Raw genomic sequence first — 144,179 nt, forward strand, 5'->3', positions numbered from 1 at the left:
ATTAAATAAAGCAAATTCTTGGCATTTGGATCAGAATAAAAAAGATTGCAGGATTCTTTTGTACATGTCCAATATTTCTTTACAATTTCACAATATTTTGCACTATAATTTCTTTTTAATCATACAAATAACACTTGCTCACTGCTTAAAAGTCACAAAACTCAGAAAATTATAGAAAAAATATTGGTCTGGAGTGATATGGCTCAGTGGTAGAGCACCTTTCTGGCAAGCCAGAGGCCCTGAGTTCAAACCCAAGTACCACCAAAAAAGAAAGAGAGAAGATAAGAAAGAAATGAAGAAAAAAAGAGGAAAGGAAAAATATGCCCAGAGAGACCACCACTTCTATCATAGGTCAACTTCCCAGCTGTTTTAAACTCACTATATGACTAGGTATGTCTAGCTCTAAGTTCTGATTTCATCCTGTTTTGGAAAACATTTGCCCAGCCCATCAAACTTTTTCCATATGAATATTTGCACTGTCTGTACCAGACTTAATTCTTCAAACGGTTCTGGTTTTTTTTCTTAGACCCTTGCTCCCTCCCTCTCTCCCTTCCCTTCTTCCTCCCTTCCCCCCTCCCTCCCTTCCTTCCTCCTTCCCTCCCTTCCTTCCTTCCTTCCTTCCTTCCTTCCTTCCTTCCTTCCTTCCTTCCTTCCTTCCTTCCTTCCTTCCTCCCTCCCTCCCTCCCTCCTTCCCTCCCTCCCTCCCTCGCTTCCTTCCTTCCTTCCTTTCTCCTCCCTCCCTCCCTCCCTCCCTCCCTCCCTCCCTCCCTCCCTCCCTCTCCCTCCCTCCCTCCCTCCCTCCCTCCTTTCCTTTCCTCCTTCCTTCCTTCCCTCCCTCCTTCCTTCCCTCCCTCCTTCCTTCCCTCCCTCCTTCCTTCCCTTCTTCCTTCTACAGTGGAGCTTGAACTCAGGGCTTAAAGCTAGCACTCTACCATTTGAGCCACAGCTTCACTTCCAACATTTAGTGGTTAGTTGAGATAAGCCTCTTATGGACTTTCTTGCTTAGGCTGGCTTCAAAGCATGATCCTCAGCTCAGCCTTCTGAGTAGCTAGGATTACAGGTGTGAGTTACCATCACATGGCAATATTCTCTTTTATTTTTTCTCCTCTAAAACATATATAAATGTACAACATTCACAAGCCAGGGATAACTGATATACACTTTAAGAAAAGCTCTGGTCTATGGAAATTTTCTCCTTGCACATTTGACATGGTGATTCTACTTTCCCAGCATAAAGTACCTTGTAATGTGATAGTGATAGGGATAGTAAAGAAACCTGGACTTTACGTTAATTAATTAGTTGTGCCAGTATTGAGGCCTTTCACTCTTGCTTAGCTTTCTCACTCAAGCCTGGTGCTCTACCTGTGGAGTCATAGCTCTACTTCTTGCTTTTGGGTGGTTAAGTGCAAATAAGAGTCTCTGGAACTTTCCTGCCTAGGGTGGCCCCGTATTTCAGCCTCCACAGTAGTTCGGATTAGAGGCATGAGCCACTAGTGCCTAGATCCACTGTAATTTATTAAATAATGTACCAAGTTTGTTACTTTTACTATTAGCTAATATACCTTTCCACTTAGGTTATTATGTGTGTGACATCTCAGGTAACTAATCATGTGTATAATGCAGCACTGACTGTCCCTGCCCTCAGACATGCCCTAATTAGTTTCTTAAAGAGAATTAGCTAAAAGCAAATTTGTTCCATTGAATGGTAGTAGTTAAGGATACAGACTTCCAAACTTGTTTTCCAGAAAAGGTGTCCCAGTTTCTCACATTCAACAATACTAGGAATTGATAAGTGACAAATATAGTTTTCAAAACAAAAGAATTTCAGCACTCAAGCTTAGTTTTACTATGGGTTGTGTGTGTGTGTGTGTGTGTGTGTGTGTGTGTGTGTATGTGTTAACCTGTCTCCCCTTTTTCCTTCCCTTCCTTACTTCAGCCTTCCTCCCTCCTTCCTTTCCCTTCTTTCTTGGTCTTTTCTTCCTTTTTTCTTCAATGTATAAGTCTTGCTAAGTTTTGGATGTAGGTTTTAAGACTTACTTAAAGTGTTTCACATATTAATTGAATACTACTTTTTGTCATCAATCTATGTAGTTTTTATTTTAATTTAAAAGTTATATTTATAGCTGGATGCTAGTGACTCACACCAGTTCTCTTAGCTACTCAGGAGTCTATGATCTGAGAATTCTAGTTCAAAGCCTGCCTGGGAAGAAACATCCTTGTGAGTTTTACCAGTAAATGAACAAAAAGCTGGAAGTAGAAGTGTTTTTCAAGAGGTAGAGCACCAGCTTCAAGCAAATAAGCTAGGGCAAGAGAACTTGCAATTGATCAGTCGATCAACCAAAGAATCAGTAAATTTTTTTTTTTCAGGAACATGTAGATTTTATTACAGTTCTTGATATTCCTTCTGGTTATAGAGAAAGCTCAAATTTTATTCTCCATGATCAAATGTATTCTACTTGGGGGAGGGGTCTTTCTTTTAAAGCTTTATAATTGGAAAGAATTTTCACATCCTGAGATAAACTTTTTCAGGTTCATGTGTGTGTGTGTGTGTATGTGGTTTTTGTTTTTAAGTTTAAAATATTTAACCATTCTACAGTTTATTTTGTTTTATAGTGTAAACAAACTTGTTTCTATTTGATAATAGTCTTGTATTAACCATCTCATAATAGTCTTGTAATAACCATCTCATGCTTTGATACATTTGTGATTTCATTGTCTAAGCATTTTTATTTTTATTATTTTATTTTAGAATATATTAAATGTTCAATATATTCTATGCTCTTTATATATCTATTTTCTTTATATATCTATTTATCTTTATAGCTATATATCTATTTTCATATCCCATGAAGGCAAGCATTCTTATTAAAATCAAATATTTCTTTGGCTTATTATTCAGACACACCTTAGATGGTTTTGAAAATATTATCTTTTTATTACACCTATCCTACAAAAATGTATTTTCTTTTTTTTATTATTTATTGACAAAGTGATGTACAGAGAAGCTACAGTTTCATATGTTAGGCCTTGGGTACATTTCTTGTACTGTTGGTTACCTCTTCCCTCATTCCCCCCTTTCCCCTCCCCCATTTCCTTCTCCCCCCATGAGTTGTTCAGTTGGTTTACACCAAATGGTTTTGCAAGTACTGCTTTGTAGTTGTCTTTTTATCCTTTGTCTCTCACTTTTGGTATTCCCTTTCACTTCCCTAGTTCTAATACCAGTATATACAGTTTCCAATGTACTCAGATAAGATACAGTGACAGTGCGGGTAAAAAATTTATTTTGAAATTTTCTCCCTCCTTAGCAGCTGCTGTATACTTTTCAGGAAAGCTTTCATTTCTCTCACAGATTTTTTTGTATCTTCCACTATATTCACCTTCTATAAGTCTTTGCATGATTAATCACATATGTATAGTGATATTTTGTTTTGTGAATGAAAGCTTTTAATATATTTATTGTTTTAAGCAATATAATAAATTCTGTATATTTAATTTGTACTTCATCATTTTTCTGAACCATGCTATTTGATCCAGTGCAGTTTTAAATATTAATTCTCTGTTACTTCAGTGAACAAATGCATTATTGAAAGTAATTTGACTATTTGAATAATTTTAGAAATAAGCAAATGTATCTTACATTTCTGTGTGTATGTTTTAGAACCACTTTTTGAACTATTTGAAATAATGTTTTTTATTTTATTGATATTCTTGACTTTATGATGCTTCTATTATAAAACATGTTAGTTGAATAAATAGTCTGTATTATGTCAATGAAATAGTTAAATAGTTTATTCTGAGCTTACTAAGGAAGTTTTGAAGTTCAAGAATGTTTATTAAATTTGATCATTATTTTCTTGCTGAAATACTAATCAGCTTTGCAGCCTACTGGTATAATATTCATTAGAATTTATTCTTAAGTATTCAGGGAGGATTCTGCCTTTAATATACTTGAATTATATATCTTAAATGTCCACATTTATAGTAATCATTTTTAGGCTTTGATATGACATTTGTCATAACCTCAAGAACCATGTCAGAATATCTTTCCTCAGACTTTCTATGGACAAGAAGAATCTTCATGCTAGGAATGATTCTTTTCTGAACACTGAAAATGATTTTGTTTCTTTTTCTTGAAAAGGCAACTTGGAAATGTCCTCAGTTTCATTCAGCTCTCCAGTAGATAATAAACTTTTTTATTTGATTGTCAACTTTTTTCTTTATTATCTCTGAATCCTTATTATAAAAAATCTCAACTTAATGTAGCTGATATTATTTTTAAATATTGTATTTAAGTCACAATCAAATCTGCCATTAAAACCTCTTAAAATTATATGTTCTTTCTTATTTCTAACTTTATCTATTTATTTGGTTATGATCATATGCTGTGTATTTTTTCTGTGGGAGTTCAGTATTGTATTTGTCACCTTAATTATTTTTTTCTTATATTAATTTGTATATTTATCTTTCATATTTTCTTCCTCTTGTTTATATTTCACTATTGTTCTGGTGTCTTGAAGTTGAATTTAGTTTTAAAATGTTTTCAGTTAAAACAAAATAAGGTTCAGGCTATATATTTACCTTGGACACATAATCGTGGTCTTACTTTCATCATTTTGAGGCCTTTATGCAATTTTTCTTTTTATTTTCCTCTCCTAAATTGCTATTTAGAAAAGCACTGGTAATTTGAAAAGTGTTTGTGAATTTTTATTTCAACTGAAAAAAATATAGATTGCACTGGGGTTGTCAAATGCAGTTCTGATTTGAGAATTTTGGAACATTTTTTGTGCCAGTGTTTGCTAGGATTTTATAAAGAATTATTAATTCTAAAAATAAAATACATATATGTGTTCTTTTTCTCCTTAGAACAGACAAGTCAGATACCTGTACATTGAAACTCACTAATTATATATGTTAATTATATATTTATCAGGGGCCAATAGATGTTTACTAAAGGTCCCCATGACAATATTTCTTTCTATTTCTATATCTAATATCCTTGCTTTGTATAAGAATAAGAGATAATGTCTTACTCAACATGAAAAGTTGACTGTCATCATGTTTTCCTTTTGAAATACACACACACACACACACACACACACACACACATAATCATGTAATGATTCTAGTGGTCATTCAATATTATCTTGCCTCTTCTGAAATAATATTTTCTTTTCTTCTGTGAATACCTAATATATATTTTGTCATTCATTTATTTTAAATTATTGGTCTCGTTTCATTTTAGATTCTCTCTTATAAGTATTATGTAGTTAACTTTTAAACTGGATCTAAATTTTTGTTGCCTTCAGTTTGCTCACAATAATTATTATCATTAATATGTATCAATTTATAATCCTTAGTACTAGTGTGTGGTTTATAATCTTTCTCAGAGCTTGGTATTTTAGAAAACCATCTTTTGGTTTTTATCATATTAAAGATCAGAATTATGTTTTAATTTGTACTTTCTAATGATCAGGATTAGAAAAGAAAACTATATTTTGATCTGTGCATACACAATAAGAAAATTATTTTGGTTTCTTTCTCAGCTTCATCTTTTCTTCATGCCCATGTTTCCCTTACTATAATTTAGGGGTTCAGACTCAGATACTTTTTATTACATTAATTTTTTCATTGTATGTTTATCTTTCCATCCTGTAGTCCTATTGCCAATAATTGTTGAGATTTATCTTTTTGTTTAACTGATTCCGATGGATTTCTCTGCTTGAGGACTGTATAAGGATCCATCTTTTGGTCACTGACCTTTGAAAAAACTGCACATTGGTATTTACCTGTTGAACTCTTGCAAAGCTAAGAAAGTCTTTAGAATTTCTTAATCTTTCTCCCTTCCTTCCTTCCTTCCTTCCTTCCTTCCTTCCTTCCTTCCTTCCTTCCTTCCTTCCTTCCTTCCTCCCTCCCTTCCTTCCTTTAAATTTTTTTTTTTGTACTAAGGTTTGAACTCAGGGCCTTGGGCTAAAGGCAGGTCCTCTGCTACTTGAGCCACACCACCTGCTCTCTTGAGTTTCTTACATTCTCTGGGAACACACTTCTTGAAACCTCTTTTATCAGATTTTCCTCTCAGTAAGATTGTATATTGATTTTTATAATTTGGTTTGTGGAAAATTAGGTCTGATAAATAGCAAGAGCTTCAATTTTTATCAGAAACCTTTAATATTTTCCATTCTAAATGCTCCTTTCTAGAATAAAACTCACTGTGATTTTTTTCATTCGCTACTTCTCCAAGGAGTTGGGCTTTGAATACAGTAAGTACTTTTGATCCCTTTAAAAGTCAATAATGAGGTTCTCCTGCCTCCAGCCCCGCGCACGCGCACCCCACCCAGCCTGCCTTCCCCAGCCTGCCTCCTCCTTTGCCTTCTGGTATCTTCTGCCCCTCAGAATCTTGCTGCCGTCGCGTGCGGATCTCACTGCTCTGGCCTACCGGGCACGTTCCATCCTTTCAGCCCAGGACCCGCACAGAAAACAAACTTAACATATTTTCTTGCCCCGCACATAACTTGAGAACAAACAGAAAATTGAAATTAATTTTTAACCATGAGGGAAATCGTGCACATCCAGACTGGTCAGTGTGGCAACCAGATCGGTGCCAAGTTCTGGGAGGTTATCAGTGATGAGCATGGCATCAACCCCACCGGTACCTACCACGGGAACAGCGACCTGCAGTTGGACAGCATCTCTGTCTACTACAATAAAGCCACAGGTGGCAAATATGTTTCTTGTGCTATCTTGGTGGATCTCCAACCTGGAACCGTGGACTCTGTTCATTTAGGTCCCTTTGGCCAGATCTTCAGACCAGACAACTTTGTTTTTGGTCAGTCGGGGGCAGGCAACAACTAGGCCAAGGGCCATTGTACAGAGGGGGCTGAGCTGGTTGACTCAGTCCTTGATGTGGTGAGGAAGGAAGCCGAGAGCTGTTGACTGCCTGCAAGGATTCCAGCTGACCCACTCCCTGGGTGGGGGCACAGGCTCTGGAATGGGCACCCTGCTCATCAGCAAGATCCGTGAAGAGTATCCTGACCACATCATGAACACCTTCAGTGTGGTACCCTCACCCAAAGTGTCTGACACTGTGGTTGAGCCCTACAATGCCACCCTCTCTGTCCATCAGTTGGTAGAGAATACTGATGAGACCTACTGCATTGACAGACAACGAGGCCCTTTAGGACATCTGGTTCTGTACCCTCAAACTGACCACACCAACCTACGGGGACCTCAACCAGCTCGTCTCTGCCACCATGAGTGGTGTCACCACCTGCCTCCACTTCCCTGGCCAGCTCAATGCTGACCTCTGCAAGCTGGCAAGTCAACATGGTGCCCTTCCCACGTCTTCACTTCTTCATGCCTGGCTTCGCCCCTCTCACCAGCCGTGGAAGTCAGCAATATCTGGCCCTCACTGTGCCTGAACTCACCCTGCAAGTCTTCGATGCCAAGAATATAATGGCTGCCTGTGACTCACGCCATGGCTGGTACCTCACTGTGGCTGCTGTCTTCCATGGCCGCATGTCTATGAAGGAGGTGGACAAGCAGATGCTCAACGTGCAGAACAAGAAAAGCAGCTACTTCGTGGAGTGGATCCCCAACAACGTGAAGAGGCCGTGTGTGACATCCCCCCGCATGGCCTCAAGATGGCAGTCACTTTCATCGGCAACAGCACAGCCATCCAGGAGCTCTTCAAGCGCATCTCTGAGCAGTTCACCGCCATGTTCCGCAGAAAGGCCTTCCTCCACTGGTACACAGGTGAGGGCATGGATGAGATGGAGTTCCCCTAGGCCGAGAGCAACATGAATTACCTCGTCTGTAAGTATCAGCAGTACTAGGATGCCACCGCAGAAGAGGAAGAGGTTTTCGGTGAGGAGGCTGAAGAGGAGGCCTTGGGAAGAGATACCCCCTCACCTCAGGCTTCTCAATTTCCTCACCCTCCTTTAGCTGCCCCTTTTCCTCTTCTTTCAGAATTTGTTTCTGCTGCCTCTGTCTTGTTTTTTGGGGGTAGGGTGTAGAACAGTGCCTGGCACATAGTAGGCGCTCAATAAATATTTGTTGAATGTCTCCTCTCTTTCCACTTGGAAAACCTAGATTTCTGCCATTCTGTGTTGCCTTTTAATTTCCTTCTGACACCCCCATATCAACGTCTGTCCAGTTGATATTTCTGTTTCTCAAAATAATTCTCAAGAAGCTGGGTCTCATCCAAGTCTCTAGAACTAACCAGGTGCTGAAATCATGGGTAGTAGCCTAGCATCCTAACCCCAAGTAAACAGGCAAAAGGGATAGAAGGTTGCCTGCTTCATTGCGAGGAGGGTGGGGTGGGATTTTCCATTCTAGGACAGACAGTTCAGGAGGGAAATCAAAGGAGGTATTGTTAGCTTTAGAAGTGTAACTGTATTACCTCTATTTGCAGTCTCAGCTGTCTTGAGCTTCCATCTGCTTTGGGGATGTGCCTTCTCTGTTAAGTGGGATTCCCCTCGAACTTTGCCTTATGGAGCACATTCCTTTCCTCTGACCAGAGAAAGGGACCAGCCAGCCCTGTTCTCTAGAAACATCCCACCCTATTTTTTTTTTAAAGAAAATAATTCCTGACACTGCCATCTTTGGTCACTGCACTGGAGAGGGAACTCGACCACATCTATTTTGCAGCATCTCTTTGCCTATTTCCTTTTTCCTCCTACCCTTGGTTTTGTTCTATCCTACACTTCAGGTTTCCATTTTGTGTTGAACTTGCTGCTTTCTTTTCATATTGAAAAATGACATTGCCCCAAGAGCCAAAACAAAAGAAATAAATGGGAATTGGAAAAAAACACCCCATCAATAATGAGTTTCATGATGAAATTTCCATATATTTATTCTATTATTATGTTTTTTATCCTCTTATCCACCATATTTTCTCTTTCCGAATCCCTGTTTCTTCCTCTTTTACATTCCTGCCCTGTTTAGTTTTTTGCCCTAAATTTCCTATATGAGAGACAATGTGATGGCTTATTTAATACAGTTAATATCCAGTTCTGTCTATTTTTTCTGCAAACAACATAATTTCATTTTTGTTATGTCTAAATAACACTGTATTTTAAGAGCTTTTTTTTAAATGAAAATACTTAATTCTTTAATGGTAATACTCATGTAAAGGTTTGATATTTTTCCCATCCCAAATATATTTTATTATCACATTTACTAAAACTGTTTTTCTTTCTTGTTATTAATGATTACCTGTAAATCTTGGGGTTACATTTGGTCCTCTATTTTCAATGACTAGATACCATCTTCTTAGGACTTTCATCTTTTCCTTATTATTCCTCTGCTTCCTGGGAAAACTATTCAGAGGTGTCCTTGGAGAGACAAATGGTAAAAGGCAAACCAATGCAACAGCAATACTTACAAGACAATATGCTGTAAACCAACTGCACAACTGGGGCGGGTAAGGGGGGAACAAAATGAGGGAGTGGGTAACAAGTTTGATAAGCAATGTACACACTGCCTTATGTATGAAACTGTAACCCCACTGTACATCACTTTGACAATAAACAAACAAATAAATAAATAAAAGTTTTAAAAATCTCTGAGATGACAAGGACACTGATGGCTCAAGCCTGTAATGAAGGCTAAGATAAGAGAGCAGAGATTTAAGGCAGAAAAGTCTGTTTCACATTTCACTCCATCTCCAATTAATTAATAATGTGTCAACCTTAGTTTAATAAATAAAATAGCTTCTAATCAACAAATTTGTTGCTCATGTTGGAATTTTCTAAGAAAATATCAGTCTTTGATTTGCTGAATATCGAGAATGTTGTAGTACATGAGCAATGAAATTTCCAAGCAGGCTTTCCCGATTATGTGACATGTCTTGAAATCTCTCTCAGATTCTGTCTTAGGTATTATTGATAGGCTTAGTTTCTTTTATTTTCATCTTTTTTGGTGGGGGGAATGAAATAGTGTTGGCCCAAGGTCTCCTTGCAAAGTCCTGGGTGGCCTCAAACTAAAAACCCTCCTGTCCTGGCTTCCCAGGGCTGCAGATACAAGTGTGTCACTGTACCTGACTTTGTATTTCATGTTTTTCTTTAAATGTAAGCAAATTTGGGTGAGAAGTTGGGAGCCTTGGCAATGAGTGGCTGTGAGTCATGTTTCTCTTTAAAACAGACCCTTGTGGATATCTCAGATGGATTCTTCCAGACCAAACAGACTTACCATTGCCCTCGTAACTCCAATTCTAGAGTGCACTTTGGAAGTTTGTATCCACATTACTTAAATAGGCAATCAATGATGAGAATAAATAATTCAAAAAATTGATCCATACACATGCCTGTGTTCTTATTTCAGCCTAGCAATTCCTGCTGACCCACTTCTTTGTAAAATTATACAAGAAAGTTTTGTTCTCACAGATCTTACTGAAACTAATAGAATGGCACCCTTCACATTGTAGATCTTGATCCTAAGTTATTTTGAGGCACTCCAAACAACTCACAATTTTCTATTATTAAGAAAAAATATGTTTCTGTGCTAGGGTCTCTGTTAAGAAAATTTCTAATAATTCCCATCTTATAGATGAGGTGACAAAGCAAAAGCATTAGTTATAATTCAGCAGAAAATTATTCCCCAAATCAACTGTTGTAAGTGAAGTCACATGAAACGTAGTGTAAACTAGGTTTCTACTGTGTTAGCATCTGAGCATCCTTCCCTTTGGGGGCATTTCTCATGGTTTGGCAATCCATCCCTCTGAGATGGCTCTGACAGCTTCCTTTGTTGGTCCACCTGAAGTCACAGCCCAGGGATGGTGGTTACAAACCAAACAAGTGGTATACCCTTGCATTTAAGTTTGAGGAATAATCATTATTACTGATTCAGTATTTTCATTCAGAGAAGTTACAAACATCCCAATGACCTTACAATGATCATTTAAGGATTGGAGAAGTATTAGTCAGAGCATGCTAACTTGTCCAGAAAATAAGAAATGGGTTCAATGAAGATCACTAGCATAGGGAAAAAATACATTCAGACTTCTCTCACTTTGTATGACATTTCTTTTGTTGTTTTACTTATTATTTATTTTGTGTCTGTGTGTTCATACGGGGGCTTGAACTCAGAACCTAAGCAACTAGACCTCATTTTTTTTTTGTCTTAATGGTGGTACTTTACCATTTGAGCCATGGCTCCATTTCTGGATTTTTGGTAGTTAATTGGAGATAAGAGTCTCAGACACTCCTTTCTACCTGGACTGACTTTGAACCATGATCCTTAGATCTCAGCCTCCTTAACAGCTACGATTCCAGATCTGAGCTACCAATGACTGGATTATTTTTAAAAATTATCTTTAGGTAGTTGTGCAATTCAGGATCTCAGTTTTATGTTACACTGTTAAATGTTTTAGTTCTTTTTAGTGGCTTATGCTTGGGAGCGATAAGCATGTCTACAGCAGTATGTAGCTTATAGTTTTATTCTATTGAAGAAATAGAAGTTCAGAAAATAAAAATAATAGCTATACAAAAATAAATAACTAAAATAGTGATAAAGTACAAGTTCAAAAAACAAAAATGATGCCTTAGATTTTTGTCAAAAAAGATGGACTTATTTGTATAAACTCACTCAAATTGGACACAGAATCTGAGTTAAGGTGTGGCTAAACAAAAGTGAAAGACATGGTTTCAAATAAAAGAGCATTGACTTCTAAAAAAGGAACAGGAAGAGATCTAAAGCACAGCATATCAATACTAGAGAATGCTAGTAGAATCAACTCACTTTTTTTCTTGTTTACTCTAACCCATTTAACCCTTGATTCTTAATGAATGAAGGAGTTAACATTTTCTCTTTGGGACAAGGTTTCATTATGTTGCTCAAGATGGCCTTCAACTCATAATCTTCCTACCTTGTCTCTGAGGTATCTGAGTTTCTAGGAGTCCAACACTGTGCCAAGTTATAGTTGATACCTTCATTTTATGTATGAGAAAAATATGGCAAGACACTCTCCTAAGACTTCCCAGCACGAATAGGGCAGAGCTAGCTGTCCCATGCAGACAGTCTCTCACTGTCACAATTCCCTTTCCACTGAGCCACCCTGCCTGGAAATAGCCAGCCAAAAGATATTTTTCAATTCTGTTTTGTAAACTAAGCTGTTAGATTTAGACAACCAATCCTTGATGGATGAAACACCACTTGGTTCATATGGGAGAAATTAAGAGACTCTTTCCCCCAAAGAACAAATAGAAGAAAAAGTAACAGTGCTAAAGGGGACTCATTCAAAAGATGTGTCTTTCTGAGATAATTTTCTGCATTCTTCCATTTGTTCCTCTCCTCTGGGATTTGACCCAGCCCCCAGCTTAACCTTTGCTTCTTTGGCTTACTGAGTAGCCTCAAAGTGGGAAACATTATGAAAAGAATCACAAGTGGTGGAGTCGCCAGCTGGCAGAGGGACATTCCAGGCATAGTGTGCCTCCCCTGGTGAGCATTTTATGTCAGCTGTTTTTTGGCACATACAAGCTGGAAACTCAGCTGCTTATCTGCGTTTTCCAGGCAGAGGTGGGAGGGGGAATTTAAAAAAAAAAACACAAAACCTCATTATAACCCAAATATTCAAACACACTAATAAAATCTCGGCTTTGTATTTTTTGCACAAGCAGTTGTAAGCGAACAGAAAGTTATGACAGTGCTAAGATCATAGGTTGTTGAGAAATAAAGTTACAAGAGGAAGCAAAAACAATTTCTTTATTCTATGGCTTTGAGCCATTAGTAGGCAAAATGCTGAGCAATAGGCCCCATATGTAGTTCTCTTGTGCCATAACCATGCCCAGGACTCTTTTGAGTCTTTGTAGAGTCTGGAGAATGAAGTCAAGGCATGGCATTTGTCCTTTGAAGTGTTCCATGGACCAGCCAAACCTTCTATCTAGTTCTACCTGGGGTGGTCATTCAGAAGTCTCATAAGGCTACTACCCAGTCATGTGTTCTGATTGGTCCATTCCAGAGTTTTCAGAAGAGTTAAAATCTTTTTAATCTCACTCCTTCACCTATGCTTTATGCCATATTTCTAAGTGAAACCTTTCTCATTTCTTCTGCTAGACTTTATGCTTCTATTTCATTTTATACTTACCATATGAAGAATCATACATTCTGGAATCAAACATATGAAATCTCTGCTTCTTACCTTTCCCTAGGAAGAGAAATCACTATAGGTAGGCCTTGAGGAGGGCACAAAGGAATGTAGAAATACTATCCTGTAGAATGTAGAAATATAATTTTGGCACTGGGGCTTGAACTCAGGGCCTGGGCAGCATCCTTCAGCTTTTTTTTTTTTTTTGCTCAAGACTCTACCATTTGAGCCATAGCTTCATATCTTACTTTTATAAAAAGTCAGAGTCTCATGGATTTTCCTGCCTGGGCTTGCTTTGCACTGAGATAACTGGATATCAGCCTCCTGAGTAGCTAGGATGACAGATATGAGCTACCAGTGCCTGAAGGAAGGTAGTCTTGAGAAGGAAGCATGGGTATGTCACTCAGTTCTACCACACAGAAATTTCCAGTGGTGCAGTGGGAAATGGAAATGATTCTGTTTTGTAGTGGGCAGAAAGAAAGAGAGAACCTCTTTATAATCTAAGATGGTTTCTGGGGAAAGAGGAAAATTGGCCAGCATATAGGATCCAAAGAAAGAAAAAGATGAAAGTTCCATGATTAAAAAGCATCCAGATCCAGGCCCCAGTGGCTTGTGCCTGTAATCCTAGCCACTCCAGAATCTAAGGCTTGAGGATCATGGCTTGAAGCCAGCCCAGGCAGGAAAAGCAGCCATGAGACTCTTTATCTCTGATAAACTATTCAGAAAAATCTGGAAGTGGCGCTGTGGCTCAAGTGATAGAATGCTAGCCTTGGGCAAAAGAAGCTCAGGGACAGCACCTTGGCCCTTAGTTCAAGCACTAGGCCAGGCAAAAAAGAAAAAAAAAGGAACTTTCTAGCAGTTTTATATGAAACATCTTGAACACCATTGTTTTAACCAACTGGCAGGATAGGGAAATGACTGAAACCATTATTTATTAAGTATTTACTAATGTTAATAGAAAATATTCTTTAAATCTCAGTCATAGACTTAGACTTAAGCACCAGGTTGCTTAGATTCTAATTTTGGTTCTATACTATTTACTATCTGTACTATGTATCTCACAGGATAGTCCAAATGAATCAGTCCTTTAAAGTACAAGAGTACAGGTTGGAATATAGCAAATAACATACAAACATGTACTAAATTATAAATGTGAACACATTATTTTCTAGGAAACCTTGTTTATATGGTGTTTTTTTGTAGTTCATTATAATTTTAAGGTAACTTCAAAAGTGCTGGTAACCAAAACTTAGCATTTATATAACCCATGATTAAGCAATTCTTCTCCTAGGCACTAAGTATAGTCAGCAAATGTTTGCACTGGGATGTTCCTGGTGGTAGTATCATGTTCATGCCAGTGTATCACCCCAAACCAGAGTTGAAGTAGAAGGCAAAGACACAGTGTTGTAGATCTATACAACAGCATGCCCAAGAGCCATGAATGAAAATGTGGGTGAGCCTCACAGACATGTTGAGTGAAAAAGGCTAGGCAGACAAATTAAGATGGAGTGTATAAAATAGTCTAAATAAATCTATGTGATGAGAAATCAGGACTGTTACTCTTCTGTATAAGGGAAACCTTGGGGGTACTGATAATGTTCTGGCTGTTAGTTACACAGAGGTGTTCATTTGGTGAAAGTTCATCAAATGAAGGTATGTAATTTCAGTACTTTTGTGCAAATGTTATGTTCGATTAATATTTTAGCCAGGTGCTTGTGGCTCATGCTTGTACTCCTAGCTAGTCAGGAGGCTGAGATCTGAGGACCACAGTTTAAAGCCAGCTTGGGCAAGAATGTCTGTGACACATTTATCTCCAATTAACCATGAAAAACCTGAATGTGAACTTGTGGCTCATGTGGCAGAGTGCCAACTCTGAGTGAAAAAGTTTAGGGACAGCATCTAGCCCTAAGTTTAAGCCCCAGGACTGGCATACACACATACATACATACACACACTCTCACACACACACTCTCTCTCTCTCTCTCTCTCTCTCTCTCTCTTGAAAAAGTGATAGTGAAATAAGAATCTAGGATAAGATAATAACAGATCATCTAATAATATGATAAGCTAATAAAAGATCATTGAAGGGGCTGGGGATATAGCCTAGTGGCAAGAGTGCCTGTCTCGGATACACGAGGCCCTAGGTTCGATTCCCCAGCACCACATATACAGAAAATGGCCAGAAGCGGCGCTGTGGCTCAAGTGGCAGAATGCTAGCCTTGAGCGGGAAGAAGCCAGGGACAGTGCTCAGGCCCTGAGTCCAAGGCCCAGGACTGGCCAAAAAAAAAAAAAAAAAAAAGATCATTGAAGATCAATGAAAATGATTAGAAAGATAATACATAAGTTTTTGTTTGTTTGTTTCTTTGGTGCCGATACTGGGGCTTAAACTCAGGGCCTGGTTGCGGTCCTTTAGCATATCCTCTCAAGGCTGGCATTCTTCCACTTGGGCCACAGATCCACCTTTGAATCATGCCTTTGAATGCCTTTGAATCATGTCTGTAATCCTAGTTACTCAGAAAGCTGAGATCTGAGGATCATGCTTTGAAGGCGGTTGAGGTTGACAAGTCCCCAAGACTCTTCTCTCCAATTAACAAGGAAAAACGACAAGAAAAGAAACAGAAGTGGAGGTGTAGCTCATGTGGTAGATCACCAACTCTTAGTGGCAGCATGAGGCCCCACGTTCAAACCCTGGTACTTGCACACACACTGACACCCACCCACAACAATAACAAAATGGATCAGAGAAAGAAAAAGAAGAAAGGTACTAGAGAAAGCATATTGTGAAATGTATAGAACATGTTTTATTTTTATAATCACCTAAGTATAGTCATTCCATTGTGATTCAGATGGCAATTAGGCACAGCAGAAGTTTAGGACATTTTAGGGGGCTCATTTCACTTACCTCTCCCTTAGTAACTGTCAGGAATTGCTCCACTCTGAAGGATTCCCTGATCTCCATGCCCCATTTCTTCTAACACCATGTTACTCCTTCTGTGTCAGTGTGTGTGTGTGGGGGGGGGGGGGGAAACTCATTGAGATTCTCTTTGAACTTTTATTGTCTGTGGAACTTAATAGAACAACTTCTTCTTGGGCTTCTTTAAACATTAACTCTTCACTTCAAATTGCTTCCAAGGATGTCACTACAAAATCGAAATTTCTAGGGAACCAAATAAACCATATGCCACTTTCCCCTTCAGCTTATTTTAACCATATGGCACTAGAAATGAGAATGTGACAATGCTATTAATTTAGACTCCCTGGGTTTCCAACACTATTATTCCCCAGTTAATTTAAAGAAATCTTTGCTACTGGCCTGGAAAAACAAAACAAACAAAACCCAACAACTAACTGTCTTTGCTGGATAATTAAAGACTAGAGTTAGGAGAACAAATGAAACTGAGGCCCTGATAATGTAGGCTGTGGCCAGTGACTGGCTGACCAGAATTCATAGAGCACATGCTACTTGTCCTTTTATTAAGCACTAAAGCTCCCTCCATGTTTAGTTCAGATTTGATACAGAGTTCACAGGTTGTCACTGATACACAACTTCTTTTTAATTTGTGGGGCTTCTTTTTAATCATGGGACATTTTATTTCATTTGATTGAAATTTACTAAATACTTCAGAAGTGCCAGGAATTATTCATAAAATTATTTGTAAAAACGTTTTCTGGGAAAATGACAACCCGTCTTTGACATAAATAAATAGGATTTTAAGCTTTTAAAGAAGTATGCAGGAGCTGGGTGCTAGTGGCTCATGCCTATAATCCTAGATATTCAGGAGTCTGAGATCTGAGGATCACAGTTCAAAGCCAGCCCAGGCAGGAAGGTCCATGAGATTCTTATCTCCAATCAGCCACCAGAAAACTGGAAGTGGTGCTATGGTTCAAAGTGGTAGAGTGCTAGCCTTGAGCAAAAGAGCTCAGGGACAGTGCCCAGGCCTGGAGTTCAAGCCCCACTAGTGACAAAAAAATGCATGAAATTAAAGTGTTCTTAAGTTTAGAGACTAGCAAAATTAGGAAATTTACCATGTAGTGATTCTGTATTTACTTTTTAAATATACTGATTTGATAAAGATCGACGATGATTAATTTCCTATAAATTAAATAGCAAAACTCACAGCTTTTGAAAATTTCACATTCTATTCTATACTTTGCTTTCACTTGTTCCTGAGCACTTTGCATATAAACAATATTAATTTTTATTTTTCAGGGTTTTGGTATTATTGGGGCTTCAACTGGTGCTTGAAAACTGTTCCTTAGCTTTTTTGTTCAAGTTTGGCAATCTACTACCTAAGCCATACCTTTACTTCTGGGTTTTGGGTGGTTAATTGGAGATAAGAGTCTCACAGGCTTTTTGCCTAGGTATGAACTGTGATACTAAGACCCCAGCCTTCTGAGAAGCTAGGTTTATAGGAGTGAGCCATGGGTGCCCGTCCATACATCTTCGTTTAGAAGTCATTAGCTTGTTTGCTGAGTCTTGTTTTGTAAATTATTCCCTACATCTAACACATAAAGCTTTTCACAGGTTGTAAGTTTTAGTTTTTAGTTTCAGATACTTAAATAATCTTGACACATATTTCTGTATTATAGTAAATGTGGATGGTGATCTTTTTTCTCCTTTTACTTATTATTCTGGTGTATAAGTAATTAAATTTTATGATAGTCTTTTTTACTACTGGATAAACATTTATAGTTCATTATATACTTACTTTTAATGGACAGCTTAATTAAAGTTATAATTTATTTAACACTCTTCCATGTATATTTGTGCATAAGATTGTCAATACTTCCTGTATTCAATGTCTGGTATTCATTCTTGATTTGTTGTTATTGCTCTTGTGGGATTTTTTTTTTTTTTTTTTTTTTTTTTTGGCCAGTCCTGGGCCTTGGACTCAGGGCCTGAGCACTGTCCCTGGCTTCTTCCTGCTCAAGGCTAGCACTCTGCCACTTGAGCCACAGCGCTGCTTCTGGCCGTTTTCTGTATATGTGGTGCTGGGGAAGCGAACCTAGGGCCTCGTGTATCCGAGGCAGGCACTTTTGCCACTAGGCTATATCCCCAGCCCCGGATTTTTTTTTTTTTGACACTTCATATAAAGCAGTCTTTAGAGAACATACTACTGCAAAGGCAATCTGGGCCTATGCTCTTTATAGACTCTAATAAATATCTGTGCATTAACAATGTGATTTGTTAGGTTTGCTTGCATAATCTTGGTTCTCAATTTCATCCTAGGTACTTTAGTAAGTTCCATTTTTCTAAATACTGTTCATTTCTTCAAAGTTGCATAATTTATTTGCTGAATTTTTTTTTTTACAAGTATGTAGTACGACTTTTAGAGTCTAGTATCTATAGTTAATGCTCTTGTTTTTGGTACCCGGGCAAGAAATTAGAGCCTTGAGTTGGCCTTTAACTTGCTTGATCGTGATTGGGTTCTGTAGTACTTAAGCCACACCTCTAGTCTGGCCTTTTCCTGGAGATAGAGTTTCTTGGGCTTTTCTTCCCAGTTTGGCTTTGAGGTGGAGTTCTCTAGGTCTGAGCTTCTTTAGTAGCTAGGATTACTAGCATTAGCACCAGCAACTGGATTTTCCTTTTTGTTTAAATACCAATCCTAGGACTTGAACTCAGAGATTGGGCACTGTTCCTGAGTTTTTTCTTTTGTTTTGTTGCTCAAAGATAGCACTTCACTACTTAAGCTACAGTTCCACTTCCGGCTTTTACATGGCTAATTATACTAAGAATCTTTCCTGTCCAGAATGACTTTGAACTGCAAACTTCAGATCTCAACCTCCAAAATGGCTAGAATTGTGGGCCTGAGCCATCTGTGCCTGGCTAATGTATGTATTTTATTTTATTATTATTTTGTGTGTGTTGGTCCTGGGGCTTGATCTCAGGGCCTGGGTAGGATCTTTGAGCTTTTTTGTTGAAGGGTAATAATTTATCACTTGAGTTTCATATCCACTCCCAGCTTGTTTGGCAGTTGATTGGAGACAAAGAGTGTCACAGATGTTCTTACCCTGTCAGGAGTCAAACTGCAGTCCTCAGTTGTCAGCCTCCTGAGTAGCTAGGATTACAGTCTTGAACCAGCAGCTTCCTGCTCTGATTTTTTATATTACTTGTTATATCACCTCTTTGTTTCTGAAGTACTAGTTTGTGAAGTTCTTGCTGATATTCTTTTTTTCTTCTTCTTTATTGTCAAAGTGAAGTACAGAGGGATTACAGTTTCATATGTAAGGCAATGGGTACATTTCTTTCTTTTTTTTTTTTTTTGGCCAGTCCTGGGCCTTGGACTCAGGGCCTGAGCCCCGTCCCTGGCTTCTTCCCACTCAAGGCTAGCACTCTGCCACCTGAGCCACAGCGCCCCTTCTGGCCGTTTTCTATATATGTGGTGCTGGGGAATCAAACCGAGAGCTTCATGTGTTTCATGTGTAGAAGTCAAGCACTCTTGCCACTAGGCCGTATTCCCAGCCCATGGGTACATTTCTAATCCAACTTGTTACTTCCTCCCTCATTTTTTTCCCTGCCTCTCCCCTCCCCTTTTTCCTCTCACCCCCATGAGTTGTACAGCTGGTTTATATCAAATGGTTTTGTAAGTATTGCTTTTGGAATGTTTGTTTTTTTTTTATCCTATGTTTCTCGATTTTGGTATTCCCTTTCCCTTCCCTAGTTCCAATACACATATATACAGTATCCAGGGTACTAAGATCAGATACAGTGATAGCAGGGGTGAAACCACAGGAAGGGAATATGAGAGAAAAAAGAGAGAAAAAGGGTACTGTTTCACATGGCATGTTGAAAATAATTACAATGACATGCCAATTGTTTCCATAACATAGAGTTCATTTTGCTTAGCATCATCATCTTATGTGTTCACATGGGCATAGCTATTGGGCTCTTGTGACCTTCTGCTATGAATAACCTAAACATGTACTAATTATTCTCTATGAGAAAAATAATAGAGTCCATGTTTCTTTGGGTCTGGCTCACTTCACTTGTATGATTTTTTCCCCCAAATCCTTCCATTTCCTTGCAAATGGGGCAGTGTCATTCTTTCTGATCGAGGCATAGAATTCCATTGTGTATATGTCCCACATTTTCCTGATCCACTCGTCTATTGAGCAGCATCTGGATTGGTTCCATAGTTTAACAATGACAAATTCTGCTGCGATGAACATAGTTGTGCTGGTGGCTTTAGTCAGGTCTTGCTTGTAATCTTTTGGGTAGATGCCCAAAAGTGGGGCTGCTGGATCATAGGGGAGCTCTATGTTTAGCCTTCTGAGGAACCTCCGTACTGCTTTCAGAGTGGTTGAATAAGTTTACATTCCCACCAACAATGTAGTAGGGTTCCCTTTTGGCCACATCCCCTCCAGCATTTATTATTGTTAGTTTCCCAGATAATGGACTTTCTTACTGGGGTGGGGTGGAATCTCAGTGTTATTTTGATTTGCATTTCTTTGATGGTCAGTGATGTAGAGCACTTCTTCATGTGTCTCTTGGCCATTCTCATTTCTTCTTCAGAGAAGTCTCTTTTTAGGTCTTTAGCTCAATTGTTGAGGGGGCAGTTGGTTCTTTAAGGATTTAGTTTGAGGAATTTAATTTTTTGAGTTCTATATAAATTTTAGATATGAGACCTTTGTCCATTGTATGGTCAGTAAACATCTTCTCCCAATCTGTGGGCTTTCTGTTTATCTTTCTAACTGATATTCCTTATGTGTTCTAATTTTTCTTTGCTTCTTAGGAGTTTTCCTCTTTGTTTATTATTTCCTTTCTTTTTCTTTCTTTGTGTTAACATTGCTGGTCTTCTTAGTACTTGCTTTTTAGTTGAATACTCTGAATATTTAAATATTTTCTCACTTTGTGTTTTAGTTGAATACCCTGAATATTGAAATCTTTTTTGTATTTTGTCTTATTTCTGTATTGTCTTATTACTGGGGCCTGTCCTTAGGTTGTAAGTGCAGTCCATTAGCATTCTTACTCAAAGCTAGAGCTCTATCACTTGAGCCACAACCTTACTACTGGCTTTTTGATCATTCCTTGGAGATAAGAGTCATGGCCTTTTCTGCTGAGGCTGGCTTTGAACTACAATCCTCAGATCTCAGCCTCCTGAGTACCTAGGATTACTGATGTGAGCCATCAGTACCTGGCTTTCTTTGGTAATTTTTCTCTATCACAGTATGATCAGACAACCAGAACCACCAGGAGTTGGATAATAGGCAACATGGATCCAGGGAAACTGCCTGTGTTGCTTCTTGTGTGGTGTTAGGCTGAGGCTTCAGGCCCACAGAATAGATAGGAAATGGAGAGGTTAAGAGTAAACATGAACAATGAGGGCAAGATGGACACCTTAGTTCCCCACAGGAGTTTGTATGTGTCTCACTGCTTTCAGGTCACCTCCCTCAGTGATGACCAGCAAGAGAAGTTGGTGTCTTTTGCCACAGAGCTGCACAGCCTGGTGCAGAATTCAAAGATGCCACAGCTGGAGGAACTTCAGCAAGAGCTAGAGGAGCTCCGGGCCCAGCTGCTGCCCCAGGCACTGCCACAGCTGAGCTACTGAGCACAAAGTGGCTCTTACTTGACTCTGCCTTCCAAATTTCATGCAAATCCTTACTGAGGCCAGCCATAGTGTGGGAACCCATAGGCAAGGGAATTCTGAAAAACCCAGTTCCAGCTTAGCTAAATCAACACAGGGTAAATGGAGTACTACTACTACCATTATTATTCAGTTTAATTTTTTTTCTTCCTTGAAGTACTTGGCTTTATTTAATAGCAATAGTCTTATAGTAATTTCTTTTGTTTAGGTTTTACTTGACACAAATTTCCTATCCCTTTGTTTATAACTCTGTCTTGACAATGCCTGTGACAACGCATGACTAGATTCTCCTGCTCAGAGAATATTGTTGTGAAGATGCTGGGCTGCTGTCCTCTGGAGCCAGCTCATGCTCATGGGCCATGCCAGGCAATGGGCACCCTGGGAAGACTGGTGCAGCCCCATTGCTGGCAGCTGTGACATGGAAGACTCCCCAGCCAGATGGCTTTGACTTAAGAACTCAGGCTCAAGTGCCAAGACCTGTGTTGGAACTGCACCTAGGCTCAGACTCCTCTTCCCCAGTTTGTGCTTCCTGTTTTCAGAGGTCAGACCTGCATGGGTCTTGGTTTCAGGGCCTGCATACCACTGTTGGTTTTTATTGCACAGGAATGGTGCTGTGCAACTTGAGCCACACCTCCATTTCCATGCAAGATGCAGGCTCCCTCTCCTGTTTTTGCCTTCCTTGTTTTTCTTAAGAAACATTTCTTCCCCAAAACATTTTTACAAGTCTGCATTTTGGAGGACCTGGACTAATGGATCATGTATGTGTCGCTTTATTTATTTATTTTGGGAGGGCTGGAGATCAAATCCCAGACTCTGTTCATTTGAAGCAAGCACTCTACCACCAAACTACTTCTACTGGCCTATGTCAATTTTAAAGTGTGACATATGGTTAAATCAATTGACTAATTTCTTAATTAATTTTGAGTCCAGTCTAGGTATACAGCTCAAGCTGGCCTTGAATTCAAGACCCTCTTTTCCTCTGCCTCCTTAGCGCTGAGACTAAAGATGTACATCATCATGCATGACTAAAATCATATGATTAATTCTAAATCAGTGCTGACAAATGTGCTACTGGATGAGTTTACTTATCTTTCTTGTGGTTTCTCATATATTTATTTTGACCATTGTGTTGTTTTCTGCTTTCCAGGCTTTTCTGATACCTTTAGCTTTTCTCTTTCCATGTTTTCAATTTGCCTAAAATTTAACAATTGGGAAAAACTTTGTATATTGGATTGACATAACTTAAACTTCCAATGGCTTCAAGTCATTTATTTCTCCTCACTCCACATGATCATTGAAGATTGGCTCACTTAACTCAGAATCCTAGATTGTCAGGGGCTCCATCTTAATGTAAGAGGCTCCCACAAGAAAGGAACAGATAATCTGCCAAATACAAAATGGTTCTTAGTGCTTTATCTAGAAGGACAAAGGCATTTTCTCCCTCTACTGACCAAAAGAAATCCTTTGGTTACACCAGAATCCAAATGGGCAGCATGCAACACGATCTCACACCTGGAGAGGAAGGACATTCTGGTCCTTCTGGTGACTCTAGATTTTTTTTCCTTCTGCCTGGTTTACATCCTTAAATGTTAAATAGACTTATTTCACTGTAATTACTTTCCTGACAAAATGTAAATGTAACTATATGCAATTTTTAAAAATCTTTTACCCAAATTCATAGGCTTGGTTCTCTTTCTCTTTCTTTCTCTCTGTCTCCCTCTCTCTCTTGCTCTTGCCTCTAGAGCTCTCCTCTTCCTACCTCTTGCTCTTGCTGTCATTCTTCTTCCTTCCTTCCCTCCTATTCCCCTTTCTTGTCTCTCTTTCATCACCCTCTTTCCTACACTCTCTCCTCTCCCCCTCCTCTCCCATTCGTTTTTCCACCCCCTTTCTCCTATCTGCTTTGTAAAAACAGTGAGTCAGTGAGGTTGATCCAGATAGATTGTGCAATATGTAGAATTGTCATAATCACCCCTCCTCCACAAGATGTGCTAATAAAAAAAAGAAAAAGAAAACAAAATGGATCAATTCTCTTTTTGACCGTGTTTGCATATAAATGCCCATATATTTTATTTCAAGATTTCAGGAATAGATATTTTTCTGTCCCCAGTTTCTATTACATTTCTGTCTGACTTTGTTTCATAATTTCTCTTTCTTTACATCACGAGTCTGCAAACTGTAGCTCCTCATCCATATCTGGCTCACAGCTTGTTTCTATAAATAAAATTTTCTTGGCACACAGCCATGTCCATTCAATTACTATTGTCTATGGTTGCTTTATTGCTGCCACAGTACAGGCCTGTAGTTGCCAAATGGTCAGTTAAACTAAAAGAAGAGTTATTTCTAGGCACTGCACAGAAAAAGGTAACATTCCCCTACTTTAAACAGATTACAGGCCTTTGTTTTTATTTTTTATTTTGTGTGAGTGGTAGGGGGAGGTGCTGGTGCTTGAACTCAGGTTCTGAGCACTGTCCCTGAGGTTATTTTGTTCAAGGGTAGTGCTCTACCACTTGGGCAATACTTCCACTTCTGGCTTTTTTTTTTTTTTTTTTTTTTTGGTGGGTAATTGGAGATTAGAGTCTTAGGGACTTTCCTGCCTGAACTGGGTTTGAAGTACAATCCTTTCAGATCTCAGCTTCCTGAGTAGCTAGGATTACTGGTGTGAGCCACTGGCACTTGACTATTTTAAAATTTTTTTCATTTTAAAATGTACTTCCCCCGCCCTCCCCATCCTTTGGCCTCAACTCTGGGCCTGGGCACTGTCCCTGAGCTTCTTTGGCTCAAGGCTAGCACTTTACTACTTGAGCCATAGCGACACCTCTGGCTTTCTCTGAGTAGTTTACTGGAAAGGAGAGCACACCAGGGGCATGTACTGTTGTGTCCATTGGTGGTATATTCTAAGACTCTTTTCATCAGAGAGGAAGGCAGATAGCCACTGGCTTCAAGGAATCATACTGCAAATTCTTGATACCATTCAGGAGTATATTCCTATTCAGTGTTGCCTGCTCCCAACCTAGAATCACGCCTGTAGCTTATTTCTTGCCCATCTCTCGTACTCCTATTTTGGAACTACAGTGTATTATGCTTTGAAATCTAGGTGTGTGGGGTTTTTTGTTTGTTTGGGTTTTTTGTTTCTTTGTTTTTACAGTTCTGGGCCTTGGTGTTATCTCTGAGCCTCCTTTTGCACGAGGCTAGAGATCTACCAGTTGAGCCAGAGCACCATTTCCAGTTTTTTCTGAGTAGTTTATTGGAGTTAAGAATTTCACAGGGACTTTCCTGCCCTAGCTGGCTTCAAACTAAGATCCTCAGATCTCAGCCTCTGAGTAGCTAGGATTATAGGCATGAGCCAAGACATTCAACAAAATCATGTTTTCTTTCTTGGGGGGAGGCAGTATTCAGATTTGAAATCAGTCTCACGTTTGCTAGGCTGTCCCTAGTACTTGAGTTACATTCCCCACATTCAGTTCTCCAATCTAGCACTCTTATTTTTCTTTTAAGAGGTAAATAGAATATCATAGATGCTTGAAGCAGAAGAGCAAATCTGATCACAAATTTATTGTGCTATCCTCACTGGAAAACTGTTGATTTTATATATTTTGTGATGATATAATATGATATCTATTCACTTTGTAATTGAAATAATAAGCATTAAGACTAAACTATGTTACTCAAGTGACTGTAATGGGGCCATTTTAAGACAAGGTGAATTCGAAATTGCTTTTCTCATAGGATTTAACTCATTTTGAAAATTATAGGATTTTCATTAGGATCATTAAAGTAAGTCAAATCTTTATGTCAACAGAGAATGATTTTCATAGACGATGAAATATAATTGATTCCAACAGAGAACCTTCATTCTGCATTTGAAAATGATAATAAATAAATAAAATTAGTAAGCTAGCAGAATTGTACCAGGTACTTGTTATTGTTGCTAAAAAAATTACATAGAGAAAGTATAAATTAACCCCAATCTCTACTTTCCATATTCATTAATAGTTTTGATCTAACCTTCCATCAAGCAATTCACTTTAGTGCTCTAGTAGTAATGTCTAGTTGATAATTTATTGCTTAGTGGATAAGGAGACAAAAATAATTTATTGCTTTGAAGTTCAATTTGTTATTAAAAAATCTTTGCTCAAATTTGATTTCTGCATGAGCTCTGAGAGTCCAATGCTGCAGAGCCTCAGAGAGGAGACAGAGCCTCAGTCACACACTGCCTCGCTGGACACACCCATCGTGGACTGTGCAAGGAGGAAAGGTGCCCACCACCGAGATCCAGTGTCTTACTGCTGGGTCACTGGCCTTACTGTCGCCAGTGCAGTGCTGCATGGAACATTGCCATCTGTCACCCATCTCCCAGCAAGTAAGAAACAGAAAACAACGTTTCAGCTTAAGGACATATGCGTTTCTGTAGCTCTAATTTGTGTATACCAGAAGAATGCAAGTAATTTATGCTATATTTCTGAAATTTGTTTCCACACAATCAATTTAGAAATTATTAAATCTGGAAATAAAACTATGTTTAGATAATAGAATTATAATTTTATTTGCTACTGAAGCAAAATAAAAACATTTTATTTGTTAAGTGGTTGGCTTCTTTGTGCTCTGTTTCTATTCAATGGTTGCTTATTTTGTTACTTGTAGTGTCAAAACCTGAATTGAATGTTAAGTGAAATATATGAGATTTTGAGAGGTATCATAGTGATGTATGTGCTGTGTAGTTTGATAAATTCTAAGCAATCAAGAAAAGGTTTGACTGGGAACTTTAGGACTATTCTAGAATAAATAAAATAAAGGAATCTCAGCATTGATATGAACAATTTTCACTGCACTCTCTTGAAATTGCTTATGTATTTCTTCTAACATGTTCATTGAACAATTGTGATGTATAAATTTCCATCATGAGCCTTTTAGGATAAGAAAAGGATTGTGACTGTTTCTTAGGCTCTGCTCTGCAGGGACTTCAATTTTGGAGACAAGACATACACAAATACATAAGAAAGAGTGCATGAAAAATGTTAAGAATGGTAGAAAAAAATGATGTAGAGAATCTTGGAAAAGAATACAAAACTGGTATTGGGACAATTAACAAGGATTTGCATGAGAACAGATATCTGAGCTACTTCTTGGGGGGAAAAGAAGATTAGGTGAATTTGTGATAGGTTGATCAGTTGTGAAGGATTGCTAGTAGCAAGAATGTCTTTAGATTCTTTCACAATTGAGATTGAGGCATTCTTCCTAAATTTTGGAGAGACATAAATGATTCTGGGATTGGATGGGAAATCCATTACCCATAAAATAATAGAAATTTGAGGTTCTTATTATATATTGAACTTGTATAAAAATAATTTGTTCATTGTAATCAAGATAACAACAACAAATCTAGATTTGATATTGGAAAATGTGATATCAGATTCTGTCTTCAGAGATAAGCTAGAATAGTCATTTAATGTTTCTGAACCTCAGTTTCTTATGTAAACTGGGAACAACTACTTCTACTGTTTCAACATGAATGATAGTTATGAAAATCAAAAGAGATGTTTGTAATGGAGTGTTTTCTAAATCTTCAAATGTTATGAAAGTGGAATAAGTAAAAGATGCGTGGTGGATTAAAGATGAACACAGATTTCTTTCACAATTCTTTCATTAAAAGATGGAGCCCTGCTGACTACCATTCTAGTTACTCAGGAGGAAGAGATCTGAGGATCATTTAGCCTCCTGGGCTCTTCTGTCCTGCAGGAGAGACGGGAAAACACACCCCACTCGGACGGGGGCCAAGAAGAGGAGAAGAGGGCTGACAGACTGCCACCCAGCCCCCCTCTCCACGAAGGACACACAGACAGCCTGGGAGCCAGACAGCGCTAAGACTCCTTTTTTCGGAAAATGAGCTGTTCTTTTACGTGGGTCGGAGGGCGACAGAAGGGGAGGGGTACGTGCACCTACATAAGGGCTGGGATTTGATGCCTGAGCTGTCCATCAGGGTGGAGCTCCGAGGGACCTCCCTAAGGGGTGGCCTATATCTATGTCATGGCCCCCAGACTGCCTCTGGGTTCACCACCAGTGGCCATTTTGGCCCACACGCAGTCCGAGGCGCGAGGCGGGGCTGGTTAGAGCTGCCTTTCTGGTTCCCGACCTGGAGAAGGCAAGCCGGGATAACAGCCATGCAGCCCCAGGGCTGGGGAAGAGGTGGGCCTGCTAGGACTGCCTCTTAAAGCTGCAGGCCAGTGCCCCAAAGATCATAGAACAAAGCTAGCCCAGGCAGACAAGTCCATGAGACTCTTATCTCCATTTAAGCAGCAACAAGCTGGAAGTGGAGCTGTGGACCAAGTAGTAGAGCACTAGCCTTGATTGAAAATAAGGCCATGATCTCAAGCCTCCATACTAGTACACACAGATAGCATGCATACAGACATACATACACACATGCATACACTCGTGCCCACGCACTCCAGTCCTTGCACTGTCCCTCAAATCTGGGTAGGCTTGATGACTATTTTGAATGATAGAACCCAGCAGAGGTGATGTAGGTATCTGGACCCTATTTTAAGAGATTGGTAGCTTCCATGTTCTCTATTATATGAAGTTTTGCTCTTAAAACACATTCCATGTTGTGAATAAGCCAAGCAAACCAGTGGAGTCATTTGTGTGACCACCAGTACTCCAACCACCTTCCTCAGCCAACGGCTATCACCAGCTTGTCCAGGTATACCACTGAACTACTCTGGAAGTACATTTTTAGCTCTATCTAGTTCAACGACTGCACTTGACACTGTATAGAATGAAGATGTACTGCTTCTTTTACAATTTGTATAAATTGCAGATTTATAGATAAAATAAATGATTGCTAATTTAAATTACTAAATTTTGAAGTTGTTGGCATTCAACAATGAATTACCAGCAAATGATGATTGTACATAATGAGTAAATAGATTATTTTAGAATGTGCTATATTCATCATATGCATTTTAATGGCTTCAACCTCAGTTTTCATGCTATATTTTGAGATGTACTTACAAAAAATATACTCCAGAGCTAGTCCAGGCTTCAGTTAAGCGGATCACAATTTGTCTCTCAACTAATATCATGCCACTTGAATTGTCCATAGCAAATCAGGTGAGATATGAGCTTGTAGTAAGATCTAGAAAAAAGAAATCAAAACACAGAGCCTAGAAAAAGGCATCAGTATGCTATTCTTTTGAAAACAGGTCTAAGTTTGCTATGTATTCTTTGCAGAAAGTTAGCATCTGAACTCAGAACCCATGTGGTCTGAATTGTGACATTTCACTGATTCACTTAGAGATTTTTTTTCCAATCAATTTCCCTCTCCCTCTCCCTTTTTCCCTCTCCCTCTCCCTCTCCCTCCCTCCAGCCCTCTCTCTCTCTCTGTCTCTCTCTCTCTCTCTCTCTCTCTCTCTCTCTCTTTCTCTCTCTCGTGCCAGTCCTGGGCCTTGAATGCAAGGCGTGGGCACTGTCTCTGAGGTTTTTATGTTGAAGGCTAGCTAGCACTCTACCACTTGAACCACAGCACCATGTCTGACGTGAGTGTGTGTGTGTATGTGTGTATGTGTGTGTGTGTGTGATTAATTAGAGATAAGGATATCACAGGCTTTCCTGCCTGGGCTGGCTTCAAACTGTGACCTTCAGATCTCAGCCTTCTGAATAACTATAATTAAGGTCATGAACCACTGGTACTCATTTCAAACTTCTTAAAAGATGCTCATGTCAAAGTCTGTCAAATTTAATCTGCCTTAACATATCTTTATTTTGGGTTAAATTTGAAAAGGAAATTTCCATGGGTCAAAGAATTATGAATGATAGTTTTCTTTTGTTGTTTAGTATTTTAAAATGCCGCGTCATTGTCGTTCCCCACATTCCTCTGTGACTGTGTATCTCTTAGTTTTCAGAAGCTTGCCTTTGTATTTCTTTTTCTTTTTCTTTCTTTCTTTTTTTTTTTTTGCCTTGGACTCAGGGCCTGAGCACTGTCCCTGGCTTCTTTTTGCTCAAGGCTAGCACTCTGCCACTTGAGTCACAGTGCCACTTCTGGCCATTTTCTGTATATGTGATGCTGGGGAATCGAAGCCAGGGCTTCATGTATAAGAGGCAAGCGCTCTTGCCACTAGGCCATATCCCCAGCCCCTGTATTTATTTTTCTTAGCCTCACAATGTTCTTCATTTTGGGTATGTAGGTTGATATACTTAATCAATTTTGGATACTTTTGGCCAATGATTCTTTGGCTGTATTTTCCTTCTGTTCATGAAGTCAGTATCTATACCTCTGAACATTAATATTGACAATAGATTTTGGATATTTTTCTCAGTTCTTATTTTGCATTTCAATTTGAATAATTTCAATTAACTTGTCTGAATTCATTAACCCTTTCTTTCACTTTTTCTACACTGCTGTAGAATAAATGGAATGGATTCTTCATTTTATGTCAGTATATTTTGAATCCTAGAATTTCCTGTGACTCTTTGCTGTCAATATTCTGTGAAAATGAAATTTTTGATTTGTTCTCATATACTGATTGCTTTTTCTACATTTTTGAAAACATACTTAATATTCACATTTTTTATTTGCTAGTTCTGACATTTTGGCCACATTTGTGTCTCTTTCTATTGACTATTATATTGATTATGGGTTACATTATCCTCAGTATCTTCCTATTACACAGTGACAAAGTTTATGCCAGAAACTATAATAAAAATGTAAATATAGAGCAACACAAGGGGTGACATTGTCCAAAAAGAAATTTATTCTTTACCTGACTTATGTAACTGTAACTCCTCTGAACATCACCTTTATAGTAACAATAAAAGTAGAACTATAGCTTGCTGAAGAAAACACAATGTCCTGGCCTGTGGCTGCCTATAAGGGATGAAGTTGAATCTATTTGTTTACTGTATAGTTCAAGGTTTTTTGTTTTTGTTTTTCACTACACTGGTGTTTGGACTAAGATCCCCTTGTTTGTTGAGCTCTATCACTGAATCACACAAGCAGCCCTCTTTTGCATCTGTAATTTTGAGCTAAGATTTTGCTTTTAAATCCACATGTACCTGAATTACAATCCTTCTAATTTATACTACTTGACATTGCTGGGTGACAGGCATTCATCATCATGTACAACTTCTTTCTATTAAGATGGAGGCAAGTGAAGTCTTTTTGGCTGGTCTGGTCTAGAACTGCAATTCTTTGAATTCTCAGCCTTCCATGTAATTGGTGTGTGCTGCCAGGGGGTTGAAAAGGGCCTTCTGAACATTTACATACTGGTCTTGAACAATAATCCTTCTGATTTCAGCCTGCCTAATAACTAGGATTGTAGGTAAGAATCACTGCTACCTTGCTCCCAGATTCATATATTTTATTAGAGAGATAGAAACTTGCCAATCTGAACACCAGTGTAGCTCTGGAAATGTCTTTATGTTTTACATCTCAGTGACAGTCCTCATCACATTTTCAAGTTTCTTTGACTTTCTAAGCCTCAGAACATCTAAAGAAAACTGCTTTTTCCCTAGCTTTCACTAGTGTCTTGTAGAGCCGGGTAAAGGTTGGGTAAACTGAGGGTGGCTTCTCACCTCTATTGTTGTGACTCCAGCTTTGGTTGGTATGTATTGGATCCCCCTTCCAGCACCTCTCTTGACCTTCCTTCCCTGTCTCCAGATTTCAGAGCACTACTGCTGTGCCCTCAATTAATGTAGGAGTTACTGCTCTGCTTTCCGGCTGTAACCAGGTGTGGTGGCCACCTAGCTATTCAGGAAGCTGAGATAAGAGAATCAATTGAGACCAGAGGTTAAAGTGGAGCCTGGTCACCAAAATGAGATCCATGATATTCCCCCAAATGTGTCCTTTTAAGTTCCCAATTCTTGTATTCTTTAGTTGTATTTAAAAATCGTTATCACAAAAAGCTTTTCTTTCCATACAACTTTCTTCTCACATAGGAGCAGTCTTCTCATTAGTTGAGAGTGTTGGATACTCAGCATATATAGGGCCCAGTTAATAAAGGATGTGCATCATAGAGTAAACAAACAAGACGTGAAACATGTTCATGCTGTCTTTCCTTGGACACTCCCATGGCCATCTGGTGGGAAGATTTTGCTTTCCTGATATCAAATTTTACCTTGTGACTAGCTTCATTCACAATAAAATGAATGAATGGAAGGAAACATGTGCCGGCTTTGAGAAGAAGTGTTAAGAGCCATTGTCTAGCTCTGCCTGGGTCTTTCCCCTATGAAAAAGTAGCAAAGTCCTGGATAACAGATGGGCCGTCAGCCTGTGTCTTTGAACAAGGAAAATACATGGAGTAATTTATATAGAAGAGAAAAAAAATTAAACCTTTAAATTTTTTTAAGCCACTGATTTCGAATTTTTTTTCTTATTGTGACATAATCAAGTTAAAATTTGCTTTCATCCAGAGGGGATTTGGAGGTTTTTAAAAGTATATGATGTGTTTATTGATTGGCTCCTAAAGTCAGAATAGAAGTATGCTATCTTTCTTTTAATTTTTTTTTTCCAGTGGGGGCTTGAACTCAGTACTGTGAATTGAGGGACTGAGTGTTGTTCCTTAGATTTTTTTAAAAACCAAGAATTGTACTCTACAAGATGAGCCACAGCTATAATTTTCTGTCCAAGTTGGCTTTGACCCATGATCCTCAGATCCTGTAGCTAGGAGTACAGGCATGAGCCAAAAGTGCCCAGCTAAAAGTGATATATTTATATTCATTCAGGGCTAACATTTCTGATAATATTAGACATGGCAACCTACTAGGAACTTTTCCTAGCTCCTGGAGATCATTTAAGTTTCTTCCTCTTCTTCCTTCCTCCTCTCCTTTTCTTCAGCAAACATGTAAATATTGGTTTCTTAAAACTGTCTTATCAGTTAGACTCCATGTTCCTTGTATTTATGCTTAGAAAGAACATTTAACACAAACCATGTCAGTATGAACAAATCTATACTCTAAGAAAACCAAAGTTGATACTCTGAAGAAAAAATTTGATCTGACCTAAACACATTTGGCAACAAAATTTTTATCTCAACCAACCCATAAATATTTGCAGTCATACATTTATCCACGCAGAATGAACATATGTAATTTTTTGGTACTAGTCCTGGGACTTGAACTCAAGGCCTGGACACTGTCCCTGAGCTTCTTTTGCTCAAGGCTAGTGCTCTACCACTTGAACAAAAGCTTAACTTCTAGCTTTTTTTTAATATAGAGAGTTGGAGGTAAACATCTAACTGACTTTACTGTTTGAGCTGGCTTTGAACTGTGATCCTCAGATCTCATCTTCCTGAGTAGTTAGAATTATAGGAGTGAGCCACTGATGTTTTGTCACATTTATAATTCTTACAGAGAAAAATCAAACTTTTCATTGTAAGGTGCTTTTCTAGTGTTATATTATACATGATTTATTATTATTGTTATTACCTCCCTAAAAGCATCCAAATTCTGATTTCTTTTTCTTTTATTGTTTCGAAATGGTTTTGCATACTGATTTATGAGCCTATTCGTAGGACAACCAAGGACAAATCAGATTTCTGATGTAAAATGCCCAGCTTTCTAAACAGTGTCAATATCTTCAGCTTAATGCATTGGCCATGATAGATATGTGTACCATCTCATGCAATTCCTTGCAGGTCCAGTTGGTTTCTCCTCCAGTGTGTTCTCTTTGGGTTGTATATGATTTTGTTCCAGTTTTCATTCAATTCCTTTGGGGAATGAGATGATTTTGCTTTTGTTTCTTGACCAGGAATCTCTTGATTCCGAATGTCATGTGAGGAGTTCTGCTGAGAGATTAGGCCACATGCACTCACAGTAATGGGGGACCAAAGTGAAAGAGCTAAGAATGTGATTTCTGAAAGCATATAAAATAATGAACATGATCTGTGTTGTGAGCAGTCCTTTGACAACTATGCTTACATCATATGTTTTTTCATACTTTATCATATATATGCCTTCTTGGATTTTTTTCATAGCCATCTAGGAAATGAACTTTTTACATTGAAACAACTTAGCTCTTGATTTCATGAAAAGAATTGCATGCTTGTATGTATAGCAGCCTCTGTGTGATCATAATATATCATTACTATAACATAGATTATGTGTTGATAACCATTTCCTATTTTAGAATTAAAGGAAGATATGTAGATGTCACTAAATATGCTTCATCTATATAGAAACAGTGTTGATTACATGTGGCTAATTTGGAGACGCAACAGAAAAAAAACTATAGACACAAAGGCATAGACAGAAATCTTATGCTGTACAGTATAGTTCACATAAGCTTGGGCATTTTATTTTTGGTTATAATTACATAATTCTGATTTTTAAGGTATATTTGGCTAATGCTGGTCATGCCTAGACCTACAGAAAATTATATTTTCTCCATGAATAAAACTTCATTTAATCATAAATAAAAGGGTGATACAAAACCCCACTAGATAGATTCCTAATGAAATCCTTGCCATTCATCACTATTAGATATGAGCTGTTTTATATTCTGATTATGTTGCTGCTATCAAATGAACAAAGAGTAACATGGAATTTGATAAAGACAAGAAAACTTTTATTAAACTTTTACCACAGTGAAATAAATTATTCATGCAATTGCATGAATAATGGTATCCATGCTGATTAAATCAGCTAAGAGGAGGCAAAGTATCCACGTGCATGGCATGAGTTCCATTTTCAAACAGTTCTGAAATGAAAATGTAATATAAAACAACCCAGTAGTTGGTCCCCCAAAATGGAAAGAAAAAAGAGTGGAGTAAAGTATTAATTCAAAAGAGGAGGGAAAAGTTTAAGGCACTTGTACTTCTGAAATATGTAAGTAGAAGGAATTTTCAAAGACAGAAAAAAAATAATCCAAGACTTCAAAGGAATTTAATGAAAGAAAGAAATTGCATAGATGACTAGGGCTTAGTATAGGGAGAGAATGGGTATTTATCCAGTGAACCATTCATGGTGTATCCTGTCTGCAGCTTGAATAAAAATAAAATTCTCTCCAAATTGATGCTGTTGGGCACATGCCAGCATTTTGGGGATGAGCTGAGAAAGGAGCCATTGCCACCTGTTTTCTGTTTTAAGATTTATGACTATCACTTGTCCTTTCATCAAGATGTTTGCAGAAAGGAGTGTCAGAGTTCAGACTTCTCTTTCCACATCACTGAGCACATGAGGTGGAGGAGAAATCCCCCGCCACCCATAGAATTCCCAAAGAGCCAAGCTGAAAAGCTGCAGAATGCACTGACCAAGTGGGAGAAGCAAAGATACCATAAATGAGCAGAGCAAGGAAGTGGGGAGGGAACAAGGAAACATGCAGCAGGAGATTGAGCAAAACAGTAAGCTTCTTTCCCAAGGATGCACAGAGCTACTTTGAGCAAGGTTCCTCACTATGAGGATTAGTCATTGCATATGGGCTAAGCACCAAGGATGGCTCAGCTCACTCCTGTCCTGGTTGGTCAGCTTCTGTTATCCTGATTGGCCAACCTGTGACATGTTACCTGCTCCTTGAAGTAAAAACTATCTTAATTCTGAATTCAAAGTGCTTCGAGAGCACTAAAGAGTACTCAGTCCACCCAGGCTAACTCAGTGTTTCTCCCGTGTTCCTCCTTTGTATTTCTGCATTCTCTTTCCTTATTTTTCTTTTCTGACTCAAACATTTGTCCTCCCCAGGCATCCGTGAGCCTTTGAAGAGGTCTCTTACGTCAAAGGAGTGAACCCACAGAACACTCATGAACCCCCTTACTCTTTAAGAGACATATATTATAATATTTGTTTTTACCATAAACTCTTGAAATAAGATTTTTTACTTGTCATCATAATGCCTTTCCCGTCTAGCTCCCAAGGAGACCCCTTTCTTTTGGTAGTCAAATAACAACTAGTTGAGTCCCTAGTTTACCTGGCAATGGGAAGTCCAGCATCCCTTGTGAGTGTCTACATACAGTATAAAACTTTTCTGTCTTCTGTTTGTCAGGCATTACTAGGAACTACAGCTCAATGATCACATCCACCAACCACTTCAATCTCAGGAGAAACACCATTAGTTTTATAAATCCTCTAACACAAAGCTATCATATTTAATGAAGCAAATGTAAGCTAAGAGAAAGGACTTACAATACAGAATTGGAAATATTTTGAACTTCATTGGCAACTATGCTATTGCAACCATTCAATAGGTCCAAGTCAGAAAAAGACATCCTTAATCCCTAACTTCCTAGTCAATATACCAGCTGTTGTGCATCATCAGAAAGTTTAGAGCAACTAAATAATCCAGGTCTTTGTGTGTGGCAAAAGAAGAATTTAGGCAAGATGTGAACATAAGTAAAGATGATAGAAAAGTTTATTAGAAGAGAAATATGACAGAGAAGAAGAGCACATGGCATAGACAACTAGAGAGAATATGGCAGTTCAATGTATCTCTGCCCTCTTAGCCCTCTTTTGTTACCAAGAAATGGATGGCTTTCTGATTGGTGGGTTTCCTTTCTGTTTCCTGTAAAGTCATGATGCCAAAGATTAGCTGTCCTTACCTTGTTTCCTCAGTTTATTGTCCTTTTTACTCTATGCTTATTCTGTAGCCCTTGCTCCCATTTCATTGTCAGGAAGGTTTTGGTTTATCAGTTTAAAACTGTATGGGCCTCATTCGTAAGGAAATGGAAGGACTTGGACAAAATTATGCTAAGTGAAGTGAGCATGCTGTATGGTCTCCCTCATAGGGAATAATTAGCACAGGTTTAGGCTAGTCACAACAGACAATCATAAGAGCCCAATAGCTATGCCCTTATAAACACATAAGATGATGCTAAGTGAAATGAACTCCACGTTATGGAAATGAGTTTTATATCACTGTTGTAATTACTTTCAACATGCCATGTGAAACCGTAGCTTTTGTTGTTGTTGTTGATGATCCTCTTGTATCCCCTTCCTGTGGTTATCCCTGCACTATCACTGTATCTCATCTGAGTACCCTGAATACTGAATATACTGGTATTAGAACTGGGGAATGGAAAGAGAATATCAAAATTGAGAGATAAAGGATAAAAAGACAAGTAACTCCAAAAGCAATACTTACAAAATCATTTGGTGTAAACCAACTGAACAACTCAAGGGGGTATAGGGAAAGGGAGAGAAGGGCGGGGTGGGAGGAATGAGGGAGGAGGTAAAAAATTGTACAAGAAATGTACCCACTGCCTTACATATGAAACTGTAACCCCTCTGTACATCACTTTGACAATAAATAATTATTATTAAAAAATGTATGGGCCTAAGTTCCCTAATGGACATTCTTCCTTCCCTTTCCCTTCCCTTCCCTTTCTCTTCCCTACCCTTCCCTTTCCTCCCCTCCCCTCCCTCTCTTCCTCCCTCCCTCCCTCTCTTCCTCCCTCCCTCCCTCCCTCCCTCTCTCCCTCTCTCCCTTCCCTTTCTTTCTTTCTTTCTTTCTTTCTTTCTTTCTTTCTTTCTTTCTTTCTTTCTTTCTTTCTTTCTTTCTTTCTTTCTTTCTTTCTCATTCTCTTCCTCCTTCCTACTCTCTTTCTTTCTCTCCCCTCCCCCCAGGACTAGGACTTGAACTTAAAGCCTGAATGCTGTTCCTCTACCACTTGAGCTACAGTTCCACTTCTGGCTTTTTGCTGCTTAACTGAATATAAGTCTCACAAATGTCTACCTAAGCTTCAAGCTGTGGTCCTCACATCCCAGCTTCCTAAGTAGCTAGGATTACAGATGTGAGCCTTAGATACTCAGCTTGGCTGATTTTAATTAACCTATTTCACTATTTTTCAAAGATTCCTTCTGTTTTCTTCTCTTCCTTCCTATCACTGGCACAATATAATGGTTGTAAATATTTGTTTATAGTTCCTTTCTTAGATGGTCTTCTCCTGTAACAGAGACCCAAACTTCTATATCTGAATCTATAAGAGGAATAAAAAAATCATTGGGATAAAAGATGACCAAACCTAGTCATTGCTCTTGAGGTACTTAGTCAGTAATTTTTTAAAAAAATGCATCTGGGCTCTGTGTGGTAGTGTATGCTTATAATTCCAGCTACACAGGAGGCACAGAAAAGATTATCATGGTCCAAGAGGCTTTTTAATTTTTGCTCTGGGAAAAAAGTACAAGGCTATAATCCTAAAAGTAAGTTAATGCAAATAGGGCTGGAGGCATGGATCAAATGGTACAGCACCTGCCTAAAAATCCTGGTGGCATAAAACTGTGTATACCCTTGCTCCAGTTGCTCATGCCTGTAATCCTAGTTACTCAGGAAGCTGAGATCTGAGGATCATGGTTCAAACCCAGCTGGTGCAGGAAAATATGAGACTTTAATCTCTAGCAAAAAGAAAAAAAAATCTAGAAGTGGAAGAGCACTAGCCTTGTGACAATAGAAGTTTATGCATAGTGTCCAGGCCCTGACTTAAAGCCCCAGGACTAGCACACAAGCACATGCAAGTGTGCATGTGCATGAGTGCATGTGCGTGCATGTGCGCGCGCACACACACACACACACACAAAGCAAATAAATAAATAAATAACAAATATATATAGCACAATGGGCAAGGAATACATTGAATTCTGGGAGAACCAAAGGAAAGAGAAGTAGGAAAAAGTTCTTTCTTGTGTAAGTCATGTTTGAGTTGAGTTCTGATAATGATGACCAGGCAGAAAAATTTGGGCTGTTGGGGATGAGTTTGGAGAAGATACTCCAAGTAGAACCAGCACACACACACACACACACACATACACACACACACACACAATCAGCATCATGGGCTATCTTGACATCAATAATAAAATTTGAAGGACTCTTTGTGGTCTAGTTATCATCCTATTGCTATCATCCTATTGCTACTACAAAGCCACCTTCCACTCTCCTGGCTATTTTCTCTGTTCACGAGTGTCAGTCCTGGGTTGACTTGTGTGGCATAATGTCCTTCTCCTCTGGGTTGTGAGTGCATGTGACCAGTACACTGTTATCTTGTTCTTCTGCCCAGAGACAATTATCATGTGTCTAGCCAGCCTTATAATACTACATTGAAGTCCCTTCACCAATAAAATGAATAGAAAGCCATGAAGGAAGGAGTAGCTCTTCTTTGAAGCAAGATATCTCTCTATGAATCTATAGCATAACTGAAAATCCTGTGAGAGTAAGGAAAAACATCTGACAAGGTAGAAATATTTGTATACATAAATCGTTTCTTCAACAAAGCCTTTTACGAAAACATGCACAAAACTTCCAAGTGGGAATAAAGTTGTTGAGTTAAATGTCCAGTTTAATATACTCTGTTGGTTACCTGAGCCTTCTATGGTCTTTGAGCTGTTTTGCAACACTGAAAGTTTCAGAAGACATAATAATGCACATGATTTTGTTCATAGAAATAAAGACTGGGTGTGCTAAAATGCAATTGATAATTTCCCACTTCTCAATTATTAACAATTTAACTCTGGAATTCTTTATTGCATCTGTGTGTGTATGTTTTGTGGTGCTCACTTTTAAAACCATTGTAATATTTTACTTTTTTCCATATCAATTGATGAGTCTAGGATAAAATCTAGGATATAGGTTCATTTAATATTTATTATGAGAATCATCACTTTATCCTTAAAATTATACTTTAACAATGTAATTTCTATCAAAATGTGAAAAGGTGTTGGGGACTGTTTTGGCCTTGGTGGAGGAAGGGCACCAAGAGCGAGATGCTGCCCTTCCCCCAGCACTGGGACAATGGGAGGGAGCCCCTCCCACCTTTCGGCCTCAACCGGAAAAGAAGCCCCCGGCCCCTCAGGAGGCGAACACGTGCATGCCACCATGATAGAATTGCCCAGCCCACAAAGGAAGTTCCAGGATCACTTGAGTGGCAGCACAGTCAGCCAATCAGTCAGTCACCCCAAGTCCTTCCCCTTCCGCCTGTGTCATTGTAATAAATTTCTCTGGCCCGCCCTCAGGGGCTGAGACGCATCCCACCATCGCAGCATGTCCCTGATGCCTTCTTTCCGCCCCCCGCTCCTGGTAACATGTGAGGGGACTGGGGGGAGGGGAGGCTTCAGCAACCTTCCCTCAACTTAGCGCAAGTCCACGAGAGTATGCCTTGGCCTTCTGCTGGCGGAAGGCAAGTCCGAGTGCTCTTTCATAGATTTTAGGGTTCAGGCATTTTTCCCCAGGAGATCGGGGAGAAAGGGATCGATCAGATCCCGACAAAAAGGAGTCTGTATAACCCTTTTCATATTCTCTGAAGTCAGAGAACATTGATAATTTTGAGGTATGCAGTAAATTATCATGAAATCACACATGTAATATCATGACTCTTGTCTACCTGAAAGCAAACATCTGGATGATACATGGAAATTTCAGGAAGCTAAAACTCAGATGGCTAGCGCTCAGTAGATGAAATATCTGGATTTTTCAGAATTGATTAATTTCCATCTGGCTGTGCTATTTTGGCTTCATTTATATACAGCTGTTTTTCCTGACCCTAAAATTTTCCTGGCATTATAGAAGTAGTATTATTTTCTATGTTGTAACATATATAATTATACACCTTACCTTTCTCTGTGACTCCACATAATATACACAAGAATAGATTATAATTTTTACTTAATTATTATTTAGATGATGTTTCAAGTATTCTCATGCTTGAAGTTATTATTAAAGGCAGAGGAAAAGAAAGGCTACTTTGTATTTAACATACCTAAGAAGTAATTTTATTCTTGTCTTGGACCAGGCAATTGTAGAAAGGCCATTCTATTTATTTCCATACAGTTTTGTGTGTTGTCTTTACACAAAAGCAGTTTTTGCCAAATAGTCCACAAAATAATACGTGTGCAGACAAACAAACAAACAAAAAACCCTGTAGCTGTGCACTTTGAACTCAATGTCACACTCATGCAAGTAGAAAAATAAGGGGGCGGGGAAAGTCCCAAAAGCCCAGGAAATGCCTAAACGCATCTCATAAACTGAAGATCATGACTAGGGAGACAAGTGACATAGCCAAAATATACTTGGGCTAGAAAGTACAATAGAACATTCCCTTCAGTTTCCTAAACAGTGGTTCGAAGTAGTGAGCCAAATTGTGAAATCAGTGATTTGCACTTTTTATTTTCTTGCAACAACAACAAGAGGGGGGGGGGGGGGGACAGCCCAAAGGGTGTAGAATGTACTGTGGTGGGTTGGCCCAGTTATATTCAGTTCCAGTTTATATTCAGTTTTGTCAATTTGACCTTCCCAGGTCTGTAATTACTGTAATCACAGCATGCTGAGCATGCTAACAATCAAAGCATCCCAATTTGAACAGTTCAACAATAGCCTTTTTAATAGGGGGAAAGCCATGCCAGAAAGATGGGCTGCTTTACTTCCAGACTTAAGACTCTGGATAATGAAGAATGAGTAATAAATAATTCACCTGTGAAAAACCTATGCTGTATAGAAACTAACTCCAGAACCACTACATAGCTAGAAGGGGGGGCCTCCTGCCCTGGATGGCTCTCATTCTCCCTGAGGTTGTCTGGTGGCAGTGGTGTGCATGCAGTGTATTCACATTTTGTGCGTATGCTGGTACTGGGGCTTGAATTCAGGGTCTCATGCTCTCCCTTAGCTTTTTTATTTAAGGCTGGCACTCTACTGGTTGAGCTACAACTCCAACTCCAGCTTTTTGCTGGTTGCAAAAAGAGTCTCAGGAGCTTTTCTGCCTGAGCTGGCTTTGAAATGTATTCCTCAGATCTCAGCCTCCTTAATAGTTAAAATTACAAGTGTGGTCAAGAGCAGCCAGCTGCATTATTCAACATTACAGCCTCTGATTTGAACACCACACAAGTGCCTATAATGTTTCAGATGCCCAAAAATAGGTAAATGTGAGAGAGCCCAAAGTTTATTGCTAGTAGTACAGATTTTCCCCCTCTAAATTAGAATGAGAACCTTACTAATTTGCAAGCCTATAAGCTTGGTATTCTGCTGTGGTTGTTGTGGTAGTAGTGGTTATTTCCTTTTACACTTCACAATGGATTTACCCTGAATTTTCTATGGTATCTGTGTCAATAACCCAATAACCTCTGAATAAAAATAGGGACATAAAAAAAAATTCTGGCAAACATTAAGAAAATTGTCTTTGGTCACAGTTCGTGGTTAACATTTTTGTTTTCTGTTTTTAACTACTTCATGTATGCATTTCAGTCTATTCATCCATACAGATACATTCCAGAATCACATGGATCAAAGGAAGTGAGCAAATACCTAGCCTATATTTTTAACTTTCCCTTCTTCTACTCCCTCTTCTGCCAAAGGACACTTTTAACTAAATCGGTATAGAAAAGTAGGTGAAATCAAAGTTCCTATCTGATCCCGCATACCCAGAATCCTCCCCTGCTAGGGATCTCTTTCATTTCCTACCTCACAGGAAACAGAATTCTAAAGCTCTATGAAGCATGGCTTGAAAATCTGTGATGGAATCTAAGGTTCCAAATGCCTGGGGAGCTAAAGTGACTTAGCCAAGGTCATGTTTAACTCTTTGAGTCAAATTGCTCTGACCAGCTGAGTTGACTAGAAATAGACTAAAAATACTTCAACAAGCAAATCCTGGCCACTCTGGAGCAGTTTCATTGCCTTACTCAGTTATTCTGCTTCAAAAGACAATCAAGTACTTGCTCAGTGATTAGTTCTAGTGACAACAACATGAACCAATTCATCAGTGCAGCTGTCCCCCACCCTCACCGTGGGGGACACATGAAAAAAATCACCTTTCACAGCCCAACCTCTGTCCCTGCCTCCTGTGCTGAGCCAGAGAGGACACTGCAGGCTTGAATCTTCACTCTGTGCCTGAGACTGTGGGAAAGAACTCCAGGTGCTTCTTTGGAGAGACAGATTGTCTTGTTGCTGTTGTTGTTTTTGTCCTGATGGTGAGGCTTGAATTCAGGGCTTAGGTGTTGTCCTTTAGCCTTTTTGCTCAAGACCAGCACTCTATCACTTCAGTCACACCTCCATTTTTGGCTTGTTGTTTGTTAGTTGGTAATAAAAGAGTGGCCTCAAACTCTGATCACATCTCAGCTTCCTAACTAGCTAAGATTATACACAACAAACAAACTTTAACTATGAAACATTTATATCATGTCTACAAATAAATAGTTACACAATCTGTTTAAGATATTTCACTTTTCACAGGTATATATGTATGCACACACACTCAGACTATAGATCTATATATCTAGATCTATATTTATGCTAGTACAGGGGCTTGAATTCTGGGTCTGGGTGAGGCTGGCTGGCACTCTACCATTTGAACCACACCTCCACTTCTGACTTTTTGCAGGTTAATTGGAGAAGAATCTCATTGACTCATCTACAATAGCTGACTGCCTTGGGTTGGCTTCAAACTGTGAACCTTAGATCTCAGACACCTAAGTATTTGGCCCAGCCTACCATGGGTATTCTAAAGTCTCTCTATTAAGCACTGCTTAAAGATTGCTTTGTATCTCTCCATTTTCTCAGAGCAGGGGATAAGTGGCCTCATATAAATGAGGAAAGCAGATATACAAAGGGAAGAAGGCAATCTGAAAAAACAAAGCATTTTCACTAATAAAATGCTCAAGCATTGTAGAGTAATTTGGGCACTTGGTGAATCATTGCTTAGCAATTCATGAAAGCTGTGGGTGCTTAGAATTCAATTCCATTGTCCTCTATCTGAATTGCTTTGAAAGAAAAAAAGGTCACATGAGAAGGAAAGGAAGTTTTGACTTTCACATGCCTGTTATTGCTAAGGAAACAACTTCTGCTGCATTCACATATTCAGCATATGTCCTTAGCTTTGGCTTCCATAGAAATTACATCTTGATATTGCTTTAAGAAACAAACAAGGGCGAAGGAAGTGTTCTACAAACTTTGCTCAATTATGACATGTCCACAGAATAAAAAGAGAAGGCTTATGTATGCTATATGATGTAATACTTAATATCAAACTATGATTCCTAACTTCTAGATGCATATGTGTTGGAGAAATTAGTTCATTCTTTGCTGGAAAGGTTAGATTATTTTGAAAGAAGAAAAACAGTAAAGAAATGTTGGTGGAAATGACTAAACACAGATTATGCAGCAGATTTTCTAGTGCAGCATAATAAAGACCAACCGTGTTTTATTTATTTATTTTTTAAAGGCAAGAAAGAAAATCCAAAGCCTAGTGATTTCACAGCATTGTTGGGGGGAAGAGAAGATGGCTACTCACCCTTGATCCACAATCCAGCACTGAAATAAGCATTTTAAGGGTAACTGAGGTCATGCCTCTGTCAAAAGTAGCCTACTATGAGTTTTGTGTAGCCAAGGTTTGGTTGGATATTAAGATGTTTAGGAAATGCATGTGGGAAAGAGGCACAAGGATGACTGTTATCCTGGAACATTTTCAAACAGGCCTAGCCAAGGATCACATAATTTGTTATAGTTCACTGTGGTCTTTTCTTTGAGACCTATTTCTGTAGTTAGATGTTAATTTGTAGATATGAAAGTTGGAAATGATTTCTGTGTAATAGAGAATATATTCCCCAAAAGCTATAGTTTTATTGCCCTGTAGGATACTAACTGGTTTTATAACTAAATTAGCAATCTAATTTCCCTCTTTTGTCCTACATTGATTGTATACTTGTCATTGCTGTGCTTCACAGAACCAAATGAACCATCTTTCTGTATTCTCCATTAAAGAGCCAAATAAAATTTTAACACCTATTCAATATCAAAAAGGAGAAGGCTTTTGGGGTGCCCTCCCCCTTTTTTTCCTTCTGAAGTTCTCTAGTTATGTCTAGATAGAGCCTCTGACCTAAGAGGATGTCTGAGATTGGGGGGGGGGAGGAGGAGGGGTGGTCTGTGATCAGCCAGTAATCAAAGCAGCAGTTAATGTGGTATTTCTGATTGACAGTGGCTCTGAACTACCTCCTACTTTTTGTTGTGGGGACAGAAGCAGGAGATGAATTACCATGTTCTAGGATTTACTGCTCCTTTCCAATTCAAACTACAAACTGCGGTCAGTGTGGAGATTATATAATTCATCTCCTCTAATTTGGGGGTGTTAGCATTTCCCTAGCCTCAGGTCCTCAGCTCCTCCCATTAGCCCCATATCCACCCATACCTAACGAGCCACTCCTACTCACTATGAAGACCTACCTACTTTCCCTTTTATCCTCAGAGAGAGAAGCAGCCACCTGGATAAGGTGCAGACACCATGTAGTTCCCTGTCCTGTGGGAACTATGGCCCCACTAATAAACCTCCTTATGAACCTTCTTCCCCTGTCTGTGATTATCTCCACATGATCTCCTGGGATGGCCGGGACATATTCTTTCATTGGTGCTGAAACCCAGGATAGGTTCCCTGGTGGATTTGTTCCCCCAGTTTTGGTGGGTCCAAGCTGCCCCTGGGACCTATTCTGCTGTCCTAAGCCCACGCAGAGGACCACCAAGGTAACTTCTCCTGACCAAGCACTCTACTTCCATCTACCACACAACAACAACAGATTTAAACCTCCAACCAGGGTGAGTGACCATTAACCGGGGCTCAGATCCGATTTTCCGTAGGGTCACAGGGCTGAGGCTTCAGAGCCATGTTTTCCATAGGGTCACAGGGCTGAGGCTTTAGAGCCATACAGATTAAAAAAGAAAAAATCTTGGCACCAAGTTCCAAGCCCCACTCCCAGGGACCTAGTAGTCACAGGACAGTAAGTCCAGGGAATCAGCAATTGGTGTGACCACCCCAATTAGCTGTTTATTCCCTCAGTTGACTCCAAAATGGACAGAGCCCCACTGGAACGCTGGTGGGTTATCTCTAGTTCAGCTCTGCTGGTAACTCATCAAATGGAGGACAGTCTAAAATGCTTCAGGAAAGCTGCTCAAGTTTGAGCCCAATCTCATAAATTTGAAACTCCATGTGTGTCGGGGTTTTTTAGCCTCCTGGGCTCTCCTGTCCTACAGGAGAGACCGGAAATCATGTTCCGCCTGGATGGGTCAGGAAGAGGATAAGAAGGCTGACAGACCGCCACCCAGCCCCCCTCTCCACAGAGGACAGACAGGCAGCCTGGGAGCCAGTTCGAGCCAACTCGTTTATTCAGGAAATGATCTGTTCTTTTACACAGGTTGGAGAGCGGTGGAAGGAGAGTGATACGTGCACCTACATAGGGGCTGGGATTTGATGTCTGACCTGTCCATCAGGAGTGATGTCATGGGAATTCCCCTAAGGACAGTTGTCACGGCCCCCAGGACTGCCTCTGGGTTCATCACCCACAGCCATTTTGGTGCAAACGTGGTCTGAGGCTGGGAGGCAGGGCTGGTTAGAGCCGCCTTTCTGGTTCCAGACTCGGAAGGCAGGCAGGACTATCCACGCGGCCCCAGGGCTGGGAAAAGAGGCAGTGCCAGCTAGAACTGCCTCGTAATGATTCAAGGCATCTAGGCTGGTGTGCCCCGCACATGTGGCTCCTTCATTGGACCTCTGATATTTTACAGGACTTACATAATTTCTATGAGTGCTCGGGAAGATGGAACTCTCTCTCTCTCTCTCTCTCTCTCTCTCTCTAAACTCTGCCTGCCTGCCTGCCTGTGATATAGGATGGGCTGGTACTAGCTTCCAAAGGTACCAATGTTTGTTTAACATCTGCTTTGAAAGACACAAAGAAAGGTTTTCTGTTCTTGTTATTGATGTTTGTTAAGCTTGGAGCTTCAGTTAAATTCTGCTTGTTGTTGACTAAATCCTGACTTTTTTCTAGCATTGACCATATGGTGGACAACAGAATTGGTTTTGACAAGCGCCATCTTGATTCCATCAAGGTTCCAAAAACTCTTGGAGGTGGAGTCCCACCCATCCCTCAGGTAATGGGCATGCCAAATTCCTTGAAGCAGAGCTGGGATGTGGAGACTCAAGCTCCCAGTAACCTTGCCCCCCACCCTGAACTCTGTAACTGCCGCCTTGCAATTCAATTGCACCTGACCATTCAAATGCTCCAAGGTGAAGGTGTCTTGCTGTGAGCCTGCTAAGGCTCTGACCAGCTCCGCTGCCATTATGCCATGCCACTTGTCTATGTTCTGTTTGTGTCCTGTCTCCCATCTTCTGGACCTTCTCTGATCATAGCATCCCACTTCAGCTCCCCATTGGAGCTGAACTGGTTTCTAAAAATGTGGCTTCTCCGTTTCCTTGCCATATAATCTGTGAAATTTTTGTTTGCTGGGAAAGTTTTTGTTTTCTAACTGACCATGTGGTTCTAAAATATGGGCAAAATAATATCATTTTGCCACTGGAATTCCAGAAAACTTACATGGCCAATTTAAAATAAAATTCTAAGCACGCACCAAAGCTTGTGTACAACTATGTGTCTGTCTGTTGGTAAAACATGTAAAAACTTGCATCATGGTTTCAAAATTACTTGCTTTTGACTATTATTTTAACTTACTTTAAGTCTTATGTTAAGCTGATCCTTGCAGCTTGTGGGTGGAGTCACAGTAAACAGCCTGGAGGCAATCCTGACTCCAATCACCAGATTCCATGCCAAAAAACCCCCAACTAACCCAGGTTTTAAACCCAAACTGATTATGTTTGGGTGCAAAAAAAATGTGTCTAAGAAAAACTCCAAAAGGTTCAAATACGCAGCACATGGTATAAGTACAATGATGTAAAACCAGTGTTAATTCTTTATATCCACCTATGCTAAAAGTCAAGTGTACATCTGATACTGACAATTCTTCGGGATAGACTAAGATTTTGCTTCTCCATTTTTATCTCCTGTGCTCTTATAAATTCTTTACGATCAAGGGACCAGAGTCATTTTGGAATGAGTGTGCAAATGTGGCTGCTAACTTCGATTTTCCTGACCCAGGATTGATATTTTGCTTTATAGGATGCAGGACAACATGTGTGCTAGCTGTGTGGACTGTGGCGGCCCATGGCTACAGGAAGCTGCCTCCACAGTCTGTTCTCAAACTGACTGGTTTCACTACTAGTGATTCCTTATTCTCTCTATCTTGCATGGGAAACTCCTGTGGGAATCTAGGAGTCACTGGTGGTGTTCCTGTGAAGATTTTGACAGGCCCAGAGTGCTCCTGCCGTGGCTATGCCCCCGCTCCCCCAAGATTAGAGTTGGGTTTATAGCAGGCCTATCATGACAGAGTTGCAACCGAGACTTCAAGTGTGCAATAAGTTAAGACACATGTCTGTGACTCTTACTCCAAGATGAAAAGCATCAGAGTTGTGTTTGGTGGCCACAGGTTTGCATTGGGGTAGCATTGATGTCTTCCCCCTCCATGTCTCAGAAACTGTCATGGCTGCTGCAGAGAGCAGACTTGGTTGGCCTTTGGTCTGTGTGGATTTTGTGACTTGAAAGATGGTTAAAGGCCCAAGCCTTCTAAAATCTTTTAAAGTTGTCACCCTGCTTAAACCAGTAGGGCACCAGCGTACAAAAGCCAGAGTACTCAGAGTAAACAACCAGGGAATACTGGGAGATTTCAAATGTCTTTAACCAGTCTGTGTAGAAATTTGCAGGCAACCCAGCAGGAGGTGACAATCTATCCAGGGGACTCTGAGAGATGCCACTACAGCCTTGCCCAGATCAAACCCATCTCTCCTGCCTGCCTACATCAAACATGACTAAGGAAGCCTGCTGATTTGGGATGGAAGACACAGCCACTTCGGATCCACTGAACCTGAGACTTTTACTTTGGCCTGACCCTTTGCCCTCTTGATTGTTATTCATTTGTGTTCTCTTCCACCTGCTGGTAAGGTTAAATGATATTATTTGATGGCACATGGATCTCATTCAGTCTGTTATTCTCTATATAGTATGATGACTCTTGTGAGCACCTACCTGATGGCCTTTGCATTTTTTTTATGCTATTTTGCAGTTAGATGCATTTTAGTAAATAGCAAAAAGGTGCCAAGTTTGGATTCTTGGCACAATGCTAGTGGTTAAATAGTCCAAGGAACTCTAAAGTACTAATCAGTTGTTGTTTGAAGACTATCACATCTATACCTAATTGCACAAATTGTAAAAGTTGGCATTGAGTTCAAAGGTCTTCATGAAGGAAAAACAAAATCGCCTGGAGACAATGTGCCCCCTGGGCTTCAGAGTTTTTTGGATGCAAATAAAGGCTGAGGTGAAGGTGTTAAAGCAGAGGTTAGTAAAAGGCTTTAGAAATCAAGAATGCATTTCTAGGTAGAATTTGTAAGTTAAAAAAGAAAGCAGGCCCTAGGCTCCAGATTTTCTCAAATACCTCTAGGCTTCAGTTTTTCAAATGCAAATAAAGAAGCTAAAGTGTAAGTGTTACTGCAGAACTCTGGCAAGTATTTGTTGGTCAATTCTCAACAAGTTACAGGTAAGCTCTACTCCTATTGTTCTCCTGTTGTGTTAATTGGAAATAAAAAGGGCTTTTATGGCTAAGATTCTTTTGATTTCAGTTCAAAGCCAGCCCAGGCAGAAAAAAAAATCCCCCTAAAACTCCATCTCCCAACTACCCAGAAAAGAGCCAGACTGAAAACTTGGCTCAAGAGACTCATCATAGTAAGCAGCCAAATGCTGGAAGGGGCACCATGGCTCAAATGCTAGCCTTGAGCAGAAGTGCTCAGGGACAGTGCCCAGGCCTTGAGTTCAAATCCCGCGAATGCCAACTGGGACAAGCTATCCAAGCAATGGGCACCTAGACCTTCAGGATGAGGTAAATCCTGACAACTAGGAACCATGGAGAGGAGTAAGAGGAGATGAAGTCTCATCTTAAATGGAGTCAATTTAAACTTGCCCTTTCAAAATTAATCAGAGACAGGAGATCAAGAGGAATAGTTGTTTACCCACCTAATGTCCATACCTGTCCATTTTCCATCTGGACAGAAACTTGCATTCTTGCTTTTGTTACTTGCTATTTGTGAATATATATGCCTCTGAATGGTTACTCCCAACCAGTCCACTATCCCTAAACACTCCCTCCTTGCCCTCCCCCTCAAGTTATTACTCCTTCCTTGTAATGGGCCACAATTGGGTTTATGTTCCAAATGGAACTTTTCTGGCTTGTGCCCAGGGTGTGTTCTCCCATGTCATTCATGTTAACTGGTCCTGTGAACTTGTCAGCCTTTGGCCTGACCTTTTCAAAAGTCTCTTTCAACAGGATAACATCCCTCGCCCAGGACACTACCTGGGAACTTGAAGTTCAAGGCCAACCTCTTACTACAGGCAACTGGAGGCTTCACTTAGACTTCTCTGCTCAGCACAGATCTGGATTCTGAATACCCCAGCCCCAGTGACTCCTTGATGTGCCCAAGCTGCAGGAGGTAGCCAGAGGAGACAATGACACCATTTGGCCCTGATAACCATTCTGGTGGAAATGATGAGGACTTTTACCAACCAAACTGTCAAACAAAAACTTCTTGGACGGTACCAGGCCAAATGACTAATCAGGGACCCCTTGACTACTTTGCCACTTTACAGCAGGAAGTAGATCCAAAAGAAACAACCTCTACCCATACTCCCTGCCTGGTACCCTGCCTCTGTTATTAATAAACAACAAATGGGGCAATGTTAGGATTTCCCTAGCCTCAGGTCCTCAGTTCCTCCCATTAGCCCCAGATCCACCCATACCTAATGAGCCACTCCTACTCACTATGAAGACCTACCTACTTCCCCTTTTATCTCCAGAGAGAGAAGCTGCCACCTGGATAAGGTGCAGACACCATGTAGTTCCCTCTCCTGTGGGAACTATGGCCCCACTAATAAATCTCCTTATGAACCTTCTTCTCCTGTCTGTGATTATCTCCACATGGTCCCCTGGGATGGCTGGGACATATCCTTTCAGGGGGTTTGTTTTAGTTTATCTTTCATTTTTTTTTAAAGTTAATAAAAAGAAGGGATATTTTGGAATGACTGACTGGGTGAATCATTGAGCCTTACTGCACATGCAGCTCAATTCTGGAATAGCATTTTTTCTCAAGTACATCTTTACTATTTGATAGTTTACCTATTCTTTTCTCCTCCTTTCTTTGTTCCTTTCTCTCCTTTCCTCTTCCTTCCTTCTTCCTATCCCTTCCCTTCCCCTCCCTCCCTCCCTTCCTCCATCTCCTTCCCTCTCTCCTTTTCTTTCCTTCCTTCCTTCCTTCCTTCCTTCCTTCCTTCCTTCCTTCCTTCCTTCCTTCCTTCCTTCCTCTCTCTCTCTCTCTCTCTCTTTCTCTCTCTCTCTTTTCTTTTTCCTTCATCAGTACTGGGGCTTGAATTTGAGCCTGTGCAGTGTTTCTTAGCTTTTTCCTCTCAAGGCTGGCTCTCTGCCACTTGAGTCACATTTCTACTTTTGGCTCTGTGTGTGTGTGGGTGTGTCTGTGTGTGTCTGTGTGTCTGTGTGTGTGTTTCATTGGAGATAAGAGCCTCCTGGATTTTCCAAGTTGGCTGGCTTTGAATCAAAATCCTCAGATTGCTGTCTTTGAATGAAAAACTTAAGAAAAAATACCAAGGCCCAGGATCTGCACAATAAATGAATGAATGAATGAATAAGTTACATTGAGAGTTTCCTAAGTTTCCACCATTGGGGCAATCATTTCACATGCTATCTCATTTAGTCCTCATGAGAACCCTGTAAAGTTGATCTTTCTATGACACAATGAAGCTCAGACAAGTCAATATATGCTTAAGTTCACTCATCTATTAAGCAGCGGGCTCAGATTTGGAATGAGTGTTTTTTTCCTCAGTCTGGGCTTTTGCCACTAGGCATTTTATAAAGAGAAAGCTATTGACATAGACTGATTTGAAATTCCAAAGGGCTGGAGGAAGTGAAGCATCCCACCCCTTCCTTCCCCAGCAAGTATATCTACATAGCTCCTGGATGATTCCTTTGAACTTCAAAAGGCAGATAGCACAGACCTGGAAAGGGAGACTTACACAAGAAAGAGAAGGAGCACTTGTGTACCAGATAAGATGAAAACAGAGGTTTTAGCCTGGGAAAGGTAGTAGGTGTGCTAAGGTAATGGTGACTCCCACTGCCCTAGCCCTGCCTGCTGGACACACTGAGGGTTTAGATGGGGTCTGTGATGAACACCAAATTGAAGGAAAACTTTATCTTGTTAAATTAAAAAAGTTGAATCTTATTCTATTGCTATCTCTATGTCCTTCTTCTGAAAGATACATGTTTAAAGTTCATACTATTTTGATGTTACATGCTACAAAGATACCAAGCAAAAATTTAGGATGAACTTAGGATCTCTTTCTCTTTTAAGTGGTACTGGGCTTTGAACTGAAGACCTCATACTTGTAAGGCACATGCCCAACCACTTGAACCAGGCCTCAGACCTTATATGCTTTGGTTACTTTTTGAATAGGTGATCAATTTTTTGTCCAGGAAAAATAGGAGGGCAACAAAGGATGGCAGGCTCGAACCTCTATGTTCAGTTTATTGGTTCATATATACTTTTGGCATGGGCTAGCCTAAAACTGTTATCCTCCTGATCTCTATTTCCTGAATAGCTGAGATTATAGACATGAGCCATCAAGTCTGGCCATCAAGTCTTCACTTCTTATTCTTTGGTCCAGAGAGCAAAATCTTGTCAAGAGGAAGGGTGAATCCAGTAGGAAAAGCCTGGAGTTTTGTGGTCAGAACACTGCATGCCAAAAAAGGAGGATCCTCTTCTCAACAACACATGGAGAACTGAACTGGTCTGTCTGAATATCTGTTTGTCTGTCTGTATATCAACCCAGTACCAGGACTTGAACTCAGGCCCTGGGTGCTGGCGTTAGTTTTTAATTTTCTTGCTCAAGGGTGGCTCTACCACTTGTGCCACAGCTTCACTTCAACTTTTATTTTTTGGGTAGTTAATTGGACATAAGAATCTCACTGACTTTCCTGCCCAGGCTGGCTTCAAACCATGATCCTCAAATCTCAGCTCCCTGAATAGCTAGGATTATAGGCCTGAGCCACTGACTCTTGGCTCTTTGTTTTTCTTTCTCTCTTTCTTTTGTTCCCTCCCTCCCTCCCTCCCTCCTTCCCTCCCTCCCTCCCTCCCTCCCTCCCTCCATCCCTCCCTCCCTCCTTCCTTTTCTTTCTTTCTCTTTAAAGGACTGGACACCTGTGGTTTATGCCTTCAATCCTAGCTACACTAAAGGCTGAGGTTTGAGGATTAAGGATCTAAACCATCCCACAGAGAAAAACCCAAGCGATTCTTATCTCCAATTAACAAAAAGCTGGAAGTGGTAGCAGTCCAGTGGTTAAGCCTTAGTAATGGTACAGAAAAAAAAAAAAAGGCAAGGTGACCCTGTTCCAGTGGCATCTCAAAAAATATTTCCCCATCAGTTCTAAAATTCCTCAAGGATACATGGCCTTGAGTTACTCACCAAAGCCTTAATTAAAAGAAAATGTTATTAAAGCACCTACTTGACATCTTCCTCATCTTAGATAAGTACCTCAACCTCCATTTGTTTCTTAAAGCCAGAATCCTAGAGTAAGTTTTTTATCCTTTAATTATTTTATCATTAATATATGACCAATTCACCTGTAAAGATCCTGAATATTCAATCTTCTCTCTTAACCTGGTCTCTTGCTTGGGCTATTGTAGAATCTCATCAACCCATCTATTTCTTTTTTTCATTACTGAGGATTTGAACTCAAGATCTCATGTTTACTAGGAAGGCGTTTGACTACTTGAGCCATATCCAAATTCTTGCTTTAGGTTTTGTTTTTTTTTAAAGATAATCTCCCTTTTTTGCCCAAACTTCCATTTGACTATGATCTTCCTACCTATGCCTCCCACATAACTGGGATTACAGGCATGCACTATCATGTCTGATGACATGATTTGTTGCCTGCCAACACTAGCTATTTTTCCTGCTAGCAGGTGGGCTTCATGAGAGCCAGGCCCTATCATCTTGCCTACCTGAGTGTGCTGAGGCTGAGAGGTGTCTACACAGAGGGGATGCTACTGAATACCACAGAAGGGGAAAAAAGAATCTGTGGTTCCTATGAGCACGAATCACATGGAGTGGGGCCTAGTGGTAGAGTACTTGCAAAGCATGCACAAAGCCCTGGGTTCCATTTGTGGGTACAACATACACAGAAAAATCCAGAAGCAGTGCTGTGGCTCAAGTGGTAGAGTGCTAGCTTTGAGCAAAACGAGACAATGCCCAGGCCTTGAGTTCAAGCCCCCAAACTGGCAAAACTAAAAATAACACACACACACACACACACACACACACACACACACACACACACACACGGAAACTGTAGACAGAGTAATGTTCTTTGGGCAGGGAGGAGAGAGGATCAAGATAATAGATCACATTTGTTGCACAGTTAACACAGCTGGTCCTGAAGAATGACAGTGGATATCTTGATGGTAAGGATTCTCCAGTTATTGTTTCCATTGTAGCCCTCAGTACTATATCCTATAGCTGCAGTTGTTAGCTCATTATCTATACACCCTGGTCAAGATTGGCCTGGGTAAGAACAGAAATCTTCTAGTCTCTCAGTGAGTTAAAATAAAACAAGTTTGTTTCTTGCTGGGGAAATGCACTCATAATTTCTGTTTACTGTAGGCCCTGAGTGACCCAATCAGATGGAGGAACTTCTGTCTTGAACTGGTGGGTTGATAGTTATTGTGTTGAAAGAAAGGAAAGAAAGGAAGAAAGAAACAAAGAAAGAAAAAAGGAAGGAAGGAAAGAAAAAGAGTCTAATAACTGATATATCCATTTCTCAGATGTCTACCCCAAAGTGAGGAGATTCACTTTTGATTATAATTTATTGGTCAAAACAGATCACATGACTACCTAATTCAATTGGGTGTGAACACACAAGGAAAACCAGAACAATGGTAATGTCTGTAACTGGTTGGATAACTGGTTAGTAAACATTCAGTTGTCTTTACGACACATGTACTCACAGCCCCCCTGAGGTAGAAGTGCCATCCACTTATACCATGCTGGCACAGTCCCTTTTCTGTGATCCAGCTATGAACACTATGGACACTATGAACAATAGTGTCCTCTAGTCACCCAGTATAAAATGGTAAAGCAAGAACAGTATAAGAACATCCATTCAGAAATAGAAACAGGGGAACTCGGGTAAGTGATGGTCCAGAGAAACTTTAAGAACTTGATGGGCAAATGTCATAGTCCTTACCTTTTGGGAAAGGTTGCTCAATTAAGAACGAATTTTCAGCTCAGGTGTGATGTGTAATTTTTCAACTTTTTTTTGCCAGTCCTGGGTCTTGAACTTTGGGTCTGGGCAACGTCCCTGAGCCTCTTTGTGTTTAAGGCTAGTACTTTGAGCCACAGCAACACTTCTGGCCTTTTATGAGTAGTTTATTGGAGATAAGAGTCTCATGGGGCCTTTTCTGCCCAGGCTCCTGAGTAGCTAGGATTACAGGTGCGAATTTTTCAAATTTTGATGAAAAAGGTGGGTGGGGGCATGGTGAATTTAAATTCCCAGTTCTTATGTTAAGACCCATTCCTCCTTTGCCAGTGTAACTTTCTCAAAGATTTAATGAATTTCTGTATTGGTTGTTCTCTGTTCATCTCATCAAATATATTCCACTTCAACTCTATACTGTGCCTCAGGACCTGATTTTTATGGACTAAATTATTCAGGGTGCCTTATCCTCTGGATTATTATTGGTAATATTTACTACTGGTAAAGGGAAAACAGAAGGGGGTGACTGGTGTTTGGAAATTAAGAGAACAAAGTTGGTATTTATCCTTATTTGGAAATTCTTTCACCCAACTTTTCCACAATCCTTCATTCCTTGTCCTGTGCTTTTGGCTCCTGTCTGTTGGCCTTTCTTCCATAGTTCTAGACTTCAACCGGATGCTGTGTCACTCAGGGCCATCCCTTTTCTCTTTCAATTACTGGGTGGCAAAGTTCTCCTGAGTTGTTTGTTCTTGAGTATCTTGTTGTTTCTAATTAGTACCTTAACTCTAACAATTCTGTAAACTTGTTTCTTTTATTGCATTCTCATTAGTCAAACAGTAAAGTTTACACCATCTGCTTCCTGCCAAGTTAGCTATTATAGCTTCTTTTTTTTTCTTCAAATTTTTATTAGCAAACTGATGTACAGAGAGGTTACAGTTTCATACATTAGGCATTGGATACATTTCTTGTACTGTTACCTCGTCCCTCATACTCCCCTCTCCTCTCCCCCTTTCCCTTCCCCCCCCCCCCCGAGGTGTTCAGTTCACTTACACCAAACAGTTTTGCAAATATTGCTTTTGTAGTTGTTTGTCTTTTTTTACCCTGTGTCTCTCAATTTTGGTATTCCCTTTCAATTTCCTAGTTCCAATACCAGTATACATGGTTCCAATATACTCAGATAAGATTACAGAGATAGTGTAGGTACAACCACAGGAAGGTGATACAAGAACATCATCAATAATAGAAGCTACAGATACACATGGGACGTTGAAAGTAGTTACAACTGTGATATAACAATTGTTTCCATAACATGGAGTTCATTTCACTTAGCATCATCTTATGTGTTCATAATGGTATAGCTATTGGGCCTTGTGATGCTCTGCTATGACTTGCCTAAACCTGTACTAATTATTCCCAATAAAGGAGACCATAGAGTCCATGTTTCTTTGGGTCTGGCTCACTTCACTTAGTATAATTTTTTCCAAGTCCTTCCATTTCCTTACAAATAGGACAATGTCATTCTTTCTGATAGAGGCATAAAATTCCATTGTGTATATGTACCACATTTTCCTGATCCATTCGTCTACTGAGGGGCATTTGGGTTGGTTCCAGATTCTCGCTATGACAAATTGTGCTGCGATGAACATTGTGCAGTTGGCATTACTGTGATTTTGTTTGTTGACTTTTGGATAGATACCCAAAAGTGGGGCTGCTGGGTCATAGGGGAGATCTATATTAAGCCTTCTGAGGAATCTCCATACTGCTTGCCAGAGTGGCTGAACCAGTTTACATTACCACCAACAATGAAGTAGGGTTCCCTTTTGGCCACATCCCCTCCTACAATTGTTATTGTTAGTTTTCTTGATATATGACATTCTTACTGGGGAGAGATGGAATCTCAATGTTGTTTTGATTTGCATTTCTTTTATGGCCAGTGATGTAGAGCATTTTTTCATATGTCTCTTGGCCATTCTCATTTCCTCATCAGAGAAGTCTCTTTGTAAGTCTTTAGCCCACTTGATGAGGGGGCTATTGGTTCTTTGCGGTTTTGTTTTGGAAGAAGGTAATTTTTTTAGTTCTGCATATATTTTAGATATGAGGCCTTTGTCCGTTGAATGGCTGGTAAAGATCTTCTCCCAGTCTGTGGGCTTTCTGTTTATCTTGCGACCTATGTCCTTTGCCGTGCAGAAGCACTGCAGTTTGATGCAGTCCCATTTGTCCAACCTTTCTTTGATTTGTAGCCTTTCTGGGTCTTTGTTAAGGAAGTTCCTTCCTGCGCCAAGGAGCCCAAGAGTTTCTACTACTGCTTCCTTTAGTGTTTTCAGGGTGTCTGTTTTGATTTCAAGGTCTTTAATCCATTTGGAATTGATTTTGGTGCAGGGTGATACATAAGGATCTAGTTTTAGTTTGTTGCATGTGTTGAGCCAGTTTTGCCAGCACCACTTGTTAAAGAGGCTATCTTTCTTCCATACTATTGTTTTAGCTCCTTTATCAAAGATTAAGTAGGCATGGTTCTGTGGCTTCATTTCTGGGTCTTCAATTCCATTCCATTGGTCTTCAGGCCTGTTCTGGTGCCAATACCAAGCTGTTTTTATTACTATAGCTTTATAATACAGCTTGAAGTTGGGTATTGTAATTCCGCCAGCACTGTTCTTTCTGCTTAGGATTGTTTATGCTATCCAAGGTCTTTTATTGTTCCATATGAATTTCTGGGTTGCTTCCTCTATTTCATTAAAAAATGGTGTTGTGATATTAATGGGTATTGCATTGAATTTGTAGATAGCCTTTGGCAATATTGCCATTTTGATTATATTAATCCTCCCAATCCAGGAGCATGGGAGGTTTTTCCATTTCCTTAGTTCTGACGTAATTTCATTTTTCAAGGTTTTAAAGTTCTCCTCAAAGAGGTCTTTCACTTCTGTGGTTAAGGTTATTCCTAGGTATTTTTTTGTTTTGGGGGGCTATTGCAAAAGGAGTTGCTTTCCTGATTTCAGCCTCGGTCTTCAGGTCGTTAGCATAGAGAAAGGCCGTTGATTTTTGAGGGTTTATTTTATATCCTGCAACTTTGCCAAAGTTTTGGATCAGCTCTAGTAGCTTGGGGGTAGAGTCTATGGGATTCTTTAGGTATAGGATCATGTCATCTGCGAAGAGAGAAAGTTTAACTTCATCTTTTCCTATTTGGATCCCCTTTATATTTTCTTCTTGCCTAATTGCTCTGGCTAGGAATTCTAGTACTATGTTGAAGAGCAGGGGAGATAGTGGACATCCCTGCCTTGTTCCTGATTTTAAAGGGAATGGCTTTAGTTTTTCAACATTTAGAGTTATGCTTGCTGTTGGTTTGTCATAAACTGCCTTGATTATATTCAGGAATGTTCCCTGGAATCCCAGTTTTTCCAGGGCTTTTAGCATAAATGGGTGCTGGATTTTATCAAATGCTCTTTCCGCATCCAGAGATAAAATCATGTGGTTCTTTAGCTTGCTCCGGTTGATGTGGTGGATTACATTAATTGACTTGCGTATATTAAACCAAGTTTGCATCCCTGGGAGCTATTATAGCTTCTTACCTACTTGATCCAAACATCTGTCAACAGCCAACTGACATTCTTCACTTGAAATATTTCTTATGTCTTTCTCTTGACTTGATTTTTGAAAACTTGGAGCTTTGTGATATCTAGTCTGATAGAAAAAACTTACTGGCTGTTACTTACATACTTTTTTAATTTTATTTATATATATATATATTTTATTATTAATTGAACATAAATTTTTTTACAAGGTGTTGTGCAAAGAGGGTGCAGTTACATAGTAGGGCAGTGTGTACATTTCTTGTGATATCTTACAACCTGTTTTTCCATCCCTTGTCTAGGTCAGGTAGACCCATATGCAATATACAATGTATCAAGCACATATACAGTGTTCACAGACTTGGTCTCTACTGTCTCTCCGTCTCCCTTTGTTAACAGTCATATATCAGGGAGATCATGCCCCTTTGTTTTCTGTGTTCTAGGCTTGTCTCACTCAACATTATTTGTTCGAGTTCTGACCATTTCCCTGCGAAAAACAATATTTCACCATTCCTAATCGCTATGTAGTATTCCATTGTGTATAAGTACCATATTTTTTGGATCCATTCGTCTGTGGAGGGGCATCTGGGTTGTTTCCATATTTTGGCTATTGTGAATTGTGCCACGATAAACATGGAAGTACAAATGTCTTTTTGATATCTTGGGTTTTGCTGTTTAGCATAGATGCCTAGGAGTGGTATGGCTGGGTCATAGGGTAGGTCTATATTGAGCTTTTTGAGAAACCTTCATACTGTTCTCCAAAGTAGTTGTACTAATTTGCACTCCCACCAACAATGGAGAAGGGTTCCTCTTTCCCCACAGCCCCTCCAGCATTTGTTGTTGCCTGAGTTCAGAGTATAGGCCATTCTAACTGGGGCGAGGTGGTATCTCAGGGTTGTTTTTATGTGCATTTCCTTTACTACCAGGGATTTTGAGCATTTCCTCATGTGTTTCTTTGCCATTTTTATATCTTCTCTTGTGAAGTCTCTCTTTAGCTCTTTTGCCCATTTCCTAATAGGTTTATTGGGCTTGGAGGGTCTTAGTTTTTTGAGTTCTCTGTAGATGACAGATATCAGGCCTTTGTCTGTTGCTGTGCTGGTAAATATCCTTTCCCATATCGTTGGCTGTCTTTCTATTTTGGTGGCTATGACCTTAGCTGTGCAGAAACTTTTTAATTTGTAGTAGTCCCATTTGTTGAGTCTTTCCCCTATTTGTTGTGCCCCTGGGACTCTATTCAGGAAGTTCCTTCCTGTGCCTATAAGTTCTAGTGTCTTTCCTACTCTGTCCTTCAGTAGTTTCAAGGATTCAGGTCTGATGTTGAGGTCCTTGATCCATTTTGAGTTGATCTTGGTGCATGGTGATAGGCTTGGGTCTACTTTGAGTTTTCTGCATATGGCTGCCCAGTTCTCCCAGCACCAGTAGTTGAAGAGGCTATGTTTATTCCATTGTATGTCTTTAGCTCCTTTGTCGAATATCAGTTGGCTGTAAGAGTGTTGTTTTATTTCTGGGTCTTCAATTCTAATCCACTGGTCTTCCGATCTGTTTTTATACCAATACCATGCTGTTTTTGTTATGATGGCCTTGTAGTAGAGCTTGAAGTCTGGTATTGTGATACCTCCTGCACTGCTTTTTTTTTTTGCCTAGAATTGCTTTGGCTATTCTAGGTTTTTTGCTGTTCCATATGAATTTATGGATTGGTTTCTCTATTTCAGTGAAGAATGTGGCTGGGATTTTGATAGGTATTGCATTGAATTTGTATAACAATTTGGGCAATATGGCCATTTTCCCTATATTGATTCTGCCTACCCATGAGCATGGGAGGTCTTTCCATCTCCTTGTGTCTTCTTTGATTTCCCTTATTAGATTTTTGTAGTTTTCATTGAATAGGTCCGTCACGTGCTTGGTTAAGTTGATCCCTAGGTACTTTATTCTTTTTTTGGCTACTGTAAATGGAATTGTTTCCATAATTTCCTTTTCTGTTTGTCTATTGCTGGTGTACAGAAAAGCTGCTGACTTTTGTGGGTTGATTTTGTATCCTGCTACTTTGCCAAATTGGTTTATTAGGTGTAGGAGTTTGGGTACTGAGTTTTTTGGGTCCATCAGATATAAGATCATGTCGTCTGCGAATAGGGATAACTTGATTTCTTCTTTGCCGATGTGGATCCCTTTGATGTCCTCCTCTTGCCTTATTGCTATGGCTAGGGATTCCAGCAGTATGTTGAACAGAAGTGGGGAGAGTGGGCATCCTTGTCTTGTTCCTGAGTTTAGGGGGAATGATTTAAGTTTCTCTCCATTTAATATGATATTAGCAGTTGGTCTGTTGTATATGGCTTTTATTGTTTTGAGGAATGTTCCATCTATTCCTGTTGTCTCCAAAGCTTTTAGTAGGTATGGATGTTGTATTTTGTCAAAGGCTTTTTGGGCATCGACTGAGATAACAATGTGATTCTTGATTTTTGTTCTGTTTATGTGGTGAATTACGTTGATTCATTTACGGATGTTGAACCATCCTTGTGACTGAGGGATGAAGCCTACTTGGTCATGATGTATGATATTCTTGATCAGTTTCTGGACCCTATTAGCTAATATTTTATTGAGGAGCTTTGCATCTGTGTTCATTAGTGATATTGGTCTGTAGTTCTCTTTTTTTGTTGGATCTTTGCCTGGTTTGGGAATGAGTATGATATTAGCTTCGTAGAATGAGTTTGGGATTTCTCACTCCGTTTCTATTTCACGGAAGAGTTTGAGGAGTATTGGTATTAGCTCCTCACTAAAGGTTTTGTAGTATTCGTTGGTGAATCCATCTGGGCCTGGGCTTTTCTTAGTAGGGAGGTTCTTGATTACCTCCTGTATCTCACCGTAAGTTATTGGTTTATTTAGTTGATTTATTTCTTCTTGGTTCAGTTTGGGCAGTTTGTACTTCTCTAAGAATTGATCCATTTCTGTGAAATTATTGTTTTTTGCTGAGTAGAGGTTTTGGAAATAGCTCCTTATGATTGTTTGAATATCGTGTGTATTGTTGTAATTTTTCCTGTGGAGTCCCTGATTTTACAAATATGAGTCTCTTCTCTTCTTTTTTTTGTAAGTCTTGCAAGGGGTCTGTCAATTTTGTTTATTTTCTCAAAGAACCAGCTTTTAGTCTTATTTATTTGTTGAATGGTCTTTCTATTTTCAATCAGATTTATCTCTTCTTTAATCTTTGTGATCTCTCCCCTCCTAGTCGTTTTAGATTCTTTCATTTCTTGTTTCTCCAGTTGTTTTAGTTTCATCGTGAGGGTATTCACCTGCTCTGCTTCCATTCTTTTAATGTGGGTGCTGAGTGCAATGATCTTGCCCCTCAGTACTGCCTTAGCTGTGTCCCATAGGTTTCTTTGTGATATGTTTTCTTTGTCATTGTGGCTTATTAATTCGTTGATTTCATCTTTAATTTGATCTGTGGCCCAAGTGTTGGATAGCAGCGTGGGGTTTATCCTCCAAGAGTGTGTATAGGCTCTGTGGTATCCTTTGTTGTTGAGGGTTACCTTTAATCCACTGTGATCAGATATAATACATGGGATGACGTCAATACTTTTGTATTTGCTGAGGTTCTTTGTGTGGGCTATGACGTGGTCTATTTTGGAATATGATCCATGGGCTGCTGAAAAGAAGGTGTATTGGGTCTCTGTAGGGTGAAAGGTTCTATATAGGTCTGTTAGATACATTTGGGAAATGGTGTTATTTAGGTCCTCAGCTCCCTTACTAATCTTCTGGGTGTTGGATCTGTCTCTTGGAGAGAGAGGAGTATTAAGGTCACCCACTATGATTGTGTTTGCGTCTATCATGCTCTGTAATTATGTGAGAATTTGCTTGACATATGTCGGGCCTCTTTTGTTCGGAGAGTATACATTTATCACCGTGATGTCTTGATTCTGGATTTTTCCTTGTACTAATATGTAGTGTCCTTCTTTGTCTTTTTGAGTGGACTTTAACGAGAGGTCCAGCTTGTCTGAGATCAGAATGGCTACACCTGCCGTTTTGGTGGGTGCATTTGCTTGGTAGATCTTGCTCCATCCTTTCATTCGAAGCCTGTTTTTGTCCCTTGCTGTAAGGTGGGTCTCTTGTAGACAGCAGATGTCAACTTTTTTTTTTTTTTTTGCCAGTCCTGGGCCTTGGACTCAGGGCCTGAGCACTGTCCCTGGCTTCTTCCCGCTCAAGGCTAGCACTCTGCCACTTGAGCCACAGCGCCGCTTCTGGCCGTTTTCTGTATATGTGGTGCTGGGGAATCGAACCTAGGGCCTCGTGTATCCGAGGCAGGCACTCTTGCCACTAGGCTATATCCCTAGCCCCCAGATGTCAACTTTTTGTTTGTGAATCCATTCTGCCAGTCTGCTCCTCTTAATTGGGGAGTTTAAGCCATTTATATTTAAAGAGATCAAGGATAAGGGTGTTTTTTCTCCTTCCATTTTCTTGTTGGGCTGTGTTTTCTTTTTTTTTTTTTTTTCTTCTTGTCTTTAGTGAGCTGGTCTTTCTGCTGGACTTTGGCTATTGAAGTTTCTTTCTGATTCTGTCTGTGTGTCTTTTATGATCTCTGTTGGGTGGGGTTCCCCTCTTAATATTCGCTGTAGGGCTGGTTTTTTATTCACATACTCCTTTAGCTCCTCTTTGGTGTGGAAAGATCTGGTTCTTCCTTCGAATGTGAACTCCAATTTCGCTGGATATTTGATCCGAGGTTGTAAATTGTTATTCTGGAGTACTTGGATGGTGTTCTTCCACTCACTTCGAGCTTGGTAAGTTTGTGTGGATAAGTCGGATGTTATTCGAATCCTCTTCCCATTGAAAAAAGTTTCCTTCTTCGCTTTGGCTGAATTCAGAATTTGCTCTTTAATCTTGAGGTCTGTAGTCTTGAATATTATGTGCCTTGGGGTGGCTTTCCTGGGGTCTGGCCTGCCAGGTGTCTATAGGCTTCGGTTACCTGGATGGGGTCCCCTGTGAGATTGGGGAAGTTTTCTGCAATAACTTTATTGAGAACATGATTAAGCCCTCTGTTCTGATATTCGGCTCCTTCTTCTATTCCAATTATGCACAGATTATATCTCTTGTCTTTGTCCATTAGTTCCTGGATTAGTCTTCCTTGAAGCTTCACCTTTTCTTGGAGTGTGGTCATTTTCTGGTTGTTGTCAGCTGCTTCATCGTCCAGGCGAGAGATTCTGGATTCTATATGGTCCACTCTTTGTGTTATGGTTTCAATTGCGGAGTTTATGGATGTCAGAGAGCTATTCATGGTTGTCATATCAGCTCTGATCTTGGAAATTTCTTCCTTTAAAGAGTTGTATTTTAAATCTATTTTTTCATGCATTTCAATTCTCAGGATGTGGAGATTTTCTTTAAAGGCAGCTTGCATTGTATCCATTTTTGCTTCCATTTCTTTCTTGGCTTCCTGGGTGTCCTTCCAGATTTCCGCTCTAAACTCCTGGAATTGTTTTCTGATTTCATTTCTGAGGTTTTCCATCATTCCTGTTAACATGGCCTCATTTGCTTTTTTAGTCTCCATCTCCTCTTCAGTCATGCTGCTTTTTGGAGCTGGCGAGTTGGCTTGTCCTTTGATGAACTGAGTTATGTTTCTTTGTGATTTGCGCATCTGGAAATCTGGGTGGCTTCTCAGATTTGGTTTGTAGCTCTTTCCTCCCTCCTGTGTAGGCGTATCTATGGCAGCAGGTGCTGCCACTAGGGCCCCACCCACCAGTGCAGGGTACATGCCTACCAGAGCGGGCGCTGTCGCCGGGGGCCCCCACCCTCCTGTGCGCTGTTGTCCACTACAACATGCACTTTAGCGGGATATGCCTCCCAGAGCGAGTCCTGGGTTGTTGGGTTGTGCTTGCGCCCTCCCGCAAGTCCGTTGGGGGGGGCGGTATGTGTGGGGCCCAGTGGGATCGACTGTCCGGGTATAGCTTGGCACCTTCAGACTTCGACTCCGCTGCGAGGTGGGGGGGACGTGATCAGGCTCAGGTGACCCTGCTGGGCTGGTATTGCCCACCAGCGCCTGTGATTTTAGTTGTAAGAGTCCGCAAGGTCCAGGCGCCTTGGGTGGGGCTTGCCCTGCCGGCCGTCCCCCAGCCCCTGTTGGGAAGGGGACGGGGCCGGTTCTGCCAGTTCAGGAACCTGTGGGGGCTGGGGGCTGTTCCACCCTTCCCCTGCTAAACTGGCTTCCCAGCGCCTGATGGGAGCTTCCCGCCTGATTTGGGAGTTCTTTGTTCCCTCGGGAGTGGGGAGGGGAGGGAGGGAGATCTAGCTTCTTTTCAGGCTTGGGTCTCCCATTGGGGGAAGGGATTATGGGGGACTCACTTTTGCTGCTTTGTGTGTGTGTCCCGTGCAGCCGTTGGCCCTTCAGGGGTTGGCGAAGTGTCGTGGTGGCTTCCCTGGTTCCCTCTTTCTGCCGCGCTGGGTTCCCTTGTCCGAACCCAGTGTGGACCCGACCTTCTCGTCGCTGCAGGTGTGTGTCTTGGTCCGCACTCTGCCTTGTGTCCGTGGGGTCTCCCGCTATATGAATTCTGCGCTCCTGGCAGCCTGTCTGCCGATAGCTGGGTTCACCTTTCCCAGCCTGACCCTGTTTGGGCCAGGGTCGGCTGGTGGGGGGAGGGTGCCCCGGTGAATCTCCGGCTCCGTGTAGGTTTTCGGTTCTTCTTTTTTGCTCCTTTTTGTTTTCCTGCATTTCTCCACTGCTTCTGGATGCTGGTTTTGCTGGGTTCTTGATGGGGTGTTGGGTGTTGGAGTTCCCAGCTCGCTATTCAGTTGGTGCGAGTCGGGGTGCCTCCCTATTCTTTCGGCGCCATCTTTCTCCTGTTATTTACATACTTTATTTCATTCAGAGCATTAGGAAATTTGTAACACATTAGTGTAAACAATAAATTCATTTTCTCTCAGTTCTGGAGGCTGAAAGTTCCAGGTTAATGTACAGTATGTTTGGCTTCTCTGGGGCTTTCTCTTTGCCTTGAAGATAGATGTCTTCTTGCTGTGTTCTCATGTGGCCTTGTTGTGTAAATTCTGGTGCCAGTGTTCTCCAGAGAAACAGAACCAATAGATCTCTCTGTTTATCTATCTATGGAATCCATTCACCTATCCATACAGCCGTGTATCCATCCATTCATCAGTCCATTTGTTCATCCCATCTATCCAGCTATCCATCCATCATCTTTACATCTGTCTACCTATCTGTCTATCTATCTGCTATTATCTATCTATTTTCATCATCACCATCAATCATCATCAGCATTGTAAGAATCCATCCCAGTCATCCCAGGGGACTACATGGAGACAGTCAAGCACAGGAGAAGGAGGTTTATAGGGAGATTTATTAGTGGGACCATATTTCCATGGGAGAGGGAGCAATATGGTGACTGCCCCTATCCAAGGTGGTAGCTTATAACTCAAGCTGAGGCGAGGCACTCTGCATGTACTGGTAGGTCTGGGAAGAGAGTGGGAGAGCCCACTTAACCTGCTGGGAACTCTAGGGCAGGGAGATGTTCAGGTCTAGAACTACAAGCTGCCCTACGAAATGTAGTGGGAGGAACTGAGGGCCTAATGAGGGAGGAAATGCTAACAGTCATCATCTTATACTATGGGGAATTAGCTCACATGATGATGGAGGCTAAGAAGTCACCATTTCTGGTAATATACATACTATAGACTGAGGAAAGCTGGTACCAGAGGCCTGAGAACAAGGAGAACTGGTATATAAGTCCCAGTCACTGGGCAAAAGATGCGCAGAGATGTGTCAGTGTACACAGTGAATAGGTAAAAGTGAGTGAAGTGATTTTTTTTCCTTCCTCTTCTGTCTTTTGTTCCCTTCAGCAGCCCCCGCCCCCTCAGCTTGAATGACATCTAGCCACAATGAATAGTACTGCATCCATGGATTCAATGGGTAATCTCATCCAGAAACCCTCTCACATATCCTGAAACTGTTTATTCTGTGCACTGTATGGATAAACCAAGGTGGCATATAAATTTAACCATCACATCTTGAGTTTCTCTCTCCTTTTATAATGACATTAGTCATATTAAACTAGAATCTTAACAGTTTCATTTTAACTTTGTCACATCTATAAAGGCTGTATTCTTAAACAGAGTTACATTCTTTGATCCTGGAGTTTGAGTCTTCAACATATGAATTATTTTAGTGTGCCATTCCTGGGGCTTGAACTCAGGGCTGTCGCTGAGCCTCTTTGCTCAAGGTTAGTGCTCTACAGCTCCATTTCCGGGTTCCTTGGTGATTAATTGGAGATAAATATCTCACAGATTTTCTTCCCAGGCTATCTTCGATCTGTGATCCTCAGATCTTAGCCTCCTCATTAGCTAGGATTACAGACATGAGCTACTAGAGCTAGAGCTCAGCCATTTTTTTTCCTTTGACCTATTAGAGAGATGAAATTGTTTCCTCTTATCATGATAGTTCCAAACTGTTCTTTTGACATTTCTTTCTTGTTGTGATGATGATTTTGACAAACTGTTTCTAAGATCATCTCTTTCTGAGGTGTCCTGTAAATACAAGTAATCATAGTCAGTGTTTATTGTTATTTTCCTTTTGTTTTCCCTAGAGCTAGAATTTCTGCCTTCCATGTTATCACAAGAAAGTTTCACTAAGTGTTTTGTTATCATATTAGTTGTATCACCAGTATTCTAAAATCCAGTGACAGTTTCCTTTCCCTTTACTGCCCACTTCTTAGCCATCACCATATATTTTAAGCCTATTTGCTGTGATAGTGCTTATATTTGTGTGTTATTAAAGGCCACCCAGTTTTGCTGTCAGAAAAAATGCACATTCATTTCTTGCCTAGGCTGCCTGTCTACCCACCCAGAATGATGGAGATCAACTTTTTTTTAAAATGCATTTTTATTGTTATTGTAAAGGTTATGTACAGAGAGGTTACAGTTATGTAAGCCAAATAAAGAGTACATTTCTTTTTGAAATGTCACTCCTTCCCTCACTCTCTTGGAGTTTTCCCCTCCTACTTCCCCACATGTTGTATAGTTCATTTCCAACAGTGTCTAGTAAGCTCATGGCTGAATTTGTTTACCCTTGGTCCTACCATTTCTGTGCTCCCCTTACTCTTCCAAAGACAAGTAAATGAACAAACAAGTTAAAAAGAAAAGAACAATAACAAAAAACAGCAATAAAGAAATAAACCTCTTCTTTCCATTTCCTGGAATTCATTTCAATAAATATTATTTTATATGATCAGATACTCATCGCTATTGTGCCTTTGTGTTCCTCTCCTAAGAATAACCTCCTTTGGTCTCACTGTATGTGAATGCCTACAGACCTATATAATTTATCATGTCCCAGTGTTTTTTTTTTTTAAATCATTCAGTGTATTTACTTGTAGATTTATAGGCACATTGTAGTTACCACAAATAAAGGAAACCATGAAACGTATGTTTCTTTGGGTCTGGCTTACTTCACTTGATATACTTTTTTTCCCCAAGTTTTTCCATTTTCTTTTTTGTGGATACACAAACACACACACACACACACACACACACACAACATTCTTTTTCTTTATTGTCAAAGTGAAGTACAGAAGGGTTACAGTTTCGTATGTAAGGCAGTGAGTACATATCTTATCCAACTTGTTGCCTCCTCCCTCATTTTCCCCTTACTTCCCCCTTCCCCTTTCCCTCTCCATGTTGTACAGTTGGTTTAAACCACATGGTTTTGTAAGTATTGCATTTCTTATGATTCTTTCTGATGGATGAGTAGAATTGCATTGTGTACATATACTACATTTTCTTGACTCTATCATCCACTGAGGAGCATCATGTTGGAGATTAACTTTAACATGCCCATGTGCTATCTCAGGGGTTAAAAGAGTCATGGCTTTCCAACCTATCCTCAGCTATGACACTTAGCTCTCTTTTCCAGCATCGTGATCAAACTGGGTTACTTGACTGTTTTTCACTTAAGTGGGGCAGAATACGTGTCCTAAGCTTGAATTGAGTAGCCAGTGTGGATGAATAGAACAAGTAATTATAACTACTACTACTACTACCACCACCACCAACAACAACAAATAACCCCCCATAACTGAGATTTACCTCCAGAAATAAGGAAATTTGGGGAGAAAAAGAAAAATTTAGGATCATCTGTGGTATAAACCATGTTATGGAAGCTTTATTGCTTTTCTAGGTGCTGTGCCACTAGTTTCCTCCTCACATAAACACTGCTAGCCCTTCCCCCAGACTACAGAAACTCATGCAAGCTCTATGTATAAAATTTCCTTATCATTTTTCTTTCTAACTACAAAAGAATCCTAAAAACTATGTAAAAAGAGTCAAGTGAGTTTCTCTTATGCTTTATTGTACCTGTAATTTGTATGCAATCTAACTCATTCTCTTCCAAATGCATGTTCAAGTGAAGTCATATTTAAATGTCATTTCCATAAAACTGGAAAGTTATTTATTGGCATTCACTGTCAAGCAGACTGGCAGATGTCATTAGCAAATGGTAAAAAAAAAAATCTTCTGTGGTTGTTTCCATAAAATATATATATATTTTTTTAGTTATCCCAAAAATAGAATATGAATTCAACTATCAGTGAAAACAAACAAACAAAAACCTCCCAACAATACAGTTGCAATCATAACCCAGCAGTGTTTTTAGGAAGTTAATGGACAAGTGACATTAATTATGATACCTCATATTCTGGAAAAGACTCAGAATCTAGAGTTCCAATTAAAGTAATCTCCAGTTTAAAATAGACTGTAATGGGAATCACTAACAATAAGTTAAAAATAGAAGCAGGTATAAAACACACAGTGAGAAAATGTGCATAAAATTAGATCACAGTGATTAGGTACAGACTTTTCAAAAAACTTCTCTAGGAATAAATTATTTTGCTTCAAATCCCCCTCCCATCCTCCTCATTTCATCTTTGTCTCTGATTTCAAAATGAGTTTTCTAAAATGTAATTCTAGTCTTGTCATTTCCCTACTTAAAATTAGTCTGTGTGCAACTAGGTCACTATCAGTGAAAAATCATGTATCCTCAGCCCCTAAGGCTATAATCTTAATTTCTCTTAGCCCAGTGTATAATGACAGACAGTTCTGCTACAAATGTCTGTGTTCTGCTAAAATCATATATTAAAATCCTAACACAAGATGATGGTATTGTTGTGCCAAGTTGCAAGACCACCACCAAAAAAACCACCGAGACTCAGACATTTCCGAAATGCAAAAGCAAGGCAAGGCTTAATTTAAGCGAGCTGCAACTTGGGCCTCGTCCTACCCACCGACACAACGGAGGTTAGGAGGGAGCCCCGAGCTGTGATTACACAGGGCTTATAAAGGCAAAGAACAAGGTTACAACAATCAGGTGTACAAGCAAGATTAGGACACAGGTACAAATCTGATTGGCTCAGGGTTTAATTCTAAAATGGGGTTCACATGTCTGGCACTTCATTTCCCCCTTTTTCTTTTTGGTACCTTGGGAGCCAATCATGGCTCCATTCTGTCCATTTCAATGGCTTGCATGTCTAGGGGATGATATAGAGGTAAGGCATGGGCCAGTAGGGCCCAATGTAGTAACCAAAGGGCCTGTCACCATTTCTTACAAGAATAGTCTCTGTACCTCTGTTTTGCATCTCTCTAGTTTATCCTGCCTCATCTTCCCAAAAACAACTCTGGTCCCTTGATTTTAAAGGGGGGCTGATGGGTGAAGATCATCCATCTTCTGTAACTTCTTCAGGCTGACTCAGGGGCGTAGACCTTACCTAGCGAGGAACCTATAACCTTAGTCTACTTTACCAAGGGACTGCAGGATTACTGCAAACTGAAAATTAACTTTCAGCTATACAGACTTACCATTAGCTGTATAGTGTTTAGTATCCAAATGTAAGCAACAAAATAATACATAAACTTCTCAACTGTGCTCTAAGGGTCGGGTGGCTATACCCGTATTCCTGAGCAAGCCCAAAACTACCTAAAATAAGGGGGTCACCTCACTTTGGAGTGAGCTGCCAAAATAACATTAACACTAGCCAGGGTAGTAAGAAAAGAAGGCAAAAAGAAAATTATAACAATATTCAGTCTAACTTTCTTTTCTTGAGGCGAAGGCAATGCGGCTGAGTTGGGTGCTTGGAGACCTCCCATGTTCTATCACGGTAGTTGTCATCCAGGGCAAAGGGGTCAGCTGGCCTGGCGTGGAAGCAATGAACCCAAGTGGCTATGCCGTCTAGGGTCCCTTCCACCGTGGTTCTAAGGAGTTCAGTCTCCTGGGTAGGATTTCTTTCAGGATCTTCTTAGCCACTACATTTGCAGTCTCTTGCTTTGTTGGATAGACTTCAACCCATCCTGAAAAGGTGTCTACAAAAACTAACAAATATTTGTAATTTCTGTGAAATCTACTTCCCAATACACGCCTGGCCTATTCCCACAGAGGCGAGCTCCTTTAGTAATCTGTTGATTGGGGGCATTGGCAAGCTGACAGGTCTTGCAATTTTTAACAATATACCTTTGCAGGCCTTTAACAGATTTCAATAAGGACACAATCTCAGGTCTACAAGCTTTCTTTACTAAACAGATGTGTGAGCTTAAAATTCTCACTGTCAGTCAGGGCTTTGAGTAAATGCGGGGGGGGGGGTGAGATTTTAATCTATCCTCTCATTTGACAAACTTACCCTTCACAGATGACTGGCAAATTCCTGCCCAGTACATGGGCATTGGAAAGGCATGCTTATGAACTATTCTTCTAGGACTTCCCGGCTTTAACTTTTGAAATGCCAACAGTAGTGACTCTAGGATCTGACACCATCTCTGCCATCCAAGCAGTGGCTTACTGCCTCCGGATGCTCCATCACTTTTGTCCCAGGAGGAGTGACTTTCGACTTGGACTCAGGGCCTGAGTGCTGTCCCTCAGCTCTCCAGCTCAAGACTAGCACCGTACCACTTTTGAGCTCCACACCACTCCGTTCCCAGCACTCTGCTGGCTGATTAGAGACAAGTCTCTCACAGGGACCTTTCTTTGCCCGGGCTGGCTTCAAACCGCAGATTCAGATCAATGAGTCTTATAAGGGGCCACTTTACTCTAATTATAAGCAACAAGGTGGTCCACACAGAAGTAGTTTTTAAGCATGCTCTTTTACCTGGAACTTATTAAGGATCAGTATTAGATCTTGAAAAACTTGTAGGAATCACCTGTGCTTCTCTGTGGGCCTGCTGGAAACTGTTACAAAAAACCTACAAAGAAGCTGGAATGGCAATTAAACATTTTGGTAGCCATAATTCTCCCTTTCTCACTTTGCAATAATTATTTAGGAAAATTTTACTTCCAAACTTCTTATCTAGAAATGTATTCTTGATTTCCAAAGCCTTTTTAACACTAACACAACACTTTAGCTTTTATCTGCAACGGAAAAACTGAAGCTCACAGGCAATCTGAAACCAGGTGCCGCCCTTTGCTTACGGGCTGCTTGTTTCAAAAGAGCCTCTTTTTTTGTTGTTTTGTTTTTTCTTCAGTCCCAGTTACTGCATGGCATGAAGACCTTTGAATTTAAACTTAGTTTTGCATCATACTGCAGTCTTGAACATGTTCACACTCACACATGCACACACACATACATTTTCAAAAGATCTTAAAGCGCGCTGAATAAGCATCGGCCGTACATTTTAAGACAAAAACCTTTAACAAATGATTTTAGCATTCTCCAGCCTCATTTTCCAGGGCTTGATAGTTTTAGTAAAACATTTTTAGTTTTAGTAAAACATTTTAGCACACCAAACAATTTTATGCTTAAGAAGGCTGGGTGGGGGTCCCCCTAGAGTTCTTTTTTTCCAGACATTCTCACTGATTGACTGATTGTGGGCTGTCACCTGTACATCTTTCCAGTGAGCTAAAGTCAAGTCCAGGGGAGTGGAAGGAACGTTCCCCATCATCCGTTTGTCAGTCAGGCACAGTGCAAGAAAGAAACACACAAAAATAATCACAGGCACAAAGACCAGACAACACTTACAGACAGACTTAGGGAGGCGTGGCTTACAGGTTTGACTGTGTCTCTCCTGCCCCTGTGAGGAGGCAGACAACACAATCTCACTGTGCCTCTCCTGCCCCTGTGAGGGGGCAGACCGCACAGTCTCACTGTCTCTCCTGCCCCTGTGAGGGGCAGACCACACAGTCTTGAGGCTCTCTTTCTCCCGTTCCTGTGTAGGAGCGGACCAGACAACCCCAAATATAGAGTGGACTAGACGGACACCCATTAGAAGGGCCTCTCGGTCCAGTCCTTCAGGTTCAGGGTGGTAGTGGGAAGCCTGAGCCCCCTGTGGAGGGCTTGAGGTGTCCCCCAAGTCCCCCAGGACTGCCCATACGAGCATGTCCACTCCGGCTCGTCCTTCACTACCTACAGGTTCAGATTCAAGCGGCTGGCCTAAACAGAAAACAAAACTACAAATCACACAGATACAGACACACAGAATGAGCTGCCCTATTTTCTTACCTTCGGAATCTGGGGTCTCGGGGGTCTCTGGGGCCATCCCGGACAAAACCCCAAATGTTGTGCCAAGTTGCAAGACCACCACCAAAAAGACCACCGAGACTCAGACATTTCCGAAATGCAAAAGCAAGGCAAGGCTTTATTTAAGCGAGCTGCAACTCGGGCCTCGTCCTACCCACCGACACAACGGAGGTTAGGAGGGAGCCCCGAGCTGTGATTACACAGGGCTTATAAAGGCAAAGAACAAGGTTACAACAATCAGGTGTGCAAGCAAGATTAGGACACAGGTACAAATCTGATTGGCTCAGGGTTTAATTCTAAAATGGGGTTCACGTGTCTGGCACTTCAGTATTAAGTTTTCATTTTTTTCTAGGTGCTGGTGGCTTGCACCTATTATCCTGTTAATTAGGAGGATCAGAAGGAGGAAGTTCTGGGCTAACCCTGGGCAGAAAAGTTCCTCGATCTCTTCTTAACCCATACTTAGGTGCCAATGACCCATTTTTGTCATCCTAGCTTTGTGGGAGACTGAGGATCAAAGTTCTAGACCAGTATCAGGCAGAAAAATCCATCTAATGGAAGAAGCCAGGCATGGAGCGCCTACATGTCATACCAGCAACTGTAGGAAGTCGCCATAGACAGATTGAAACCTAGGAACATGCTTGTGCAGGAACTAAGACCCTATCTTAAAAAAATAAAGGGCTAGTGGTGTGGTTCAGTTGTAGAGCATCTAGCCTAGCAGACCTGAGTTCAACCTCCAGGACCGACACCACAAACAAACAATGAAAGCAGAGGCTCTGGGAAATGATTGGGTCATGAAGGAATTAGTCTTTTTACAATAGTCCTGAGGAAGCTGCTTACTCCTTCCACAATGTGTGGTGCCAAAGAGAGAGGTCCCATCATCTATGCACCAGAACATGGGCCTTTGCCACACACTGTATCTGCTAGAGTCTTCATCTTGGACACTGGAGAATCCAGACTGTGAGAAATAAATTTCATCAGTGTATAAGCAGTATCATTTATGGGTTTTGTCATGGCAGCTTTTATAGGCTAAGCTACATTCTTCCCTAGCTGCTGAGCTCAGAGCTATGTCTCAAGATTCCTCTTACAACCTTTGCTCAGTCTCTCACAGTGCCTGCCACCTGCATGTCTCACTAATTACCCTTGTTTGGTGTTCTAAGAAAACTGTAAACATGCTTCTCATGCAATTGCATGGCTTGTGGCTTTCAATCAGTTTATAGTCTTTACTCACAAAGGAAAAACTTATTTATTTTTAAGATATTTTTATCAAGTATTGCAAGATTCTTGTACTTCATATGACATATTATAGACATCAGTTATCTGCAAAAAAATGTGCTTTGGCATGAAGGTTATTATCCAAATGAGAATTGGTGGATAGCACTCCTTCTAAATTGCACCACTAATATAGATGCTATATTTTGAAAGTCAGGCCCCGGTGGCTCACAACTATAATCCTAGCTACTCAGGAGGCTAAGAACTGAGGACGGCACCACCCACAGTTGAAAAGGCTGTGCGACTCCTCTCCATTTTTTGTTTTTCTGTATCTGTAACTTGATTACTCTGTGATGGCCTTTTAATGTTACAATTGAATATTTCCTTTGAACTCTAGCTGGGGCATGCTCTGCTCACCATGTGTACTTTCCTGGCTGTGGATTCATGGTTTTGTTCTATTCCCTGGGGTATGGAATCCTCTGGAGTCCTGACCATAGGGCCCCTGTCCCTCTAGGAATTCTGGTTTTATCTTGGTGTTTGTTTTGCCACCACCAGACACTCCTGATCTTTCCCACATCCTCTCAGAGATCCTTGTCCTGATATACTGCCTTGTTGTCTAATTCAGTTCACACAGGCCATTCATTTAACCTTTCGGTTTCTTAGTTTTCCCATTTTCCAAATAGGGCTCCAGCTAAGCCCCACACAGGGCTTATGAAGCTCTTACAGCTTGTGGGGATCAAGTAAGATCAAACTTGTGAAAACACTTTGTTGAATCTGAAGTACTAGGCTAATGTAAGCTATTATTCTTACTGTGTTGTAGTTCTCACAGACATATTGCACCTGGATGTATGTTGTCTTTCTACAGAGCTATGTAATTTGAAAAGTACCGATTTCAGGTTTGATAGATTAGAACACTGGTAAGAAGGAAAATGATGTTAACTATTAATTCAAATTAGGTACTGCATGCCATGTATTGTGCTGGGTATTGCTTGTTGTATATGATATAGTCTTATATTTATATCTACTTTTCAAGATAGGTTTTAATCTCTCTCTGTCTCTATTTTTGTCTGCCTGACTCTCTCTCTTTCTCTGTGTGTGTCTCTCTCTGTCTCTCTGTCTCTCTGTCTCTGTCTCTCTCTCTTTGTCTCTTTCTATGGGCCAGAGGCTTGCTCGCAGGGTCTAGGTGCTGTCCCTTAACTTTTTTGCTAGTACTCTACTACTTGAGCCACAGCCCCACTTCTGGCCTTTTAGTGGTTAATTGGAGATAATAGTCTCGCAGACATTCCTGCCTTGGCTGGCTTTGAACTGCAATCTTCGGACCTCAGCTTCCTGAATAGCTAAGATTACAGGCACAAGCCACCAGTGCTTCTTTTCTTTCTTATAGCTTAAGGAACAAAGACACAGAGAACAAAGTAACCTGTCCAAAGATGTATAATTTGTATACCACAGAACAAGGACGTTTATTTCCCTTCTGTTTAAAAGCTATGCTTTCAACACATGCCAGCCTTGAGATGAGATACACACTGCTCTGTATAGCTTTGCTCTGGTCATCTCGTGGTGGTCTGTTTCCACTTTATCCTTGCCATATCCCATGCCAGTCCCAGTGGAGTAGGTGGCCCTCTAAGAGGGCCATGATTTTCACATGCTGGTAGCATGTCTTGTAAAATCTCCTTTAGAGTGAACTGGAGTCCATAACTTGCATCTAAGAAGTAGACTATAACAAAGACAATAGGATACCACTTCTGAAAGAGTTTACAGCCTCTTGTGACCTCTGTCCTGCTGACCTGCTTATGCTCAGTTTGATGAAACCAGCAACTGTATTGTGAGCTGTACTCCGGATATCTTCATGTAGTAAAATGGAAAAGATGGCAGCCTCTTATCAACAGCTGCCAAAGACAAAGATCTGAACCCTACCAACAATGGGCAGTGAACCTGAAATCAGACTTTATCCTAGTTGAGCCTTGAGACCACTAGAATCCCTGTTGGTACCTTGATTATTTCCTGTGAGAAACGATGAGCCTGGGTTCCCTGCATAGCTTAACCTGTAGTCCTGATCCTAAAATTGTAAAACAGTAAACATTGTTCTTTAAAAACACTATATCTTGGAGTCATTCGTTGTTGTTGTTTGGGTAACACTGAGGTTTGAACTCATGGCTGTGCACTTGCTAAGCAGATACTATATCACTATAGATTCACCAAGCAATAAATGTTTAGTATACATAGTGCATGCAGAAAAGCATTATTGAGAAGAGTCTTGGCCACCAAAGAATTGGTGAATGAGGAAATTAACTCTGATGTATCTAATATTCCCATTCAATAAGAAATACCTAATAAAATCCCCAATCCATTTTCTCACTTAATAAACTACACCTAAAAATGTAGAAGTATTATCGCTAAGGCCGAGGTCTTGTTCTTTGTACTATACTGCTGGAGAGAGGCTTTTGTTGGGGTGAAGTTGGCAAAGCTGTTGTTTTGTTGCCCAATGTGCAAACAAAACAGATAGGAATATTACATGTGAAGGTATATTGGCAGGGAAGACTCTAAGGACTTTGAGTCTTAGAGGACTCAAAAGATTTAGAGGACTGTCACAGTGGTTCAAGCTTCTGATTTTAGTTACTTTGGCAGTGATCTGGAAGACTGCAGTTCTAGGTCAGCCTCAGGGAGGAAAAGTTAGCAGGATCCATTGCATACAATGGCGGTGTGGTGTTGTATACCTGTCATGTCAGTTGCCACAGAAGCATAATACACACACGGGCTTGTCATCCCAGCTATACAAGGATGCATGTATAAGAATGCTGTGGTCCAGGCTATCCTGGGCATAAAAATGAGACCCTATCTTGAAATTAATCAACATGAAAAGGGTCAGTGAAGTGGCTCAAGTGGTAGGAGCACTTGCCAAGTAAGCATAAGGCCCTGCCAAAAATGTTATCAGATAAGTTGACTGCCTCTTGATCCATTTCAGTCTATTATCATAAAGTGTAAAGCATATATCATTAAATTTTTTCTGCATATAATCAGATAGTTAATCTTTTTGGCATGATAGGCTACCTGTATTGTAGTCTGTGTTTCATATCATTTTTGTATTTTTAAAAAATAAATAGTAAAAATGTGAATGCTTTCTAAGCTTAGAGAACTTAGAGAAACAGGACTTGGGAACCAGTTTTGGTTCAGGGTGTCACTTACCACCCTGTTAAAAGTTAAAGTTTCCCTCTCTCATGAATTAAAGTTGAGATTTCCCATGAGTTAAGCTAGGATGTTTTCTGTGTGATCTCAAGGGGGAATTAAACCCTATTGTCCAGATGCATTCCTCTATGTTATGAATAAACTCTTATCTGACAGATCCAGAGTGGCATTTGCTATGCACATATTTGGGATAACTGAGCAGATTATTACATTGGCATTTAACATTTCATGGATCTGATAAGAAGCTCCTATTGGGCAAGGCTAGTCTACACATACTCAGACACTTATTCACTCAACAATCATTGAGTGCAAAGAGTTTGCATGCAGGTTTTCTTTCATGGGCCATGGAGCTAGAGACAAATGAAGTGAGGAATTTCGTTTAGCTCAGAAACATCAAACTGACTGAACTATAAGATTCATGAATACAGTTTAATATCAGAAGTTGTGTTCTTGTAGAAATTATATGACAATCTTAATTATTTATTGGTATATAATATAACATATTATGTATTGTATAATTTTTTGTTATGCAGTGTGTAATATTTTTGTTATAGAATGAGAACATGTAATCTATGCTGTCTGTGAAATAATAAAACTCTTTTGAACTGCCTTTCCCCAAGGAGACAGTGTTTGTTCTAATCTCAACCCTGCCACTCTGTGTGACTTTTGATAGTTAACCTGTTCAATTGTTAACCTGTTACCAGAAAATTATAATACCTATTTCAGTGTATTATATGAATTTAAATGAGTTGAGATATGTAAAGCACTCAAGTGTAAGGTATTAATGAGTAGCACCCATATTAATTGGTCACACTCAACACCTTTAAACTCAATAAGATATACTGTTTGAAAGGAAATAGCTGTAGTTTTGTCTAATTGCATTGGTCCCGCTCTGAGATAACTGAACTCAGCTAAAGGAGGTAAAAAAAAAAATAGACAATAGAGAATTTATAAATCTTGAAAATGCTCCATGTTAGAAGAATGGTTTAATTTGCTTTCAGTATACTAAATTGGTTTCAATTAATAATAATAATAATAATAATAAATTGGACAGAAGGACTGGAGAAACATAATTTCAGCAATTTCCTAACCATAACTTACATTTTTCTTTTCCTTTTGAAAGCTACTCTCATGCAGAAAGAAGAGCCCTACTCTTCTGGATTCTGAAGGAAGAATGGCAGAAGCAACTGAGGGAATTTTTGTTCTGGACCAGGCTGTGCCTATTTAACGCTCACACAGCCCTGTGAGACAGGAATCACAATTCATATACAAGGAACTTGAAACAGATTGCCTGAGTAACTTGTGCTAGGTCTCCTGACTGGTACACGACTAACCTGACTTTGAATCCAGTTAAATTGACCTCAGTACCTGGCTCTTAATTCTAGTATTCTACTATAGTACTGAACAAAGAAAGATTTTTGTGAGCCCAATATGCATTTTAAAGTTTTGTTACCTTTCATTTTAAAAAGAGAAAAGGAAACTGGTGCAATTCATTTTAGTGATGTTTTATTCCATTAACTACATCTGAGATATTATCATTTTAATATATAATCAACACAAAATTTTAATGGGTTATTTTATTTCACATTTGTTACCTCTAATTTTGAACTTGAATACTTTGTTACATCTCTTCATTTTAAGGGTCTCAAGTGGCTGTCTTCCATGGCAGAGAATATCACCTTCTTATTGCTTAGCTGGAGTAATGAGGTTTTCTATTTCTGCTTCTATTAACAGAATTTATTATTTTTGTTTTATTATCTTCAAATGAATATAAACCCTGAGTATTAAATCTCTCTCTCTCTCTCTCTCTCTGTGTGTGTGTGTGTGTGTGTGTGTGTGTGTGTATGTGTGTGCAGCTACTGGGACTTGAACTTAGGGTCTCACTTATTTTTTCAATCAATGCTGGTGCTCTACCACTCTAGCCACTCCTTTACTTCTGACTTTTTGCTAGATAAGACTCTCAGATTTATCTTCCCAGGCTAGTTTTGGACCTAGATCTTCAGATCTCTGCCTCCTGAGTAGCTAGCATTATATTAATGAGCCACTGGTGCCCAGCTAAAACTTGAAAGTAAATTTAATAAAAACAATTTAAAACCCAGAACTAAAGTGTTATTGTTTTAGGTTTCCTGATAATGCCCAGTAAGGCTGATATTTCTAAGTTTCTTCTGTTAGACTTCTGGAATATTTTTGTGTCCAATCACATGCCCATTTACGAGTATAAAGTTCATTTACCATATCCACCCCTGGCCAAGTATAAATCTAAAAATAAACCCTTAAGTTCTTAGGTTTGACTCAACTCTTTACATAAATATCCATTTGCCATTGTTATTTTAGCAAAAGAAAAAAATCTAATCCTGTAAGTCATTTGGTTGTAAAAACTTTAAGAAACAGATTTCTCTCCTGAACATTTCCTTCTTCTAAATCACATCCAAACCCTGAGAGTCAGGGGAAAGGGGGACAAACAGCAAGAAGCAAAAATTAGACTTTTTATGGTTTTCTATTTACTTTTTCCTATAAGAGGACAATAAGATGAACAACCCCCCACCCCATTCAACATTCTTTTGTCTTTCCTTTCCTACTACTGAATGTTTACTTTCTATTATTTCTGGTACTGGGATTTGAATTCAGGGCCTCATACTCTGGCTTCTTGGCATTTTCTACTCAAGACTGGCTCTCTACTATTTGAACTACATAACTACTTTTGGCTTTTTGATAGCAAAGTCTTATAGACTTTGCTGCTTATACTAGCTCCAAACTGCAATTCTCAGATATCAGCCTCCTGAGTAACTAGGATTATAGCAGAACAACTCCACTACCGATTTTTTTTTTTGTCAGTTGTAGGGCTTGAACTCAGGGCATGGGTTCTGTCCCTGAGCTCTTTTGCTCAAGGCTAGCACTCCACAGCACCACTTGAAAGTGTTTGAGTGGTTAATTGGAGATAACAGTCCATGGAGACTTTTCTGCTTGGGCTGGCTTTGAACTGTGATCCTTAGATCTCATCTTCCTGAGTAGATGTGAGCCACGCCCCTACTGAATTTTAAATGGTGAGTGATTAGTGTACAAAAAATTGCTCTCATTAATAGACTTTTACCCCTCTAACCTCTGGAAAGCTTTGGTCTCAGAGAGAAGAAAACTGCGGGAAATTCCAGGCTACTTAGTCTCTTCTCTCTGTACCTCAGTCAGGATTTCTTCAACTGCTGACCATTACAGCAACAGTATTTGTTGAAATGGATTTGAGTTCATTAACTAGAGTTAGATCATAGCAAATTTTACGTTACTACTTTCAAGGGGGTTTATAATTTCCAAATATCTTGATAGAAAACATGAAAGAGATAAGTGCGGATGCCAGTGATGAAAAAAAAAATGACATAAAGACATGGAAGAAAATACTAGAACTTAGAGGGCTGATAGGATTCTAGAGATTTTCCTTAAACCTGTCTTTAAGCGGATTTTAATATAAAAAACACAAAATTTGAATATAAAAATAGAACATCATCTAGAAAACTATTTGCATATTTTCACTTTTTTAGTTTTGTATATTTTTAATTAAGGATAGGCATTAAGGTAGGTAAGAAACTCAGAAAGTATGATTATGTTTAGCGGTGTGCAGATGAATGTGTGTGTGTGTGTGTGTGTCCATGTGTTTAAACACATACCATATATAAACAATGAAGTGGAGAAAGTTAAAGCAGAATGCCATATGAAGGCTGCTAAAGGGAGTCAATGAAGTAGTTTGGTGGTTGAGGCAGTCCCTTAACCTGGCTTTAATTCCTAGTACTATTAAAAAAGGAAAGAGAAGACAGAGGCTGACAATAAATTATATTCCAAATATGTAAACAGCTACTGAATAAAGCAAATGGTAAATAAAGAAAACAGACAATATGTACTCTCATTGGTGAATCAGGGAAATGCAAATTATACAAAAATTACATGGAAATTTTCACCCTTCAGAGGAACTCAAACCACAGAAACGAAAAATTGGGGCTTGCCACCAGCACTGCTCAAGGAAGTCTTCTATATAGCTTCTGGGGGAGGTTGTTTCAAACTTTTGAGAAAGTAATTGTGCACTGACATGACAGCTTCAAGCACTGTAATATTTTACTTCACAATTCCAGCTTTTGAATATTTCCAAAAGAAGTGAAAATACCAGTACATAAATACAAATATCTTGCAAGGTTTATTACAGAAAAATTTAAAGTTCTTATATTTTGTACTGGTCCTGGAACTTAAACTTGAGTATGGGTGATGTCCTGGAGCTTTCTCATTCATTCAAAGCTGATGCTCTACCACTTGAGTGAGTCTCCTGAATTTTCCTGCCTGGGCTGGCTTTGAATCAAAATCCTCAGATCTCAGCTTTCTAAGTAGCTAGGATTATAGGCGTAAGCCACCAGCACCTGGCTTATTACAGAAGTTTTAGGGTAACAAAAAGCAAGAATCAAGCTGAATGGCTGAATATGTTATGATGTGGTTACAATATGGGACATGGAGTATCTATTAAAATCAATGATATTTATATCCATCATCCTGAGAGTTCAGGGTTCTGATGCTCTGGTCTCTTTCCTCGGATCACAGCTTGGGGAAGAATGGCTGGAATTTCCTTCGTGCTTGAGGACATGTCTCTGCATGCAACACTGCACTGGGTCCGCAGACTTTTCTCTTCCGACCAGTAGCTATGACCCCACACCACGCCAAGTTTCCACACTGGGCCATGGATCTGCCAAAGGCCTTGTCCCAGGGGCAGCTGCTGTCCCTGGGGTTTAAGGGACATCAGAAGGAATCCCAGGAAGGCTTTCCAGTCTAGCTACAGAGACACTTATCTTAAAGAAACCGGAGGTTCTAGGTGCAAGTATCCCAGCTCCCCTGCACCCCACCAGTGACAGCTAGCTTCTGATTTTATTCAGGCTGTGTGCCTGGCATTGATCAGGATCCCATATAGATACATGGAATTATCTGTCTATCTATCTATCTATCTATCTATCTATCTATCTATCTATCTATCTATCTATCTATCTATCCATCTATCTTCTATCTATTATCTATCGAAAATAGATAGTTTGTATTTAAAAAACAATTTTTATTTTGATTTAGTTCTTCACAATATATATTATTTATATAATTTTAAATTTTTATTCTAATTGTAAAGGCAATGTGCAGGGGAGTTACAGTTGCATAATACAATTTCTTATTTTGAACTGACATGTTGAATTGAAAACCCTTTGTAAAAACAACTAAAAGATAACAAAAATATAATTTAAAATGTTAGTACTAATGTAGTTAATGTAATAGACTTCTTATAGTGTCCATTGATATCTCAAGTAGCATATTAATGCTCCATAAGTAGCATCTTTCATAACTGTGTAGAAGTTAAGTAAATCATACTCATTTTATTTAAGTGATACTTTATATACGTGTATGTCTTAAACTTTCATACTAGTCAGCTCGGAAATTTTCTCTGGGCAAAAAAATTAATTTCAAATCACTTTTGGTTGCTTTAATTAAATTATTTAGCTAAAATCAATTAAGATATTGGGTTGTCATCATTGAAAAGAAAGAGTTCCCCAAAACATGTGGACAATTTTAATATCAACCAAACTAATCCATAGTGATGACCATTCCATCCCAAACAACATTCATTTGTATGCATAAACTGTCATGTTTGTTAAAAATCGGTAGCACTGTTTTATTTTACTTTTTATTTTGTCTTCTTTCCCTTTCTTCCTTCCTTCCTTCCTTCCTTCCTTCCTTCCTTCCTTCCTTCCTTTCTTCCTTCCTTTCTTTCTTTCTTCCTTCTTTCCTTCCTTTCTTTCTCTTCTTTTCTTCCTTCCTTCCTTCTCTCTCCTTCCTTCCTTCCTTTCTTTTCTTCCTTTCTTCTCCTTCCTTCCTTCCTTCCTTCCTTCCTTTCTTTCCTTCTTTCTTTCTTTCTTTCTTTCTTTCTTTCTTTCTTTCTTTCTTTCTTTCTTTCTTTCTTTCTTTCTTTCTTTCTTTCTTTCTTTCCATCTTTCCCTTCCTTCCTTCCTTTCTTCATTTCTTTCTCCTTCCTTCCTTCCTTCCTTCCTTCCTTCCTTCCTTCCTTCCTTCCTTCCTTCCTTCCTTCCTTCCTTCCTTCCTTCCTTTCTTTCCTTTCTTCATTCTGTCAGTTTTGGAGATTTAACTCAGGGCCTGGGCACTATCCCTTAGCTTTTTTGCTCAAGGCTGGTGTTTTACCACTTGAGCCACACCACCATTTCTGGCTTTTTACTGGTTAATTGAAGATTATTTGAACTATGATCCTTAGATTGCAGCCTCCTGAATAGCTATGATTGCAGGCCCTAGCCACTGGTGCCTGCTATATACACTGACTTAAGACACAGTAATGAAGTCATGAGAGCAGTTTGAGAGAGGGGAGCTTCTGTCCTTCCTGCTCCTTTGGCAGAGAGGCTTCTCAAATTCTGATAGTTCTCTGCTGGTAGAAATTTCCATTTTCCTGGCATTGTTCCAAAATACTGGCGCCTTTGTTTATTTTTCACTGATTTCTATGCCTACTCACATCTTCGGGTCAGTAGCTAAATTTTTTCGGCAGCTCATTTTTGCTTCATTTTAAGAGCACGTTGTACACAAAAATCTGTTCTGAATGAACATCATACTTGCTTCCTTCTTGGGTGTTCTTGAATGACACTTTCAAGATAATGTTTGTCAGGGAAGGTTAAAACAATTGTGTTTCCAGATTCCCTGGGAGCTGCTGTGTCTGATCCTTGCTCTTTCCAAATGAGCCCTTGCCCTAGAGCTCACTCATTATACACAGCTGCCCGCCCTCACTGGGCGTCTGAACTTGGTACATGTCACTCTTCTGTGGTGAGCCTGATGTCCAAATGTTTAAAGTTTGAGATCTGAAGGGAAGCTTGTTCACAACTGCTACTGTATGGCTCTAAATCCTTTGAAACTCTAAAGGTACTTTATGCCCAATTAGATTATTTTCAATAAGTTGAATAAATTATCAATAAATTGATAGTTACAGAGAAACATGATGCTTACAAAATAAGAGTATCAGTGACTCATACTTGCTATCCTAGCTACTCAGAAACCTGAGATTTGGAAGAGCACAGTTCAAAGCTAGCTTGGGCAGAAAAGTCTTCAAGGTTCCATCTCCAAAATAACCAGCAAAAAGCCAGGCTGGAGGTGTGGGTCAGTGGTAGAGTGCCAGCCAAGCAAGCAAGTTGAGCAAGTGTGAGGTTCTAAGTTCAAACCCTGCTACTGGCAAAAAATACTAAGTATATATAAAATATATATACAGCCCTGCATGTATACCTATATTATATCACAGATTGCATATTATATATACTATATACTGCATATTATATGTTATGTATTTTACATGATATATTAAGTAAATTATTCATTATATGTATCTGTGTGTGTGTGTGTGTGTGTGTGTGTGTGTGTGTGTATTAAGCTAGAGGATAAAGATATATCAATGAGGGCAAATGCTGAGGAACAGATTTCAAACAGTTGGCTGTGTAGAATATTTCTTCTTAATGAAAACATGTGTAGTATACAGAAATATTTCCATCCAAGAAAAGCTGTTTGATTAACTACTACTATCCCAGAGATCATGGTCAAAAAGATTCATTATGATTCTTGATAGTACTCAGCTTCCCTTGAAGTTCAACTGGCCTATATAACTTCTTCAGTGACAGAGGGGGACAGATCTATCTTGAAGTCTTAGTGTCTCAGTCTTCCTTTCCATCTCTCTTGACAGCATCAGTAGCTGGGAATCTAGGCTGCATGTGGCATAGCTTTAGCTTGGAAGAAAACATCCTACACTGTATCAAACTGATAAAACCTGAAGGAAACCTTTGCCAGGTTATATACAGTAATTTGAAGGTCATTTACTGTTCATCTCATTCTAAGGTAATAATAAACATGGAATTTTTCAAGAACATAGAACCATTTAATCCTGGGAATCATGGTCTATGTGACTCTTTAATTTCCTGTCTTTAGAGACATTTATTAAATAATCTGTTGGATAACATACATTTTTATATTTTCATAGAATCACAATAGAATGAGATAGCTAGCATTATGAACTATGTCAAAGAGAATTCAATTGACTTTATTTCTTGTCTCTTAAGTTATAGATTTCCTGTTTTTTTACAATCTAATAATTCAGATATGTCTTACTTAATTTGGTTTAATTGATGTAAGGAAATACTTGATTTTTATTATGTGGAAGCATTTTTAGGTCTTTGATCACTATCAAGTTGTTATGATACAAATACATTATCCTTCATCCCAAATTATTCTTGTTAATTTTAAGGTTTAATAAGGTAGATAAACGATGAAATAAGGTAGGTAAACGATGAAAGAGAACATCACACAATATTCAGGCAGACTTAAATAGGAAGGGGAGGGCATCTGTATAGAGCTCTCCAGGGTTACATGAATGATTCAGGGTACCAGGCCCTGGCCACGGGTACTTTTAAGTGGTAGCCTGTACTTTATACTCTTTCCTCCATGGCTTCGAGTCACTCTATCCTGTCTCACTCTATAATCTTTGGAATTCTGACCTCATTTTCTGCACTTCTATTTCTTTGATTATTTCACAGGAGACTTTGCCTTCAGCATTGCTTTCTCATCTACAACTTTCAGATCCCTACAGTACTGTTCTCAAAATTGAATCCCTGGAAAGTTCAGCTTCCTGTCCCTTCTCAAATATCTCAGTCCCTCAAACTTTAGGCTTTACTCAGGGGCCAAGTGCTCTTGCCCTTAAGAAGTAGTTCATCTCTGAGTGTCCTGTTTGGCCCACTTTAATCGAACATGAAATCTCAGCAAGCTGGGAATTCAAAACCCATCATTAGCTTCTTTGCTAAAGCTTAAGTTAATCATCAACACTCTGAAAATTCTAGGAATATTTGGATTATTAAGCCATTTCCACAAACACTGGTGTTTTCAGAGTGCCTAGAATTTCCAAGTGAACTCTGAAAAATCTTGTCCATAGTTTATTATTAACCTTTTAACTGGCCACACATAGTTTAATAGACTCAGCTAGAGTATCAGAAATCAACTAACTATCTGGTACTCTGAGATGTGCTTGATCTTCTCTGAAGAACCCTTTGGTAAGGGATAGGTCAGAGTGAAGCTGAAGAGCACTCCCTAAAAAATAGAGCATAGCATCTAAATTGGGAGAGACGGGTAGGAGGAGAGTCACTTCCCTCATCCACAGGAAGCTCGTCATATTTTTCATTTTTCTTTTCTTTTCTTTTTTTTTTTTTTTTTTTTTTTGCCAGTCCTGGGGCTTAGACTCAGGGCCTGAGCACTGTCCCTGGCTTCTTTTTGCTCAAGGCTAGCACTCTGCTGCTTGAGCCACAGTGCCACTTCTGGCCTTTTCTATATATGTGGTGCTGAGGAATTGAACCCAGGGCTTCACGTATATGAGGCAAGCACTCTTGCCACTAGGCCATAGTCCCAGCCCCGTATTTCTCATTTCTTCTATCCACGGAACAGCTCATAGGAGTTGGAGTAGGAGATACTCACGTAGACCGAAAATGTTTGGTTTCTTAAGAGCCACAGACTCTACATCATGACAATCAAGCCTGAGACATGGTAAAAGGGAAAATGTGAGCATAGAATTGATACATTTAGTGGCTCTTTTTCCCCAAGATAAGAATTTCCCCTTCATTCTGAGGGATGGAAGAAGTCATGGCAGGAGGTGGTTCTAGCAGCTAGCATCTAGAGACATAACATTACAACTGCAGCTCTAATTGTCTCCACCCCCTGGCTGTTACATTCTTTGAACATATACTCAGTATTTACAATTCAATGTGGGGAATAGAGCCTAGGGCCTCCCACATGCCAACGAAACACTGGTCCATTATGTTATGCTCCTAGCCCTCTTCTTTGCTCCTAAAATCATTAAAGTTAGATCTTAACAAAGTCACTTCTCAGTTCCCAAGTTCAATCTTCTGTTATGTTCATCCTTCCAGACTTAGCAAGCCTTATGCTTTTGACATTGGCCTCTCTTTTGAAATTATCTCCATCTACTAATTCCAGTAACTGTTAGTTCTGTGGCCCTGGGTAAATTGAATAATGTGAGAGTAGAATTTAAAATGAAAAGAAATGAAGTAAAAGGGAGACTTGTTTGAGCTAAGGTAAGAATGATGGGATTTGAATATAATAAAAGTGCATTATATACACCTATGAAAATAGCGTAGTGAAACCCATTAAAAGATGTTGAAAAAAAAGATGTTGAAAAGGGGTTGGATGGCTGAATTTGATCAAAGTATATTATATGCATATATGCAAATATCACTATGTACCATGACACTCCTTTATACAGTTAATTTATGTTAATAAAAATAAAATCTAAAAATGAGAATTAGATGAGATTGTTTTAAATTTTGAATGGGAATGGAAAGCCACAGGATCTAGGGATGATCTCAGAGAATTGATCAAGAAAATTCTGCTGAGCATGTAGGTCCCATGTGCAATGTCAACTACTTAAGAAGGAAAGATGAGTGCCCAGTAAAGGACATAATTACTAAACTAGAAAGACAATCAACAGACTGGGAGAAGACCTTTATAAGCAAACAAAGGCCTAATATCCAAAATATACAAGGAACTCAAGAAACTAACCCCTCCCAAAGCTAATAAACCAATCCATAAAGGGGGCTAAGGAAAGACTTCTCAGAAGAAGCGATAAGAATAGCAAAGTAACACAGGAAGAAATGCTCATTGTCCCTAGCCTTAAAGGAAATGCAAATCAAAACAACTCTAATTTTTTTATCTCATCCCAGTTAGATTGGCAACATTATGGATTCAGACAAATGTTGGTGGGGATGTGGGAATAAAGGAACTCTACTATGCTGTTGGTAGGAATGTACAACCATTCTGGGCAGTAGTCTGGAGTGATCAAAGTAGGTAGGAAGGAAATACCTAATAATCTCCCATGTGGCCTTGAGAGATTTGGTACCGGTACTGGCATGATTGACAGAGAGAGAGCTTCTGTCTGTCTGTCTTTCTATCTCTCTGTATCTCTCTGTCTCTGTGTCTCAGATAGTACAAGTCTGAACTCAAGGCTTCTGGTTAGCTCAGCTAGTGCTATCTCATTTGAGCTAGCTGGGTGATCCATGTCTCCAGACTCGATCTTTTCTGGTTACTTTGAAGATGAAGTGTAGTGAACTTTTCTGCCCAGGCTAGCCTCCAACCATGATCCTCCAGATCTCAACTTCCTGAGTAACCACACTAAGATTCCAGGTGTGAACCTCCAGCATGAGGCTGAGAGATGCTCTTGGAAGCAGCAGATACTAGGAAGAATTCTGGAAAGCAAATATTTAGGAGAGATTGCAGGGAACAGAAACTCTTACAAGAGCAGGGGAAGCACCAGTTAGTAAAATTCAGCTTAATGTTTTAATATTTGTCATTTATGTCTATAAACTAGTAAGATCTGCAGACATGTGAATTTCAAGATGACTGATTAAGAGAGCTACATGTTAATTCTTTCATTTTAATTCAGAAACATATTTGTCACCTGCTTTATGTCCTGCACTGTGTTCGATGCAGGAACTATAACCAAGAATGGACTATCCATGCTATACTGGACTAAACTCAGCAAAGCCAACACATGGAGCTTTAAACAGAAAGAGGTCTGTTCTGAGAGTGGAAATGGACAAGTCAGTGAAGTGCCTGTAACTGTGGCATGCTAGGACAGCAGTAAACAGTACTTTTCATGTTTAGAGATTCCTTTTATGTTCTAATGCTTCTTATATCCTACATAATAGTCAGTCATACACTTACTTTTCATAAAATAAATTGAAATCTTGGCACACGGTACCTAATGGATAACTGTTTTGTAAAGAGCTTCATGTTTTTATATGGCCCAAGTAAATTAAAACTCATTCAATTGGATGATGAAAGATTGCTTGTCACCTTATCTTTGTGTTGACAGCTTCATCCAGAGAGCAGTTTCCATGTCATCATTTTCTCTTTCTTTCCATCTGTTCTATGGGTCCTGCCACATCTTGTTCATTTACTTCTTGAAATAAATAACTCTCAAGTTTTCTTCTTTAACTACACTGTAATTCCCAAATCCTTAAGTGGTTTCAGAGAAAATGTAACAAACAAGATTATAAATCTGAATCTCTTCTTTGTTAGATCCTAAAAGGTAAAGAAAATGGCTGCTATTTGGCTTTACTTTTGTGCCAGTACTGGGGCTTGAACTCGGGGCTTGAACACTATTCTATTAGCATTTTTGCTCAAGGCTGTCTCTGTATCACTAAAGTGATAGCTCTGTTTCTGATTTTTGGTGGTTACCTGGAGATAAGAGTCTCATAGACTTTCTTGCCTGGGCTGGCTTTGAATGCTGATCCTAAAATCTCAACCTCCTGAGGAGCTAGAATTACAAACATGAGACATTGGCTCCATTGTGGCTTTTGAGGAATGAATTGCATTGCTACTGGAAAAAGTGAAAAGAGCCTAGAAGTCAAATGATGAATCTTCCTCATGACTCTCAATTAAAGCCTGATGGATAGACTTGGATGCTCAAGCTAAATTTGGAAGAAGTTGAGAAAGATCTATCTACAACAGCTGTTCAACTGAGCATGGGTAAGAGCATGCACTATTCACACACAACAGATATATACACATACGGATTCACAATATAAACACTACAATAAACTAAACAGTTCATGGACTGATTACAGGCTAAAAATTGAATTGTTAATAAATTCAGACCTTAATATTAACTAAAACATGTAATGGCCAATGACATAAAGTTTTCCATTAAATAAAAGAGTATTTTGCGCTTCCTTTACAATGACAGCTTCAGGTTAAGGAAGGCTATGTGATTCCTTAATTTCATGATGTGTCTATTTAATTTCAGTGATACAAAATAAACAGCCAGATACCAGATAGCTCACACCTGTAAGCCTAGTTACATAAGAGGCTGAGAGCTGAGGATAGAAGTTTGAAGCTAGCCCAGGCAGAAAAGCCCATGAGAATCTTATCTCCAATTAACTACCAAAACAGCAGAAGTGAACCTATGCTCAAGTGGCAGAGTACTAGCCTTGAGCAAAAACCTAAAAAACCTCAGTGCTCAGGCACTGAGTTCAAGACTTAGTGCTGCCATGTACATGCGCGTGCACACATATACACATACACACACAAGTAAAATAAACAGTCAAGTTTACATGCACTCATTTATGTGCTTAATTGAGGAAGTAGCTTCAGAATGTGATGGAATCCCAGACTCACTGTATAACCTAAGTGTAGGAAGACAATGTTTATCACTAGGAAGTTAAATTTCTGGCCACAATTTCAACATGTAAGATAAAGTGTGGTGTGAAGAAGGAAAGGAAACACAGACCTGGAAGAAATATTAGCAGGTGATTGGATAAAATAAACAAACACATTATTAGACATTCTTACTGGGGGTGAGATGGAATCTCAGTGTAGTTTTGATTTGCATTTCTTTTATGGCCAGTGAGGTAGAGTACTTTTTCATGTATCTCTTGGCCATTCTCATTTCCTCTTCAGAGAAGTCTCTTTTTAGGTCTTTAGCCCATTTGTTTTTGGGGCTGTTGGTTCTTTGAGGATTTGTTTTGGAGGAATTTAATTTTTTGAGTTCTGCGTATATTTTGGTTTTGAGGCCTTTGTTGTATGGCCGGTAAAAATCTTCTCCTAATCTGTGGGCTTTCTATTAATCTTGCAGGCTATTTCCTTTGCTGCACAGAAGCTCTGCATTTTGATGAAATCCCATTTGTCCAACCTTTCTTTGATGTGTTGTGTTTCTGGGCCTTTATTGAGAAAGTTTCTTCCTGTGCCAAGGAGCCCAAGTGTTTCTCCTATCCCTTCTTGTAGTGTTTTCATGGTATCTGGTCTTACCTCCAGGCCTTTGACCCATTTGTAGTTGATTTTTGTGCAGGGTGACATATAAAGATCTAGTTTTAGTTTGCTACAGGTGTTGAACAAGTTTTGCAGGCACCATTTGTTGAAAAGGCTGTCTTTCTTCCATCCTATTCTTTTGGCTCCTTTATCAAAGATTAAGTCACCATAGGTTTGCAGGTTCATTTCTGGGTCTTCAGTTCTATTCCATTGGTCCTCAGGCCTGTTCTTGTGCCAGTGCCAAGCTGTTTTTATTACTATAGCTTTGTAATATGATTAGTAAGAATGTCCATTATCAGGAAAACTAATAATAACAAATGCTGGAGGGGATGTGGCCAAAAGGGAACCCTACTACATTGTTGGGGGGGAATGTAAACATGTTTAACCCCTCTGGAAAGCAGTATGGAGGTTCCTCAGATGGCTAAACATAGAGCTCCCCTATGACACACCTGCTACACTTTGGGGCATCTACCCCAAAGATTACAAGCAAGTACATGCTACAGCCACCAATACAACTATGTTTATTGCAGCAGAATTTGTCATTGCTAAAATATGGAACCAACCCAGATGCCCCTCAGTAGATGAGTGGATCAAGAAAATGTGGTACTAAGCACAATGGAATTCTATGCCTGTATCAGAAAGAATGACACTTCCACATTCATAAGGAATGGAAGGACCTAGAAAAAAATCATACTAAATTAAGTAAGCCAGACACAAAGAAACATGGACTCTGTGGTTCCCCTCATAGGGAATAACTGGTACATGTCTAGGATTGTCCTAGCAGAAGATCACAACAGGTCAAGAGCTATGCCAGTATGAACACATAAGATGATCATAGGCAAAATGAACTTCAAGTTAAAAAAGCAAGCAGTATACCACTGTTGTAGTTACTTTCAACATGCCATGTGAAACTGTGCCCTTCTTTTTGTTTTGTTTTGTTTTGTTCTTCTTTTTCCGTATTTCCTACACATGGTTTTACCCCTGATAGCACTGTAACTGATTTTAATACCCTGGATATTGTATATAGGTGTATTGGAATTAGGAAAGGAAAAGGGAACACCCAAATCGAGTGACAAAGGATAACAAGACAAAGCAATGCAACAGAAATACATACAAAACTTTATGATATAAACTAACTGTACAACTCATGGGCGGCGGGGAAGGGAAATGGTGGAGTGGGGAATGAGGGAGGAGGTAACAAGTTGGACAAGAAATGTACTCACTGTATTACGGATGAAACTGTAACCCCTCTGTACTTCACTTTGACAATAAAATAAATTTATAAAAAATAAATGCATTATTGTAGATATTTTATTTATTGTTTATTATACAACTATTTTGCTCACCAAGAATATTTCTCTCTAATTTGGCTCTTGGGACGAATGAAACTTTCACCTCCCTTCTAAGTTTTCATCTACTAAATAATCTAAAGTAAATAATCTAAAGTAATTATTAAAACAGAGCGAGGCATGTGATATAAAACTTGTGGTTGTGTGCTAATCAAGAGATCCTACCTTAGTGTATCTATCTTTTGAGAATGTTATATGACATATTTCAGTAGGAAAAGAACTACCTACAATGTGAAAAAACATTATTTTACAAAAGTCAATTAAAATGCTTACAAATTAGTAAAAAGAAAAATGTGGGCCTTTACAGTTCCTAGGAATAGTGTCTACAATGTAGAAGATTTGCCAAGTACCAATAACTCAAGTTTATAAACCTAGCTACTCAGGATGCTGAGATATGATGACTGGTGTTCAACCAGAAAAACACTAGAAGTGGAGCTGTGTCTTAAGTGGTAAAGTGCCAGCCCTGAATAGAAAAAAACCAAGGGAGAGAGCACCCAAGCCCTGAGTTCAAGCTCCAGAACTGAAACATTTAAAAAGAAAGGAGAAGAAAATAAATTTCTATATTACGCACAGCTAGGTGCCAATCCTAACTGCTAGTATGCAATCCTAGCTAGTCAGGAAATTGAGATCTGAGGATCGCAGCTCAGAGCTAGCCTGAGCAAGAGCAAGAAAGTCTGTGAAGCTCTCACCTCCAATTAATCACAGAAAAAGCTAGAAGTGGAGCTGTGGTTCAAGTGGCAGAGCACTAGCCTCAAGCAAAAGGAGTTCAAGGATGATGCCTACACCCAGAGTTCAAGCCCCAGGATTGTAAGGGAAAAAAAAAAAAAGAGTAGTCACATACTTTCTGTCCAGGCTGGCTTTGAACCACTATCTTTGGATCTCAGCCTCCTGAGTGGCCTTACACTATTTTCACAGACTACAGTAACAACAATATTAGCTTTCAACCTGACCAGTTATTTTCTTAGCAGGAGTATTTCTTTAAACTTTGTTTTAAGGTTTACAAAAGTATATGGAAACTTTCCAAGATAGTCTATTAATTAGTTTGTTAAGCATCATTAAGATCTAGAGATGAGAGTTTTTACTGGCAGATGGAGACTCAAAATATTGGCCAAGTTAAAATTTGTACTTAACTAAAGATAAATGCTTCTACTAATTGACCCTCACTGAAACAAACCCATTCTTTCTGTAATGCTGGAGACATGGGATCTCCTCAACTTGGGATAGTGGGGGGATATCAAGTAGGACTGAAAGACAACCAAGATGAAAGAGTTTGTTAAAGAATGGTGCTGCACAGAACATGCAGTTACTCTTAAGTTCTCAGTGTGACAAATCATTCTACTCCCCAGGGAACAGGAGGAAAATGACCCAAAGAGTTCTACAACATTTAGGGAAACCCCTCCTTCACAGGAGCCAGAACAGCTGAGAAAATATGTTTCTCTCTAGCGGAAATGACTTCCTTAATCCCTGTGGATTTTTTTCATTCATCACTCTTTTGGGCTTCAGCAAGTTTCAAGGTGGCTTTGAGGGATTATATATATATATATAAAAAAATTCAGATTGGTCATGCAGTACAATTGGTAGCATTGTTTGTATTGCTTTGAGTCCTGATGTTTTCTTTCAGGTCCTAGAGCCAGAGCTATGTTCATATGCTTCAATGTTTTAAGCTTATTATTACCAGCTACAATTGGTAAGAAGGCAGATGACTAAGCCTCTCTGATCTTCCTACTCCAAATGGCCCAGTTCTACAAACAAATCAGTGACACTTTATCTTAAACTACAGATGTTTGTTCAAATATATCAGTGACATCATTTTCCCCAATTTTACAGGCCAGATTTTTTTTTATTGTAAACATATATGAACAATGTTTCTGAATTCTTAAAAGCATGGGAAATGGACTCTTAGAAGATACAAAGACTAAAATTCCCTTTGGCACTTGCTTTTCTGTCTCTTTGTGCCTCTGTGTCTATCTCTGTCTCTGCTTGCCCATATTGTACCATTTGTTATGAAGATCAAGTGGTTTAGAACTGACAGAGTTGAAGTTGGTTTTTAGTAAGACAAATACTTGGTAAGAGATCAGATCTCAAAGTTAAACTACCTCTATGCCAATTTTTTAAATATTATATATAAATTATATTTTGAGCTACAAATCTTAGTTTTGATTTGAAACAGTACACAGGACACATGATGGTCCTGTCACCCAATTCCTGCTGACTTAAAATAGGAAAATTTTTAAACAAAAGCAGAGAAAATCTAAAATAAAAAGTACTGACTCATAGTTTTAGCAAGGATATTTTGCATTTAACAATTTTATGTGCTTTGGAGATTTGTTACCAGGTGAAGGAGGAAAATGGTGTTGTCTGAGGCCTGTGACAACATGTGGGGCCTAAGGAATGCTTCCTAGAATTCTAAAACAAACATACATTTATAGTATGCACAAAACACAACTGACTTGTAGCAAGGTTAGTTTCTCTTCCTTTCTACAAAGGTACAAGGGTGCCCTCTTGGGCCCTAGATAAAATATAAATGCTTTCCTTATACTTTCTTTAATTTTTCCTGACTCTCAGAAGCCACAAAAGCTCTTTGCAAAGTTTTAGCCAGAAGTTAGTTTATGAATTCCATAGATGGACAGCTGCTGGACGACAGAAGTCCAGTTTGTCTGTAATTTGCCAGTCCTACCTCTAATTGTTTCCAGCAATGTGTGGCCTTACTTTTCTGACCTGCTCCATCTCTCCAATCAGAACACCCCAAGCTGCTTTGCATACTTGTTGATTACTATTTTTGACTCCTTTATCAATAGTAATGTTTCTTACCTGTATGATATGACCTTGTTTCGTGAAAGCACCAACAAATTTCATCATGGTATTTGTCATGGAGACTAAAGTTATAGATTATCTAATTGAACCCATTTGTTTTATAGAAGAGGAATGTGAAGAGAAAGAAAGGGGAACTTAAAGGTAGACGGGGATAAAAAATGGCAGACATAATTTTTGGCCAACAACATGTGGCCTATATAGTGCTTCTTGTTCCCATAGTGCCTAAAAAAAAAAAATAGCACTTCTTTGGCAGATTGAGGTTCAAAGTCAGCCTTGGCAGAAAAATCCATGAGACTCTTATCTCTAATTAACCACCAAAAAGTTGGAAATGGAGTTGTGACTCAAGTGGTAGAGCTTTAACCTTCAGCAGAAAACACTAAGGGACAGCCCAGGCCCTGAGTTCAAGCCCCAGTACTGCCACCAAAGATAAAATATGAAGAAAATACTTATTAAACATTTGCTGGCCAGTCATTCACTAGCTACTAGTAAATTCAAGATGGAGGCGTTTTCCTACTGATTATGCTTCCACCTCAGAAGATGAATTTGGATCAAACCGTATTTCCCCTAAACATACCCATCCACGTACTTCTCCAGCCCTGAAAACCACTCCCTTGCAGAGCTCTGGATCAGCAATGCCTGCTAGTTCTTCATTCAAGCACTGAATTAAAGAACAGGAAGACTACATCCGCGATTGGACTGCTCATCGAGAAGAGACAGCCAGGATCAGCCAAGATCTTGCACTCATTGCTCGGGAGATCAACGACGTGGTGGGAGAGACTGACTCGGTGACGTCCTCGGGCACGGCCCCTAGCACCACAGTAAGCACTGCTGCCACCACCCCTGGCTCTGCCATAGACACTAGAGAAGAGTTGGTTGATCGTGTTTTTGACGAAAATCTCAACTTCCGGAAAATCCCTCCACTCGTTCATTCTAAAACTCTGGAAGGAAAAAATGGTCGGTCTGGTGATTTGAGAGCTCAGCCAGTAGAGCTTCCTGACCACCTCACCATTACAAGACCGAGAACCTGGAGCAGGGATGAGGTCATGGGGGATAATCTGCTGCTGTCATTTGTCTTTCAGTTCTCTAGAAAGATAAGACAGTCTACAGACAAAACAGCTGGAAAAATCAGGATATTATTCAAACACAAAGATCGGAACTGGGACGAAATAGAGAGCAAACTGAGAGCTGAGAGTGAAGTCCCCATTATAAAGACCTCCAGCATGGAGATTTCTTCTATCTTACAGGAACTGAAAAGAGTTGAAAAGCAATTACAAGTGATCAATGCCATGATTGAACCGGATGGAATGCTGGAGGCTCTTAACAACATGGGCTTTGCCAATGCCATTTTGCCATCTCCACTCAAACAGAAATCCAGCCCAGCGAACAACCACGGCAGCCGGGGGCAAAGCCTGACCCTGTGCCCGCCGGACGCCAGGGCTCGGCCTCCCGACGCGCCCTTGGCCTCTGCCAATTTTGACTTTATACATTTCAACAGGTTCAACGTCGATGGGGAGGAGGAGGACGTTGCAGTGCATGAATGACTCTCTCCACTAACGAATCCCTGAATAACCGCCTAGGGAATGACTAGGAATGTCGGAGTAGCATTGACATGCAAAACAAGACAGCTTACTCAACTACAATCTTGTTATCCTTGTCTTCTTAATTTTATTTATTTTGTGCCTATAAAATGTCAGACCAGTTCTTTCAAACCACTCGAAGCACACCTAACAGGAGTAGATTGTGGCCGTTTGCGTCTTGTGATTTTCACTCAGTTACCTATCATCGCAGCCTTACCCCTCATAGATCGCTGTGTTTTCTTAAGCCATGCTGTGACCTCCAAGCAACCAAACATCCACCATTTCGGAAACCCAGGTCTTCTGTGCCAACTGCTCCCTAAACGAGCTTCTCTCCACCCACACATCTGTTACCCCACGCCATTGCTGCCTAGCGTTAGGATTTCTATCCTCGCTGGTTCCTTGAGGCGCGTAGATGCCCAGCCCTGCAGGAATGCAGGCGCGGACGATCGCTGTGCCCCGGATCGTTTTCAGCCTCGCTGTAATTTCTGCAATTCTGCAACTGTCACGGTGTAACTTGCAGGGTTACAGGGAAGTGACAAGTAGACCTATCTATAGACCAATAAAGGCTAACTTACCTTTTTCTACATAGCAAATTGACAGAACTTTGTTTTAACCCCAGTGTTTTACTCCACTTTCAAAAAGATCAATTTGGCACTTTTTTCCAGTTTTTTAAATGGAAGATTTTTGTCTGTCATTTTTGATTAAACAGTTATCTAGAAATATTAACCTAGACAAATAGTTGAGGTGGAGTATATTTTTAAAACTAAGAACATGTACATTTGTCCTGTGTTACCAAGTTTATATGAGACAGTTGAAAAGCCCAAACAAACAAACAAAAAAACTTTCCCCCTTGAAATGATCCTGAAGGCAAAATTTTCATTAGGAAGTTTGGAGAGCCAGTAGTCATGAGTTAATAGTTCCACTCCCAAACAATGAATTGCCTGTGTCTTATAGGACCCGGTAGTAAATCCTGTCTCAGTCTTTCAAGCATACAAGGACCTGCAAGACCACACAAAGGCTTTGGGCATGTGCTGCTAATGGAAAGCCTAAGTGAGATCTTTTACACCTGGGTTTTTACTTCTTTCCTTTTTGTCTTTTCTTCCTCCCTTTCCTTTCCTCTCTCCTCCTCTTTCTCTCCCCACCTCCTCTCTTCTCTCACAAGCTCACATTTCATTTGGATGAGTTTAAAAGAGAGTAATATCTTTGTTTCCAGAGCACTATAATTTGGCTGAATTTTAATTGAATATTGTTAGTAGACCCAGATTTATCCCCATGACCTCATCAGTCTATAATGGTTAAACTGCAACTTTATGAAATGGTCTTTAATATTTTATCAATACCTTGTGCTACATTTGTTTTAAGAAACCAAGTAACTGTATACTTTAAATCGTCACAGGATTTTAAGAAATCATTTACTGTTGGATCAGTTAAAATGTGGAATTGTTTTGTAGAGATGTAAAAAAAAAAGCCTGTTGTATAATGGATCTCGTATTTTTCTTTAAATTGAAAAAGTTAAATGAACTGATCTTCTTGTAATAAAGGAATACTGTAAAAGGTTTTAAAAAATTAAAAGGTAAATGCTTTGAAGGAACAAATAAAACCTGAAAGTCCATTTCAAGAAAGTTAAACTAAGCATCATTGTTCCCACTTTTATTTTATCTTCGGGCACTAATCATACCCACATGGGAGTAGAAGGTAAGAACTTCAGGAACTATTAGAATCTACTCTGCATATATTATTGTTTGTTTACAGTTTTGTTCAGTTATAAACCTTTGACCTTTTACTATGTTGTTTTTATTTTATACAATACATTATTCTCCTTTTTTATTTTTATTACATTTATTACTTATATTATTTTGTTATGCATTTACAACTCCATTTTTAAATAAAGTGTTTCTGGAACTTAAAAAAATAGCACTTCTTCCCAGAGTGCCCTGGGCTCCAGCTCAAAATCCTATGTCAGTAGAATCAGGCATGACCAGATTAGATCTACTTCAGAGATCATACCCCAGAGTTTCCCTATACACTTCACCACTCCTCTGTCTCTTCATTTTTTATTTAGCAGAAGAACAGACAGCACCAGGAAGTTAGAACAAATATAGCCATTTAAAAAACTACTAATTTTGAATCTAGAATCCATTGACCTCAAGTTGAATTAAGTTGTCATTTCATGCTTACAACAAACATATGAATGAGTCTAGACAATATTACCATCTTATGAATGAAAATATTAAAGATCATGAGCATTAAGTGACTTTCAGAGGGGCATATATAACTAAGTGGAGCAAAAGTAGGAACTAACTTAGTTCTTTTGATTTCTAGTTAGTACTTCCTTTACACACAGCTGTGGACAGACACAAACTCACACTGAAAAATTAGCCAACCATCAATCAAATTGAATATCAGGTATTTTTTGACCCATGTTTGAACATGTTGGATGGAGTTCATGGCATCCAGGGTGTGGTAATCAGCATCCAAGAGGATCATCTCTTCCAGTGATTTCTGCTTCCTGGCTTTCACCTCTTGATCTAGTTCCTTCTGATACAGATAGGGATGGTCTGTGTAATGAGAGGATATTATTGGAATCATTATGTGTTAGCCCCAAGGCTGTAGTGCTTTCTTTTGAAGTATTTGTTGGGAGAACTCAGCTGCCATATTATAAGGATTCTCTAGCGCTGTATGGAAAAGTTCATAGCTGAGGTTTGAGCCAGCACAAACCTGCCAACATGTTGTGTCCACTATCTTAAAATCAAGTCTTGATTATCTAAAGGCCAGGCTGGCTTCTACTTTGCAACCTCATATGAAATATGGAGCCAGAGCAACCAGGCTAAGCCAATCCCAAGTTCCTAACTCACAAAAGCTATGTGAGATAATAAATGTGGTTTAAAGTGGTAAAGTTTGTGATAATTGCTCATGCAACAATTGATAACTAATGTAAAGGAAGGGGCAAACGTTAATCAAATCCGTAAAATGTTAGGAAGAAAATAATGCAGGAGAAATTTGATGGATGGATGAGAAATGGTAAGGCTAGATGGGAGGGGAAGGCCTTTCTGAGAAGTAAGGTTTGAGTTGAGGCATACTTGATCATGGAAGGGTAATCATGGAAAGACTAGGGAAAGACGCTTAGAAAGGTCTGGAAGTAGACTACCATTTTTGAAGTAAGAAGGAAAGCTAATTTGATAAAATTATGAAGTTAAGGAAAGTAAAGTAAGAGATACAGTGCTCCGTCACTAAATGATGAGAAAACATTGGAAAAATTGTAGAAAAATCCATGTGGTCTGATTTCTGTTGTATCCTGGCCACGGAGGTGAGATTCTAACCCGGTAGGACTCTAACCCACGCCCAGACTGGCAAGGTTTTATCCCAAATTCAAAGGAGACTCCAAGACACTCAGTTAATTGGGCTAGGATTTTATTATCCACAGGGTGTGTGCACTCCACCATTGGGGAGCCAAGTGCAGCTCTGACCTTCAGTAGGCCTGGGTTTTTAAAGGCAAAAATCACACACAGGTGGTCAAGCAAGGTGGGCAAAGCAAGCAAGCAGACATACAGAAGCAGAATTGGCAGTTAATGATTACAATTCCAGTCAATAAGTTAATATTGAGCAGAACATATTACAGGTTTTCCTTTTTTGGATCTAAGACTAGACCACATTTTAGGTTTTTGAGCTCTTCTGAATTTCACTCCTATTTACCAAATTCTAGTAACCTGGTATTCAATTCCCTAATTTACTTTAAGTCACTATTTCTGGAACTTCCCCATCCCCAGTGGGGCCTTTGGAAGGGGAGTCCTCATAGTCTGGGTATCACAATTTTCATTTCTCAAAGATTTCTCTGCAGGCTGGCAGCTGTATCTCAGGAATATGCACAAGAAGAGGAAATGAAGGTGATTGTAGCTGGTCTGAAGATTGTTGGTCTCAGCAGTGGAAGTGGTGAGAGGTGGAGTGGTGATTCTTCTTGAAGATAGGACTGACAAATCTTGATTATGGGTGGGTTTGAAATGTAAAAGTACTGGCTATCAAGGACAATTCACACAAGATTGAGGAACTATGCTTAGGCTCAGATTTGTTTTTGTTTTTGAGACAGAGTCTTGCTTTGTATTGCAGACTTGGCCTTAAACTGATTTTTCTTTTCTCAGCCTTCCCAGTGCCATGATTACAAGCATGTACCATGACATCTAGCACCGGTGTTTAAAAAAAATATATCTTAAGTGAGGAAATAAAAGATGTGAATACTGAATCTCTCCCTGTGACCTGTAATCTGACATATTCTGAAAAATGCTTTAAGAGGCATGCAACGTTTTGTAGCTTTAAGAGTCTTCCTTTTAATGGCTTTCCTCAAGTTCCTAAGAACTGTTCAGCTTGAGAAAGGCAGCAAATACTGGCCTACATCTTGCTGATGGGATAAACTCATGATTTGGATGGCCATTCTGCTAGGGCAAAAAGCCTTATTCATTGCTATATACAAAATGTATTGTCCCCTAAGGGCAAGAGACCCGTGGAGTCCAAGTTCAATGTTAAGGCCATAGTCATTAAAGGAGAAAGTAGTTTGCAGAGAAAGAAATTGCTTTCCTTCAGAGGAAGAAATATATACAGGATTACAATTCGTAAAGGATACTTTTCTCTTAAGTGTATCTCATAAGGACTTTTACCTGAGATGTTCTGAGCTTCAGCTGTGGTTACCAGTTCATGCAGGTAACAATAGAAATCAGTTTATTGTTTATTTCCCAATTGTGTGTCATTTAGGAAATATGACTTTGATAGTACTTAGCCAAAAGGCATTTATACTGTAATATAATCAAGTTCTATAAAAGACCTTAGGAATAAAGTACCTATTTATAGTGTGTACGTGTGTGCACATTTGTACACGTGTGTTTGCACATGTGTGTTTATGAAGCTTGAAGTCAGGGCCACTTACTCTCACTTAGCTTTTTCACTCAAGCCTGGACACTACCATTTGAGCCACACTTCCACTTTCAGCTTTTTGCTGGCTAATTGGAATCATTGTCTTATGGGTTTCTCTGCCTGTGCTGGCTTTGAACCATAATCCCTAGATCTCATCCTCCTGAATAGCTAGGATTATAGGAGTGTGTCACGGGTACCCTGCTTAAGTACCTATTCCTAATATGTTTTCAGTTGAAAATGGTAAGACACACAGCTATGAGTTCTGTTTATGTTTGGGAAACTATTTAATAATGAGTTCTGATACAGTTTGTCCTACAGGGAAAGACCAGCATAGGTAACTGTGGTGTTTTTCCAGTCTCAGATATATCTTCTCAAAGCTCTTCTCTTAACATCCAAACACACAGGCTTTGGCTACTTACATACAGCTTTGTACAGTTTCTTACACAAAATATAAACTTATTCAAATACTGAGCATGTGAATAAAAAGATGAGGGTAGTTGAGCGCAGTTGATTTTGGACAGCTGCTGCTCATCACGAAAGGGCTCCAAGATGACAAAGGAGCCGACCTCCTCCTTGTGGGGGACAGGCTATAGAACACCTTCAATGGGGTAGGGGTGGCTTGTAAGCCAAGGACTTACAGAATCTGTATTTGTTTTCATAGTGAAGTGACTAAAGCTCAGAGGCTTTTAGCACAGAGAGGAAAGTGTGGTTTTTTTAGTTTTGTGAATGGATGATCACAAAAAGCATTAAAAACAGTTGGCAAATGCTGAGCGCGCTGTGGTGTAGTGCACACACTGCACCGTGGTGTGGCACACACTGGTGTGACACACTGATGGTGGTGTGGTACACTGGTGTAGTGTGGTACTCATTATGCTGTGGTGTGACGTGCTCACTGTGATGTGCCGCACGCACTACCCTGTGGCATGCACTGTGTGACACGCTCACTGGGGTTGCATACACCCCACACTGTAGTGTGGCACACACTGGTGTGATGCAGGCTGCATATCCATAGCACTGAGGTTTCAGTTTTCCATTTCTGCGCTCAGATTTTTTCCCATGGTTGTATTGTTCTGATTTCACGTACACCAGAGTACCTGATTTTTTTGTTGTTGTTGTTTTATGGCGTTAACACCAAATTAAAAAAACTTTAAAACAGAAAAAAAAAAGATGAGGGTAGTTTAAAAATATTTCTGTTGTGCTCAGTAATTATTTTGTCCCATGAAAGGGACAGAATGAGAATAAAGCTAGTGTGGCTACTGCAGAAGGTGGAAAAAGAGCAAGTCCCAGTACTGGAGATTGCAGATTGAAATTTCATTATGCTTTCCAAATACACACCCACTCTCCACCCCCTCCCCGCACCACATGATTTCTTATCTATTTTTTATCCGTCATGGGGCTTGAACTTGGAAATTGGGTGCTGTCTCTGAGCTCTTTAGCTCAAGGCCAGCACTCTACAACTTTGAGCCACAGCTCCACTCTGGTTCTCTGGTGGTTAATTGGAGACAAGAGTTTCATGGACTTCCCTGCCTGGGCTGGATTTGAATCTTGATCCTCAGATCTCAGTTTCCTGAGTAGCTAGAATTACAGGCGTGAGCCACCAGCACCTGACACACATACAATTTCTTCTATACAATCTTTGAACATACTTAGTTGAGAAAGTCAATTAAAAGTTTCAGAAATCACTGGGTACCAGTGACTCATTCTACAATCCTAGCTACTCAGGTGGCTGAGATCAGAGGATTCTGGTTCAAAGCAAACATAATATATTGAGAACATATAATATCAGGAGTGAATTTTAATGTAAAGCATAGACTCTGGGAGAAAATGAGATGTCAATGTAGGTTCATTGATTGTAATAGACACTTCCTGTTTAGTTTTGTTGTGAATCTAAAACTGTTCTGAAAGTAGCTTATTAGAGAAATATATCTTAAATCTAGGTGGTGGCTACATTTTAAAAATTATTCTTTGGAGCTGGGCTCTGGTGGCTTATACCTGTAATCCTAGCTACTCAGGAGGTTGAAATCTGAGGATCACAGTTCAAAGCCAGGCCAGGCAGGAAAGTCTGTGAGACCCTTATCTCCAATTAACCACCAGAAATCCGGAAGTGGCATTGTGGCTCAAGTGGTAGAGCACTAGCCTTGAGCTGAAGAGCTCAGGGACACTGCCCAGGCCCAGGTTCAAGCTCCATGACCAAATAAATAAATAAATAAAATTATTCTTTGGGTGCTGGGCTGGACATGGAAATACACACCTTTAATTCTGGCTATGCATATGGCAGAGGTAGGATTGTGGTTCCAGGTCAACTTGGGAAAAGATCAGCAAAAAGTTGAGCAATTGTAGTACGCAACATGCTTTTTCATTAGTATTTATTACCTTTTGCTTACTAGTGTCAGTCTTATTACTTAAAGCTATATTTTTAAACTATTTTTGACCAAACCCCACTGGATACCTTTTGGGGTATCTGCCTAGGACATACTATCATCTAGCCTCTGGTTACAGATAATTAGGCCTGGACTTAAACTAGACATCAGAATCTCCTTCCAGAAAACTTTCAAAATAGGTTTGATAGAGAATTGTCTTGACAGGTGGATAGCTTGGAAGCTGGGGAGCTGTTTGCACAGGTGTCAGGAAGAATACTCACCACACTCAGAGAAAGTGTTTGGCCTTCACACTCTCACAAGAAGCCTTTACCACTACATGGGGCAACATTACTTTTCTGGGCTTTGTGATTCATTTGCAGAATTTAGTGATAAATTCGGGTATTCCGAGAAAGGAAAGCCTTTCGTTCTGTAGACTCAATTATTTTATCACTAGAGATCAAGTGGAAACTGTACTATCCTTCAAGACCCTTTTCCTTACAACTAAAACTCAAATCATTTATTCATTCATTCATTTTTGTTAGTAATAGGCCTTTGAAGACTTCCTCTGTTTTTTCACTCAAGGTTGGTGCAGACCAATGGGAGCCACACCCCTACATCTGGATTTTACTGGTAGTTGATTAGAGATAAGGGTCTCTTGGGTTTGTCTACCCAGGCTGGCTTTGAGCTGTGATACTGAGATCTCTGCTGTGAAACTGAGATACTGCTGAATACTTAGGATTATAGGTGTGAGCCACTGGCACCTGGCATACTCAGCTTTGACATACCATCAGGAAAATCTTTCCATGTCTCATATTCTTGTTGAGGGTCACTACCACTGCAGCCTCCCATGGCTCTCCATCTTTCTTTTCTGACTCTGTTTCCTGTATTCCCTCAACATCTAAAACTGCTTCCACCATTGCCAGGAGATGGTGGCTTATGTCTATAATCCTAATTACTCAAAAGGCATTGATATCTGAAGATTTCAGTTCAGTTGTAACGTTTATAACAATGACATATTAGAGACAATTCCTTTGAAAAAAAGGTTTGTCTGTAAAATTATTCTACCAGAAGTTATTGAATGAACGATATTGGATTATATTAAATGTTCATTATATAATATATTGTGCTCCATTTTCTGTATTGTCCAGCAAAAATTATGCTGGGTTATTTTTGTTACACTTAACTTGGTATATCATTAATTGGCTTATGAGTTGGCCTTGAACTTCCAATCTTCCTGCCTTAGCCTTCCAAGTGCTGGGATTACAGGCAGGAACTACCATGCTAGGCTGCTTAATTTGATGAACCCTGACAATTTCAGTGACATACACTTGATTATGAACACTTGCAATTCTTTAGCAACAGAAAACCTGTAGAATCAATTAATACAATCTAAACAATAGCTATAGTAGAACCATAACCCATACCTTTGAAATTAATTTTTAACTATTTATAATATGTATACACTTTCAGAAATATACAATATTGCTTATGTTTTCTTTTTCAATTAGTTAATATGTAATTTAGTTAAGTAGTTTTACAAAGGAGTTTCAATGTAATTTATCAATTTATGAATACACCGTATTTTGATCAATGACACCCTTTTCATCATTCTCCCCTAAATTTTTACTTACAGCTTTCTAGGAAAGATACTTACTAAATTAATGGTATATCCACAGGAGTAAGAAATGTTAATAGCCTGAGCAAAAGTGGCTACATCCAATCAGTCAAAAGAGTGATCTTTTCATGAGAACAAAAAAGGAGTACGTACATTTATTCTGTTCACTTAACAGTGATACTAAGTATTTTGTGTTAGAATATTTTAAAAAGAGGTCTCATCTTGGTGCAGTCTAATGTTCATTTCCAGAAAAAGACTCAGGTTCCAGGGAAAAGTGCCAACAAACAACAACAAAAATATCTTATTAAAATACTCAGAACCATACTTCTGACCATTTACTGCTAACATGCAGTAGTATACTGTTACACGAATTAATAGGATCCTACAAAATTTCATAGGAAGCTGTTTCTTGATAGATTTAATTAACTACCTAATTAATTTTGTGCTGGTTCTGGTTGCTGTTCTTAAACTATTTTTCCTCAAAGCTAGTTCTAGCTCTCCACCACTTGAACTGCAGTTCCACTTCTGGCTTTTTAAATGGTTTACTGTAGATAAGAGTCTCATAGACTTCCCTTCCTGAGCTGGCTTTGAACTTCAATATTCAGATCTCAGGCTTTTGGGTAACTGGGATTACAAGTGTGAGCCACCAGTGCCTAGACTGATGGATTTACTTTTACTGATACATTTAGATGACATTCCATAACAAGTAGAACTAATATGTTCCAGGATTTCTATGTAACTACCAATTTGAGTGTATTTTCCTCTAACAAAAAGAAAAAGCTAGAAGTAGCACTCTTATGGTTCACACCTGTAATCCTAGCTAATCACAAGGCTGAGATCATGTTCTACCATCCCAGGAAGAATAATCCTTGAGACCCCTATCTCTAACCAATAAACATGGAAAAGCGGAGACATGGCTAGGGCCAGCCTTGAGCGGAAAAGCAAGAATGTCTATATATTTATATATAGGGATATATATGTAGATATACAGATAGATGATAGGTAGATAGGTAGGTAGGTAGGTGAGTGGGTGGTGGGTAGGTGGATGGATGGATGGATAGATAGAAAAGAAAACATCCAAGTGTTTTCTTAGAGCTTTAAGTCCAAATTACAAAGAAAGATAATTTGAGACCAGAAGTTTGAGACCAGCAGAGGAAACATAGGTTCCTCCAAATAATCATAAAGAGCAAATACATTATAGAGGTTCTTTTAAAAATTAATATTTAGCTTTCAATTTTAAGTACAAAAAGAAAAAATTATATAAATAAAAATAGGCAACTCAAAGAAAACTGTAACAGGTTGAAGGATGAAGTTAACATTAGTAATAGATTGTAACAAGGCACCACTTTGCTTTAAATGGGAAAGAAGAGGGGAAAAGATAACCTTTTGTATTTAAGAAAATGTGTATTTGGCATCTTTCCAAAAAGAGTTTTGATGGAAGAAAATAGCCACAAACAGACCTATGTTTGAATATCATGGCTGTGACATAAACTGACAAACGCCAAGCCCTGCAGCCTGTCACTCTCTCTGCTGATGAAAAAGAAAACAGGGGCCAGAAGAGAGAGTGGCATGTTGTTGGAAACACACATTTTTCTGTCTTTTGTCATTATGTCACACATTGTATTTCACTTATACAAGCCTCTCACCTATCTTGGGCAGGTGACAAGCAGTCTAGAAAACAAAACCAAAGACAGTGATAAAAATTTTAACAATCTATCCTTTAGTCAATCATATTAGGTGACATAAGACAAGTGGGTATGGGCAGAATTCTAATTTCACTGTTAGGGAGATGGCGAGAGGAGCAGAAAACTTTATCTTTTCCTCAGCTACATATAAGGTTTTCATCTGCCAGCAAGCAGAGCTAGATTTTTGCCATTTACTTCTATCTTAACTTCTCCTACTGTCAACTGGTGTAATAATATGAAACAATTGGAAAGCAAAATAATAGTTTTTTTTAAGTAGAAGTACAAAATTCTACATTGACGATTTCCTCAAATGTTCATCCCAAATATTCTAAAGAAAGTTGTCTGACATAGAGTAGTGTTGCTTTATTACTGATGATACAAGGATAGAAGTATCCACACTGCTGACATCACTGTAAAGTCTGTGGAGATTATAAAAGCTTATTCTCTCACAGAAGGCACTGCTTTAGTATCTGAGCCTAAGGAAACATGAGTTACTGAGATCTATTACTTGAGGACTTTGTTTAGTTATGCAAATAAATCACAAAACCTGTAGTGGTCAGAAGTATATTGACCACAGGAGATAAACTAGCTGAAGATATTTAATTAATTAATTAATTAATCAAATTGCTTCAGTGCTAGTACTGAGGCTTGAATCTAGGGCCTAATGCTCTCACTTGGCTTTTTCACTCAAGACAGGTGCTCCACTGATTGAGCTGCACCTCCACTTTCAGCTTTTTGCTGGTTAATTGGAGATGAATCTCTCAGACTTTTTTCCTGGGTAGTTAGATTACAGGCAAGAGCCACTGTCACTGGCTTATTTTGTGTTTCTTAAAAACTCAGTTATCTGCAGCCAGAGCCCAACTCTAAGTCATTAAGCCTTGTCGTTAGTATTTTTTGGTCTTACATTCTCATGTTGCCATGTTTATCCAAAGTTTTCTCTTGTGGAATGGCAAAGACAGTTAATAGCCAGCCCAGGCTTTCATCCTAACAACTCACCAACACCAACAAAATGAATGTTTCAGCACATATCTCCTTATACAGACATGTTTTGTTTTTGTCATTTTCACAAGATGGAAAAGCTGACTGGTCAAGTCATGTCATACTCCCATTAATGGAGTGGCTTGGGGAGAGTGGAGATGAATAAGGCCTGGGATTAGGTCAACCCACAGAAACAGAAGGTTGGGAGAGTCTAGTTTGGAAAACAACTACCCCAAAGCTATCTAGCTACACTATCCTAGTGTATCTCATATTCTTTGCTGACAAAGTTAAGAAAAAACAACCATACTTGACTAGTTCAAGAAGAGTTCTTAAAATGTAGCATAATTGTGGTTGGTACACCTGTAAGTGATATCTTCATGGTACAAATATCTGTTTTCAAATAAAATTTTATATTAAAATGAATTTTATATTAAATTAAAATTTCTATAAATGAAATACATTGATATATTTGCATACATTTCATCAATTAAAGTTAGTCTCCTTTGTAGATTTAAAATACAGGAAATACATATGAATTATATATGAAATACATTTTCATATATTATTCACATATATGAAATATATTTTAAATCCTCACAAGGAAAAACAGCAAGCCATGCAACTATAGGTTATCAGATTAAGTTTTCCAAAGAATGAATGCAGTGTAATTAGTGTTGTGTTAATATATATTGTAGGTTCCTCTCAACATCTTAGCTGAGTGAAAAGCATGAGGCTATATCACAGTTTGTTTAAGAAAATAGAACTACCAGGGACTGGGAAAATGGCCTAGTGGCAAGAGTGCTTGCCTCGTATACATGAGGCCCTGGGTTTGATTCCTCAGCACCACATATACAGAAAATGGCCAGAAGTGGTGCTGTGGCTCAAGTGGCAGAGTGCTAGCCTTGAGCAAAAAAGAAGCCAGGGACAGTGCTCAGGCCCTGAGTTCATGGCCTAGGAGTGGCCAAAAAACAAACAAACAAACAAACAAAAAAAGAAAATAGAACTACCACACAAAAGGTTAAATAGTAAATGTTCAATATAAAGAATTATTCACTAAGACTGCATTTGAGCTCGATTGCCTAGCAAGAATTGGAAAGAGTTCTAAAGAATAGGATTAGCAGTTTAAGGAGCAATCATTGCCTGAGGGCTGAAACAGAAAGGTCAGTGGAGAGGGCCCTCCAACAGTAGCTGGGAAAGCCAACTGCCTGGGACCAACCAGAAGTCATTCTGCTGCTGTCCTGTAGACAGAACTTGCTGGAAGGCTCTGGGACATATGTTCAGGAGAAATTGTCTGTTAAGAACTCCTCAACAACTTTGTCTTGCTCCTGGTTTTAGAGGAAATGGCTTTAACTTTTCTCCATTAAGTATAATGCTCACTGTGGGTTTGTCATAGACAACCTTTATTATATTCAGGAATGTTCCCTAGAATACTAGTTTCTTCAAAGCTTTTGTTATAAATGGGTACTAGATTTTATCAAACTCTTTCTCTGCATCTAGCAAAATATATCACCGTGAACCAAAATAAATTCCAAATGGATCAACCTTGAAGTAAATTCAGATACTCTGAAACACCACAAGAAAGAATAGAAGAAACACTTGGGCTCCTTGGCACAGGACAAAACTTTCTTAATAAAGGCCCAGAAACACAACAAATCAAAGAAAAGATGGACAAATGGGACTGCATCAAACTGCAGAGCTTCTGCCCAGCAAAGGACATAGCTCGCGAGATAAACAGAAAGCCCACAGACTGGGAGAAGATCTTTACCGGACATTCAACAGACAAAGGCCTCATCTCTAAAATATATGCAGAACTAAAAAAATTACCTTCTTCCAAAACAAAACCGCAAAGAACCAATAGCCCCCTCATCAAGTGGGCTAAAGACTTACAAAGAAACTTCTCTGATGAGGAAATGAGAATGGCCAAGAGACATATGAAAAAATGCTCTACATCACTGGCCATAAAGGAAATGCAAATCAAAACAACATTGAGATTCCATCTCACCCCAGCAAGAATGTCATATATCAAGAAAACTAATAATAACAATTGTTGGAGGGGATGTGGCCAAAAGGGAACCCTACTTCATTGTTGGTGGGAATGTAAACTGGTTCAGCCACTCTGGCAAGCAGTATGGAGATTCCTCAGAAGGCTCAATATAGAACTCCCCTATGACCCAGCAGTCCCACTTTTGGGTATCTATCCAAAAGCCCACAAACAAAATCACAGTAATGCCACCAGCACAACAATGTTCATCGCAGCACAATTTGTCATAGCGAGAATCTGAAACCAACCCAGATGCCCCTCCATAGATGAATGGATCAGGAAAATGTGGTACATATACACAATGGAATTTTATGCCTCTATTAGAAAGAATGACATTGTCCCATTTGTAAGGAAATGGAAGGAGTTGGAAAAAGTTATACTAAGTGAAGTGAGCCAGACCCAAAGAAACATGGACTCTTTGGCCTCCCTTATTGGGAATAATTAGTACACGTTTAGGCAAGTCATAGCAGAGCATCACAAGGCCCAATAGCTATACCATTATGAACACATAAGATGATGCTAAGTGAAATGAACTCCATGTTATGGAAACAATTGTTATATCACAGTTGTAACTACTTTCAACGTCCTATGTGTATGTGTATGTGTAGTTTCTATTATTGATGATATTCTTGTATCACCTTCCTGTGGTTGTACCTACACTATCTCTGTAATCTTATCTGAGTATATTGGAAACTGTGTTTACTGGTATTGGAAGTAGGAAATTCAAAGGGAATACCAAATTTGAAAGACACAGGGTAAAAAAAGAGAAACAACTACAAAAGCAATACTTGCAAAACTGTTTGGTGTAAGTGAACTGAACACCTCCGGGGGGAGGGGGAGGGAAAGGGGGGGAGGGAGGGGGGCATGAGGGACAAGGTAACAAACAGTACAAGAAATGTATCCAATGCCTAACGTATGAAACTGTAACCTCTCTGTACATCAGTTTGATAATAAAAATTTGAAAAAAAATAAAAATAAAATAAAAGCATTAACAGCAAAAAAAAAAAAAGAAATGAAAATGGCCAAGAGACACATGAAGAAGTGCTCTATATCGCTGACCATCAAAGAAATGCAAATCAAAACAACACTGAGATTCCACCTCACTCCAGTAAGAATGTCCATTGTCAGGAATACTAATAACAAATGCTGGAGGGGATGTGGCCAAAAGGGAACCCTACTACATTGTTGGTGGGAATGTAAACTTCTTCAACCACTCTGAAAGCGGTATGGAGGTTCCTCAGAAGGCTATACATAGAGCTCCCCTATGATCCAGCTGCTCCGCTTTTGGGCATCTACCCCAAAGATTACAAGCAAGACCACACTAAAGCCACTGGCACAACAATGTTCATCACAGCAGAATTCGTCATTGTTAAACTATGGAACCAATCCAGATGCTCCTCAGTAGATGAATGGATCAGGAGAATGTGGAACATATACACAACGGAATTCTATGCCTCTATCAGAAATAATGATACTGCCCCATTCATAAGGAAATGGAAGGACTTGGGAAAAATCATACTAAGTGAAGTGAGCCAGACCCAAAGAAACATGGACTCACACTATGGTTTTCCTCATAGGAAATAATTAGTACATGTTTAGGTTATTCATAGCAGAAGATCACAATAGCCCAATAGCTATGCCCATCCTTATGAACACAGAAGATGATGCTAAGTGAAATGAACTCCACATTATGGAAACAATTGATATGTCATTGTAATTATTTTCAACATGCCATGTGAAACAGTACCCTTTTTCTCTCTCTTTTTTCTCTCATATTCCCTTCCTGTGGTTTTACCCCTGCTATAACTATATCTGATCTTAGTACCCTGGATACTGTCTATACATGTATTAGAACTAGGGAAGGGAAAGGGAATACCAAAATTCAGAGACAAAGGATAAAAAGACAAACCATTCCAAAAGCAATACTGACAAAACCATTTGGTGTAAACCAATTGAACAACTCATGGGGGCGGGAGAGGGAAGGAGGAGAAAGGGGTAAAAAATGAGGGAGGAGGTAACAAGTTGGATAAGAAATGTACTCACTGCCTTATGTATGAAACTGTAACCCCTCTGTACTTCACTTTGACAATAAAGAAAAACAATTCGAAAAAAGATAGAAACATAAAAAAAAAAGAACTCCTAAACAAAACCACATCAGAAGGCATTTTGGGAAGAAAATGGCTACAGGGTATCACTGACCACCACAAGATAAACTCAGAGCTAAATTAGAGCACTCACACACATGCTATGGGAATTAGAGCACCCAGACACCTATCGGTCTATGGGGGAAGGGGCTTGCTTGGAGGAAGCTTAGAAGTGCTGTGGAGTATTACACACTGCAGAGACAGCATAGAAGAAATCATGTGAGCACTTTAGATTGTTGTACCTGAGCAACTGTGAACACAGCAGGAACATGCTGGGTGAGAGCTGCAGATGAGGAAGCAAGTCCCATGTTCTCCTGCAGTGCTTCTCCACTCACATGGCTTCAGAAGCAGATGGTAAAAAGAAACTCCTTTGAAGGGCCCAGATTAATTTTTCTCGTACCAAGATAACAAGGTGAACGTAGAACTAAGAAACAGATACAGAGATTTGAAAATTTATGTCTCACTTTGATCCTGTAGTATTATCTAAAATGAACATGTTTTTCACTTTTAAAAATAATTTTCCAGTTTCTTTTCTTTTTCTAGTAGAGATGGTCAGCATCAACACATAATTCTATTTCTCAAGTAGTGAGCACATTGTTTGTTCTAAACATCACTGAACCAGCTGTAAAAGAAGAATTAGAGGAGTCTTATTTATTTGATGAACTAATTTTAATGTAGAAAATATTTATTTGATGTAGTAATGTTGTTCATAACCCAAGGGAAATTATGCATACTTTATCATTAGAGATTTTTTTTTCTAAAAGGTTTACATAACATTTGCCATACATTTCCCTCAATACATCATTATCACATATTGAAGTTTGGGATTATAAAAGTGACTCCTATGTTTATGAAATTTTTTTTGTTTTGTTCTATTTTGGGGGTGTTTTGTGTGTGTGTGTGTGTGTGTGTGTGTGTGTGTGTGTGTGTGTGTGTGACTACTAGGGCTTGAAAGCAGAGTCTGGGTGCTGTTCTTTAGCTTTTGTGCTCAAGGGTGGTACCCTACCACCTGAGCCACAGCTCTACTTCTGGCTTTGTAGTGTTAATTGGAGAGGAGAATGTCACAGACTTTCCTGCCCAGGCTTGCTATGAACTAGAGTTCTCAGATTTCAGCTTCCTGAGTAGTTAGGATTAAAGGTGTGACCCACTGATGCTTCACTTAGCAAGTGGATTTTCATAAATGACTAAGGAGCTAATGTGAAAATTTAGAAAAAACAGAAGCCTTGTGTTCTAAAATGAATAAAATATATAAAGATTATCTTAAAGTTTCACAAAAATCTAGGTTAAAAATTCCTGTACTAACACAAAAATGGGAATTTCTTGAGCACAAAAGCTCAGGGATAATGCCCAAGCCTAAAGTTCAAACCCCATGACTGACAAAAATAAACAACAAAAAACAGTCTTCTTGTTCAGTCTTACTTGAAAGGATGAAAACAATGATAAATAACCCTATTGGTATTTTCAATTGCTAGATAATTTATGGTGTGCTTTACATTTTAGTTGGTAATACATATTCAGTAATAAATTGATACAATTTATATAGCCTTTTAAATAATATTTTGATAGTTTTATTAATAAAATGGGTTAAAGTGTTTTTGGAATACTACCCATTTTTCTGTAAGGAATTCAAGGAGTTACTTTAATTTTCTGAGAGTGAAATTTTGCCTCTTTTAATTTCAATTTAAACACATTTTTAATACTTGCATTTTCTGTGGAAGAAGCTAGAAATGGCATAATTTTGCTAATACGCTTGTTATAATTTGCAATATTTAAACCTAATTGGACAGTTTCAATTAAAGAAAGCAGTGTATTATCATAATGCTATTGGTAAGTCTTACTTTAGCCACCAGATGGAGCCAGTATTGTTTCACAAAATGAAATGGGTCTTGATTTCACATTTTCCCACTACCTACCCATCTTGGAGTTTTACATTTGCCTCTGAATTTGATCATGGGTTCCATAATTGCAATAATCAATGCAACATATTTTTATTAATTAAAATTATGTCTATTAATTATTATAAACACACACCTACAGGGAAAGGTTCACTCAAGGTGATTTCTTTCTTCCTTCTTTCCTTTCTTATCTTTCTTCTCTCTCTCTCTTCCTTTCTTGTCTTTCTCTTTCTTTCTTTCTTTCTTTCTTTCTTTCTCTCTCTCTTTCTTTCTTTCTCTCTCTCTTTCTTTCTTTCCTTCCCTTCTTCCCTCCTTCTCTCCCTCCCTTGCTCCCTCCCTCTCTATTTCCTTCCTTCCTTCCTTCCTTCCTTCCTTCCTTCCTTCCTTCCTTCCTTCCTTCCTTCCTTCCTTCCTTCCTTCTTTTGTCCCTTTTCCTTCTGTCTCACCATCCCTCCCTCTTTCTTCCTTGTCTGTCTTTCTTTCTAAAAGGTGACTTTTAGTTTCTTTCCAATTTAGAATTATTTAATATGCAACAGGAACATTTTTGTACTCTGTGGATTCATCCTTTGATACTTTATTCTTTAAAATCATAGAGGTCAACAGTGTTATTTTATATGAATCTTTCAGGTATATGTTAGAAAATAAGATGGAGGAAAAACTGAAGTTCGACACAAAAAACTTTTAATGGGGTCTATTATGCCATTAGGCCTGATGTCTGAATAGAGAAACATTGAGTAGTCTAGACTGAGAGAATGGAGGCTCAGTTTCTAGAAAGAAAACCTGGAGAGATGATATTGAAATATTATCAACATTATTTATAGAAATCGGAATGCTCAAGATTATCATGTTGAAATTGAACTCTTAAAATTGTGATAATTTGGAGAGCTTATGGCATATAGGTGAAAGCATGCATATACATATAGATGTGTAGATATGTAGATACATATAGATATAAAGATATCTATTTAGTATCCTTCATTTGTCTAACATTAATTATTTACCTAATAAGTATCTATTATATCTGTATAACTATCTATCAGCTATCACATCGGTCTAGTTATCTAGCTATCATTTATCTGTTTCATATTGATGGTTTGGGCTATAACTTTGTTCTATTCATAGTGAACATATCTTACCAAAAGCTGATCCGTGTATATATGTATTAACTTCACTTTCTCCCAATTCAAATATTCTGACTACATCATCATTGATGTCAACTGTGACTATAGACACACTCATGAAAGAAGAAATTGGAGCCAAGAGAACCAAACACACCCCCAGAGTAGCAGAAAACGGTACATCTAGTATGGGGCCAAGGAGTGCCCCATTTGGGAGACTATGTGTGCCTTTGGTGGCTGGTGGTGACAGGGCTCAAAGCTAGGAAATCAGGGGAATGGAATTTACAGTTAGGCTAAGCATGTAGTATGAGAATGGATTTCACAATATCCAAAAGATCAGGACATGAGGCTGTAATTGATTTTCTTGATAAAAGGCCAGAAGGGAAGCTGGAGTTGAATAACTGGAAATGTTGAATGTCTGAGGTTATAGATGGTTAATGGGCATAGTTTGGAAATAGCCAATGGTTTCTAAGGTATTGTCAATTACAATACAAAAATAAGGAAATAGTTGCTGTTGCTAGGATTATATCTAAATAGAATTGTGCCAATGGAGTTACGCTGTTTTGGAGATTCATTGTCTAAATATGAAATTGGGATGTTTGAAAGGAATAAAAAGGACAAAGAAGTAGAGATAATGGTTAAAAACATACACTGGAGTGAAGCTGAGATCTAATACCTGCTATTTCCATGCTTGACTGATGTTCTGTGTGTCTGTTTTTTTCTCACCTTGAAAATGAAATAAAATGAATATAGATAGTGAGATAGATAGATAGGAAGATAGATTGTATATATTATATGTAATATATATATATAGTGCGTGCATGTGTGTGTGTGTGTGTGTGTGCGCGCGCGCGCGCGCATATAACTCTACTAAGACTTGAACTCAAGGCCTTAAATTCTCACTTGGCTTTTTTCCCAATGGTTTCATTTTAAATTTATTGTAAAGGTGATGAAGGGGGGTGCACAGTTAGATAAGTAAGGTAATGTCACTAGGCTTTCGTACTCAAACCTGGTGCTCTACCACCTGAGCAATAGCTTCACTTCTGGCTTTTTTTTTTTTTTTTTGGCCAGTTCTGGACCTTGGACTCAGGGCCTGAGCACTGTCCCTGACTTCTTTTTGCTCAAGGCTAGCACTCTGCCACTTGAGCCACAGCGCCACCTCTGGCCATTTTCTATATATGTGGTGCTGGGGAATCGAACCCAGGGCTTCATGTATACGAGTCAAGCACTCTTGCCACTAAGCCATATTCCCAGCCCCTCACTTCTGGCTTTTGTTCTGGTTAATTGGAGATAAGAGGCTGGCTTCGAACCTACAGAATATCTTTAGGGACTCTACTTCCTGAGCTTCCATACTCAGTGTTCTGAAGTCTGGTTAAGGAAAAGAATAGATCAGTAAATAAAAATTAAAAATAAGAATGGTTAAAAGTAAATGGGTCCCATATCTTTTCTCCACAGAAAGAGCAAATGGAAACAACAACCAAAATGTGGACTGAGGGAGAAAAGAACCGTGGCATCACGAATGTCTCTGTCACTTATGAGCCATGTACAGATCCTGGGACCTGGATCTCTTCTGCCTAGATAACTTGATGGTGGTGTAAAGGGCTTTGTTGAGATCTAGAGGAAGTAACACAAGGTACCATACCTAATGCATTGACATTTACTAAATGCATTACCATTTAGTGTTCACTGAATGGTAGCTCTTCTTGTGATTTTGGTACAATCACTATCCAGAAATGTTCTTTCTCATACTAATAACAATAAAATAAAATGTCTTTAGAATTCCTAATAAAATGAATGTACCCTTAAATCTAGCTTATTGGAATTAAATAATATGGTTGATGAATTCTCCAAAATGTGAAGCTGAGTATCAGTTTTAGGTGTTTACTATAATTTGGTTAAAGAGAAACATTTGGCTAAGTTAGGAAGTGTCACAAAACACTGACTTTCCACTGATGTTGCTCCCTTTTGAGATAGAGATCCATAGTATAGTTGAGGCCTACTGGCTCAAATTCCTTCCACTGCCCAAGAATGACCGATTCCTCAGGGCTGTCCTGAGTATGGGGTCTCAAGAAGACTTGAGCAGAACACCAAAACAACAATGCATTTACAATGAAAACAATAATTGCTGAGTAGACTGGATTGTACTGTACGTGAATGTGTGTGCACGTGTGCACCTACCTGTATGCTGTGTATACGTGTGTACATGTATGTGTGTGCACACACATGTGTGTATGTGTGAGTATGTGTATGTTCGCATGTGTGATGTGTGTGTGGGTGTGCGTGTGGGTGTGCATGTGCCCTGTTGCTGGGGAGCTTGAATTCAAGGCCTGGTGCTTTTACTCAGCTTTTTTGCTCAAGGCTGGTACTCTACCACTTGAGCCATACCTCCATGTGTAGATGTTTGCTGGTTAATTAGAAATAAGAGTTCCAAGGACTATTTTTTTTTTTTTTTTTTTTTTTTGGCCAGGATTGGCTTTAGGCTGTGAGTCTCCTAAGTAGCTAGGATTACAGGGGTAAGCCACCAGAGCTCAGCTCATACTAGGTTCTTTTTTTTTTTTTTCTTTCTTCTTCTTTTTTTTGCCAGTCCTGGGGCTTAGACTCAGGGCCTGAGCACTGTCCCTGGCTTCTTTTCGCTCAAGGCTAGCACTCTGCCACTTGAGCCACAGAGCCACTTCTGGCCATTTTCTGTATATGTGGTGCTGGGGAATTGAACCCAGGGCCTCATGTATACGAGGCAAGCACTCTTGCCATTAGGCCATATCCCCCAGCCCTCATACTAGGTTCTTGTGTCATCTGTCTGATGCCATCTTTTTTCTGCAGTAAATATGATTTTTAAGAAAGACTAAATCATGTTCTGAAGTGGGCCTGGTAAATGGGAATCAAAACAGAAGACTTGCTCATGAGTTATAGGCTTAATGTATGGGGAAACTGAGAACAGGAGGATTACAGTTCTTAGCCAGCCTGGGTAGAAAAGTTCTTGAGACACCTTCTTAAACAAAAGCTGACTCCTATCAATGTGGGAGGCTGAGACTGGGAAGATAGAGGTTTCAAGCCAGCCTGCACATAAATGTTGTGAGATTCCAGCTCAACAGAATAGGCTGGGCTTGGTAGAATATGCCCATCATTGGAAAGCAAAAAATGGGAGAATCAAGATCCAGGCACCTATTCAGGTAGGGAGTAAGCTCTATTTCAAAAATAACCAGTGTAAAACAGGGCTGAAAATTTAGGTCAGTGGTAAAGCACATGACTAGCAAGCACAATACCCTGATTTCAAATCCTAATACTGCCAGAAAAAAAAAAAAAAAAAGAAAGAGAAAGTGGCTTATAATCACTTCATTTCATGAAGTACCAGATGCTCGGCAAACATATCTCATTTAATAGCTTTATCAACATTCTGTGCCATTAGAGGTAAAATAAATTATTAAAAGATTTGGCTCATAAAAGCTGGAGTCAGTTTTCTAGGCTGAAAGCATGGGGGTTTTCTAAAAATGTATCTCACACTTCACACCCAATTTTTCAAGAAATCTTGTGTCTCTTAAAAATAAATCTAGAGTTTTTTTTTTTTTTTTTTTACTTCTTCATTACCAAGTCTTTAGAATCTTTGTTCAACATCACACACTTGTATTGATGTAGTCATCCTTATTGTGGTCTACACTGACCTCTGTTTTGGCCTTATCTTTACTCTCTGTCTTCACTCCACTCCTGTCATCCTGGTCTCTTGGAATTCTTCAAATGTGCCAGGAATGTTCCCATCTTCAGGTAATTTCCCAGAGAACTTGTAAATAAGAATTAGGAGATCTATTTGCAATACTTTCCAAAGAGCAAGAATGAATGTGCATATATAAGCTGTCTGGTGTGGGAGCAGGTACTCAATAAATGGTAGTTATTTTTATATTAGCACTATCACGTTGCTTTTGCTCATTATTTTTAGAATCAGGAAGGAGAATGGCATAAAAAGATGTTCTTAGTCTTTCAGAATAGCTAAGGAAAATAGGACACTGCTAAGTAAGCAAGAACAGTTGTGTCTGTTTCATGCCTATATTTGCAATAATAGGAATAACAACAATATGAAGTTCCTTTCCTGAGAACTTCCATGTTTTCTACCTATGAATCAATAATTTACAAAAATGTCTCCTATTTTAAAGATTCTCCCTAAAAGATAAAGCCAGTAAGATAATGGCAATAGAGAGAGAGAGAGAGAGAGAGAGAGAGAGAGAGAGAGAGAGAGAGAGAGAGAGGGAGAGAGAGAGAGAGAGAGTGTGTGTGTGTGTGTGTGTGTGTGTGTGTGTGTGTGTGTTGGTACTGGGCTTGAACTTAGGGACTGGGTGCTGTCCCTTAGATTTTTTTGCATAAGGCTGGTGCTCTATAGCTTTTGGCTTTTTTTTTTTTTTTTTTCTGGTTCATTGGAGTCTCTTGAGTTTGCCTGTCTGGACTGCCTTTGAATTTCAGTCCTAAAATCTCAACTTCCTGAGTAGCTGAAATGACAAACATGAACCACTGGTGCCTGGCTGAGACTGCCCTTTACTGGTCTGCAGATTGTGTAATCCAAGCCTGCCTGCACATGTGACTGCAGATGCTGTCCCCGAAACTTGATACTTGTCCCTTCCAAAACATTCATATTTACAGTGGCCTAAGGCTTGAAATATACAAAAAATGCATGTTGGTGAGAAGGAAGGCAAAGGGAGAATGCCCAGACCTTCACTCTTTATCAGATTTCTTAGGCCAACCTGTAACGTTTCTTTCTTTCTTTCTTTCTTTCTTTCTTTCTTTCTTTCTTTCTTTCTTTCTTTCTTTCTTTCTTTCTTTCTTTTTTTTCTTTTTCCAGTTGTTGCCATGCTTAGGGCTCTGGGGAATCTTTAAAAAATAAGTGAATATCCTAAAGTATAAAGGTGTTCCCCATACAATAGAATAGGGTTCTGAATTCAGTTTTTAATTTTCACATTATAAGCATAGGTACAAAAGTAATGGCTTAGTTTGCACAGCATACTGTTTTATAAAGTGTTTTTATGTGCTTTATCTCATCTTATCTTCCTAGCAAAATAATGATGGAGGTAGAGTTTATATGCATATCCCTGTTTCAAAATTATAAAATGTAAAGTTTCATATGGTATGGCACTTTACCAAAGGGCACAAAACTACCAAATGACAAAGTTGAAATAGAATTTGGGGTCTAAATGTAGTATCTTTATGCTATGGCAGATTTCAAGGTTTCTTAACTTTTTTCTACTGTTGTTCGTCATTTACTTTATTTGTTTATAACTATTCAGCTTGACTGCCTTCTTTGTTCTAAGAACATTTTAATTTCAGGTGAGTGCAGGATGTTGCTTTTTGTTTTTATTTGAGGAATCATAGACACTTTATTTTTCTGCCAAATGTGGCTTACTTTATTTGCTTCACTCTTCCTTCCCCCCCAGCACAGGGACTTGAGTTGAGGCTTGAGCTCTTTCTTAACATTTTCATTCAAGGCTGCTGCTCTACTACTTGAGCCACAGCTCCACTTTCAGCTTTTTGCTAGTTAATTAGATTTGTTTCTCAGATAAAGTTAATTTTATACCATTATCTCAGCTTCCTGGGTAGCTATGATTACAGGTATGAACTTCTGGCACCCAGCTTTGATGCATTATCTTTATTTAACAAAGATGGGCTAAAACTCTCAGATAAACCACTTACTAAAAAGAAAGATTTATTTTGAATTATGGTTTTAGAAGTTTCAGTCTGTAGTTGGTAATTTCACTACCTTTGGGAAAGAGGTATAAAAAAAATCATGGCAAGAGGTTTGTGGTAAATCAAAACTGTCCACTTCATTGCTGAGGGTAGCAAAGAGAGATTAGTCCATGCAGAAAAGTCCTTAAAATTGTCATCAGTTGCAGATGAGGGTTTGTGAAGTTTCTATCTACAAATAGGGACCCTCAATTTAGGGTTTTAATCCCAGGTCTCTGACTTCTATCACAGACTAAGAATTTCCAAAGAAGTAACAATGGTAAGAAAATTTGGCAGTACTTCATTAAGTAAGCAAGTGAGTGATCAGGCAAGAAAAAGGCAAAGGTACACTTTAACAGACAGAATATGGATGCTTCAAGGAAAACATACTTAGCTCTTTTAACAAGGCTATATATGACAAAGCCAGGGTTTTACTCGAGGTTATTTTAGGATAAGTGATTTTCTTTGTTCTCTCACTTGGCAAATTTACTGACTCTTGGTACACCTTTATCATTTGGGCTCAGGGTCTCTAAGACTGACCTGCTGCTCATTAAACTTAGATCATTATGTTTGGGCATCCCCCCAAAGAAAGGATGCATTCTGTCATACTTTTTAAATTTTTTCTAGATGTCCATCCTTGAGATAAGTACTTTGTGCCAGGAGGAATCATTTCCTCAGGTACTTGCTTTCCTAGAATACATGTCATTTTTGTATGATGTCATTTCTCGGTTTTCAGAGCACACTAAATATTTTCGGCCAACAGGGAAGGTCAGTTGATGGAAGCTGCTCCTGCTCTTTTCTTTCTTTTTTGTAGAAATACTGTTGCTTATGAAGGAGTATAGCACTAAAGAAGACAGTGCTTCTATGTTTCTAAATAAAGTGTCTGTTTTTAATTCCTAGATGCTTTTCACCGTGCTTCATTTCTCCTAGTCTATACTACCTCAAGACCACATCTCCAGACAACAAGCAAAATGCTGAACTGGAGTTATGGTTCAAGTGGTACAGCACTAAGAAAATTAAGTGAGTCCAAGAACCGGATTTCAAATCTCAGGACTGACAAAAGATGCTCTTAAGGGAAGGAATGGGTAGACTTGTCTGTGATGGTGTTTTTAATCCAACTATGCATTTGAAAGGATGTCATACCGTCTAGGGAAACTTAGGGTCATTTTTTTTCTTCCCTTTAAGAATTAAAAAGGCAAACTGGGAGCTGGTGGTTCATGCCTGTAATTCTAGCTACTGTAGAAGCTGAGATCTATAGGGAACATTGAGATGGTGGAAAGAGAAGAAGGAACAACTTAAGCTCTCCCCAAAGAAACATAGTTTTTGAGTCTCATCAGGTTTTCCAAGCCTGGAGTCACACCAAGTGAACTATAATGATGCAGAGATACACTAAAGAAGATTATAAACCGCTTGCCTAAAAGGCAGAAATCAGCATGTCACGGCAGTGACAACAGTGGCTCAATTTTCGGTATGAGCATGAACCTTTTGCAGAGAATTTAAAGAGCCAGCACGGGACAAAGCAGGACTGGGAGCCCACAGCCCAGGTGGCCACAATGCAGACGGTCCAGAGCATCACTGGGTATTGCTAGTACCCCACAGAAGACACACACACCTTTCCCAGAGAACCTTCCCATATCCCAGAAGATGGCCATTTTTGAAAGTGGCAATGAGGCTTCCAGGGCACCTGAACTGAAACACTTGCCGGAGATGTACTACCATTTTTTGAAAAGGGCAAAGGAATCTAATCCTCCTTACACCACCCCTCTCTGGTGGCAAACAAAAGATCCACCCACGGGAAGGCAACCCTTTCCCTCAACAGTGGGCAAAGAGGAGGTTGGCATTCCAGCCAAATTCCAGCATGGCTCTCAGCCAGCTGAGCACCTTGGAATTACAGAGCCAAAAGTCTGGAAAATCTCCCTGGGAAAAAAAAAAGCAGAGTCCTTTTCAAGGCTGGGCTAAGAGCAGGAACTGAGGTACTAGCCTTCTCCCATACTGGGGAATGCTACAGATTACAGGCACTCTACACATCTAGGTTCTGCCCACATCTAGGTTCTCTGCTGAGTCTAGGCTGCTAGTAAGAGCTATTTTGCACCTGCTTTAGTTCACAGAGCCATCACCCCCTCCTAGTGCAGCCTAATCTAGACTGGGAAGAGAGCTTCAAAGATTCCAAGTTTCTAAGACAGAATATTATTCTGGCCAATCAAACAAATTAGAGAATTCATCTATTCACTTTGATGTGTAAGTAAGGTACAACAGCCTTAAAAACCTAGCTATCAAAATCGTACCTTTTTTTCCTCTCTCTTATTCTCTTCCTGATGTTTTACTCCTGCTATTACTGTAGCTGATCTCAGTAGCCCGGATACTGTATATTTGTGTATTGTAACTAGGGAAGGGAGAGACAAAGGATAAAAAGACAAACCATTGCAATAGTGATACTTACAAAACCACTTGGTGTAAATCAACTGTACAACTTATGGGAGGGAGGTAACTGGGGAGAGACAGGGAAAAATGAGGGAGGGTGTAACAAGTTTGATAAGAAATGTACTTGTCTTACATATGAAACTGTAACCCCTCTGTATTTTACTTTGACAATAAAGAAGGGAAAAATTTAAAAAAAAATTAAAAGCTAGCTATTTTTCAATTTTACTGTGCATGGGAATCTAGGTAACAGCAACATCCCCATATAAAAAAGGCTTTGGAAGCTTTGTTTTTTGCCATTTTAGATCTTTTCACTTCCGAACAGTATACACCTATTATGTATTTTAAGAGAGAAGCAAAAAGCATTGAATTAGGCCTGAATTCAAGTACTTTTTCTACAAAAAAATTAATGCCTCTGTTTCCTCATCTGCCATACATGGGCATAGGATTCTTCCCTAATTGCTGTTAGGATTAAGTAAGGCACATGTCTCAAGTGATAAATATAGCATCCAAGAGATGCTAGAGGAGCCCTTAACAACTAATACTTTATCTAATGTTTAATTTATTAGGCTGTTTTGTGGAGTTTTGTTTATCTATAAAAATTGGAGGAAGACCCTTGGTGTTGGTTTTGCAGTGCCCTAGGCTCTCTCAACCTGGTTTTTGTTCATATTAATTCCTCCACTTACTATCATTCACCTCTCATGATACATATTTCTGGTGCTTGGGGATGCAGTCATGTTCAGTACACAAGACAGCTAGAGCATCTATTATTTAAGTCATCTTAAATTTTGGTAGGCTCCATTGTGCCAATTCAGGGGGATCTGGTGGCTTCTAACACTCACCTGGCATGGCACCCTGTTGTGAATGCCAGCATCCCTCTCATTGGGTTCATTGGCTTGCTCAAGCTTCCCAGGGTAAAGCTTGGAGTAAAACTGAGCAAAAGCCAAAAGAGTAGGCAGAAAATAAAGGCTAAAACAAATGGATAAATTTCCCCTGAGAGTCAAATGTTTTCTCAGATCATTTCTAAAATTATTTATTTAATTGATAGGTTAGGTGTGGACAATATTTCTTGAGTTGTAACATTGTAATATATGATCACTTTTAAGTTCCCTTAATTATTTTGTAAGAAGATACAAAAGAAAGCAAATGACAGTTGAAACAGGTGTAATAATTGTAGTTACTGTGAAAGAGCACAGTACAGAATGTTAGATGACATCATGCTGTTAAACTTTTGAAGTATTTTGACATTTTGAAGCTAAGAATTCATACAAGGGCAAAGGACCAAAAATTAATTCTAACTAAAGGTTGGTGCATGCATTTTAGGGCAGGTCAGCCGTACAAATCTTGCACTGCGACCACACAGATGGAATATCTAAGCAGGAAGGACCTAGGAGCATTTGTACTGTGCTATTTCACTAGGGCATTTCCAATACCTTCAGATTCTCCACAGTGGCCCCTTATTGGGCTTTTCTTTTTCTTTGACACTTTACTTCTTATTCCTACTTCTCTCAAGTCTCTTTGTTCCCATTTAAGAAAAATCACCAGGAACTTACACATAATGGAAGGTGAAGAAATCAGAGCTCAGTGAAGTCCATGGATTGAGAAGATACAGGGCTGAGAGAATCAAGTTACTAGAGTGTGCTGGACAAGGTAGCATATAGGAGATGTCTGAATTCGGAAAGAACTCTAGAGATCTGCAGTTAGTACCCTTGTCATTCAGGAGAGGTCTGATCAGTGTACTGCAGTGAGCAATTGACTGAAGGCCAAGGAAAGAACTTTGTGTGTTGCACCATTCCTGCAACCACACAGGAAATTCACGGCTAGTGGGTGCTGAGTAGAGCACAGAGGGTCTTTCTTCAGGTGTAGCAAAAAAAAAATATTCATTTTAGGCAGTGCACTTTTTTAGACCTGTCTGACAAATAAAATGTTTATGAGTAATTTAGCTGCCTCCTAGAACAAAAGCTAAAATATTTATAGTAATAGGAAAACATCTAATACTCTGAAAGATAACAAAATACACTATGTCTATTAACAGTCTTCATAATGTTACAGAAGATTTATATTTCCAACTCTGATAGCCAAATGCATTCACATTATAGTAAACTAATATATAATTACATGAACTTGACAGACAAAAGAACAATATGTAGATAAGTAAAATATTTACAGTTATTAAATATTTTGAGGAAGACTATTTTCCATAAGTCTTTAAAAGTACCTGGTATGACTCTTAATGATGGGTCAATTCTCATTCTCTCTGTGTGTGGCTCTCAGTATGTCTTTTTCTCTGTCTCTCTGCCTCTCTTCCCCTTCCTGTATGAGAAACACTATAAGGAATGAAATGTTACTGTGTAGCATCTTCCTCATCATTAGGTCACCCCAATATCTAATTCTACCTCTATATTTCATTCTATCCTTCTACATGGTTCTGGCTGCTATAAAATGTAGAGATTGGATTACATTAGTAAATGCTTGTGTTTTTTTCCCAGACAACATAAAGAATAATTCTAACATGATTTTTTTTTCTGTGCTTTCTGAACCTGTGCTCTAGGTACCTGTTCCCCTTAAGCCCTCTGCCACCATTGCTCTACTGTAGAGCACAGAATCCTCCTTCATATTTGTTTGAAAATGACTGGGATAAGATCACATCATTTTGTAAACTGGAGGTGATCCAGGCTTTTTCAGTTGTTAAAAATAAAAAACTTTGCAATATAAATTAAGTTAAACTAATTTATATATATTTTATTGTTATTGTACAGGTGATATACAGAGGGGCTAGTTACATGAATCATGTAATGAATGCAATTCTTTTTGAACAATGTCCCTTCTTCTGTTGCTCTCTCTGAGTTTTTCTACACAGTATCTAGTGAATTCCCTGTTGTATTTGTTCATCCTTTGTTCTACCTTTTCTGTGTCCTCCTTGCTCTCTCAAAGACAAAATAATAAGCAAGACAAAAAGAAAAGATAACAAAAACAGCAAAAATAGCAACAAAAATAATCTCTTTTTTCCTTTTCTTGGAGTTCATTTCATAAGATATTATTATATGTGATCATGTATACATAGCTATTGAGCCTTTATGATCTGCTCCTATGCATATCTTCCCTTAGCCTCACTGCATAAATGTCTAGAGATCTGTGTAATTTATCATGTCCCAGTGCATTAAAAAAATCCATTCAGTGTGTATACTTGTGGATTTATAGGCAAATTTAGTTACCACAAATGAGAGAAACCCTGCAACCTATGTTTCTTTGTGTCTCGCTTACTTGGCTTAATATAATTTCCCCAAAGTCTTTCCATTTCTGTATGCATCATACAATATTCTTTATGATGGATCCATTGTTTATACATACCACATTTTCTTGATCCATTTGTCCACTGAGGAACACATGGGTCAATTCCATATTTTGGCTATGGTGAACAATGCTGGAATGAACACAGTTGTGCTGGTTGCTTTATTGTGGCACTGTATGTATTTTATAGGGAAAATGACCAGGAGTGGGATTTCTGGGTCATAAGGAAGCTCTATGTTTAGTCTTTTGAGGAACTCCATACTACTTTCAAGAGTGGTTGACCACATTTATGGAAAGCAGAAATTAAAGCACATTTAAGGAAATGGAAAAACCTTCCATGCTTCTGGATGGGAAGAATTAACATTGTAAAAATGGTAAAATTTCCCAGAGAAATTTACAAATTCAGTGCAATACCCACCAAAATCACAATAATATGCTTCAAATAAATAGAGGAAGCAATGCTAAAATTCACACAGAATAATTTTTTTTAAAAAACCTAATAGCGATGGAGGGAAGATGGCCCCACCACAGTAGGGAGGCACCCCAACTCGCTCCAACTGAGCGAGGAACTCCAGCCCCCAACACCCCATCAAGAATCCAGCAAACCCAACAATCAGAAGCAACAGAGGAACTCAGGAAACAAAAAAGAACAACAAAAGAAGAGCCTGTAGCCTGCATGGAGCCGGAAAATCTCTGGGGTACCCCTCCCCCACCCGCTGACCCTGGCCCGAACAGGGCCAGGCTGGGAAAGGGGACCTGGCACCAGCAAACCAACTGCCAAAAAGTCACACCAGGAGCACAGAGTCCAGATGGCAGGAGATCCACGGACCCCAGAACTGAGTGCAGAGCTGCGGGAACAAATGGCCAGGATCAGACATAGGCAGCAGGGGAACTGGGCGGTGCAGACGGGGAGAGCCACCAAATGACCGATTGCCGCACCCCAGTACCACAGCCTCGAGAAGCCCACGGCGGCGGGATGCAATCTGGGACCAGTAAGTTCCCCATTACCCTCCCCCCCATGGGAGACCAGCTCTAGCAGAGACCCAAGGCCTGCAAGGAGGCTAGAGCTCCCTCCTTACTCCTCCCTACTCCGAGGGAACAAATGAGCCAGCCACAAGTCAGGCAGCAAGAAGCCCCTGCAGACTCTGGGAGGACACAGGAGCTAGCAGGGGTGGAGCAGCTCCATGGCAGCAGAGGAGCCTGAGCCGGGCCGCACTGGCCCTGCCCCCATCCCCAACAGGGGCCTGGGGACCGGTGGGAATTGGAAGCCACACCTGAGGCACCTGGTCCTCGCGGACTTTTTGAACAGCAGTCACAGGCTCACTAGGCCTGAATACACGCATCCCCCCCTTGCAGCTGAGGCACAGAGTCTGTGGGCACCAACCCACGCCCAGACACTTGGCCCAGCTGGGGCTCGTGCATACCACCCCCCACAGTGGACTCGTGAGAGGGCACAAGCGCCCTCTGGCAGCTCAGGGCAGCACACCCCCGGAGGAAGCACTGGAGTGCACACACACACACACGCCCCCCCCTCCCCCAGGGCCAGCATGGGCCAGAGTGCTAGCCCTCCAGCAAGAGGACCTCCTGCCCAAACCTCCCCAGGAGCTTCACACAGGTGGGTGGGTCCCCGAGCAGCGGTGCCCGCTCTGGTGGGTGCACTTCACACAGGTGGGCAGGGCCCCCCAGTGGCAGTGCCTGCTCCAGTGGGCACATTCTGCACAAGTGGGCAGAGCCCCCCTGTGGCAGGGCCCGCTCTGCTAGGTGCATCTCTGCACAGGTGGATGGGCCGCCCCTCAACAATACCGGCCCTGGAGCAATCCACACAGGTGGGCAAACTACCTGAGAGGTGAGCTCCTCTGACCAAGATACCTACCGAGTGGAAAAAAGAACCAAAGAAGAGAAAAGTCTCCACGCCACGCTGAATCAGCAACCAGCAAACCCCCACCAGGGGCACGCTAGGGTCAGCACAACACAGCAGCAGGACACTATCCCACAGAGAAAGACACAGAACCTACCCACCCCCAAGTGCAGTGAGGGTTACCACCTTGGCACAAACTGAGATGGTCACGCTCACCCATTGGGCAGTAAGGTTCAACAGTCAAACTCAAATCCAGATCCAGGACACAAACAAGTCTCCCACTGATGGACTAGTGGGAACCAGCACAAAGCCAAACCAGGGAAGCTACACACAGATCTCCAAATGCGCAAATCACAAAGAAATATAACAAATTTCATCAAAGAGCAAGCCAACTCGCCAGCTCCGTAAAGCAGTACAACTGAAGAGGAGATGGAGAATAAAAAAAACAAAACGACTGAGACTATGATAGCAGAAATGATGGAAAGCCTCAGAAACGAAATGAGAAAACAATTCCAGGAGTTTAGAGTGGAAGTCTCAAAGGACATTCAGGAAGCCAAGAAAGAAATGGAAGCAAAAATGGATATAGTGCAAACCTCCGTTAAAGAAGACCTTAACATCCTAGAAGTGAAATGCATGAAAAAAATAGATTTAAAATACAACTCTTTAAAGGAAGAAATTTCCACAATTAGAGCTGATATGGCAACCATAAATAGCTCCCTGACATCCATAAACTCCACAATTGAATCCACAGCACAAAGAAAGAATCAACCATATTGAAGCCAGAATCTCTCTCGGACGATGATGCAGCCGATAAGGACCAGAAAATTAACACAATCCAAGAAATGGTAAAGCTCCAGGGCAGACTAATCCAGGAGCTAGTGGACAAAGACAAGAGATAAAATCTGCACATAATTGGAATAGAAGAAGGAGCTGAATACCAGAGCAGAGGGTTTCAACATATTTTTAATAAAGTGATTGCAGAAAACTTCCCCAATCTCACAAGGGACCTCATCCAGGTAACTGAAGCCTATAGAACACCTGGCAGACCAGACCCTAGAACAACCATGCCCAGGCACATAATAATAAAGACTTCAGATCTCAAAAATAAAGAGCAAATTCTGAATGCAGCCAAAGCAAAGAAAGAAATTTATTACAATGGGAAGTGGATCTGAATAACAGCAGACCTCTCCACACAAACCTACCATGCGCAAAGAGAATGGAAAAACACCATCCAAGTCCTACAGGCCAACAACTTCCAACCCAGAATAAAATATCCAGCGAAGCTGGAGTTCATATTTGAGGGGAAAACCAGATCTTTCCATAGCAAAGAGTATCTAAAGGAGTATGTGAATAAAAAAACAGCCCTACAGCGAATTCTAAGAGGGGAACCCCACCCAAAAGAAATCGTACAGGACACACAGACAGAAACAGAAAGAAACTACAACAGCCAGAGCCCAACAGAAAGAGCAGCTCACTAAAGACAAGAAAAAAAAGAGGAAAAACAGCCTAACAAGAAAATGGAAGGAGAAAAACCACTCTTATCCTTGATCTCTGTGAATATAAATGGTATAAACTATCTGATAAAGAGGAGCAGACTGGCTGAATGGATCCGCAAACAAAAAGTTGCCATCTGTTGTCTACAAGAGACCCACCTTACAGCAAGGGATAAAAACAGGCTCCAAATGAAAGGATGGAGCAAGATCTTCCAAGCAAACACACCTACCAAAATGGCAGGAGTAGCCAACCTGATCTCAGACAAGCTGGACTTCTCATTAAAATCAACTCAAAAAGACAAAGAACGTCGCTACATTTTAATACAAGGAAAAATCCAGAATCAAGACATCACGGTGATACATGTATACTCACCGAACCAAAGAGGCTCCACATATGTCAAGCAAATTCTCACAGAACTACAGAACAAGATAGACCCAAACACAATCATAGTGGGTGACTTTAATACCCCACTCTCTCCAAGAGACAGATCCAACACCCAGAGGATTAACAAGGGAGCTGAGGACCTAAGTAACACCATATCCCAAATGGATCTGACAGACTTATACAGAATCTTCCACCCTACAGAGACCCAATACACCTTCTTCTCAGCACCCCATGGATCATACTCCAAAATAGACCATGAAATAGCCCACACAAAGAACCTCAGCAAATACAAAAGTATTGACATCATCCCATGTATTATATATGACCACAGTGGATTAAAGGTAACCCTCAATAACAATGGTTACCACAGAGGCTATACACATTCTTGGAGGCTAAACCCCACACTGTTATCCAACACTTGGGCCACAGACCAAATCAAAGATGAAATCAACAAATTCATAAGCCACAGTGACCATGAAAATACATCACAAAGCAACCTATGGGACACAGCTAAGGCAGTACTGAGGGGCAAGATCATTGCCCTCAGCACTCACATTAAAAGAATGGAAGCAGAGCAGGTGAATAACCTCACGATGAAACTAAAACAACTGGAGAAACAAGAAATGATCGAATCTAAAATGACTAGCAGGAAAGAGATCACAAAGATTAAAGAAGAGATAAATCTGATTGAAAATAGAAAGACCATTCAACAAATAAATAAGACTAAAAGCTGGTTCTTTGAGAAAATAAATAAAATTGACAGATTCCTCGCAAGACTTACAAAAAAAAGAAGAGAAGAGACTCATATACGTAAAATCAGGGACTCCACCGGAGAAATTACACGAAGTACACACAATATTCAAACAATCATAAGGTACTATTTCCAGAACCTCTACTCACTAAAAAACAATAATTTTACAGAAATGTATCAATTCTTAGAGAAGTAAAAACTGCCCAAACTGAATCAAGAAGAAATAAATCAACTAAATAAACCAATAACTTACAGTGAGATACAGGGGGTAATCAAGAACCTCCTAACAAAGAAAAGCCCAGGCCCAGATGGATTCACCTACGAATTCTATAAAACCGTTAGTGAGGAGCTAATACCAATACTCCTCAAACTCTTCCACGAAATAGAAACAGAGGGAGAAATCCCAAACTCATTCTATGAAACTAATATCATACTCATTCCCAAACCTGGCAAAGACCCAACAAAAAAAGAGAACTACAGACCAATATCACTAATGTACACAGACGCAAAGCTCATCAATAAAATATTAGCTAACAGGATCCAGAAACTGATCAAGAAAATCATACATCATGACCAAGTAGGCTTCATCCCACAGACACAAGGATGGTTCAATATCCGTAAATCAATCAATGTAATTCACCACATAAACAGAATTTAAATCAAGAATCACATTGTTATCTCAGTCGATGCCCAAAATGCCTTTGACAAAATACAACATCCATTCTTATTAAAAGCTCTGGAGAGAACATGAATAGATGGAACATTCCTAAAAACAATAAAAGCCATATACATCAGACCAACTGCTAACATCGTATTAAATGGAGAGAAACTAAAATCATTCCCCCTAAACTCAGGAACAAGACAAGGATGCCCATTCTCCCCACTTCTTTTCAACATAGTGCTGGAATCCCTAGCCATAGCAATAAGGCAAGAAGAGGACATCAAAGGGATCCACATCGGCAAGGAAGAAATCAAGCTATCCTTGTTCGCAGACGACATGATCTCATATCTGAAAGACCCAAAAAACTCACTCCCCAAACTCCTACACCTAATAAACCATTTTGGCAAAGTAGCAGGATACAAAATTAATCCACAAAAGTCAGCAGCTTTTCTGTACACCAGCAATGTACAAGCAGAAAAGGAAATTATGGAAACAATTCCATTTACAGTAGCCAAAAAAATAAATAAATAAAGTACCTTGGGACCAACCTAACCAAGGATGTGACGGACCTATTTAATGAGAATTATAAAAATCTAATAAGGTAACTCAAAGAAGACACAAGGAGATGGAAAGACCTCCCATGCTCATGGGAAGGCAGAATCAATATAGTGAAAATGGCCATATTGCCCAAATTGTTATACAAATTCAATGCAATCCCTATCAAAATCCCAGTTAAATTCTTCACTAAAATAGAGAAAGCAATCCATAAATTCATATGGAACAGCAAAAGACCTAGAATAGCCAAAGCAATTCTAGGCAAAAAAAGCAGTGCAGGAGGTATCACAATACCAGACTTCAAGCTCTACTACAAGGCGATCATAACAAAAACAGCCTGGTATTGGTATAAAAACAGACCGGAAGACCAATGAAATAGAATTGAAGATCCAGAAATAAAACTGCACTCTTACAGTCAGCTGATATTCGACAAAGGAGCTAAAGACATACAATGAATAAACAGCCTCTTCAACTACTGGTGCTGGGAGAACTGGGCAGCCATATGCAGAAAACTCAAAGTGGACCCAAGCCTATCACCATGCACCAAGATCAACTAAAAATGGATCAAGGCCCTCAATATCAGACCTGAATCCTTGAAACTACTGAAGGACAGAGTAGGGAAGACACTAGAACTTAGAGGCACAGGAAGAAAATTCCTGAATAGAGTCCCAAGGGCACAACAAATAGGGGAAAGACTCAACAAATGGGACTACTACAAAATAAAAAGTTTCTGCACAGCTAAGGTCATAGCCACCAAACTAGAAAGACAGCCAACCATATGGGAAAGGATCTTTACCAGCACAGCAACAGACAAAGGCCTAGTATCTGTCATCTACAGAGAACTAAAAAAACTAAGCCCCTCCAAGTCCAGTAAACCAATTAGGAAATGGGCAAAGGAGCTAAAGAGAGACTTCACAAGAGAAGAGATAAAAATGGCAAAGAAACATATGAGGAAATGTTCAACATCCCTGGTAGTAAAGGAAATGCAAATAAAAACAACCCTGAGATACCACCTCACCCCAGTTAGAATGGCCTATACTCTGAACTCAGGCAACAACAAATGCTGGAGGGGGTGCGGGGAAAGAGGAACCCTTCTCCATTGTTGGTGGGAGTGCAAATTAGTACAACCACTTTGGAGAACAGTATGGAGGTTTCTCAAAAAGCTGAATATAGACCTACCTTATGACCCAGCCATACCACTCCTAGGCATCTATCCTAAACAGCAAACCCCAAGATATCAAAAAGACATTTGTACTTCCATGTTTATCGCAGCACAATTCACAATAGCCAAAATATGGAAACAACCCAGATGCCCCTCCACAGATGAATGGATCCAAAAAATATGGTACCTATACACAATGGAATACTACATAGCGATTAGGAATGGCGAACTATTGTTATTCGCAGGGAAATGGTCAGAATTTGAACAAATAATGTTGAGCGAGACAAGCCTAGAACACAGAAAACAAAGGGGCATGATCTCCCTGATATATGACTGTTTATATGGGGTGACGGGGAGACAGTAGAGACCAGGTCTGTGAAACCAAAAACTTCTTGTCAAATGGTATTTCCCACAGGATTGGGTCAGCAACCCAACATTATGTAACTAAAACCAAACAACTACTCAACATGTAAAGGTCAAAAATTGACCTCAGTGGAATACAATAGCTCAAAAGCTATGTATGTACGTTCCTATAAGACTATTGTCGACATATTGTCTAATATCGACATTACATTTAAAGCCCTTGGTGAATTTTCTTTGGCGTAGGCCACGTGGCTACTGTATATGTTCTTGGTACATTGTGTATTGTATATATGTCTACCTGACCTAGGGAAGGGAAAGAAAAACAGGGTGTAAGATATCACAAGAAATGTACACACTGCCCTACTATGTAACGGTACCCTTTTTGCACAACACCTTGTCAAAAAAATTTTGTTTAATTAATAAATAAATTACAAACAAAAACCCCAAAACAAAAAACAATCCTAATAGCAAAAACATCACATCTAATCATTTAAAAAAGCCCCTAGTAGCAAAATCAATTCTTAGTCAGCACGTCTGGCCCACATCTGTAATCCTAATTACTCAGGAGGCTGAGATCTGAGGATTGTGGTTTGAAGCCAATCTAGGCCACAAAAGTCCCCATGAGACTCTTATCACCAGTTATTTACTCAAAAACTGGAAGAAGATTTGTGGCTCAAAGTGATAGAGTGCTAGCCTGGACCAGAAGAGATCAAGGATAGCACCCAGACCCTGAGTTCAAGGCACACAACAAAAACAAAATAAAACAAAACCGAAAACTCCCAATTTTTAGTAGGAAGTACAGTGTTGAAGAAATACCAATACTAAACTCCAAACTTGACTACAAAGCCATAGTAGTAAAAATAGCTTGGTACTGGCACAAGAATAGACCTGAGGATCAAAGGAATAGAAAAGAAAACCCAGAAATGAACCCACAGACCTATAGCCACCTAATATTTAATAAGGAAGCTAAAACCACAGGCTGGAAGAAAGTCTGTTCAACAAATGATGCTGGCATGCAGAAGACTGAAGCTAGAACCTGATACATATACATATAGATAGATAGATAGATATGATATGATATATACACACACCCTGCTCCAAAATCAATTCTGAATGGATCAAAGATCTCAATATAAGTCCAGATATTTTGAAAATATTATAGGAATGGGTAAGGGAAACACTAGGGCCTCTAGGCACAGGTTGGAACTTCCTAAGTAAATTTAATTTATTTGAATTGACATTAGTTTAAAATTTTGAAAACATAATTTTAATCATTTAATCAAATGTAGTCATATCCCGGAGCAGTTGGGCTGGGTATAGAATGTCAAAAGGGAGGTATAGTAGCTATATTTTGTAGTTTGTTTTTCCCTTTGACACTAACATGATGTAAACTATTTAAAGGTTGTTTCTGAATCTTCCATTTGTCGAAGAAAACCAATGTCAAGTCTGTTTAAGTTGCAAGATGAGTGTTGTGGCTGTACCAGTTTGGCAGAGGTAAACAATAGTCTTAGTAACCCTGAAAACAATCTGAATTTTTAAGCTGTTAGACTTGGGGATAATTGTATATTCAAGAAATATGTCATTCATTTATTAAACTTCATATTTGGGAGGTCAACAGACATATATATGAAGCAGACTATTAGGGACAAATATAGAAGACAAAAGTAGTGCCTCCATATGCTATATATGAAGCCAAAGATGGTGTGTACCTCAACACTGGTGTCAAGTTCCAGAGGAATTGAGAGGGAGAAGGGAATCATTTTCCATTTCAACAGTTGCCTATCCAGATAGCCAGAGCTGGCAAACTATAGGAATGCATTACCAGATATTAAAACCTGCAAAAAAGGGTGAAAAAAGCCAGGCACCAGTTGTAAGGTGAATCCAATCAGTGAAGCCACATTTTTAGAGATTAAATCAGGAGTCTTTATTAAAAGGCTGGCATCTGTGGGGTGTGTCTCCTGTCTCAAAGACCAGCACCCCAGAATAGAGCTTACATCAAACTTCTAAAGACAAAAACCACACGCTTGTGTGCTGGAAAAACCCCAACATAAACAAAGGTACCAGGAGCAGGGCTTCCCTGGGGATAAACAACAGGATGCATTTAGAGCTATTTGCTTAGACCTATATCCTCTATGGCTCTAAACAACATGGTTTATCTGCAATTCAAAGGACAGCTTATTTCTCCTTGGAGGCTGGGTGGACCTTCACTTGGCTAGGTGAAAACAAGGTGGTTTACTAAACCTAGTCTTTCCCTTACTTCCCAGGGACCAATGCCTGTAATCCTAACTGTTTAGAAGGCTGAGATTTGAGGATTGGGGTTCAAGGATAGTTCAGGCAGGAAAAGTCCATGAGACTCATATTCCCAGTTAAACACAAAGGAAAGGAGAAAAAAAGAAACAAAAAATAAAGAAAACAAGACAGAGGAAGGAAAACAGAAGAAGCTTAAAGTGGAGCTAATGCAAATAGTAGACCTCTATCCTTGAGCACAATAGCTCAGTAACGGTGCCAAGGCCGAGTTCAAACCCCAGGACAAGCTCTCTCTCTCTCTCTCTCTCTCTCTCTCTCTCTCTCTCCTTCTGTCTCTCTCTCTCTGTCTCTGTCTCTATCTCTCTGTCTCACTGTCTCTGTCTCTGTCTCTTTCTCTCTCATACACACACACAAATTAGGTAACATTGAACTTACCTACTTTCTGAGACTAAATGGATTGCTTATTTTGCAACCCTATGATTTACCTTTCAGAAACTTTTGAGGATAGAAGGAGATCTAATTGTTCTGGATGATAGGTCTAAACTAGAACTCTTTTGGGCAACTTGAAATATAATGTTAAGTGTAAAACTACACGGTGCTTGGGCAACTATCTGAACTAGGAAATACGTATCCAAGTCCTCACAGAGTATTTCCTATCAGTTTCCTGTGCTAAAATTCCTCACTCCTGGTCACATTAGATTGTAACCCCCTGGTACAGACTTCTGAAGTTCAGGAAATAAAAATTCCTCATTCAATCAAAATCGAGAGACAAGGGATAAAAAGACAAATGACTCCAAAAGCAATACTTGGAAAACCATTTGGTGTAAACCAACTGAACAACTCATGGGGGGAGAGGGAAAGGGGGAAGGGGGAGGGGGGAATAAGGGAGGAGGTAACAAACAGTACAAGAAATGTGGGGCTGGGGATATGGCCTAGTGGCAAGAGTGCTTGCGTCGTATACATGAGGCCCTGGGTTCAATTCCCCAGCACCACATATACAGAAAATGGCCAGAAGTGGCACTGTGGCTCAAGTGGCAGAGTGCTAAGTGGCAGAGTGCTATCCTTGAGTCAAAAAAAACCAACCAACCAAAAAACAACAACAAAGAAGCCAGGGACAGTGCTCAGGTCCTGAGTCCAAGCCCCAGGACTGGCCAAAAAAAAAAAAAAAAAATGTACCCAAGGCCTAACATATGAAACTGTAACCTCTCTGTACATCACTTTGACAATAAATAAGAAAAAAATGTCAAAAAGTAAATAAACATTTGACACTGGTAAAAAAAAAAATTCCTCATTCAGCAATTCTGACAGCCAGATATACCTGCATTGGTAGCACAAGAGAGACGCCCCACACTATGGAACTCAGAAATTACAAAGAGAAACTGGAACCTACGTTCATCATCTTTCCTGGGGAGAAAAGGAGCTTAGACATGACATGAGAAGGCATCTTAGTTTGGAGCTGTAAGCACATCTTCCTTGGGAGTGGAGGGGCAGATGTACAATTTACCATCATCACCACTTTGGATGTGGAAAAGTGACTCTTTGAAATTTTCCACCTTTATAGTGAATGATCTGAGCAGATGTCAGCACTCTTTGCTCAGGAAAATTATAATATTAGTGGGACAGAATTCACTAACCATTGTACCCTCATTGATCATCACTGGTTTGTGTAACTTGCTTTTCAAAACCAAAAGTGGTTAAGGTCAGCTTTTTTCTTTCTTTTTTTTTTTTTCACTGATCCTGGCGCTTGTGCTGTTCCTCAGCTTTTTCACTTAAGGTTAGTGCCCTATCACTTGAGAGCCATTTAACCATTTCAGGCTTTTTGGTGTTTAATTGGAGATAAGAGTCTCACAGACTTTTCTGTCCATACTGACTTTGAGCCACCATCCTCAGATCTCAGCTTCCTTAGTAGCTAGGATTACAGGTGTGCACCACGGGGCTACACTAGGTTTATCATTTTTAATGTAGGCTACTATTTTCTTAGAATTCTCAGCCTCTTTGGGAACAAATATAAATGTTCATATCTGAATTGCACACTTTCATACCCAGAGAGAATCTAGTTGAATTCTTCTTCCCCCCTCCCCCCGCCCCCAGTCCTAGGGCTTAGACTCAGGGCCTGAGCACTGTCCCTAACTTCCTTTTGCTCAGGGCTAGCACTCTACCACTTGAGCCACAGTGCCATTTCCGGATTTTTCTGTTTGTGTGCTGCTGAGGAATTGAACCCAGGGCTTCATGCATGCTAAGCAAGCACTCTACTACTAAGCCACATCCCTGGCCCCTCTAGTTGAAGTCTCTACTGACTTCTGGAACAAGAAATACAAGTATTTGGGTTTTCTTTCTTTCTTCCTTCCTTCCTTCCTTCCTTCCTTCCTTCCTTCCTTCCTTCCTTCCTTCCTTCCTTTCTTTCTTTCTTTCTTTCTCTTTCTTTCTTTTTTGTACTAAACTTCAGAAATCTGGCTTGGGCTAGTTTAGGAAAAAAGTGTTCTAAGGCCACAGAGTGCTTCAGAAAAATTCCAAGGTAAAGAAGAGATAAGCTGAAGGATTCTGTGTTTCTGAATTCTTTTTCTAGTTCTATCTCATTCTTCTTTCTCATATTTCAGTCCAGCTACTTCTGTATATTCTTTGCCATAGAATTCCCTGTCGTTTTCTTCTTCTTCTTTTTTTTTTTTTTTTTGCCAATCCTGGGGCTTGGACTCAGGGCCTGAGCACTGTCCCTGGCTTCTTTTTGCTCAAGGCTAACACTCTTCCACTTGAGCCACAGTGCCACTTCTGGCTTTTTCTATATATGTGGTGGTAAGGAATTGAACCCAGGGCTTCATGTATTCGAGGCAAGCACTCTACCACTAGGCCATATTCCCAGCCCTCTCATATGATCTTATATGTACAATAGAGGGCACTTTTGTTTCAATGTGATAACGTAGGTGATTTTGAAGGCATTTTATCTCCCAGTTTTAGGCTTATTGTTGAAAGAAACAAAACAAAGTCTCAATAAAATTACCCTGAGCCAATTATTTAATAAGTAGTAGACTTGATAAAACTTAACTGAGGAACTAAGTTAACTTTTATATTTGTGCTGGTACTGGGGCTTGAACTCAGGGCCTCACACTCTTGATTGACTTTTTTACTCAAGGCCAATATCTCTGAGCTTTGTGCTGGTTATCTCCTGGCTTTGAATCTCAGTAGTCAGATCTTAGCCTCCTGAATAGCTAGGATTGAAGTGAGCCCTAAGCTAGTGTGACTCCATCTTAAATTTAGAGCATCCATCTTAGCTGGTGGGGGCAGTGTGACCTTTGCTTGCTTGCAAAAACACCCAGCCCACATCCTGACAGAGGCCAGATTCCTGAAATGTAAAGGGCATCTGGCCCCTATCTCCCTGGACAATGTTACTGCAAACCTTGTTTTTAAAGAATGTGCTGAAGTGTAGCAAAGGTCAAACAAACCAGAAAAACTTGCTGTAATCCTGCTCAACCACCTGTGGAGTGGTTTTGGGCCAACCTGTAATACTATTGGTCTCCCAATGCACACCAATTTAGAGTAGAAGGATAGGTTAGTTTAAACAGATACTATATGGCAACTTGTGACATTATTGGCCACTTGCGTGTGGCCAGGTATTGCTATGCTGCTCTCTCTATTTGCTTTAATCCCATTGGCCACCTGATGGTGGCTAGGCCTGAATATGTGATTTTTGCTATAAAAGCTAGCCTGTAAGATCAGGCAGGGTTTGCAGTATCTACTCCCGAGCTAGTGCTGCAGCCCTGACTGGTCACTATAGGAACTCTCTCAATAAAGTTGTTTTTTCTTTTTCCAACTTTGTTGTGGTAGGCTCTTAATTCCAGACAACAGTCGGTGGTCTTGCCTGCTGACCAGTGGCCTTTTTCCCACTACAGGATTATAGACATGAGCCACCAGTGCCTGGCACTCGTAATTTTGCTCCCTTGGAAGTATGGTTTTGGTCATCTCCTACAGTGTGTAGGATTCAGCAGATCATTTTTCTCCTTATAGCTGCTGGTTGTGCTCCTTAGGCAGTCTTGATATTCTGCAATCCTCACCCTGGCCTCCCTTTACATGTTCCTGATGAGAGCTACACTCAAGCCTCATTTTGAGGATACCTTCACAATCTCTATATGGTTAGAACTCAAGTTCAACTGTTAGGTTCAAGAGAGGCTTAAACTGGTGTTTTTGTAACCAGTAAAAGCTCCAATATTAAGGAATGGAGGTTGGGGATGGAAGAGATTAGGGCACAGGAATGAGCTGATTCCCCGGCACCAAATGGAAAAAATACATAATTAAAATACAAAACAGCTGCCATCTCTTTTTGGATAAAGCTTTTTGTATTGGTTTCAAATTGTGTGCCATTGTCTTCCCTTCCCTTCCCTTTCCCCTGTAATATCCCAACAGCTGAATAAGAGATAGCCAGACCAGGAGACCGAAAAGCAAAATTGCAGCCCCAAGTCTCTACAGCTCAGGGTATTTAAGCACAAAAGCCATACATACCACATGTAGATGGTCAAAGCAAGTTAAAAACAGGTTAAACAAGCCATTTACAAAAGCAGGATTTTCCGGTTAGGCTGACAGAATATTAACTTGACTTTGAGCATTATCAGCATGCTTCCCAGATCAGTATAATTACACTCCAGAAACGTTGCAGTTTTTCTTTCAGTCACAATGGCCATTACATCAGCACTGCTGTTCCTCATTCAAGCAAGCACATAGTTACAGAAGCAAAGTTAGCAGGTTAGTAGAAAAACCACATTCCACATTCTCTCATTGTTCGGTTTTTGATAAGGGCTTGGGTGACATTTATCAGAATATGTTCCTGCTCAAGGGTTTGGGTGACATTTATCAGAATGTGTTCCTGCCATTCAGCCTAAGTTTGCCCTTCCCCAGGCCTGCTACTCTGGCTAAGCCTGCCATTTTTTAGAGACTCAAAAGGAGGCTTCTTTACACTTTTTACTTGGTTCCCACACCCTTTCCCCTCTCTTCCTTCCCTCCTTCTGCTTCTTCCCTTCCCCTTCTTATACCTTCCCTTCTCTTCTGTTTCCTCTTCTTTTCCTCCCCCCCACACCTTCCTTTCCCTCCCTATTTCCTGTTCCCTCCCTATTTCCTGTTCCCTTCCCTTGTCTTTTCTTGAGATAAGGTCTCTTTCAGTAGTCCAGGCTAGCCTGGAACTAAAAATTCTCCTGTCTTTTCAGTTTAGGGATTTCAGGTGTGAATCATCTATCCAAGTCACGTGTTTTCCCTGACTAACCCTGTGTTTTGCAGGATGACACAATCAAGTGGCACAGGTCATGGATGTCTCCTTAGATGAAGCTGCTTGGACCATATCACCTAAGTGCCCTGTGTCATCACTGGGGTGTTCTGATTATAGCAGGGAAAGCTGACTCACAGAAGGACCAAGTTATGAATAGAGCCTATCCCTACTATGTCTACAATTGGAAACCTTTGGCAAATTATTTATTGTGTCTGTGCCTCAGTTTCAATGGCTTTAAAATAGGGATATAGACCCCCATTTGAGAATATAGTGAAAATCAAATGAGGCAGTAGATATAAAAGAATTTTGTGATGAGTAAAACTATGCAAAAAGTAAGGGTTTAATATTCATCATGCTGTAAAACTTTCAGAAGAGTTTGGTAATATTAATATATAGTTCATATTTTTGTACAGCATATTATACTTTGAATCAGATACAAATCCAGTTACAAGAAAATAGAGAAGCCACATTTTGATGGTCAAATTTTGTAGTCTTTATTGGAGCACCAGTATGCAGACAGCCACTTAGAAAGACCAGCAGACCTGAACAGAGTTTGCACCAAGCTTTTAAAGACAAAGGTTACTTACATGTTAGGTGGAGACCAAACCTCACCAAAGTATTATACATAAACACTGGACAAAGAGCAGGGCTCTCTTGGGGATAAACAACACAATGTATCTACATATTACCCAAAGCAGGGCACTCCTGGCTCTCCCAATTGAGCCAGGCATCTGCAATTCAAAGGATGGTTTCTCTTACATCTAGTCCTTGGAGCTGAGTGGACAGCCCCCCATCTCCTAGCTAGGCTCCAGGATGACTGTGTAAACAACAGCTCCCAGAACCTGCCAGGCACTGGGATTTCTGTGAGTCAGTTTCCCCACTATATTTCCCCACTGCTCTTTATGTACATGAAATCAAATAATTGATTTCCTCACTTCAACACCTCCTGAATGTTTCTGCTCCAAACCTTTAGGCATTTGACTTTGATTAATCATAATTACCCTATCGGATATGTACTATTAACATTCCTATTTTTAGATGACAATTATAATTCATACAGAATTGAAGTAAATTGTTCAGGGACACCCAGCCAGTAAATAAAGCTAGGATTTAATCCCAGTCATTCTAACTTGTAACCTACTAACCTGTTCTGTCTCCCAGACCCTAATACATTTTCCTTGTAACAAACAGTATAAAAATCACAAATTCATTCACTGGGCAAATATTGTCTTTATTTTTTTTCACTGCTATAAAGAATCAGTCCATTCCTAAGATCATAGGAGTTCTTTATGAGAAAAATCACCTCTTAATGCACAGCTGATCTGCCTCAATATCTGCTGGTTTAACAAGATTACCTTCATTAATCTGACTTTGTTTTTTACATTTAGATTGGGAGGGACTCTTATTCTCTCAGAAGTAATAGGTAGATGTTAGTAAACTCTGTTGGATGCATTTCTGGATAAGAGGTGTTAAACAAATTAAGTCCTTTGATCTCTTGTAAAGAAAATAGCTTAGTAATTGTCTACTATTTTTGTTTAGAATTGTTTCTTTCAAACATAAGAGATCATATGCCAACACAAATATTGTTTTTTTTTTTCTGAATTTCATCTGCACAACTCTACATCATTGGTGAAGCAGGAACTTCTGATTTTTCCTCCAGTTTCTATTCTCTGCTTTCACTATAGTAATAGAAGTTTGAGCTAGGCATATAGCAACCTTTGAAACTACATATAACAATTACCTAGATTCTGAACAATTGATTGTGAATGGAAGTCATGTGGGAAACCTCTAGCTCAAGCCTTTAAAGGAAATGAGAACTTGTTCACTTTTCTCTCATCCTTGCTAGGACCAGGGTATGAATTAGAATTGATACTCATGTTCCAAGAGAGGAAAGCCACTCCTTGAGAGATAAAAATAAAGTCAAAAGGAGCTTAGTACTCAATTTTTCCATCAGAGAAGCACATTGCTATTTTATTAGTTCCTGTTATTTTATTTATTTATTTATTTTTGTCAGTTGTGGGATTCGAACTCAGGGCTTGAGTGCTGTCCCTGAGCCTCTTTGCTTGAGGCTAACACTCTACCAATTGAGTCATAGAACCACTTCTGGTTTTTGCATGGTTAGCTGTAGGTAAGAGTCTCATGGGGACTTTTCTGCCATCTCAGCCTCCCAAGTAGCTAAGATTACAAGAGTGCTTTAATGGGACTCTCTTTACAGCAGGTTTCGGTTTTAAGTTTTTGGATTCCTTGGAACCACACAGGAATGGCATTGTATAGAACTGAAGTGAAGAGGCTGGGAGGAGGGCGTGCTCCACCCAGTGCTGAAAAGTCTAGATGTGAGAGAGGCCATTAACTAAATGTAGATGCCTAGCTCTAGGTGAGCTAGGAAACCCCTGCTGCAGAGAAATGCAGATGTCCTAGCCCTAAAAGGTTTTCATAGGAAATGCTCTGATTCTGCCTTGATTACCTCCCTAAGTGGCTTAATGACTGCCTCTGCATAGCCTCTAAGATTTCCCCTGTGTGGAAGGTTGAAGTGTATCTTCC

The 144,179-nt window shown here is 39.6% G+C and overlaps 1 protein-coding gene and 1 pseudogene across 1 annotated transcript; both read left to right on the plus strand.

Moving 5' to 3' along the window:
- Positions 1-6,340: 6,340 nt before the first annotated feature.
- On the plus strand, positions 6,341-8,567 carry LOC125357175 (annotated as a pseudogene).
- Positions 8,568-25,830: 17,263 nt separating this feature from the next.
- On the plus strand, positions 25,831-96,732 carry LOC125357566 (cep170-like protein). Its single transcript, XM_048354530.1, has 2 exons — positions 25,831-26,023; positions 95,861-96,732. The coding sequence occupies exons 1-2, from the start codon at positions 25,831-25,833 to the stop codon at positions 96,730-96,732; spliced, it is 1,065 nt and encodes a 354-aa protein (XP_048210487.1).
- The last annotated feature ends 47,447 nt before the right edge of the window (positions 96,733-144,179 follow it).

Source organism: Perognathus longimembris, chromosome 9 (genome assembly GCF_023159225.1).
Source record: "Perognathus longimembris pacificus isolate PPM17 chromosome 9, ASM2315922v1, whole genome shotgun sequence".
Taxonomy (NCBI): Eukaryota; Metazoa; Chordata; class Mammalia; order Rodentia; family Heteromyidae; genus Perognathus; species Perognathus longimembris.

Excerpts from the sequence above, each read along its gene's own strand:
- LOC125357566 (XM_048354530.1), top strand. The coding sequence starts at position 25,831 with ATGCTGCAGAGCCTCAGAGAGGAGACAGAGCCTCAGTCACACACTGCC. Across the intron at positions 26,024-95,860 it reads TGTCACCCATCTCCCAGCAA|AACAGGAAGACTACATCCGC; the intron begins GTAAGAAACAGA and ends ACTGAATTAAAG.